The sequence below is a fragment of the Salvelinus sp. IW2-2015 genome, linkage group LG20 (assembly GCF_002910315.2).
Source record: "Salvelinus sp. IW2-2015 linkage group LG20, ASM291031v2, whole genome shotgun sequence".
Lineage (NCBI taxonomy): Eukaryota > Metazoa > Chordata > Actinopteri > Salmoniformes > Salmonidae > Salvelinus > Salvelinus sp. IW2-2015.
Window position 1 is genome coordinate 30,368,466 of NC_036860.1, and position 102,500 is coordinate 30,470,965.

The following is a 102,500-nucleotide window of genomic DNA, read 5'->3' on the forward strand; positions in this document are numbered from 1 at the left end:
CACACACACACACACACACACACACACACACACACACACACACACACACACACACACACACACACACCAGACCTGGGTTCAAATATTTTTTAGGGTAAGTACGTATTTAGACTTATTTTTTTTGACAAGTAGTATATATTTGGAAGTACACTTTGAAAGTATAATCAAATACACTGACTCAAATACAATCCTATAAATCGGTTTGGTATTCAAAATAATGTATTTGGAAATAAGTATTTGAAAATACTTTCAAATCCTTCTGATAGAAGTAGTTGATTCAGGCCACATTATTTGAAAATACTCAAATACACAGAAAATAAGTATTTAAATAACACACACACACACACATTTTGGCAGACACCCAAACTCTACACATTCAATGTAGCATGTCTGCTGGTGGTTTTTCCAGTAGGGCCTTGAGTGTGACATCCAGAGGACCTCTCACTGTCTGTCTTTTGGAACCTCCCATTGAAAGAAGATAGCATTCAACAGTGTATGAGTCTCACAGTTTTATTATTCATTCAGTCTGTGTGGGTATCTATTTTTCTTTCATGGCTACTTTTAAGTGTACTTTTCGTACCCTCCACCTTAAACTAACTGGACACGCGTACGTACACTACTTCTCATCTCTCATTGAATCCAAAGATGTATTTCTGTCTGTGTGTTTGTACCCTCATCCATTCCCCTCTCTCCGCTCCTCCTGTCCCCCCAAGAGGGCACATGTATTTTTGGCAGGGCAGGCCTGATTGATGGCCCTGGTCCTGGACGTTTGGATTGGGGCTGGTTTGGGTGTGTCTCTTTCAGTATATATTTTAGTAGCACCACAGATTCCCAGCTAACGTAACTTCCCATAACTTACGTCATGTTGCAACTCTGGATGTATAGAAACAGAGAGAGAGGGGGGGACCAGAGAGAAAGGCTGGAAGAAGAGACGGACATAGTAGCAACCCAACTCCACCTTTCCCAGCACCCTCATCGCTCTCCATATATTTCCCATAATGCCCGTATAGTGAGGTAGATGAGTGTTTACGTCAGCCTTGTTACGGGTTAACGAAGTTGTACACAGGTGACCTCACAACAGTCAACTGTGTAGTTTCTGTCATGGTTGGATGGAGGTGAAGGTCAATGCTAAGAATGTGAGAGGGGGATAGATAAATGGATGAGAAAATGAGGTCTGAGATTGCCACTACAAGGTTTGCTGAAATGTCAGCATGTACACAGTGGTGTAAAAAGTACTCAAATGTCATACTTGAGTAAAAGTAAAGATACCTTAATAGAAAATGACTCAAGTAAAGGTGAAAGTTACCCAGTAACTCTCCATCTACTTGAGTAAAAGTCTAAAAGTATTTGGTTTTAAATAAGTAATACTAAGTAAATGGAATTGCTAAAATTGACTTAAGTATCAAAAGTAAAAGTATAATCCATTTAAAATTCCTTATATTAAGCAAACCAGATGGCTCAATTTAATTTAATTTATTTGTTGGTGGTGGTGTTGGAGTCTGCCAGGGGCACACTGCAACACTCAGACATAATTTACAAATTAAGCATTTGTGTTTAGTGAGTCCGCCAGATCAGAGGCAGTAGGGATGACCAGGGATGTTATCTTGATAAGTGTGTGAAATTGAGATTTTCCTGTCAAAATGTAACAAGTACTTTTGGGTATCAGGAAAAATGTATGGAGTAAAAAGTACATTATTTTCTTTAGGAATGTAGTAATGTAAAAGTTGGCAAAAACATAAGGAGTAAAGTACAGATAACCCCAAAAACTACTTAAGTAGTACTTTAAAGTATTTTTACTTAAGTACTTTACGCCACTGCATGTACAGTGCATTCGGAAAGTATTATTTTTCCACATTTTGTTACGTTACAGCCATATTGTAAAATTGATGAAATACATTGTTTTCCTCATCAATCTACACACAATACCTCATAATGTCAAAGCAAAAACAGATTTTTAGAATTTTTTGCAAATGTATTAAAAATAAAAACAGATACCTTATGTTGTGTGGCATGGTAGCCTAGTGGTTAGAGCGGTGGACTAGTAACCGAAAGGTTACTAGTCCAAATCCCCAAGCAAATCCCAAATCCCCAAGCTGACAAGGTACAAATCTATCGTTCTGCCCCTGAACGACAGTCATTGAAAACAATAATTTGTTCTTAACTGACTTGCCTAGTTAAATAAAGGTAAAATATTTACATAACCCTTAGCTATGAGATTCGAAATTGAGCTCAGGTGCATCCTGTTGTCATTGATCATCCTTGAGATGTTTCTACAACTTGATTGGAGTCCACCTGTGGTAAATTCAATTGATTGGACATGATTTGGAAAGGCACACGCCTGTCTATATAAGGTCCTACAGTGCATGTCAGAGAAAAACCAAGCCATGAGGTCGAAGGAATTGTCCGTAGAGCTCTGAGACAGGATTATGTCGAGGCACAGATCTCGGGAAGGGTACCAAAGCATTTCTGCAAAATTGGAGGTCCCCAAGACCAGTGGCCTCCATCATACTTAAATGGCAGAAGTTTGGAACCACCAAGACAAAAAGGGGCCTTGGTTAGGTAGATGACCAAAAACCCAATGGTCAACGCTGGCAGAGCTCCAGAGTTCCTCTGTGGAGATGGGAGAACCTTCCAGAAGGACAACCATCTTTGCAATACTCCACCAATCAGGCCTTTATAGTAGAGTGGCCAGACGGAAGCAATTCCTCAGTAAAAGGCACATGACAGCCCGCTTGGAGTTTGCCAAAAGGTACCTAAAGGACTCTCAGACCATGAGAAACAAGATTCTCTGGTCTGATGAAACCAAGATTGAACTATTTTGCCTGAATGCTAAGCGTCACGTCTGGAGGAAACCTGGCACCATCCTTATGGTGAAACATGGTGGTGGCAGCATCATGTTGTGGAGATGTTTTTCAGCGGCAAGGACTGGGAGACTATACAGGATCGAGGGAAAGATGAATGGAGCAAAGTACAGAGAGATCCTTGATGAAAACTGATCCGGAGCGTTCAGGACCTCAGACTGGGGGTGAAGGTTCACCTTCCAACCGGACAACGACCCTAAGCACACAGCCAAGACAACGCATGAGTAACTTTGGGACAAGTCTCTGAATGAGTAGCCCAGCCAGAGCCCGGACTTGAACCCGATCGAACATCTCTGGAGAGACCTGAAAATAGCTGTGCAGCGACGCTCACCATCCACCCTGACAGCGCTTGAGAGGATCTGCAGAGAAGAATGGGAGAAACTCCCCAAATACAGGTGTGCCAAGCTTGTAGCATCATACCCAAGAAGACTTGCGGCTGTAATCGCTGCCAAAGGTGCTTCAACAAAGTACTGAGTAAAGGGTCTGAATAATTATGTAAATGTCATATTTCAGTTTGTATTTTTTGTTGTTCTAAAACCAGTTTTTGCTTTGTCATTATGGAGTATTCTGTGTAGATCAATGAAGAGAAAACCATTTTTTTATCAATTTAATTTTAGAATAAGGCTGTAATGTAACAAAATGTGGAAAATGTCAAGCGGTCTGAATTTTTTCCAAATGAACTGTATCTGGTAGTATGAAGATAAGATGTTCTTTTAGGTTGTGGCTGGTCAGGTCTGGATTGTTTGTATTTCATATCAACTGCTCTTGGGGTATGAGAAGGGTTGGTTATTAGAACGATTATAGGATTAATGGTTGGTAGGGTTATGATAGGAAAATGGTAGGTAATAATCTGACATGTATTGTTATATCTTATTTGACTCCCACCCCTATCGTTATCACTCACTGAGCAGACACACTTGAGTTTGTTATTTCGATCTACAATCAAATAAAGAGTTAGGCTTACAAGGGGTACACACACTAACACACAGCAAGTACCATGTGGAGGCCCTAAAGGAGCTATTTTGGGTCTCCATAACTCTTCACTTCAGCACGAGGGAGTGCTTCATCCAACCAATCCCAGTCCTGAATTGAGCGTCCTGACAAGACGGAAAGTAGAATTCCGACTCCCCGACAATATCCCCCTGAGCCAGATCGCCAGCTGTTCCCCACTGAAAACACACACCCTGCCAACATTCCACAGCACTGTTATCACCTGGCTGATCCCTCCTCATCCCCGACTACTCAATGAGCCAGTCTGATAGAAATGCGCTCCTACGTGTGTGTGTGCGCGCATCTTGAAACCCTAACCCTGAATTTCCTTGTGACTCTAAATAACATGTTAGAATGTGGGTGTATGACTGTGTTTGACTATGTTTGTGTGTTGCGTGTTTCTGAGAGAGGGAGAGAGAGAGAGACTATAAGTGAAAGAGGTTCGGAGAGAGGGTATGGGATAAAGAGGTTAAGAAGCAGACGTGGAGACAGATCGAGAGCGACAGTTATACAGTAGGTATGCGAGTTGCACACACAGATCATTGCTACTGCTAACCCCTAGCCTCTGCTGTCCCTCTGCTATGAGTTGATGACTTGACTGGGCTCTCATCGTGACTCTATCGCTGGCAGACGCAGCCAGTTAGGAAAGGCATGGGGTGGATAGCAGGAGAGACTGCTAGTCCAGCAGGCTCTGAAGTACGGAGTTCTGGCACTGAATGATAGCATTGGAACGGTTTGGCTTTCCCAATACTAACTCCTGATCTCAAAAGGCCCCGTCTGGGGCTATGCTAGGATCTGAGAGGAGTGAGGAACTGATTACAAATCCAAAATAGCTTCAGGACTTAAGACTGGTCTCTCCACACCTGTCAGTTAGACCCACGCTTTGAGCCCCAGTGCCACTAAAGACCAGAGTCACAATGGGGACTTATGGAGACCCAAAGACCAGTAAGAATAATACAATTTCCAGACCAAATGTCCAATTTTGTTATTGTCAAGGGGAGTCAAAATGGCTCTGTTTTTTGTCTTTGGGACACCTAAAAGACCTAAAGCTGCTCATTTGTTTGTTTCCACAAGTTGGACCCTGTTTTCAATTTGCTAATCTGGCCGTTTAAGGCTATGCTAGATTCTAAGGCTATGCTCCTGGTGACATTTTGAGCATGTAGCAGATTCCAGTTGGTTTGGCCTTTGATAAGTTGCTGGTTCCCTCTGGGATGGGGCGTTTGGGCTGGCTGCACTAAGCTCAGAGAGCGGCCAAAGGCCATCTGCCACGAGGGTAGTGCTGCACTTGAACACACACACACAGTCTTACTATGGTGGATCTATGGCTAACACCAATGGTCCCTGCATATGGGTTTGGTACTGCAGCCGTAATAATGGTCATGTCATAAAGACATTATGGTCGTTGTTGCTCTGCTGTTATTAAATTCAAACAAGTTTGAAAGAGAGCATTTTGTCACATATCCATCCAGTGGTTGTGATCGAGATCATCCACTTTCCTCACGGAGGAGGGTAGAGAGATAGAGGATGAGTAGAGTGCAGGAGATCTCAAACTTCAGATACAGCTAGACAGAGCGAGCCAGAGAGAACCAGAGTCACTAAGGCAAGCACAGACATGTACTTAGATACAGACACTGAGGCAGTCAGCTGAGCTGAGAACCTTTATCAGGATCTCTTCTAAGAGTGAACAAGTGATAAGACAGACGCCTGCACTGATCCTAAACACATATCAAGGAAAACTCCGATAAAGATTGGAATGGTTTTAGATGGAGGATTCCTGGGACCATCAGATTCTTCTTTCTGGATGGATGTAACTCAGGGGCGGACAGGGACCATAAACCGGCCCCGGCAATTCTGGCCCATTTTTTTGTGGCATGGCCCATTTTGGACAGCTCTCTGTCCTTGTACTTTTCGATTTAAGTGCTGGATTTGACACTATTGACCATGATGTCCTTCTGGACAGACTGGAGTGGTGGGTTGACCTCTCTGGTCCAGTTCTAAATTGGTTTAGGACCTATTTAACCTTTCAAGAGTTTGTCAACCTTGGTGAACATAACTCAAAGAAAATACATATCACATGTGGTGTTCCACAATGTTCGATTTTAATTCACTGGCAATTAAAAATAAAACACCAGGTAAAAAACGTAGGTGTTATTTTAGATTCTGAACTCAATTTCGAATCCCACATTACTAATGTTGCCAAAATAGCTTTTCACCACCTGAGGAACATTGCCAAGATGCGTCCGTTTCTCTCTCAGGCTGATTCAGAGAGACTCATCCATGCTTTTATTACAAGCTGTCTTGACTACGGTAATGCTCTCCTGTCTGGTCTACCCAAGAAATCCATTGGTCAAATGCAATACATACAGAATGCTGCAGCACGGGTACTGACCAAGATCAGACAGAGATTACACATTACACCAGTTTTAAGGTCTCTGCACTGGCTGCCTGTGAGTTTTATAATTCATTTTAAGATTCTTCTTTTGGTTTTTAAAATCAATCCACGATTGTGCACCCCAATGCATGTCACACATGCTTTTAAGTTATGTACCAAGTTAGTCCTTCAGGTCCTCTGGCACTGGCCTTTTAACTATCTCAAAGCCTAGGACCAAGAGGCATGGAGAGGCAGCCTTTAGTTACTATACCCCCAGCCTCTGGAATAGCCTGCCAGAGGACCTGAGGGGCCTAATCTGTGGACATTTAAAAAAGAAAATCTTAAAAAACACCTTTTTAGCTTAGCTTTTCGTTAGGGTGCTTTTTAGTCAATCAGTTTTTATTCTTTTTTTTTTTAATCCTCTTATGTTTGTTGTGTAATAAATATATATATATATATTTTCATTGTTTTTTCCCCTGTGAAGCCCATTGCGTTGCATACCATGTCTGAAATGTGCTGTATAAATAAAGCTTGATTTGATTATTGTTTCTGATTCGACTTACATTTATTGTAGAGGTTTGTTTTATGGTATGCTATTTTAGATTGCCTCTAGTGAAGTAATGGGCACCTTAATGTGTTCTGTTTCTCTTATAAAGGGACATAAGGTTGTTGACAAAATGGAAGAGGAAAATGTTACTGCTGTGTTGGAGAATGGACATGACAAAGAACTGAAGTCTGCTGGTCATTCATTAGCAGATGTCACCTCACCCAAAGCAAGATCGGATTATTTGTATAAATCTGGTGAGTAAAATACATGTAACATACTTGTTTCCTTACCTTGTAAGCAGGCTGTGGACTATTTTGTAAGTCATCTTTTTACACAATTTTCTTCCTTCTTTGACTCTCACCTTTCCTCTTACTGTATGTACACTCCTAACAAATCAGAGGGCTCGTCATTCGGCAATCCTCATCTTCCCTGCACTCCCATGACCAAAACGGACTCCCCCACTAGCCCCAAACCGCCAGCACAATCTCCTGCTTTGGCCCAAAAGTGTCCTGCTTCAACACCAAAGTCTCCTACCTATCCAATAGCAGACGTCACCACTCCCAAAACAGCACTTGATGTTCTGTTTAGTCCCGGTGAGTAGAACATGGACCGGACTCAGCTCTCTATTCTTTAAGGGATAGTTCACCCAAATTACATATTTGTTTCCTTAACTTGTATGCAGCTCTTCTGGGTAATTTTGTGTTCATTTATGAATGAACTATCTCTTTGAGATGTGCTCTGAAGAATCTAAAGTTAAGTTAAGGAACATATCCATGGCTGACTTAGTTGACTTGTCTTGGTTGTTTCAGCACCAGCATTAAAGAGAGAGACCCTGTGCAAATACATACATTTACCCCTCCAGGCCTATTACAAGGATCAGATACATAATCATTTTGCTTGCAGTAGGCCTAGATTGTGTAACATTTTATATATTGTATGTGTCTATCAGCCACACTCGTTGAATACCTGTCCGGTTTCAAATAGCACAGATAAAGCATTTGAAAGAAAATGAATACTGTTTGAACCCAGGTCTGGTTGACACTGTCCATCTGACCTGATGTCACCCTCTAGTTCAAACCAAATTTTGCATTCTAGCTAAACCCTACCAGCTAACCTTTTCTCCTCTTCTGTCTATTCTCACCAAAGCAGAGAGTTTGCCTGGACAACATCAGGAAGTGAGGTCACCAGTCAGCAGTCATGCAGCTCAGCAAGAGCACCCCACCCCTGTATCTCTGGCCCCGCCCTATGCCTCTGTCAGTGCCATGAGCAAAACTAGCCCCGAGGTACCAACTGCACCAGCCCAGTCCCCTGCCACCCCATCTTGGGCCCCTGACGCCCCAACTCAGTCTCCTGCAGCCCCAACCAGGTCTTCCGCAGCCCCAAGTCAGTCTTCTGCCGCCCAATCTCAGTCTCCTGCAGTCCCTCCATCTCCTGCCCCTGCACCCAAAACACCTAGACAATCAGTATTTGAGGAGACCAAACCCAAAGCATCAGGAGAATTTCCTTTCAAACGTAGTGAACGTGGTGAGTACCACAGGGACACAAGGACTCCTCTCTCACTGCTACAGTATCTTTCATCTTTCCCGTTTCTGACATTGTTCTTCCCCATTTCTTTGTCTGACCTCCAGTTCTATGTCAGTTTCTTTCCCTTCCTTCTTTTACAGTAGTACATGCAGTTAAGGCAGCGAGCCCGAGTCTTACCCGTAGCATGAGCTTCACAGCAACCACAGGTAAAAGTAGGAACTGGTCTGTAGGCATAGCATAGTAGTCTTCTGGTCTTCATTGTGTGTTGTGCCATCTGCCTTTGCCTCTCCTAGTCTTTTCTTTGTTGTCAGGTTAGCATTGTCCTCTCTCTCTCTCCCCCACCCCCCTCCGTCTGTCGGTTTCTCGCTCTCAGAAAAACTCCTACCACCCAGAAAAGTGCTTTCCCCTGGCACAGACAGGTCAGTCTTTAACATACTCGAAACATACTATTACATACTATAAAAGCGCAATTATGTCAATTGTTACACAATCTATAGGAGCCTGGACAAGTTTGGCGGTCTGGAAAGTTTTGGCGGTCCGAACAAGTTTGGCATTCTGGACAGGCTTGGTGGTCTGGACAAGTTTGGGGGTGGTGGGGAGCGGAAGCTGCAGAGGTCACAAACGCTGCCTCGCAACCTCGGGATGCAGGGCAAACGGTCTCTGTTTGAGAGTTTGGCCTACGAGTGTGACAGGTACGGTAGGCACAGTCAGTCACCCTGACTTCACTTGCACACCGTAGCTAACTATTACTTCCTATTGGATAATTGTTAAAGCAAAGTTATATGTTCCCCAACCCTTTACTATATGTATATTATCACTGTCATTAACCATGTTTGCATCCACAGTTTTTATGTGAGTCAAGTCATACCATATTAAAAAAAAAATCATGATGATGGAAACAGGAGGTTTCGGTACAATTTTATAAATGCCAACAGGTAATTTGTTTGTTCGACATGGTGGGATCATTTTGTGTCGGCAAAATTAATTATGTGAGAAATGGAGGTGGGAACTCCTTTATGCGCAAATATTGATACAATAACCATCATATCAAAGTAAACTTGTATCACGTGATGATATGGTGTGTGGTCCTCCCACTATGACTTGGGAAATGATGCAGTTTATTAGGCTACAGGTTAAATTTAGTTATGATGAACTTCACAGGGTGGTGAAAGTGCACGATGATGAGCTTGATGCTCCTTTCCAATAAATATCGAGGGTCTTATTCTGGTGACATGATGATCGATGCTTGACTGCCATTTGACAATGAAAAATATTCTTGCTCTTATCCATAATAATCTCTTCATGTAGACTAGCCTACCCGCACTGTATCTGCGAGCTGTTGGCTAGAGTGCACGCGCCAAGACTAGAGTGGGCACATTCGCTATTTAACGCAACCGCTTTTTTTACATAACTATTTGTAGAGTAAAAAAATGTGATGGAAACACATTGAAATTTAGATTTTATTTGGTAAATGAAAACTAAAGCGAAAAAGTACATTTTGTGTGCACTACAACATCCACAACAAATCTGTTTGGTGGAAACACACCACAGATGGGAAAATGTGCATATTTTCTTCATGCAGATTTTAGAATATTCGCAGGACAATTCTATATGCGGATTTTAGAATATTTGCATGAAAATCTGTCACTAGTTGGATGGAAACCTAGTTATTGTGTGATATGTCAGACTGTTGGGTCCTGTTAATATGCCCCTTAGCAAACAACGCAAACTAAGCGACTTACAGCACAATGAGTGCATACATGAACCCATGACCTTGATGTTGCTGGTACTATGTTCTCACCAACTGAGCTACACAGCCACAAACAACTGAACACCTCTATGTTCCACTCTGCAGGTCCAAGGCTACAGGCTCCAAGCACACACTGCAGCGCTCTCAGAGTTTCAACAGCGCTAGCAACATCAAGGCAATGCTCCTGGAGTGGTGCCACTCCAAAACCATTGGCTACCAGGTGAGTCCGGCCTTAGTCCCTCGTGACGGACTGTTCACAATGTGATATAAATGTTAGTTAGCAAACGTGAGATTTGGTTCTGGTTTCCAGCGATTAGTCCATCCCAGTCCTTGCCAGGACTTTAGACACCATAGGAGGCTCCATATTCTGAGACCATTCACTTTTGTTCGTAACTGGACCATGTGTTAATCATGCATTTATGTTAGTAGAGGATTTACCATCAAATTTGGCCCTTAGTTAGTCAATGTATAGGAATACGCAAGTTTTTAACTGTTTTTCCATGGAAGTAACACTGCATTTGGCTCCAACCATTCTCTCCTCCACCAGAACATAGACATCCACAACTTCTCGTCCAGCTGGTGTGATGGGATGGCATTCGCTGCCCTGGTCCACTCTTTTTTCCCCCTGGTGTTTGACTACAGCACACTGAACCCTGCCAATCGCAAACACAACTTTGAAGTGGCCTTCACCACAGCAGAGTAAGTTTGTGTGTGTGCGCGTGTGATCCTGGTACTACTCTGTGGATTACGGTATCATAATATAGATCTATTGGAAACCTTATTTTTAAATATTGGTCCATATTTTTTTTCTCTCCTTCTGTCTCTCTCAGGGAGCAAGCCGACTGTGTGCGTCTCATAGAGGTGGAGGATATGATGGTGATGGGTAGCAGACCAGACCCTATGTGTATTTTCACCTACGTCCAGTCCCTCTACAACCACCTCAAGAAGTTTGAATGACACTCCCATGCAGAGACGAGCACCCCTATCATCACCAGTTACATTGACTCATGTCGTCAGCAAACCAAAGCACTACTCACTACTTTGTTCAAATCTTGATAACTGTATATGACGATTGTGCCTGTAGAATTCTATTTGAATTCTTCTGGTCCTGTAATAATGTGCTGTGCATATGGTTTGGGGGATTTATTTTGCCTCATTTAGAAAATAGAGGTAGTGAATTGGAGAAAATATTGGTAGTTATTTTATATTGGTATAATACGGATGCATATCATAAACTAAACTAGTGTTTATTAAGCATGAAGCTAGCAAAACACCTGAAAGGCATACTTTAGTAGACAATGCAAATGAAAGGTGTAAATTTAAAGAAAGGTGGCAGGATCGGCGATGTAACATAGGTACCAGAGTGGCCAGATCTGAGTTGGTGACTACGACTATTGTGTTGTGTAGAAATGAATTACATTGATCTTTCCTATGTGCATATAAGAAGAGGTTCAAATATACACTCAACAAAAATATAAAAACGCATGCCTCCCGAGTGGCGCAGTGGTCTAAGGCACTGCATGGCAGTGCTAGCTGTGCCACTAGAGATTCTGGTTCGAGTCCAGGCTCTGTCGCAGCATTTCTGCAGTCAGCATGCCAATTGCACGCTCCCTCAACTTGAGACATCTGTGGCATTGAGTTGTCTGGCAAAACTGTACATTTTAGTGGCATTTTATTGTCCACAGCACAAGGTGCACCTGTGTAATGGGAGACCTATGGGGCGGTGCACAATTGGCCCAGCGTCGGCCGGCAGGGATGTTCTTGTCCCATCGCGCACTAGCGACTCCTGTGGCATGCCAGGCGCAACGCACGCTGACACGGTCACCAGGTGTATGGTGTTTCCTCCAACACATTGGTGCGGCTGGCTTCTGGGTTAAGCCAGCGTTGTGTCAAGAAGCAGTGCGGCTTGACTGGGTTGTGTTTCGGAGGACGCACGGCTCTCGACCTTCGCCTCTCCCGAGTCCGTACGGGAGTTGCAGCGATGGGACAAGATTAACTACCAATTGGATACCACGGAATTGGGGAGAAAAAGGGGTAAAAATAAATAATTATCATACAAAAAATATAAAACGCAACAATTTCAAAGATTTTATTGAAACTACATTTCATATAAATCAGACATTTGAAATAAATTCATTAGGCCCTAATCTATGGATTTCACATGACTGGAAATACAGATATGCATCGTTTGATACCTTAAAAAAAGGGAGGGTGTTCATCAGAAAACCAGTGCTGTGACCACCATTTGTCTCATGCAGCACAACATATCTCCTTCGCATAGAGTTGATCAGGCTGTTGATTGTGGCCTGTGCAATGTTGTCCCACTCTTCAATGGCTGTGCAAAGTTGCATGATATTGGCGGGAACTGGAACACGCTGTCATACACGTCGATCCAGAGCATCCCACACATGCTTAGTGGGTGACATGTCTGGTGAGTATGCAGGTCATGAAAGAACTGGGACATTTTCAGCTTCAAGGAATTGTGTACAGATCCTTGCGACATGGGGCCGTGCATTATCATGCTGAAACATGAGATGATGGCAGCGGGTGAATGGCACGACAATGGGCTTTAGGATCTTGTCATGTTATCTCTGTGCATTCAGATTGCCATTCATAAAATGCAATTGTGTTCGTTGTCCGTAGCTTATTCCTGCCCACATCATAACCCCTCCACCAAGGCACTCTTTTCACAACATTGATATCAGCAAACCGCTCGCCCACGCAACGCTTTACGCGCTGTCTGCCATCTTCCCCGTACAGTTGAAACTGCGATTCATCCGTGAAGAACACATCTCCCACGTGACAATGGCCATCGAAGGTGAGCATTTTCCCACTGAAGACTGTTACGATGTCGAACTGCAGTCAGGTCAAGACCCTGGTGAGGAAACGAGCACCGAGATAAGCTTCCCTGAGACGGTTTCGAAAAGTTTGTGCGGAAATTCTAAAGTTGTGCAAACCCACAGTTTCATCAGCTGTCCGGGTGGATGGTCAGAGACGATCTCACAGGTGAAGAAGCCGTAGGTGGAGGTCCTGAGCTGGCATGTTTACACATGGTCTGCGGTTGTGAGGCTGGTTGAATGTACTGACAAATTCTGTAAAATGGCGTTGGACGCGGCTTATGGTAGAAAAACAAACATTCAATTCTCTGACAACAGCTCTGGTGGACATTTCTGCAGTCAGCATGCCAATTGCACGCTCCCTCAACTTGAGACATCTGTGGCATTGAGTTGTCTGGCAAAACTGTACATTTTAGTGGCATTTTATTGTCCACAGCACAAGGTGCACATGTGTAATGATCGTGGTGGGAGGTTTTAGGGCGGCGCTAACATTAGATACACAAGTAAAGTGTGGCTGTCACGGCTTTTGAGAGTCATGATGGCTCACAGTGATGTTGCAAAAAATTTACTATTGATTGAATTAACTATTGATGAACTGACAAGTAATTAACTTTACACTCACCATTGATAATGTCTTTATAAATAAATATATACCGTTAAATATATGAGTTACACAAAGTAGGGAACTTTATTTTGAGAGGGGATGGGGTGATTCTGTTCAGAGTGAGGGATGAAGGAGCATAATGTTACTTGATATAATGTTAATGAACAAAGCATGAGAATGATTAGTGTTAATATTATAACTTCCAATAGCACAAGATAAATAATTGTATAAAACTACTTAACTTTACTGTATAAAGCAACAATATTATTATAAAAAATAAATTGAACAACTCACCTCTGTCCTCTCAGTCCATCATATACGCTGAGTGTACAAAAAGTTATGAACACTTGCTCTTTCCATGACATATACAATAACGTCATGTTGAATGACATGGAAATTATATCTACTTTTTAGGAATCCATTGCCTTGGAATTATCTTAATAAATGATGTTGCATGAACACAAAAAAAAAGTAATTTGATTAGATTTTCACAGGAAATGTCTGGAAAGGGAAAAGCCCAACAAGAGCCCAAGAAATGGCATCGCTACACCCCTGAACAGCTACAGGCTGCTAACGAGGAGGTGAAGGCTGGGAGGAGCCTGAGAGAGGTGGCTCATGCCTCCTGTCAGTACCTGTTTACAGGGAAGCCAATGGTCCAGAAACATTCCACATAGTTAATAACTATTGCAGTATGGTGACATGCTATAAAAGATCACCGAACTGGCTGTGCACTTTGGTCTTTAAGGGAGTCCCGATCATTTTCTTCACCTTTAAACAATCAAGAGTAGAAAGAGAAGCACGCAGGAATGTCACGTTTCAATTTGGGTTCGAGCATGTCGTTTGCAAACGAGTTTAATAGATAGCACACGTGAGAGTTTCAGAAATGTGTTATTGCACACATGATTTACCACTTCAATTATTGAACACAGCACTCAGTGAACAGATTGGCACAGCAAAGGTATTTCAAAACGTGAACACAGCAAACGTGAGAACAAAAAAACGAAAGCTCTTTATCAGAAGGTGAAGGGTTTGCTTGTATAAATGCAGATTAAAGGTTGGCTCAGTGGTATTATTTTTAATATTCTGCACATCAAAGTCTTATGCAATTCATTGTTGATTGATTCAGTGTTTGTGTTATTGATAACCACATTGCTATTAGCACCCTACTCATGGAAAATGTGTTTAATATTGGATATAATAGTATTAATACTAATACACATTTAAACAAATGTCTTACAAGTGTATATGATTAAGCATGTTTTTAATCTGGGCGAGAACCACTACATAATGCTAAATGAGTGCCGTACGTTGCGTCGTGACACCCCATGATGCAACGTATAGCATCAGAGGGGGCAGGTTTTTTATCTTTTCTTGAATAGTATTGGTCCATTACCATGTCAATCAACGCTTGAATAGAAGCGTAGCTAACACCCCGGATTTTGATGCTAACACAGTCGCTACAGTCCCATTAGTTTTCATTGCAGCCCCGTTTGAATGCGATGTTACGCAGAATGTGTACGTAATACCGTTAGATAGCAGTAGCTAGCTAGGTTGGCTAATTTTGTTACATTAACTGGTTAGCAAACGTAGGTTGTTTTCTGACTGCAGTTGAGTAATCTCCCTGCATGGCAAGGTCAAATTCCCAATTACTGTTATGTCACTGTAGCCATTGTATCATACCAACTTTATATTTAGTCAGCTAGCTAGTTAATTAATTACATAACAGCTAACTTAGCTATCTAACTGTTAGCCCAATAATGGACAAGGAGCCTAAGAGACAATTTATGCTTGATCTGAAAATGTGGTCGGAGGTACCGTATAGATAGTGTTACGCAATTGCGGAGGCACGCAGAGGCAAAAAAAATGATGCATTCTAATTTTATAAATTGTTTCAAATTGTTACAAACTCAGTGTTGCATGAACATTTAATAATTATTGGTCTTAAATTACTGTCATTATGCATTCAGTACTGCCGCAGTTGCATATTAAGTGCCTACATTTGCATAATATTGCAGTTTATTTTCATACATTTGACTTTTATTTGAATCAACTCTATATTACAACAGCCCTGAAAATAGCATGACCACCCTATCTTTGGACAAAACATGTTGAAATGAAGAATCCAGACAGTTGATTTCGAACCATTATTGACTAGGGATTAAGATTGACCAGTCCGCGACTTGATCACTTGAGAATAAGATCTCAGCAATGGTCAATCATATCCTCATGAACTAAAGTGTTCTGTGTTTCTGAGAATCTTCTCTATAACATGAAATACAAAGTATAACACCAGAACCACAGTTTAATTTTGACCCAGGCTCCAACATACTATTAATGTTTATGAAAAGCATACAGTTACTTGCCTATTTACTGTGTTCCATCTGACTGTGCAATCCACTGTCTTATCAGCCCAGCCAGGTAATGTATTCATTCTCCACCATAAAAAGCATCTAGACGTTATCTCACATTTCTTTTCGACTAACATTTAGTTTTCAACAGCGGAGATTTGTGTAAGCCTTGCTGTCTGTCTTTCTGACATTTGCAACATTGTTTCAATATTCAAATAGATCTCCAGCTGTTCCACAGTAATGAACGTGTCGGGAGTCGGGACGAGACAGACAGTCAGGCAGCGTTTCTCAGTCAGTCGAAATCATGGTATAATTTTTATGGATATATACAAAGAAATGTCAATTGAAAAAAGGTCAAACGAAACGACGTGCAGCTAGTTTGCAGTCTTTCCAGCTTCAGTTTGAAGTGATTGTGTTAGCTGTGTTGTTGGCCATCTCCTTTGAACAACAGTGTCCTGACAAGAGAGCACATTTTCTATGTCAGGCGAAATCGTGCCTCATTAGCTCATTGTTACGGATGTATCCAAATAAATGTCACTAGAAAACAGCTTAATGCCTGCCAGTATGGCAGCCAGTATGGCAATGGAACATTTAGAACGAATGACTGTCCATAGATACAGAACAAAAAGACTGGGTCGTGTCTCTAGCAACTGAACCGATAGAATGAATGACCAGCCGGCTTGGGTTGCAACTCTAGATTTGTGTCGGGACTATATCTTGTGGAAGGATGAAATAGTATAAATAAATTCATCAAAATAACGTTTTTTAATGAAAATATTTAAATCCTTATTTGAATGTTGGTAGTTCCGACTTTGTCTTGGACCTAACAACACCCATGCCAATATATCCTCCAAAATATTATTTTAATAAATATTTTCTTAACTCTATTTCTTGAACTGTATTGTTGGATAAGGGCTTGTAAGTAAGCATTTCAAGGTAAGGTCTAAACCTGTTATATTCAGCGCATGTGACAAATAAAATTATATTTGATAAGAGGCAATCCGTAATTTCGATTAAGATATTTACGAGCGAGCTAGGATGGACGTAGTCAATATAAATATTTGTTTAGCACTTTTGAAATGTACAGCGGCAGAATTCAGAACATGGGCCGTTCTTACAGTATTCTCCCTGTACACCAAGTCAGAACCGTTCGATAAGTAAAGGGGGCGTATAGGCAGACAATAAAAGCTCTTACAACATTCGATTATGACATTTCTATTGGCTAAATGTGCACCACTAAGTCAGAAGAGTAGGCTAAGTTATGAGGGGAAAAGGGACCAAATTATTAGGTTGAGGCACATGGGCTACTAACAGCTTACTACACAACATACACTTACTATTACTTTCTTAGCTACAGTATACATATCTCCCTGGCATATTACATAATTTATGCAGCTGCATACAAGACATTTTTGGACTCACCTTGTTGTGCTGTGCTCACTTTAACAGGAAGGTGCCGCGGCGGTCCTTCGTGTGCAAATTTTGTCATCAAACTTTGTCATTCTCTGGATTGATGGTGCTGTCAAGACAACTGGGAACTTGGAAAAAAACAATGTTGAATCATGACGTCAGTGATCTTCAGGTCAGAGCTCTAGAAAGAGGCCCGAGCTCCCTGCTTGGAGTTCCGAGTTGGATGACCGTACAAAACGTATTTTCCCAGTCGGAGCTCGTTTTTTTCAAAGTTCCCAATTGTCTTGAACTCATGTCTGAGATTTTCCAGTTCCGAGTTTCCAGTTGTTTTGAATGCAGCAGAAGTAATGCATTATTGAAAACATGGCCAATGTTGAATGTTTATCCTTTTAAGCTTGGAAAAGAAACCCTTAAACCCAGACTTGGACCACACACCCACTCTATTGAATAGCAGGCTAGTGATTGCTTTGCAATGCTTGCATTTAGCCACTGATTCCTTCCAAACCACTCATTGTTGAATTTGCGATTTTCCAAATTGTTGTGTAATGTTTATGTCCAAAGGCCGATGAGTACCGATACATTTTATCTATAATTTATATTCATAATTCCGCTGCCCCACCTGCCCTGAATGACGGGTCGCCACTGCTGTAGTGATTGGCTGTTTCCCATGTATGCTTTCCATGTTATTAATATGTGGTTCTCATTGGCCAGTTAAAGTTTGGGAAAGTTATAAAGTAGGCATAAGGCCAGTGTTCCGTGATAGTAGACTCATGACATTACATTTACATTTAAGTCATTTAGCAGACGCTCTTATCCAGAGCGACTTACAAATTGGTGCATTCACCTTATGATATCCAGTGGAACAACCACTTTACAAGAGCTCATCTAACTCTTTTAAGGGGGGGGGGGTTAGAAAGATTACTTTATCCTATCCTAGGTATTCCTTAAAGAGGTGGGGTTTCAGGTGTCTCCGGAAGGTGGTGATTGACTCCGCTGACCTGGCGTCGTGAGGGAGTTTGTTCCACCATTGGGGTGCCAGAGCAGCGAACAGTTTTGACTGGGCTGAGCGGGAACTGTACTTCCTCAGAGGTAGGGAGGCGAGCAGGCCAGAGGTGGATGAACGCAGTGCCCTTGTTTGGGTGTAGGGCCTGATCAGAGCCTGAAGGTACGGAGGTGCCGTTCCCCTCACAGCTCCGTAGGCAAGCACCATGGTCTTGTAACGGATGCGAGCTTCAACTGGAAGCCAGTGGAGAGAGCGGAGGAGCGGGGTGACGTGAGAGACTTGGAAAGTTGAAACACAGACGGGCTGCGGCGTTCTGGATGAGTTGTAGGGGTTTAATGGCACAGGCAGGGAGCCCAGCCAACAGCGAGTTGCAGTAATCCAGACGGGAGATGACAAGTGCCTGGATTAGGACCTGCGCCGCTTCCTGCGTGAGGCAGGGTCGTACTCTGCGAATGTTGTAGAGCATGAACCTACGGAACGGGTCACCGCCTTGATGTTAGTTGAGAACGACAGGGTGTTGTCCAGGATCACGCCAAGTTCTTAGCACTCTGGGAGGAGGACACAATGGAGTTGTCAACCGTGATGGCGAGATCATGGAACGGGCAGTCCTTCCCGGGAGGAAGAGCAGCTCCGTCTTGCCGAGGTTCAGCTTGAGGTGGTTGATCCGTCATCCACACTGATATGTCTGCCAGACATGCAGAGATGCGATTCACCACCTGGTTATCAGAGGGGGGAAAGGAGAAGATTAATTGTGTGTCGTCTGCATAGCAATGATAGGAGAGACCATGTGAGGATATGACAGAGCCAAGTGACTTGGTGTATAGCGAGAATAGGAGAGGCCTAGAACAGAGCCCTGGGGGACACCAGTGGTGAGAGCACGTGGTGCGGAGACAGATTCTCGCCACGCCACCTGGTAGGAGCGACCTGTCAGGTAGGACGCAATCCAAGCATGGGCCGCGCCGGAGATGCCCAGCTCGGAGAGGGTGGAGAGAGGATCTGATGGTTCACAGTATCAAAGGCAGCCGATAGGTCTAGAAGGATGAGAGCAGAGGAGAGAGAGGTAGCTTTAGCAGTGCGGAGCGCCTCCGTGACACAGAGAAGAGCAGTCTCAGTTGAATGACTAGTCTTGAAACCTGACTGATTTGGATCAAGAAGGTCATTCTGAGAGAGATAGCAGAGAGCTGGCCAAGGACGGCACGTTCAAGAGTTTTGGAGAGAAAAGAAAGAAGATACTGGTCTGTAGTTGTTGACATCGGAGGGATCGAGTGTAGGTTTTTTCAGAAGGGGTGCAACTCTCGCTCTCTTGAAGACGGAAGGGACGTAGCCAGCGGTCAAGGATGAGTTGATGAGCGAGGTGAGGTAAGGGAGAAGGTCTCCGGAAATGGTCTGGAGAGAGAGGAGGGGATAGGGTCAAGCGGGCAGGTTGTTGGGCGGCCGGCCGTCACAAGACGCGAGATTTCATCTGGAGAGAGAGGGGAGAAAGAGGTACAAAGAAGGCGAGGAGTGGCAGTGTGAGCAGAACCAGCGGTGTCGTTTGACTTAGCAAACGAGGATCGGATGTCGTCGACCTTCTTTTCAAAATGGTTGACGAAGTCATCAGCAGAGAGGGAGAGGGGAGAGGGGAGGAGGGAGGAGAGGAGGGAGGAGAATGTGGCAAAGAGCTTCCTGGGTTAGAGGCAGATGCTGGAATTTAGAGTGGTAGAAATTGGCTTTAGCAGCAGAGACAGAAGAGGAGAATGTAGAGAGGAGGGAGTGAAAGGATGCCAGGTCCGCAGGGAGGCGAGTTTTCCTCCATTTCCGCTCGGCTGCCCGGAGCCCTGTTCTGTGAGCTCGCAATGAGTCGTCGAGCCACGGAGCAGGAGGGGAGGACCGAGCCGGCCTGGAGGATAGGGGACATAGAGAGTCAAAGGATGCAGAAAGGGAGGAGAGGAGGGTTGAGGAGGCAGAATCAGGAGATAGGTGGAGAAGGTTTGAGCAGAGGGAAGAGATGATAGGATGGAAGAGAAGAGTAGCGGGGGAGAGAGAGCGAAGGTTGGGACGGCGCGATACCATCCGAGTAGGGGCAGTGTGGGAAGTGTTGGATGAGAGCGAGAGGGAAAAGGATACAAGGTAGTGGTCGGAGACTTGGAGGGGAGTGCAATGAGATTAGTGGAAGGACAGCATCTAGTAAAGATGAGGTCAAGCGTATTGCCTGCCTTGTGAGTAGGGGGGAAGGTGAGAGGGTGAGGTCAAAAGAGGAGAGGAGTGGAAAGAAGGAGGCAGAGAGGAATGAGTCAAAGGTAGACGTGGGGAGGTTAAAGTCACCCAGAACTGTGAGAGGTGAGCCATCCTCAGGAAAGGAACTTATCAGGGCGTCAAGCTCATTGATGAACTCTCCAAGGGAACCTGGAGGGCGATAAATGATAAGGATGTTAAGCTTGAAAGGGCTGGTAACTGTGACAGCATGGAATTCAAAGGAGGCGATAGACAGATGGGTCAGGGGAGAAAGAGAGAATGTCCACTTGGGAGAGATGAGGATCCCAGTGCCACCACCCCGCTGACCAGAAGCTCTCGGGGTGTGCGAGAACACGTGGGCAGACGAGGAGAGAGCAGTAGGAGTAGCAGTGTTATCAGTGGTAATCCATGTTTCCGTCAGTGCCAAGAAGTCGAGGGACTGAGGGAAGCATAGGCTGAGATGAACTCTGCCTTGTTGGCCGCAGATCGGCAGTTCCAGAGGCTGCCTGAGACCTGGAACTCCACGTGGTGCGTGCGCGCTGGGACCACCAGGTTAGAGTAGCAGCGGCCACGCGGTGTGAAGCGTTTGTATGGTCTGTGCAGAGAGGAGAGAACAGGGATAGACAGACACATAGTTGACAGGCTACAGAAGAGGCTACGCTAATGCAAAGGAGATTGGAATGACAAGTGGACTACACGTCTCGAATGTTCAGAAAGTTAAGCTTACGTTGCAAAAAATCTTATTGACTAAAATGATATAGTACTGCTGGCTGGTGAAATAGGCTAGCTAGCAGTGGCTGCGTTGTTGACTTTGTTTGAAAGTGTAGCTGGCTAGGTAACCTCTAACTGGCTAGGTAACCTCGACAATTACTCTAGACTACACAATTATCTTGGATACAAAGACGGTTATGTAGCCAGCTAAGATCAAACAAATCAAACTGTTGTACTGTAATGAAATGAAATGTATACTACCTGTAATACTACCTGTGGAGCAAAGCGGAATGCAACTACTCGCTCCCAACCAAACCGGGAGTGCGTATCATAGAGGGAGAGGCAATAGAAGTGTTGTTTCTTGTATTATTGTCTTTTGTGTCTTTAGAGGACTGCTTCACCTTAATGTCCCCTTTCCCCTTTTCTTCTGTCCTTATTTTGTCCCACTTTGTCCCTTCTTTGTCCCTTCTTCTCTTCTGCCCACTAGACACTCCTTGTTAGCTAGCTAGCTTCTTTCAGGAATGTCCCTAGCAACTGCCTAGCAACAGGTAAACAACTTAGCTAGCTAAGAAAACGGTATAATTTTATGAAAAATTGTTACTTTTTCAAAAGCCTTTCTTCTTTTGTTTGCTGCTTGTTTGGTCTCCTATTCAGTTTGCAGTTTTCTTTTGATTTTTTTCGATGTACTTTACTCTAAAAAAACATTTAAATTTCAATATTTGTAGGAGCTCATCTTTTCAGCTGCTGCTGCTTAATTTGGAACTCCGGAACTCCCTTGGACATGGACGACAAATATGCTGTTCCTGCCAGAGCGTCCTATTCACACAACTGCTAACTAATATTGAAAGTTACAGCATTGTACGAGTGTGGCCTATGTGTCAGCTGTCAGAGGGCATTAAAGTCCAATAGCACACGGTTGCTGTTCCTGATGACTTAACTACTTCCCTGTGTGTGTGTGAATGGATGGCGTGGTGTGTCCATGTGTGTGAATCGATTCATGTATTGTTTCTGCACTTCAATGTGTGATTATGCAGTTTTACATATTCAAAAGCTTAATCAAGTTGTCACAGGGTTACTTTTAATTGGTAATTTCATAATTCAAACCATTTTCTTGAACCATCATCATAACATGCCTGTGCATTGTTACAATTAAACCATCTTTCACGCTTGCTCTCCCTCCCTGGCGCTCGGAGGCGCTAGGCTCCCCAGCATTACGCACACCTGCCTTCCCCCTTCACACGCATCAGCAATTATTGGACTCACCTGGACTCAATCACCTGTGTAATTTCCTCCCCAGCTCTATTCTCCACTTCAGGAAAAAGTTCGTTTGTCATTTTGTTACCGGGTTCTGTTCATGGTCAATGTCTGTCCCCATAGGCGGAAATCCCAGGGGGGACAGGGGGGACACGAACCCCCCATCCTGGGAAAAATATGATTTGGCCCCCCCAATATATCACTGTAAACATAATTATGTAATTTCAATAATATTAATAATACGCAATGAAAGCACTTGTGCTGATTATAGACACTTAATAGCGCGTTTTTAAGTTTCACAAGATTGCGACCCCCCCGCCCTTTGCCTCACAATGGTTTGATCCACTGCCAGTTCTTTAGCTTGCAAGGTAATAGAGGGTTCGTATCTACTGTCCAAAGGCAGTCAATCGCGCCATAGCAATGTATATTTTTTTAATGTTGCAGGGTTCACACACTAGCTGAATTTGCAGAGCTAGCGCGCAAACTAAAGCAAACATTAACTATCAAGCTAGCTAGTACCTATTCCATTTATGTGGCGTCGTCAAAGATGGAATATTTGCTATCGTCAGTTTATTCCAAGATTAGCATGCAGCTGTAGTGCTTCAAAGTCCCTGTGATAAGGTTAGCGATAAACTGAAGTCCAAACTGAACAGAACTACACTCTCTTATACCATTGTCTTAAATATATTTAATGGTCTCGTTGCAAAAGCAAAATTGTTGCTATTTTTTTTTTTTTTCACCTTTAACCAGGTAGCAAAGATTATTAGCAAACACCACAGAAACGGAATTGGTGCTCGCTAGCTTTGCAAATTCAGCTATTGTTGGAAGCCTGCCAATATGAAACAAACTATGTTAAAATTTCAAAACGTTGCAGCATGTGTTGTGTAAATGTGTGTGTGCAGCTAGACCGGTCAGCCAGCCAGGTAGAAAAATGTCAGAAAAAAGTAAAAAGACGGACATCAGAGTATTTTTCAGTCACCAAAACGCAAAGTAAGAACTCTAGTAGCCTAATATCTCAAAGACGAGTTGATAAAATGTTAATAAGAAAGAAGTGAAATGCTAATGGAAATGTTTCACAATGATGTCATTAGGCAGAGCAGGCAACAGATGGCACACAGACAGCAGAGCTGGGGACAGATAGGCAGGGACAGACTGGCAGAGACAGGGAGTCTCAGGTAAGTTTGTTGAGTCTTTGTTTGGCAACATTATGAAAGGTTCTCAATTTTTTTGATTTGTAAAATAGGGACATAATTGGAAAATGCCATGGATACCCCCACTCTCAACTTAAACTGGTGACTGAACCAAGATTTGTTTAAGGCAATGGTATTGCTGTTGTGATTAATTGTGTAGTTTTGGGTACCGGTAGTTAGGAGTACAGCAAACACCTTATTTKTTTTCTAGGAGACAGACTGTGAGTCAGTGAGGGTGGTGAAAGGGAAAGAGCCAAGGAGAGAGACTTCAGAGGACAGTGTCACAGCCACGGCAGGACCAGGTGTCACCCTTGTTGCCAACAGCACCAGTATAGGGGACAGTGGCACAGCATCGTCCAGTTACCTCAGTGATGACACAGAACCATATCAGCCACACCCACAATTTATAGAACCGCAAACTCTTGCAAACAGAGTGTTGACGTTTCAAGAGAGAGGAACACTGCACTGATAAGGAACACTGCTATAACTATTATTATTAGTAGTATTATAATGATTTAAACAAGTTGGGACAACCCTTCAGTTAACTACTGTACCTAACAATTATCCAGTAGTAGTGATTATGGTCCCTCAATATACATTTAACATATTACAACATAGTCTATGTGTTACAGCACTACTTTTGGTGTCCCCCTCAGGAATTGCTTCTGAGAAAATTTCATGTAATTGTCCCCTCCAAGGTTGACATCAGATTTTCGCCCCTGTCTGTCCCACATTAAATGGTCAAAACGGGGAGTACCTGCTTCTTTTTTCCAGCGTCGGTCCGTACACCCTCACGTTATTTTTGGCAGGTTCATAATTTTTACTAATAAATGTCTTTGCTTGGTGGAGGTCAATGTCGCAGTCATATGTTATGCCTCCCGGCAGGAGTGCCTGTGGGACTGCTCCATTTCAGAATTCTCTTCTTTCTTTTTGCACCCAATGTGCCTACAGTCACATAGAAAGTTCTGGCTGATTCAAGCCTGAAAATGTCAACCCTGTTACTGTCCAACCTATTACTTTTATGATCCACCCTGTTACTCTCTTACTAATGGAGGACGGACTGAAAATAGTTACACTTTAAAATGGAAATGTTTGTAAACTGACCCACTTCTTCCTATACTCTACTTAACTCTGATATTTAGACACCTATATGTCCGTGCAGTAATTGGCCATTAGAATTAGAAGAAACCCATGCTGCCTGTAGCAATTCCCAAAACCTACAAGGGAGCAGTTATCCACATCAAATAAAATAGATAAACCACGGGTTGAACAATGTGAATGGGTAGGCCTACAGAGTACATGTAATTGTCAAGGCTTGAATGCTGCAGTTTCATCATCTTTAGATCACCACCTCCATCTCTCTATCTCTTTTCCCCCAACCTGTCTGAATGAGATTAATTCAGTTTCGCATATGCCCTTCAATTGCCATTTCGATTTACATCAGGTCTGGCTAGAATATTTTTCCACCAATTATCTGTTCTATGGATTATCTGCATGCGCTTGAATCTGAGACCGCTCGAGGAAATCAAGCGCATCCTTTATTTCTGCAGGTCAAGTGACTTGTAGCCTATATTTTATGCCTCACTGCGATGTGTGGAGCTACGTCTGCCTGGTTATTTGTATGCAGTAGGCTAACCTATGGACTGGATACTTGCATTAGGTATCTTTATTTTTTGCCATCTTGAGCAATAGGTCTATTGTATTTGCGCAGCGCGAACTTTGTTGTGCATGCATATTCACCAAATGTGATGTTTTTAGTTTTTCTAAGGATGCGTTGCTCGTTCGCTTTGTCGTCCCTCGTGCTACGCGAGGTTGAGTGAGTAGCAAGTTTTACAGATTAATAGACGTCATTCACGATTTAGGAACTCCGTTTACGACGCACGATGGGGACTAAACAGACGAAGGGAGCCGCGTCGGCATGCTCACTGCTTGGAGACGGACGCAGAGCGCATACAGGCGGCGGTGGTAGTCTGGGACGCACGGGGCTCCTCCACCCTACCATAGACGCGTCAGTATGATCCAGGGGGTGATGGCTAGGGACGGGAGTCAAGAGGACGCGACCGAGCTGCTGAAGACACTCCGACAGGTGAGGTGTGTGTGTGTGTGTGTGTGTGTGAGAGAGAGAGGGGGGGTGTATCAAAAAATAATGTGGGTATAGGGCCTATTCTCACACACAGGATGTTTGTGACACTCATAACCCATTGCTGTAGGTGCTTGATTTAGTGAAAATCTGTATGAGGTCCCATGCATGTGACTCAGCTGGGACCCCTGGGAGGTTGTTGTTACTTGGACTTTAAATTAGTGGAAGGTGCTTCACCCCCCCCTCCCCCATTCATTAGAAGCCAACCGGAAGTAAACAGATCAAACAGGCATTTTTGTTTTCCATTACAGAATGTTTTGCTGTGTTTTGCACTAATGAATATGACCCTGATCTCAAGCCCATTGATTTACCACGGATTCCCCTTTCCTCTTAATTAATATCTGCAGTTCAATAGGCCCCTAGAGTATTATGAATTATCAAACGTATTTCACGTGTCCTGTTTAGCTAATTTACAATGTTAACTCCCTATATGTGGGTCTCTCAAGTACGCCTACATATCCAGTGGCGTAATTATTGTTTCATACAATAATATGCAAAGAGTGTGTGTAGTTCTGTATGCCAATATTTATATAATATTCTCCTTGGTTGTTACAGAAATATACTACTCTATTTGTACACACCTGTACCGTTCCTGGGTCTTATTCTTTAGTGCACACTGTAGCAAAACATTTTTACAATGGAAAACAAGTGCTTCTTATGTTCAGGTACACCCTCCCCATTCCAGATCATTTGCTTCCATTTCGTTCCTAGTGAATATGACCCTGGTTTTAAAAGTAGGTCCATGTCTTACTCTGCCCAGTATCCACTGCATCATGTTTTCCTTTTGCTTTGTTGTCCCATGATGTCCGGTGTATTTTCATGCTAATGTTAGCAGGCTAGCGCGGGCCAGTTGTAGAGCAGAACAGAGGCGTCATTCTCTTTCAAATGGAGAGTCCGTTATGACGTGAATGCTATTTGTCCCCCCTGACATCCCTGTGCTAATCACTGTCTGTGTCCCAAATGGCACCTTATTCTCTATATATTGTACTACTTTTGACCTGGGCCCATAAGGTAGTGCTCTAAAGTAGTGTACTATATAGGGTACCATTTGGGACGGTACGTTTGTTGGAGCTGGACAGTCATTTTGCATTCAGATGTTCTCTCCCAGGGAAGGTAAATCAGTAGGCTACATCGAGGGACAGTTTCCCGGACACAGATTAAGCATAGTCGTGGAATAAGAAACACTTTTGATGGATAATCTGCATTTGGCACGTTTTGTAGTCCTTGACTAGCCTTCATTTGTGTCTGGGAAACCAGCCCATGAAGTTGTCTTTTGGGTATTGAACCTGCAACTTTACGTAGTGTAGTACAGAGTAGAAGCTTATGGAACAGAGTGAGTTGCGTCCCTGTCCTCTAGACATGGTAAGACGCAAACTTTGAACCCTGTCCAGTACGGCAGCAGGTAGCGTAGCGGTTGGTGTGTTGGGCCAGTAACCTAAAGGCCACTAGTTCGAATCCCCGAGCCGACAAGGTGAAAAATCTGTTGTGCCCTTGAGCGAGGCACTTAACTTGAATTGCTCCTGGGTTGCTGTTGATAATGGTTGTTTTAGTGAGAGTGGTATATGCAAAAAACTCATTTCCAATACGTGTGAAATAGGACAAATATAAGCATACACCAAATTACAGCATCACTAAAGTCAGAGTATACTGACAGAGAAAAAAGCTGGCTTGTCACTCCGTGAGCGACAGTTGATGTGTTTGTTGGTGACGTCACTGCACAATGTTGTGTGTGTGTGTGTGTGTGTGTCACCATATCACCATACCACACCATTGACATCAATGTATGACTAAGTGAAAGCTTAAGTGGAAGTTAGGATTCGCCCCCAAGTGAATTCAATGTAATCAGTCAATCCCTTTTCCCCTGGCTGTAGGATCTAGGCATGGAGTCCACATCTCTGGACGATGTTCTGTAACACTACGCCAGCTTCAGGAACCTGGCGGATCCTATCACCCACGACCTCATCATCAGCCTGGCCAGATGTGTGACCTGCCCCAAGATGGTGGGACCATCTCGCTCTCTCTCTCTCTCTCTCTCTCGTGGACACAATCTCTCTTTTTTTCTCTCTCGGTCTCTCCCACAGACACAATCTCTCTTTATCTCACTCACTCCCTCACACACTTTTCTCTTCAGCATTGGTGTGTAACTTACGTTTGCTAAATTCTGTCAGGGTAATTACATTTGGATGCGTGTTTGAATAGCATTAATTAAATAGTGTGTGTGACTGTGCATTCATGTGTTGCATGCGCGTGTGTGCTTGTGTGTTTGTGCGTGTGTGTTTGTGTCTGGATACAAGCATAGGGGAAGTTCCCATTTCCAATTTATTAATTTTGAAGTGGACATGGCTGGGGCAGAGATTGAAATGTGCTCACCGCGATGCTTGAGGGCTCAGTGTCTCACTCGCCCACCCACTCACTCACTGGCAGAAACGATACATGACGAAGGCGAGCCGATAGAAATTGACCACAGAGATGTTTGTCCTTTATTTGTTACTTCACAATAATTGCTGAGAATGTGTGTTCTAAGAGTGGTCACCAGGAGCTATTTAGAAAATGTCCTCCAGTTTCCAGTTGAATAGTCCAAGATGACAAGCCATAGAGGGTTGGGGTCAGACATACACACTCGCAGAGACTGAACTATATATAGAGACCGACTGCCTGAGGAACACTCTCGCTCACTCTCTTTCATATGCACTCACACAAACACATAGGAAGGGTATGAAATTGCTTTCTTATGCCAGAAATAACATTGTTTGACAACATTTATTTTGTTTATCAAAGTATTCATTGTTCGTTACCTTTTGTATATGTGTGTGGTACCTTCCATTGCAGTTGTTGCCAATGTAACTCGTGTCTTTGTGTTGATGTGTCGCTGTACTCATTCATTTTGCCACTGCTTTCATTGGTTTGTTTTGATAATCACCACTTGAATGGAGCAGGGAGAGAGGGGGTGGGTTTGATGATGCTACAGAGATGGGGCCTCGCAGCTAACCTCTGTCGCGCTGAGGTGCACACATACAGGCACGTGTGCACACCCAAACACATTCATAACCTCTGTCTTTGCACCTGCCCCCCCCCTTCTCTCGCACTCTTTCTCTGACACACATACATGCATATACACACACACAGACACAGCGATAGAGAGCGCTAACCCCCATTCGAGTGAGATGAGCCATTCACCCTAGCGCTTTAAGTGGAGTAGCAAGGCTGTTGTTGATGCTGGAGATAATGAACCACACACACACACAGACCTACTGTATAAATGACTGAATGTGTGTAGCTGTAGCCACTTGTCTTTAGGATGGCAGCTTAACAGAATCAAGATATTCATTCAGAAAACCTTCCATTAAAAACCACAAGAAAACATTAGTAACGTTCAAAGGACATCCTGAGAATGTTATTTAAAAGCATATACAGTGCCTTCAGGAAGTATTCATACCCCTTGACTTATTCCACATTTTGTGTTACAGCCAGAATTCAAAATTGATTAAATTTGAGTTTTTTTCTCACCCTTCTACACGCAATACCCTACAATGACAAATTGAAAACATGTTTTCACACACCTGAGTCAGTATTTTTCAAGCTCTGTCAAATTGGTTGTGATTATTGCTAGACAACCATTTTCAGGTCTTAATGTAGATTTAAGTCAAAACTGTAACTCGACCCCTCAGGAACATTCACTGTGTTCTTGGTAAGCAACTCCACTGTAGATCTGGCCTTGTGTTTTAGGTTATTATTCTGCTGAAAGGGGAATTCATCTCCCAGTGTCTGGTGGAAAGCAGAAACCAGGTTTTCCTCTAGGATTTTGCCTGTGCTTAGCTCCATTCTGTTTCTTTTTTTATCCTGAAAAACTCCCCAGTCCTTAACAATTACAAGCATACCCATAACATGATGCAGCTTCACTATGCTTGAAATATATGGAGAGTGGTACTCAGTAATGTCACGTGTGCTCCCTCTCCAGCCTCTAGGTCACCAGGCTGCTCGTTATGGTGCACACCTGTCGCCATCGTTACGCACATCATCAGACTCACCTGGACTCCATCACTTCCCTCAGGTTCCCGCGCTTCAGCAGGGGTGACCGGTCCGCTCCTGATCCCCGGGTTCGTCTCCTTTGTCGGCGTCCTGCGGCTGGAGCCGCGCGTCGGGGAGGGGGTATTGTCACGTATACTCCCTCTTCGGCCTCTAGGTCATCAGGCTGCTGATTATTCCGCACACCTGACACCATCGTCAAGCGCACCAGCGCCTCATGACACTCACCTGGACTCCATCTCCTTGATTATCTTCCCTATATCTGTCACTACCCTTGGTTCTTTCCTCAGGTGTTGACTCTGTTTCATGTCGGTGCGTTGTTTGTTTTGTTTATTATAACACTCACTCCCTGTACTTGCTTCCCGACTCTCAGCGCACTCATTACCAGTAATGTGTTTTATTGGATTTGCCCCGAACATAACACTTTATTCAGAACAAAATGTTAATTGCTTTGCCAGATTTTTTGCAGTATTACTTAAGTGCCTTTTTGCAAACAAGATGCATGTTTGGGAATATTTGTTTTTCTGCACAAGCTTCCTTATTTTCACTCTGTCAATTAGGTTAGTATTGTGGAGTAACTGCAATGTTGTTGATCCAGCCTCAGTTTTTTCCTATCACAGCCATTAAACTCTAACTATTTTAAAGTCACCATCGACCTCATGGTGAATTTGAACTTTGTAACTGTTTTAAAGACACCATTGGCCTCATGCTGAAATCCCTGAGCGGTTTCCTTCCTCTCTGGCAACTGAGTTAGGAAGGATACCTGTATCTTTGTACTGACTGGGTGTATAGATACACCATCCAAAGTGTAATTAATAACTTCATGCTGAAAGGGATATTTTTACCCATATACCAATAGGTGCCCTTCTTTGCGAGGCATTGGAAAACCTCCCTGGTCTTTGTAGTTGAATCTGTGTTAAAAATGCAATGCTTGACTTTGTAACCTTACAGATCATTGTAGATGTAGGGTACAGAGATGAGGTAGTCATTGTGACTTGTTAAGCATATGCTTACTCCTGAACTTATTTAGGCTTGCCATAACAAATGGGTTGATTATTCCACTTTCACATTAGGTGGTATTGTGTGTAGGCTGGTGACAAATCTAAATGTAATCAATTTTGAATTCAGGCTGTAACACAACAAAATGTGCAAAAAGTCAAGGGTTGTGAATACTTTCTGAAGGCACTGTACATTCTGTTCTCAGCGTCAACAAAACTCTCTATCCTCTATCTTGTTAGGTGTGTTGGCAGCGCCCACTAATCTTAACGAGTGATTTGTTTCCTTTGTAATGGGATCTGTTTGAATAGACTAAAATTAACAGCTTTGAGTTAAAAAACATGGCTGGTGGCACAGTGGACTAATTCCAGGGATAGAGAACAGAAGATCATACGTTCTAATATCACTGACACCATGCCACAAAAAATAAAATGTGTTTGCATGATTAATGCCTAAGCAAATTAATTTCCATGTCTTATCTGTGCCTGGATTTCAAAACAGTAAACCTAAGCTAGTACTGTTATTAAGTCTTATTGAAACGTTCAGTGAAAGTTAAGGAAGTTATTCAAAAACCTCAACTTATAATTTCTCTTCTCAGAATGTTAATTAAACCAGAGTAAAATGTTCACATAACTTCCCTGCAACCTAAAAATGTATGTTCCCAGAATAGGTGAAATTTTCACTTCTGTTCTCAGAATGTTTAAAAAAACATTGTTTTACCAGTCAGGAAACGTATGGCTTTGTTCTCCGAACCAATCGGAAACCAAAGAGTTACGTTCCCAGAACTTCCAAGGAACCAAATGTGCTAGCTGGGCTGTGTAAATCCTCTTCAGAACCAGTCAAGACAGAGGAGTGCCTCAGGGATCAATACAGGCCCAGTCAATATATGCTCTGGCAGCAGACATGGAAAGAAAACATGCTGGGCTACAAGTCAAGGCTGTTATGAAAAGGAAGGTCCAATAACATCACTCACTCTCATTCGCTGGTCGTGGAAATTACCTCCAGGGACACCTGAAGTCAATCTTAGATGGATCAATGTTTATTAACAGCAAGCTGGAGAGGTCAGTCAAACATGGATACATAAAGTACCAGTCTGAAGTGAGCTCTGTCGGGGAGTCCCGTTAGTTCTCTTATACAGTATACTTGCATGGTTCATAGGTTGGTTCCTGCATGTGTCTGGCACCATCATTTCAACATATAAAACATAATCTGGGCATTCTGCCAAATGGTCCTAAGGAGGGGGTCATGTCCCCCCCCCCCCCATATCTTTACCAAGCACAGACAGGAACCAAGTGTTATATATGACACAAAAGACAAAAGTCTCTTCACACAATAACATTTTCCATCACATGCTCTGACACACTTCTGAATGTTCTCTCTCTGCCTCTTTCTTTCTTTTCCTTCTCAGGAACAGGATTCCCTGGGTGCTATGGAGAAGGTGTGTCATCAGTTGATGTAACACCTGAGCCCTCACTCCAAGTGGCGAAGGCAGGGGCTCCTGAAGAGCAAGCCTCAGCCCAGGTGAGGCCACTGCCCCTACGACAGAACACCTGCACTCATCACACACATGCATGCACTCATTCACGAATCCACTTACTCGCGCAGGCACACACACACATACACACACGTTTGACTGACTGTGTCATTAGTCTGGTTATAGGCATGGCCTCAATTGATCCTTTCTACCAATGGGGAGCTCAGAAACAGATAAGACAATAGCTCTTCACAGGTTAATGGATCATCACTTTACCTCCGCCACACAGGTGGGGAACACACTCACTAATACTTCTTCCCACTCAAACACCTCTGTGCGTCTCAAATGTCACCCTATTCCCTACATATTGCACTACTTTTGACCAAGGCCCATGAGGTTCTGGTCAAAAGTAGTGTTGTCAAAGGTAGTGCACTATACTGTTTAGGGAATATTATGCTATTTGGGACGCACACCTAGTACAGTGTCAACTGCAAACACATGCATGCAAGAATGTTTATAAGTAATCTTGTACACATTAGCAGCTAAAAGCTGAATTGTGGTACACCAACTCAGTATCACAAATTATTGTGAAAAAAGAATAGTGACAGAGACAGACACGCATAAAAAAATAGCCGCCACACTATTCTTATACAGTGCATTTCAATCACAGATGAAAGCAGTAGGTTACTTAAGACAGAAACAATAGTAGGGAGGTTGGTCAGTCAGGGAGGATGGGTGGGCATTTAACAGGAAGGTCTAGCAACCCAAAAGTTTGAATCACATGATGCACAACTTTAGCATTTTAGCAATTTTGCAACTACTTACAACTTTTTAACTATTTTGCTAGCATGTTAGCTAACCCTAACCCAGAGCTTCCCAAACTTTTTTGTTCCATAACCCCATCTGAAAATGTTTGCGACCCCAACCATGTGAAAAAAAAATCTGTCATTATGTAATCTCCACATAGTTTTGCACAGTGGTTGGGGTTTAATGGAGATTACAATCGAAGTTACCTGCTGCAGTATATCTCAGAGTTCTGTGCTCAGCTCTTTTGCCGCCAATTGCTCTCAGTGTATAATACAATGCGTTCATATGGCAGAGGGAGACACATTCATAACTAGAGTGCACAGGCCTGCCTGCCATCCTGCCATAGATGGAGCCCCATCTGTGCAAAAGTCCACTTCAATTCCATGGAATCTGTTTTTCGTCATTATAGCCACGCAGCACATTGAACGTTTCATGCTCAGGAATTGTGAGACGGAACTATTTTGGGGGAGGAAAAAACGTATTCTGATTGTCTTATCTCTAACCCTAAACCCTAGCCCTGGAATTAGAATTCTTTATGAAGAATATTGCGTACTGGACAGATGCCTTATAAGGAAATTCAAATAAGTAATTTGTGTCTATTTCACAATAATTTGTGATAATGTGTTGGGTACACAGAAGAAAATAAGAAAAAATTAGACAAAGAAGAGCGATGAAATCTCTAGCCAGCTTTTAGAGGGTTCCTTCACAACAGAGAAAAGTGTGTGTGTGACTGTGTACTGCCATGCTGGGGGCAGAAGGAGGTCAGAGACCCACATGTTCTGGAACACTCTCTTCCTCTCTCTCAGTCTCCCTTGCCATCACCCCTAAAAAATCCTCTCATTCTCTGCTATTGTTACGGGGGAATAAGCTGGAAGGAATGCGAAAGGCTTGTACTACTGTACTAATGCGATTAGCTTCAATGCGACTCTCTCTCTCCTGGCTGCTTCTGTATGTTCGTGTTCGCGCCCGTCTCCCTCTTCCCCGGCACATGGCGCTAGCACTTAACCCCAGGCTTAGTGCAGCCACCGCATTGTTTGGATGCCTCTGCAACTGGGAGATACTCGTTTGTTGTGCTAATGGTAGGGCTTGATATACTCTAAGGGATTCCAGATGCTAGCAGCACCTTTTTACAGTAACTATTGTGCAGAAAGACGTGTGTGTGTTGCGCATGCTAGTGCATGATATCCTGAAAGCGATTCCGGCTGCCAGTTGTACCTATATGGTGCAGAAAATGTCTCCTTTCTAATCCAAGTACCCTCACAATACCTACTCACAGTCTCTATATCGGGGATGAATTCATGGGATGTTCCGCAGCTTGCGAAGTCAGTGATGGAATGAAAAGCAAATCAAGGGCTCTTATGGAGGGATTTGTACTGTTAGTGTACAAACCATTAGACTGACCAGGTGAGAGCTATGATCCCTTATTGATGTCACTTGTTAAATCCACTTCAATCAGTGTAGATGAAGGGGAGGAGACCGGTTAAAGAAGGATTTTTAAGTCTTGAGACAATTGAGACATGGATTGTGTATGTGTGCCATTCAGAGGGTGAAGGGGCAAGACAAAATATGTAAGTGCTTTTGAACAGGGTATGGTAGTAGGTGCATGGGCCCTCAGATCCTCAAAAAGTTATACAGCTGCACCATCGGGAGAATCTTGACTGGCTGCATCACGTCTTGCATGGCAACTGCTTGGCATCCAACCGCAAGGCTCTACAGAGGGTAGAGCGTACGGCCCAGTACATCACTGGCCAAGCTCTCTGTCATCCAGGACCTCTATACCAGGCAGTGTCAGAGGAAGGCCCTAAAAATTGTCAGACTCCAGCCACCCAAGTCACAGTCTGTTCTCTCTGCTACTGCGCGGTACCAGAGCACCAAGTCTGGGACCAAAAGGCTCCTGAACAGCTTCTACCACAAAGTCAGAATACTGCTGAACAGTTCATTAAATGGCTATGCAGACTTTCTGCTTTTCACCCCTACCTACATGTACATATTACCTCAATCAATCACCCCAACTACCTCATACACTAGTACACTGATTAGGTACCTGTACTCTTTGTATGTAGCCTGTATATAGCCTCGCCATTGTTCTTTTATTGTGTTACTATATTATTTGTATCTATTCATTGTCATACTTTTTAACTGCATTGTTGGTTAAGGGCTCGTAAGTAAGCATTTCACGGTAAAGTCGACACTTGTTGTATTCGGCGCATGTGACAAATACAATTTTATTTTATTTGCCAGGCGCACCGGTATGAGTGTGTCAAGAACTGCTACGCTGCTGGGTTTTTCACACTGAACAGTTTCCTGTGTGTATCAAGAATGGTCCACCACCCAAAGGACATCCAGCCAACTTGACACAACTGTGGAGAGTCCATGCCCCGATGAATTGAGGCTGTTCTGATGGCAAAAGGGGGTGCAACTCAATATTAGGAATGTGTTCCTAATGCTTTGTACACTCAGTGTATGCCCCAATTCTCTCATACACCTGTAGTCTTCTATGTTCCACAAAACTGTGTTATCCTGTTGAGCTAAAGCCTATGCATTCGCTTGGGAAGCCAACGCATGTTTTCAGGTCTCAGGCAAGGTTACTTACCACCGAGCATGGTTCAGAACCACCTCTGTTACACTTACAAACGCATACTACCGTATTAGGATGATACAAACATACTTTCTACTACAGTGGCAGGGGACCCAATGTAAATTCAGACCAATCACTACCTTTCTGCTTGTGATAATGTAAAGGTTGGCCCTAACCTCAGATATAGGATCAGATTATCCTACCACCAAACCTAGCCGTAACTATTAGGAGGATGAAATATATCTGATTCTGGATCAACAGTGAGAGGCAACTTCTATCATCTGGAATACAGGAACGGGAACCGATCTTCTGCCCACTATGTCTGTTGGAGATGATGAGGCATTAACTTCTTTGGGGTAGGGGGCAGTATTTTCAAGTCCGGATGAAAAGCATGACCAGAGTAAACTGCCTGCTACTCAGGCCCAGATCCTAGGATATTAGTATATTTGGATAGAAAACACTCTGAAGTTTCTAAAACTGTTTGAATGATGTCTGTGAGTATAACATAACTCATATGGCAGAAAAACCTAAGACAAAATCCAACCAGGAAGTGGGAAATCTGAGGTTTGTAGGTTTTCAACTCTTTGCTTATCCAAGATACAGTGGAAATGCAGTGGAAATGTGGTCATGTTGCACTTCCTAGGGCTTCCACTAGATGTCAACAGTCTATAGAACCTTGTTTGATGCTTCTACTGTGAAGTGGGGTCGAATGAGAGGGGAATGAGTCAGAGGTCTGGCAGAATGCTTTGAGCRKGTYACGCTCGTTCACGTGAGAGCGAGCTCTGTTCCATTTGCTTTTCTGAAGACAAAGGAATTCTCCGGTTGGAACATTATTGAAGATTTATGTTAAAAACATCCTAAAGATGTTTGGCGCGTTAGATTCACTTGTTCCAAAAACATCAAGTGATTTTGCATAGCCACATCATTCAACAGAAATACTCATCATAAATGTAGATGATAATACAAGTTATACACATGGAATTATAGATATACCTCTCCTTAATGCAACCGCTGTGTCAGATTTCAAAAAAACTTTATGGAAAAAGAAACGCATGCAATAATCTGAGACGGCGCTCAAAAGTAAAACACCACAGCCGCAAAGATGACTCACTCTGTTACACAGGCACTGCTACTGCTGCTGCTGGCCACGGTGCCCTGCCCCCAGATGCTGGCGCTCAACGGCAACCGGCTGACGCGTGCCGTCCTTCGCCAGCTCACCGACACCCACAAGGACCCGTGCTGTCGTTTTTTAAAAACGTTCTGAGAACAGAATTGAACATTTCGACTGTTCTGGGAATGTTTATTTTTAGGTTGCAGGGAGGTTCTAAGAACATTTTACTCTGGTTGCTTAAAAGTTTTCCATTAAGGTTTTATTAACGCTCTGAGAATGGAAATGATTGGTTATTTTGAGTTTTTTGAATAACTTCCTTAACTTTCACTGAATGTTAAGATTATTTTCTTTAGGAATGTAGTGAAGTAAAAGTTGGCAAAAATATAATTAGTAAAGTACAGATACCCCCAAAAACTACTTAAGTACTTTACACCACTGTGTATGTGTAACCTACATCGTATTCACTACAGTGTCATGACTTTCCTGTGAGGATCCAAATTGATCAGATCAGCTTTGCAATAAATAACTTCAACCAGACCCCCTCTCACCCGCAGAGGGGGGAGAAGGGAACTGGCGGGGGTTGACAGCTCACACCCTGTTGTAAATCAAGGACAGAACATTCAGCATCTATATCTCCAATGTTCACCACAGGAATGTGCCTTTGCTTCACAGACATTTTCCTGCCGAAACTCTAACACGTTCTAAAGCGAATACTGGAACAATATTTCTAATATAGAACGTGGGGAATGGTCAGATGTGACCTAAAAGAACACTGATGTCGGTTTGGTTGTTATTTTGTGACGTCATAAAAAAAATTGTACTGTAGAGGAAATACTGTAACTTAAAGTATACATACTACATGCACAAAGTTTGCATCCTCTGCATTGTGCATTAAATATGAAAAATTATTAGAGTTTTTGTTATGAGAGGGATATGATTTTAGGAGATTATACAAGCGTGACGCGAAAAGGTCCAACCAACCCCCTTTCCAAGAAGGCCAGGTTCCGAAAGAGATATATGGCGAACCAAGGCATTTCCATGTAAATACATTCACGATTTCTTTACTCCAAGCGGGCGGCGCTTCGTGTGCAAAGTATAAGTGAGAGTAGTTTCGAAATGTACCAGCGTTAAGTGTCTCTGTTTCTCTCTCTCTCCATGTCTTTTGTAACAAGCTGCCATATTGTTGTCAGTCCGCTAGGGACCTGTTTCTAATGTATTAAGTGTGTATGTTTATCCTGTGTTACCATTTAGTTAGCTAGTAAATAAATAATTAAACCATTTTGTGTAGTACTGAATCATAAGTAAGGCTCAGGTTCTTGCAGATGCAAGGAGGACACAACTGTTCAGAATGATGATATGATATGATGTTATGATTGATAAGTTGACTGTTTATGGATCTAATAGGTAAAGACCTTTAGAGTTTAATTCAGGACATGGTAACTCTTTAAAGAACCACTCTCGTGGTGTCCCAAATCCTAATGAGTTAATTATTACATGAAAGTAAAGTCACGACAACAGGCACAAACACATAGTCCTGAGCTGTGTTTGAATACTCATACAAACTGCACTAACCGTACTATTTGTGACGTGAATTGAATATATAGTAAGCTTATTGGTCATAGTATGGATATAGTTAGTATGCCAAAAGTTCCCGGATGTTGTACTAAATTCACCAAAATATGAAGTATACACACACAGGACACTATTTCCGTACTTTAGGGCCCATAATGCAATTCTTAAGGAAATGGGCGTGGCTTCACATCGTTTTCAGATTTGAAGGAAATGGCGGAAAATATGCAGCCGAAGTACAATGAGAGCGAATACAAATTCAGTGCTTTAACTAATTATGACAAATGTTAAGAAAACGTTGAGCAATGTAATGACTTTTCAAATAAGTTACCTTACACGTTATGTTGGCCGATAATTTGTTAGCTACGCTGTACTTACAAACCACATAGCATATCATTACAGCAGTATGTACCGGTATGTTGTTAGCTAGCTACCTAACTTATTTGGCTACTTATACATCAAACTTGCCAGTATATTAAGTATAGGCTATCTAACTAACTACCCGTCGTTTATTAACTTGATTATTCCGTCATTCTTAGCTTAGCTAAATGGTATAGTCATTGTGCGTTCTCAATCGACATTCGGGTGCTTTCGTTAATTCGCTCTGGCTATCTATTCCATTTTCAGAGCACTCAACACCAGTTGAATATAGGCGGTGTCAGTAAACGTCTGCAAAAAAGTGCAATTCAATTGATGCCAGCGTCACAGTTAGTCATCAACACTCTGGATAACATGACAACTGCCTAACCAGCTCTGCTAGGGCGAGTAAAATGGTCAGAGTGGTCTCATTTGTGTCTGGAAGAAGCTAGCAAGCTAGCCAACGTTAGCTTGACTGCCGTTGTAAGATCAGAACACTCAAATCAACCCTACTCCTTGGCTGGGGCGTCCAGTGTGCGCTCCGAGAGCGAAACACTCTGAATTTACAAACAGACAATCTGACAACGTTCCCCAGCTAGCAATGAGGAATCGGCCCAGAAGCGGCCCTCTTTCGGGTGGTCGGAACTGATTGAATCGGCCCCTAATCAAGTATCGGACTCGGCCCGGAATCAAAATGAATGACTGCCCAGAATCGACCCAAGTACATCAAGCCGTTTCCGTCTACCGGAATTCAGCTGACTTTGCTGGCCTCTTACCAAAATCCCCCCAGAAGCGGCCCGATGCAAATTTAAATAAATGTATACAAAATGACCCGATTTGAGTAATTTTAAATATGACTATTATACACATCCACAAAAAACATTTTGTGTCGGAGGAAACACCATACACCTGGTGACCATGTCAGCGTGCGTGTGGCCCGCCACAGGAGTCGCTACAGCACGATGGGACAAGCACATACCGGCCAAACCCTCCCCAAACTCGGACGACGCTAGGCCAATTGTACATTGCCTCATGGGTCTCCCGGGTGCGGCCGGCACGGGTCTTGAACCAGCATCTGTTGCAACACAGTTTGCACTGCATTGGAGTGTCTTAGATTGCTGCGCCACTCGGGAGGCTCCATCCACAAAGTTTTTGATGCTTATCAATTGGCTTGCATGTAGTATCAAAATACTACACAGGACTCTTAAAGAATTTCATTTAAATGTTAATTGTATTTTGTTGATCAAATTACATTGAAAAATAAATAATGGAATGTTAATTACAGTGGGGAGAACAAGTATTTGATACACTGCCGATTTTGCAAGTTTTCCTACTTACAAAGCATATAGAGGTCTGTAATTTTTATCATAGGTACACTTCAACTGTGAGAGACGGAATCTAAAACAAAAATCCAGAAAATCACATTGTATGATTTTTAAGTAAATAATTTGCATTTTATTGCATGACATAAGTATTTGATACATCAGAAAAGCAGAACTTAATATTTGGTACAGAAACCTTTGTGTGCAATTACAGAGATCATACGTTTCCTGTAGTTCTTGACCAGGTTTGCACACACTGCAGCAGGGATTTTGGCCCACTCCTCCATACAGACTTCTCCAGATCCTTCAGGTTTCGGGGCTGTCCCTGGGCAATACGGACTTTCAGCTCCCTCCAAAGATTTTCTATTGGGTTCAGGTCTGGAGACTGGCTAGGCCACTCCAGGACCTTGAGATGCTTCTTACGGAGCCACTCCTTAGTTGCCCTGGCTGTGTGTTTCGGGTCGTTGTCATGCTGGAAGAACCAGCACGACCCATCTTCAATGCTCTTACTGAGGGAAGGAGGTTGTTGGCCAAGATCTCGCGATACATGGCCCCATCCATCCTCCCCTCAATACGGTGCATTCGTCCGTCCCTCTTTGCAGAAAAGCATCCCCAAAGAATGATGTTTCCACCTCCATGCTTCACATTGGGATGGTGTTCTTGGGGTTGTACTCATCCTTCTTCTTCCTCCAAACACGGCGAGTGGAGTTTAGAACAAAAACTCTATTTTGTCTCATCAGACCACATGACCTTCTCCCATTCCTCCTCTGGATCATCCAGATGGTCATTGGCAAACTTCAGACGGGCCGGGGACCTTGCGTGCGCTGCAGGATTTTAATCCATGACGGCAGGTGTGTTACTAATGGTTTTCTTTGAGACTGTGGTCCCAGCTCTCTTCAGGTCATTGACCAGGTCCTGCCGTGTAGTTCTGGGCTGATCCCTCACCTTCCTCATGATCATTGATGCCCCACGAGGTGAGATCTTGCATGGAGCCCCAGACCGGGGGGTGATTGACCGTCATCTTGAACTTCTTCCATTTTCTAATAATTGCGCCAACAGTTGTTGCCTTCTCACCAAGCTGCTTGCCTATTGTCCTGTAGCCCATCCCAGCCTTGTGCAGGTCTACAATTGTATCCCTGATATCCTTCACAGCTCTCTGTCTTGGCCATTGTGGAGAGGTTGGAGTCTGTTTGATTGAGTGTGTGGACAGGTGTCTTTTATACAGGTAACGAGTTCAAACAGGTGCAGTTAATACAGGTAATGAGTGAAGAACAGGAGGGCTTCTTAAAGAAAAACTAACAGGTCTGTGAGAGCCGGAATTCTTACTGGTTGGTAGGTGATCAAATACTTATGTCATGCAATAAATGCAAATTAATTACTTAAAAATCATCCATGTGATTTTCTGGATTTTTGTTTTAGATTCGTCTCTCACAGTTGAAGTGTACCTATGATAAAAATTACAGACCTCTACATGCTTTGTAAGTAGGAAAACCTGCAAAATCGGCAGTGTATCAAATACTTGTTCTCCCCACTGTATATAAAGCAGCCCGTGTAATCATCTGCCAGAGAGTAGTCCCAATCGTCCCGAGCCTCAAGTAATACAGTTTGGGCAGATAACTCACACAGGAATCAGCCAGAGCCCAATCCCCGCATCCTAGCCATAAGTAATACTGTCGAAGGGCCACATGACTTCGGCCGAGTCTGACTCTCAGCCTAGTGCCCCAACTCTCAGCCGGAATCGGCCTAGATCCACTGTGCTAGCTGGGTCTGAAGTTCCGAGCGGAATTTGGCACTTCAGATTGAATTTAAGAACACCATTTTGTAATTTGTTATGCTAAGTAGCTAGCAAGAGGTTGCATAGCAACAGCATCGCAACAGCATCAAGTTCCGGTAGACTGGCAAAGAGCTAGTATGCTCAACTGAAAGGATACTGTTTGTTTACAGTATACTAAAATGAACTAATAGTACATACTTAATGAGTATATACTACATACTATGTAGTATACAGTATGTTAGTATGGGTATTCGAACACAGCTCTGGATTACAAAACTTTTAATGGAGAATCTCCATTGAGAAGGTTTTTTAATCCTGGTCTGTATCTACAAAGCATCTAAGAGTAGGAATGCTGATCTAAAATCAGTTTAACCTTTTAGATAATAATAACTGTTCTATAGTTTGCATGGCGCCATAGTATTAGCATAAGCAAAGAGCTCATGTTAATGTGTACACATTTAGTTATTTTGTAGGTGTTTTTAATTGCTGATTTTCAATCAGCTTTTTTGTTTTTGATAACATTCAAATCAATTTCAAATCAAATGTATTTATATAGCCCTTCTTAGATCAGCTGATATCTCAAAGTGCTGTACAGAAACCCAGCCTAAAACCCCAAACAGCAAGCAATGCAGGTGTATAAGCACGGTGGCAAGGAAAAACTCCTTAGAAAGGCAAAAACCTAGGAAGAAACCTAGAGAGGAACCAGGCTATGAGGGGTGGCCAGTCCTCATCTGGCTGTGCTGGGTGGAGATTATAACAGAACATGGCCAAGATGTTCAAATGTTCATAAATAACCAGCATGGTCAAATAATAATAATCACAGTAGTTGTCGAGGGTGCAACAGGTCAGCACCTCAGAAGTAAATGTCAGTTGGCTTTTCATAGCCGATCATTGAGAGTATCTCTACCGCTTCTGCTGTTAAACAGCAGGTCTGTTTAACTTTGAGTTTTTATAGCATATATCTGATGTTTTTGAGCCACAGATTTTCAGATTGACTAACAGGTTAACACTTTTGTCATGGCTAGCTAGCTGGCTAATGTTTTTGTTTGAAAAAATGCAACTGGACACAGTACAATCTTTTTTTGTTTCACCTGGCTGCCAATTCCTGATCTTCTGAGAACATCATTTGAGGAGTCGGCTGAAACATGAGAGGAATGGGAGAGAGAGGAATACAGCAGTGCTGAGGCCTCTGCGGCCTCTGCCTCACTACCGGCCTCTGGCTGGTAGTGAGGATGACTGCCTACGATTCTGAACTTGGTGTGGTGAGTTTTCTGGCGCCCAGAGCTGCTAAGGCATCACCCAAGTGGGTGCTACACAGAATGGAAGACGAGAAGTCCAGTGGCTCTAAGACTCACGTTGGTTCCTAGACTTGCCCTCTACAACATCATCAGCAGACTCCATCACCACCATTTACCATCCTCTGACCAGCTCTCTCTGCTCAAGCCATGACCTGACCCTCCCCATCTTCAGAGGATGCAGCTTTCAAAGACTCTGCCTCTATTGGTTGACCTGTCATGATATATTGCTTGTTTGTTTTTTGCTCTTGAAGCGCTTTGAGATCTTATGCAGAGCGCTATAGAAATGTTATTATTATTATTATTATGAATAAGGTTATATGGACAGACCCTTGATCAGCATTCCTACTCTGAGAGTTTCCACTCTTTGTGGATACGGGCCCTGGACAAAGCTTAATCTGTGTCTGTGAAACCAGCCTATAAAATCCAGCAAGTTTCAATAGCTTTTGTTCTACTTGGAAAATATACAAATAAATTAGCAAGATAGTTTATAGACGGGACAGATCATGATTTTCTACTTATGATATCGTTAAAAAATATATTAAAAACACAGGAAAGTTTGTGGAAGTTTAAATGTGCGCCAGAATGTTGTCATAAGTGTCACCATGTTACCTCAAAATAACTAGTTCATCTCTTTTCTAGGCATTGAGACATCACATTTTTTGTCCATTGAGATGGCAGTGGAGAGAGTCTGATGTCATAGACTCAGAGCAATGTGTAGAATATCATTAATTAATGCCCTTATGACATTACACAAGTAACATGACATAACTACCTAGTACATGACATAAGTAACCTAGTAGGTAACTTTAAAAAAAACTTTTCAGTATCTGGCTGCAAGATTTTGATTCCCCCTTACATCTTCCCTAGGCTTCAAGATAGGTCACTCAACTAAGACTGCTCTCCTCTGTCACGGAGGCTCTCCGCACTGCCAAAGCTGACTCGCTCTCCTCTATACGCTGCCTTCGACACCGTGAACAATCAGATCCTCCTATCAACCCTCTCAGGGCTGGGCGTCTCCGGCTCTGCACACTCTTTGATTGCATCCCACCTGGCAGGCCACTCCTACCAGGTGATGTGGAGAGGATCTGTGTGTGCACCACGTACTCTCGCTACTGGTGTCCCCCAGGGCTTGGTTCTAGGCCCTCTCCTCTTCGCTCTATAAACCAAGTCACTAGGCGCCATCATATCCTCACATGGTCTCTCCTATCATTGCTATGTGGATGACACTCAACTACTTTTCTCCTTTCCCCCTTCTGACACCCAGGTGGCGACGCATCTTTGCGTGCCTGGCAGATATCTCAGCTTGGTTGTCGGCCCACCACCTCAAGCTCAACCTCGACAAGACGGAGCTGCTCTAACTCCCGGGGAAGGCCTGCCCGCTCCAAGACCTCTACATCACGGTTGACAACTCCACGGTGTCACCCTCCCAGAGTATATAAACCTTGGCGTGACCCTAGACAACATCCTGTCATTCTCTGAAAACATCAAAGCAGTGACTTTATCCTGCAGGTTCATGCTTTACAACAAGGGTATTCAACTTTTACCATACGAGGTTTCGGTTCTGGTGGGAGGTGCTATAATGGCTTGGATGGAATAACTGGAAAGGTATCAAACACATCAAACATATGGAAACCACATGTTTGACTCTGTTCCATTTATTCCATTCCAAAAACACCGTACCTCTTCAAAGAATACCTTAAATAATCCCACAGCATGAACTAACACTCGCACTTGAGTCGTTTCCCCTCTAGCACTGACTTTGCTAAGTACTTTTTGAGGAAAAATGTACTTACTATGACTGAGATATGTGTTTGTCCCACCTAGCTAATTTAAGATGAATGACTTACTAAAAAATGTCAAATGAAAGTACAATTAAGTGGCATTTGAGTGACATCTAGTGTCAAATTGTTGAAGCTGCATACACTTTACTTATATTCATCAAGAACAAAATTCTGCGGTCCAGGCTACATAACCAGGTATTCTTATATTGAACAAGCAACCAGATGAGTTGAAGTCAGAGGTGAACTTTTGATAATTTATTAATCAACATTATTTCTCGACCTTCTCAAAATGGATGGATGTGATGCCCATCATGACATGCTCCATCATGACTAGCTACACCTCATTACATCCGGTGGATGAGGTCAATCTTTCCCCAAAGATCCGCCATTTCAGCCTCTGAGTTTTATATTGCAAATTACTTAAGAGATTTATTTTAAAACGCCTTGACAAATAAATTATAGATTTCTGGTTGCCACATTTAATTCTTAATTAAGGGGTTAACTGTATTGTTTCGTGGGAGTCGGTGAAATGTACATAGATGTAACGGTTTAAAGCGGTATCGATGCCATGTTTTTTTCCCGGAGCGTGTTCCTTAGTGAACCAAAGTTTTTGTATGAGTTGAATCCCGATTTCGAATAGGGAGAGGCAAGGGGAAGGCCTTGGATCCTCGGAGTGGATTTGGAGCCATGGCCGGGAATTTTGATGCCGAGGACCGTGCTAGCTGGTACTGGGGAAGGTTGAGCCGACAGGAGGCGGTTTCTCTCTTGCAGGGTCAGAGACATGGCGTGTTCCTAGTCAGGGACTCGATTACCAGTCCTGGGGACTACGTGCTATCCGTCTCAGAAAACTCAAAAGTCTCACATTATATAATTAACAGCATCAGCAACAACCGGCAATCTGGATCAGGTAAGATAGCGAGCTAGCCAGCTAACGAACGTTACACCAGACAGACATAGCTAGTTAGTTAAGCTAAACCAAAGACAGTAGCTATTTGTTTAGCTAAGGACTGAATATACTGTATTATTATGTTGCAACGGAACAACCCTAACGTTACGTCGTTAGCTGTGGCGGTCATGTAGTTAGCGTGTGCTTAGTGAACTACATACAGTATATATGACTGGTGGTGGCTGTTTAAAAAAAACTGTAATAGTGGGTTTTCAAAGGTCTGTTTAGTTTTGTCAGCTGGAGTTTTAGGTACTTTCTGTTTAGTAAGAACCTGGTAGACGGAGTGAAAGGGGTGGGTTGGGCTGGGCTGGGCTGATCCTGTGAATGAATGGACAGGCTGTCACAATTGGAGGATGACTATTCCGAATGGTGTGTGTGGAATGCCTGTGTTCCTGCCCTGTTTTTTTATGTATTTTTTACACAGGCTCAGTTCTTATTTGTTACTTCATTTTGATATCGTAACGACCATCTGCACTGATCTGTGTTTTTGACAGATGTGATGCTGCCAATATCAGAAGTGACTTTACGCAGCAGGTTAGAATAATTCATGTAGCATATAAGAATTATGTTTATGGTTAGGGTTAGCTGAATGCAAAAAGTCTCCCAGATGCGACTCGAATATGCAACTTTGAAATGAGCGCATCCCATCTCGACATGCGCCTGATATCTCTGATAACTTACAAACACTGATGTGATAAAGCTTTGGCGATATCCAGATTGTTATACCTTCATACCGAKCACAAGGGGCGCTATTTTCAAACCCCACTGAGCCTTTGTAATCCGAAGGTTAGCAATGCTAACAAGTACATGTACAATTCCATAGAGAATGCTAACTAAATGCTAACGAGGGCATTGAGAACATTTTATACAGTCTCTGACCTAAAGTATTTGCAGGACAGACATCCCAGCTCAAAGTTATACAAGTAACTAAAAAATGCTACATGCAGAAAACCAATATTAGACAGCAAGTCTCTTGATCCAAGAGGGAATTCTCTGCTGTTACCAAGCGAAGCTAACCACGTAGCTATACTAAACCAAAATATAAACGTAACATGCTACAATTTCAATGATTTTACTGAGGTACAGTTCATATAAGGAAATCAGTCAATTGAAATAAATTAATTAGGGCCTAATCTATGGAGTACACATGACTGGGCATGGGCGCAGCCATTAGGAAGCCAGGCCCAGCCAATCAGAATGAGTTTTTACCCACTAAAGGGCTATATTACAGACAGAAATACTCCTCAGTTTCATCAGCTGTGCAGGTGGCTGGTCTCAGACGATCCCGTAGGTGAAGAAGCTTGAAGTGGAGGTCCTGGGCTGGCATGGTTACATGTGTTTTGCGGTTGTGAGGCAGGTTGGACGTACTGCCAAATTCTCTAAAACGACGGAGGCGACTTATGGTAGATAAATGAACATAAAATTATCTGGCAACAGCTCTGGTGGACATTCCTGCAGTCAGCATGTCAATTGCATGTGCCCTCAACTTGAGACATCTGTGGCATTCTGTTGTGCTGCACATTTTAGTGGCCTTTTGTCCCCAGCACAAGGTGCACCTGTGTAATGTATAATGCTGTATAATCAGCTTCTTGATATGCCACACCTATCAGGTAGATTGATTATCTTGACAAAGGAGAAATGTTCACTAACAGGGAAGTAAATACATTTCTGCACAAAATAAGAAAAAAGCTTTTTGTGCGTTTTTGAGCATTTGTCTGAATTAATCCTACCAAAAACGATAAATCCATAGCTAATTTGACATTTTATTCCTGAGCAAGTCTTAACTACTTGATTTTACCTCTAAGGAGTTTAGTGGTTGTTGGACCAGTATTTGAGCATTTTGAAATGTGCACGAAAATTAGCTAGAAGCTATTGTGCTAGCTATCTGAATCAACCTCATCAATCCATATGAAACGAAAGGGATGCTAACGACGCCAGTTCACACACTCCATGCTGAATACTCCCTCTAGCCTACAGTGCCTTAAGAAAGTATTCATACCCTTTGCCTTATTACACATTTTGTTGTGCTACAGCCTGAATTCAAAATGGATTAAATATTATTTCTCGCCCATCACACATTACCCCATAAGGACAGTGAAAACATGTTTTTAGAAATTTTACCAAATGTATTGAAAATTAAATAAATAAAAAGCTAATTTACTCAAGTTTTCACCACCATTGGCAGCGATTACAGCTGTCAGGCTTTCTCGGTAAATCCCTAAGAGCTTTTCACACCTGGATTATACAATATTTGCCCATTATTATTTTCAAAATTCTTGAAGCTCAGTCAATTTGGTTGTTGATCAATGCTAGACAACCATTTTCAATTCTTGCCATAGATTTAACTCCCCAGTCCTTGATGATTACAAGCATATCCATAACATGATGCAGCCATCACCGTGCTTGAAAATATTTATTTAAAAAAAAAATATATATATTTCACCATTATTTAATCAGGTAAGCTAGTTGAGAACAAGTTCTCATTTACAACTGCGACCTGGCCAAGATAAAGCAAAGCAGTGCAACACAAACAACAACACAGAGTTACACATGGAATAAACAAGCGTACAGTCAATAACACAATAGAAAAAAAGAAAGTCTATATTCAGTGTGTGCAAATGGCGTGAGGAGGTAGGCGATAAATAGGCCATAGTAGCGAAGTAATTACAATTTAGCAGATTAACACTGGAGTGATAAATGAGCAGATGATGATGTGCAAGTAGAGATACTAGTGTGCAAAAGAGCAGAAAAGTAAATAAAAACAATATGGGGATGAGGTAGGTAGATTGGGTGGGCTATTTACAGATGGACTATGTACAGCTGCAGCGATCGGTTAGGTGCTCAGATAGCTGATGTTTAAAGTTAGTGAGGGAAATATAAGTCTCCAGCTTCAGCGATTGTTGCAATTCGTTCCAGTCACTGGCAGCAGAGAACTGTAAGGAAAGGCGGCCAAAGCAGGTGTTGGCTTTGGGGATGACCAGTGAGATATACCTGCTGGAGCGCGTGCTACGGGTGGGTGTTGTTATCGTGACCAGTGAGCTGAGATAAGGCGGAGCTTTACCTAGCATAGACTTATAGATGACCTGGAGCCATTGGGTCTGGCGACAAATATGTAGCGAGGGCCAGCCGACTAGAGCATACAGGTTGCAGTTGTGGGTGGTATAAGGGGCTTTGATAACAAAACGGATGGCACTGTGATAGACTGCATCCAATTTGCTGAGTAGAGTATTATAAGCTATTTTGTAGATGACATCGCCGAAGTTGAGGATCAGTAGGATAGTCAGTTTTACTAGGGTAAGTTTGGCGGCGTGAGTGATGGATGCTTTGTTGCGAAATAGAAAGCCGATTCTAGATTTGATTTTGGATTGGAGATGTTTAATATGAGTCTGGAAGGAGAGTTTACAATCTAGCCAGACACCTAGGTATTTGTAGTTGTCCACATATTCTAGGTCAGAACCGTCCAGGGTAGTGATGATAGTCGGGCGGGCGGGGGCGGGCAGCGAACGGTTGAAAAGCATGCATTTGGTTTTACTAGCGTTTAAGAGCAGTTGGAGGCCACGGAAGGAGTGTTGTATGGCATCGAAGCTCATTTGGAGGTTACTTAACACAGTGTCCACAGAAGGGCCAGATTTATACAGAGTGGTGTCATCTGCGTAGAGGTGGATCAGGGAATCACCCGCAGCAAGAGCAACATCACTGATATATACAGAGAAAAGAGTCGGCCCAAGAATTTAACCCTGTGGTACCCCAATAGAGACTGCCAGAGGTCCGGACAACAGGCCCTCCGATTTGACACACTGGACTCCGTCTGCGAAGTAGTTGGTGAACCAGGCGAGCCAGTCATTTGAGAATCCAAGGCTATTGAGTCTGCTGATAAGAATACAGTGAATGACAGAGTCGAAAGCCTTGGCTAGGTCAATGAAGACGGCTGCACAGTACTGTCTTTTATCGATGGCGGTTATGATATCGTTTAGTACCTTGAGCGTGGCTGAGGTGCACCTGTAACGAGCTCGGAAACCATAGAGAGTGGTACTCAGTAATGTGTTGTATTGGATTTGCCCTAAACATAACTCTGTATTCAGGACAAAAAGTATTTTGCTTTGCCACATTTATTGCAGTATTACTTTAGTGCCTTGTTGCAAACAGGATGCATGTTTTGGGATATTTTTGTTCTGTACAGTCTTCCTTTTCACTTTGTCAATTAGTTTAGTATTGTGGAGTAATTCCACTTTGACAGTGACAAAAGGCTGTAACACAACAACGTGGGAAAAAGTCAGAGTTGTGAATACTTTCTGAAGGCGCTGTAGCTATCCACTGTAGTGAAATTCCAGCTAATAGCACAGTTCATGTTTTCATGATAATGCAGTTTCTCTTCTGCCGTGACTAGTGCACTGCTCAAGCTGCGATGTTATGGCGCTGGCCAAATGTTAAAGTAGCGAGGCACAGTACCCGCTGTCAGATACATGTGATTTCTGAGAACCGTCCCATAACTTTAGTGCCATACAACTTAATCAGCAAGCTTGCAAATGAGCTACCACAATGGCCATTCAAACAAGCTAGAAGTAAGCTTCTAACTGGAGCAAGTTTGCACAGCTCGTCGAGCATGGTTTGCCGTAGTAGCTAGCCCAGTGTATCATAGTGGAGTGATTTAGGAACTAGTGTAAGCGGATGAGCAAAATCACGATTTTTAGAGATTAGTTCCACGATTTGTAATACAGATGGCAACTGCGTATCACGTTAAAATGACGGCACCTATCGGAAGACAATGGTGTGACGATTAGCTATGCTTTGAAATTGAATCAAACTATTGAATGAGTAGGCCTGTGTTGTCTTAGACCCAGATACTGTGGGTGGCATTGAAATTTATTATGACGACGACCAGATTTGTTTTTCTTAATAAGCTTGCAAAACAATTGTGACTGGGAGCGTATGCATGCTGTATGTGAAGCCGTGGAAGACTTAAATACTATTTCAGCTAACTCCTTGACTTGAGACACATTTTTTGTTAGGGCTCCATTGTCAGAATCTTTTTTTTTAGCTGTGAGGCTCTTTCAGTAATCTCCGAGTTCCAGGAGAGTGGTTTTCTCCAGAAAAGGCCAGGCAACAGCAGGAGCCTAGGTCACCTCAGCTTGGGATAACTCTATAAAAGCATGAGACCTAAGCCAACATCAGCTTTTACATAAACAATTTCAACAAAATTAATTGCTTCAGTGTCAGACCTTCATTTAGTACAACACTGCCATTGAGGCAGAAGGGAAAATCCACCCATTGGTCCACCATGCGTTGTTAGATCAGCCGTGGTAATGGTATGACATAATAAACTGCTCCATCCTCTCCCCCTGCCAACGCCCGCCAGGTCTGGCCCCCCCGCGGTTCCGCATCGGGGATCAGGAGTTTGACGCCCTACCCGCCCTGCTGGAGTTCTACAAGATCCACTACCTGGACACCACCACGCTGATCGAGCCCATCAGCAAGGCCAAGCATGCGGGCTTCGTGAGCTGTGCCGCCGCTGCATCGGGCGGCGCCCTGCAGGAGGCAGAGTTTGTTCGCGCCCTCTTCGACTTCCCTGGCAACGACGAGGAGGACCTGCCCTTCCGCAAGGGTGACGTGCTGCGCGTGCTGGAGAAGCCTGAGGAGCAGTGGTGGAACGCGGCCAACCAAGAGGGCCGTGTCGGCATGATTCCCGTGCCCTACGTGGAGAAGTACCGGCCTGCCTCGCCCAACTCCTTGGTGGCTCCGGCGGCAGGGAGGCCTGGCGGGGCAGGAGGAGTAGGCGGAGTACCGGCAGGTGTTGGAGGCAGCACTACCGACGGAGCAGCTCCCCAGCTGCCCCCGCCTCTGGGGGAGCCAGGCCAGTATGCCCAGCCCGTGGGTAATACACCCCTGCCCAACCTGCAGAATGGGCCTGTCTACGCCCGTGCCATTCAGAAGAGGGTGCCCAACGCCTATGACAAGACGGCCCTCGCCTTGGAGGTATTGGTTCGCCCCCTTTCTTCGCCTTCCTCTGTCCCCCTGTTCTCCACCCGTCTATGGCGCTCTCTCCCTCTTTTCTGTTTCATGTCATGTGCCTATATCTTTTCTCTGCTCCGAGAGTCAGGGTGCTGCTGCAATTGCTTACTCTTGCCTGTAAGCATAATAATGCAAACGCAGGCAGGCACACTCGAACATACGCACGTGCAAATACACACAATGACATATTTTTGTTTTTGTTGTTGCGTCGTACAGTACAAATGGCAATTCCTGAGCAAAGGTTGCCTCACAGTTCATGTCTTGCAGCTCATGTGTCCAATCTCACTGTTGGTAAAGAGCGTTCCTGTGAAGAAACACGCCCACTGGTATACTGTATGTCATGAGAGGAACATGGGCTAAATCCCAAATGGCACCCTAATCCCTATGTAGTGCACTGCTTTTGGTTAAAAGTTCCGCACTACGTAAGGAATAGGCCAGGGTGCCATTTGGGATGCACCCATGTATTTGCACTGCAGAAAGTGAAGCAACATGGAGATTATAGATGGGGCATGGGTGTAGTGTGTAACACAGGCTTAGTAGGACTGTGCTGCTTTGTAGCTTATTAATTCGTTTACAGGGTTTGGGTCAATCCCATCCCTGAGTGTATTTGAAGTGGAAACTGACCTGGGTTAGAGAAACGAAATAAAGAGTTTAGCTACTGTGCATGTCAGGCAAAGGCTGGGGTCGGGTTGACAGGAGGAGGCTTTGTTCCTACACATTTTGAAACGTTTCCCCCCACAAAAACCTTGGATGTTGGTGCACCTGGCCGCATTTCAAATGAAACAAAACAGAATTTTGTTGAATAGTACGGGGTGTAGCCAAATTATTAAATCATTTTCATGTGGTTGTTCAAGTGTGAGTAGAGCTGATTTGATGTGTTCATTCTTCTGCTATTATAGTTGATTGATTAGGCTGCTTTAAATGACTAATTATAGATCACCATTGAGCCCGATAGGGGCTTTATAAGAGCCACACGTTACAGACCCCTGAAGGTGTTGTTTATTTCCAATCTATCTCTATATTCTAACCTGTGTGTGTTTCTGCAGGTCGGAGACATGGTAAAAGTGACCAAGATCAACGTGAACGGCCAGTGGGAGGGCGAGTGCAAGGGCAAGCATGGCCACTTTCCCTTCACGCACGTCCGGCTTCTGGACCACCAACACCCTGAGGATGAGAGCTGAGAGACACACTTAGTCTCACTCCTCACTTCACAAAATCCCTCTGTGATCGTTTCTCACAAATGATAGAAAGAGCACACAGGCTATACGGACTACAGTGGTCAGGAGTTGCAACTCAGCAGCTGTTGTTGCCAATGGGGCTGGAGTACACTCCCCTCCCTTCACATACACACACAGAATAGAGTTTACACTTCCACCCCAGTATTGAAGTCCTGATACACGACACACAGCAGCGTTTATGACCCCTCTCCCATGTTATCCACGAAATCCTCCTCTACACGCATACATACACACTCACAATTCAGATACTTGTGTATATGTGGCGTCTCTCACAGACTCATTGATCACCCTTTTGTAGTAACGGACTGTGAACTTGGCAGTGAGAATAGTAGCCACCCTGACTCCTAATTTTGACTCCCTCTTGTGGAGACAGATGCTCACTGCGACTGAAACCGACCATTGCTGCACTTGACAGCACGAGTTACCACAGCACACTCCACTACTCACCACAGGGGCTCTAACCCAGCCCCTCTCTGCTACAAACCCCACACTACAAACCCCCAAGTCCTCTTTTTGTACTGAAATGAAAAATATTATGATAGAATTATGACAGGTACAGCAACTGCCAAAAGAAAGGAAACAATTGAGTAAATGATGGATACAAAGTATATTGAAAGCAGGTGCTTTCACACAGGTGCGGTTCCTAAGCAATTAACATCCCAACATGCTTAGGGTCATGTATAAAAATGCTGGGCAGGCCCAGTTGCCCATTATTTTGGCTAACATGGCTATGCCCCCATAGGATGACAATGCCTCCATCCACAGGGCATTAATGGTCACTTAATGGTTCGATGAGCATGAAAACGATGTAAACCATATGACGTGGCCATCTGTCACGAGATCTCAACCCTATTGTACACTTATGCAAGATTCTGGAGTGGCGCTTGAGACCACCAAAAAACACCAAATTATGGAATTTCTCATGGAATGGTGTCGCATCCCTCCAATAGAGTTCCATCCTGAAACTTGCATAATCTATAGCAAGGCACATTGAGGCTGTTCTGGCTCATGGTGGCACAACGCCCTATTAAGACACTATTGGCGTTTCCTTTTTTTGGGCAGTTATATATATATATATATATAATATATATATATATATATATATATATATATATATATATATATATATATATATATATATATAGTTACAAGTCAAAAGTTTGGACACACCTACTCATTCAAGAGTTTCTTTATTTTTTTACTATTTTCTACATTGTAGAATAATAGTGAAGACATCAAAAACTATGAAATAACACATAGAATCATGTAGTAACCAAAACGTGTTAAATAAAATATATTTGAGATTCTTCAAAGTAGCCACCCTTTGCCATGACAGCTTTGTACACTCTTGGCATTCTCTCAACCAGCTTCACCTGGAATGCTTTTCCAACAGTCTTGAAGGAGTTCCCACATATGCTGAGCACTTTTTGGCTGCTTTTCCTTCACTCTGCGGTTCAACTCATCCCAAACCATCTCAATTGGTTGAGGTTGGGTGATTGTGGAGGCTAGGTCATCTGATGCAGCACTCCATCACTCTCCTTATTGGTCAAATTGCCCTTACACAGCCTGGAGGTGTGTTGGGTCATTGTCCTGTTGATAAACAAACGATAGTCCCACAAAGCGTAAACCAGGTGGGATGGGTTTCGCTGTAGAATGCTGTGGTAGCCATGCTGGTTAAGTGTGCCTTGAATCCTAAATAAATCACAGACAGGTCCACCAGCAAAGCACCCCCACACCATCACAGCTCCTCCTCCATGCTTCACGGTGGAACCACACATGCAGACATCATCTGTTCACCTTCTCTGCGTCTCAACAAGACGACGTTTTTGCGACTGCATTTGAAACTTTCTAAGTTCTTGAAATTTTCCGGATTGACTGACCTTCATGTCTTAAATTAATGATGGACTGTAGTTTCTCTTTGCTTATTTGAGCTGTTCTTGCCATAATATGGACTTGGTCTTTTATGAAATAGGGCTATCTTCTGTATACCAACCCTACCTTGTTACAACACAACTGATTGGCTCAAACGCATTAAGAAGGAAAGAAATTCCACATATTAACTTTAAGAGGGCACACCTGTTAATTGAAATGCACCCAGTGACTGCCTCATGAAGCTGGTTGAGAGAATGCCAAGAGTGTGCAAAGCTGTCATCAAGGCAAAAGGTGGCTACTTTGAAGAATCTCGAATATAAAATATATTTTGATTTGTTAACGACTGTTTTGGTTACTACATGATTCCATATGTGTTATTTTATAGTTTTGATGTCTAGACTATTATTCTACAATGTAGAAAATAGTAAAATACTTTTGACTGGTACTGTATATATATCATTACATGCTAAATATTATGTTAAATGTTTTGTTTTTTCGTTGCCCTATGTGTGAACAGACCCTCACGCTTTGTGTGGTCACTGTTATGTGTCTATCTGAAACACTATGATGACTGTGTCTGGGGAGGAAGTGGAGACATTCCTTAGGACTGTCAGGTATCGGGCCTTCGTCCAGTCCACCTCATTGTTTTGAGAAATGGTCATATAAGGAGGGTATACAATGGCCAGACAATGACAGAAAAGTGTAAATATACCAACACTGCCCTCTCTCCTCTTACTTTGATTTGCACAGTCCCCTCCTCTCCCATCCTGTCAGTCTCCTCCACCTGTCTCATTCATTTGTTACATGGTGTGATCCATTTCCTCCCGGACCTCCCCTATGCTAAAGACACTAGAGGCACCTACAGAGTACAGTTATGTTTCAGTGTACATAAAGGACTTTTGGCAGATGGAACCTGTTAACGTCACATTTGAAATGATGCAGACTTAGTCCCCAGCACTGTGATGCAGAACTTCACATTGTCACACTCGACAGAAAGCCGCAGCCTTAATCCTTTGGTGTCTCCCCTAGTTTCCCTCCCACGTGGTCGTAGCAAACACACAGTAAATATACATACGCGTTTTTAAGTTGACTGAATTCATTGTTTCTGTCAGCTACGTTTCAACTTGGAGCTCTTAGTTCGGTCTGGGTTGTATTCAGTAGGGCACAATGTTGAAAGTGTTTTAAAAGGTTATGCAACAGAAAACAATATTGAATGTTTCTTATCGGACAGGTTTGGATAGTACCTCCCCGTTTCGAAACCTTTCCTCCCGACTGAACATGACCACGTTCATTTCCCTAGTGTCTCCCTTAGTGCCAATGTATCATCCTCTCATCCAGTACCTACCCTCTGGGCACAGTTATGACACATCCAGCCACTGACGTGCCAGATACACCGCAGTATGCTAAACGTCCTCATAGGATGACTACACTACATTGCTAAAGGACTGTGTGGGTGAAAGGCACATAGCCACTGATCGATCATAGTAACATGGGTGGGTGTATTGACCAATCGTAGGCACATGTGAGTGTTTTAGGCCAATCGTCGTCATTTGGGGAGGGTCTGTTTATTTTGTCCTTTCTACCTCATCTGAATTGTTTTAATTGATGTTAATTGTCTTTCCGAAATAGGAAAATAACATGACCTGAAGTGCCAGGCTCAGTTCATCTGTATTTTTGTGGAAATGTTGGTAGATTTTATTTCCTTATTTTTTGGGGTTGTTTTTTTGCCAACCGAACAATTATAGTCCAAACACTCCTTACTCCCTCAACTATACCCTGTGGTATTATTGTGTAAATGTGCATAGTTTCTTATCTTTCCCAACAGTGTAAGAACTTACGTTCCTTCCAAGTCAATGTCTATGAAGCTGCAAGGCTTTTTAATAATACTAAGAGTGAGAATATTAATTACAAGCCCTATGTAGATGTTTTCTATGTTAAAGTTTACAAAGACACTACCGTTGCTCTATTGAAGGCAGCACTGAGGGCAACCTGCATAACTTTGTGTTGACTGCAGCATCATTGTATTTATGAGACAATGAACCGTTAAAATGTGTCTGTAAAAGTTTGAATGGTTTATCTGTATGTGATATAAACATAGTTCAGTGATGGGAGGAGTAGTACGGCAAGAGGATGATTGAACTATGACACACTACAGAAAGCACCAGGGTTGTGTTCAGTAGGGTACAAAGTAGCAAAATGTTTTGCGAAGGGGGTAAAAAAAATTGTTCTTACTGGTCAAGTTCAGGTAGTAGGCTACCTCCCAGTTTCACTGTTTTGTTTTCTCCCTACTGAACCAGACCACAACCAGACTCGTGTTGCCCCTGTTAAATAATATTTCTATATGTTTTAATGAATTAGAAATTATGCAATCTGTATTTAGCAATGACAGAGAAAGATTTACACAAATAAATGAATGACAAACTCAAACTGAAAATAGGACATTAAACTGCCTGACAGAGTTCCCCTATTGCATAACTTTGAATTATTTGTTTAAGTCAATACTGCAGATTGGGAAGGGTATGTGGACATGCACCTGGCACCTCTCATTTTCCCTTTCTAGTTTTCTTGAACTCTGTTGTCAATACTGTTTGGATTTCTTGAAAGGAAACAAATAATTGATGTGCTTTCTGTTGGTCTTTGGCTCTTTAATGTTGTCCTCTGGTATGGCACTGATGGGTATGTATTTTACCATTATGTTCATAGTGTAAGAAGTTGTTGTACTTTGTTTGGTTAACATTGCTCAAATGTTCTTGAACATTTCCCACCAACACCATTCTGCAATGTGTTGCCAGTTGAGCCAGGTCCTGTTGTGTCTGTTGTACTTGCATGTTGCATCCAGTGACACCCATCTGTCATCCAACCATCTCAGGCTTGCCTTGAAGAGAAGAGACTGTCTCCATTTCATAGAGGGCCATGATCATATGATACCGTTTTGTCTAGTGGAGTATAGGCCAGTCAGGTGAAGCAACTTTCGCCCTTGGACCAACGAATACTTGGATTTTAATGAGTGATTTTAAAATGGTGTCCTTTCACAAACATTTTTCAACGTTGAATCCCTTTTCTGCACCTTATCTCTTATATTGCCTCTGTTACTGATGATAGTTTTTTTTATGCCTCATCATCATTCATGCCAAACTGTTTTCATTCTCCTGTATTTTTGTACCAGGTAATTCCACAGAAACTGAATTACGCTGAGACTCTGGTTTAAAAAAAATAAAAAAAATATGCCAAACAAAAAACATTTATTTAAAAGTTTAATAAAAAACCATACAACTATGCACAATGACTAATTTGAACAGTAAATTACAAACAAAAAAATAACATTTCCTGGAAAAACTATCTGCACAGTTCTTCCTGTAAATATTTTTTGTAAAAATGTATAAGTAGTCATTGTGCATAGAGGTTGTATGGTTAAACTTTGAAATTAATGTTTTTTTGTTTGGTATACATTTTTAAAGTGAAATCTCAGCGTAATTCCATTACATGAAATTGCCCGATCCCAATTACAATTTTCCTTTCGTGCCATCCCTTTTCTTTTGAAGAGGACAGGAGTGGGTGAAAATATAAATAATTGATTTTAAGATGTTCCATTGTGATATAACACTATTATTTGGAGTTCACATTTTACCTTTTATTTTCTGTAGCATGTAATGTGTTAATATCCTTAGTAAATAAAAACCTATTACAATTGTGTCAATTTGCTATGTCTTAATTTGTGTTTATCTCCATCCAACGCATGACAGGACTGTGAAGCAACACAAACATTGGCACAGACACATGCATACACACACGATAACATACACATGGATTTAGTCCTGTAGATATGTGGTAGTGGTGGAGTAGGGGCCTGAGGGAACACAGTGTGTTGTGAAATCTGTGAATGTATTGTAATGTTTTTAAAATTGTATAAACTGCCTTAATTTTGCTGGACCCTAGGAAGAGTGCAGCAGCTAATGGGGATCCATAATAAATACAAATACAGGCATTCTTACATTTTGGGCATTTTTTTTGTCACTTATAGCCTATGTCTCCGCTGACTGTCACAAATCGAAAGTGAAGTGATACAATACACACTGAAAGTTAGCTAGCCCTTGATCATGACTGTTCCATGGCATTACATTACACATAAGAGTCATTGGATGAAGGCGTCTTCTGTAAGGGGAGTTTTAATTAAGGATCGGCGTCCCATCAACGGGACAGTTGTAAATCATGCAGCGCCTTATGTCAAGATCGCAGATTTTAGAGAAACAACAATGGAGGTACGTATAAGTGTCTTATATCGACCGAAAGCTTAAATTCCCAGAGATAACATGAAGTGTCGTTTTGTTAGATAAAATAATTTTTCATATCCTAAAGTGGTCCATATAGCATGCACGATCGTTTTGTATTTCCACTCGTTCAATTTGCAAAGAAAGGAATCTGAAAATCTCACCCTAAACAGTCAAATCAAGTTCGTATCTATTCCTCAGAGATCCTAGAAGGTAACAAGACTTCACGATTTCAATAGGGGTGTAGTATATCCTATAGGACACCATATTTGGTCAGAGAGCGACACCTTCATGGCACGCCGATGACGCGGGCGGCCATCACTTGAACGACTGTATCTTTGTCAAATAAGCACCAATCGGGGTCAAACAAAGCTAGCTAGATAGCCAATGACCTGGGCTTTACGGGAGTATCCGAAAACCATGTACATGTCATAAAATGTAGCTACTAACCTTGTAGACAGCATGCCTTTTCATTTTGGACAAAAATTATAAGGATATTCAGAGTTATGAAGTTATGAAAACTGGTTGTTTTGCAACTGTTGAACTTATAATATGGCTACTAATACTTGGAAAGCTAAATCAAAGTCCAAGTATACAGATTTGACAATATTCTTGCAGAAAAAATGGAATATGAATGCGAATGTCTCCTTTACGATTTGCCCAAATGTAACTGGGGACTTCACACTAAAAGTCTTGTAGATCAGTCATACTTCAAGTTATCCATCTGAAACTTTGCACATACACTGCCGCCATCTTGTGGACACTATCGGAATTACAACCATAGTGATGGCTAGAACTATGAGCTTTCTTTTGCATTTCAGAGATGGTGGTAGAAAATGACTGGTTGGGTTTTTATTTTTTATTTTCTTCTACCAGATCTATTGTGTTATATTATCCTACATTAAATTCACATTTCCACAAACTTTAAAATGTACCAAGACAAATGGTACCAAGAATATCCATATCCTTGCTTCAGGGCCTGAGCTACAAGCAGTTAGATTTGGGTATGTCATTTAGGCGGAAAAAAAGAAAAGAAAAGGGGGCTATCCCTAAGAAGTTTTAAGATCCCAGACGCTCGGTCTGAACATTACCATGCATCGCTTGCTGTATGGTTTTGGAAGCATAAGGACCTTATCTTTCATATCAGTGAGATACAATTTTTTATACACACCTTGATAAGGTTAGTGTTCCCACACCACCATATCTACATGTTACAGCGCTTGTTTACGGAAAACAGACAAGACGAGGCGACCACCTGTGCTAATTAGTTATCTAGCAAGCTCCCCCGAACACCTTTGTGTAAGTGCAACTCGGGGAAGTGTATTTTTATCAGATGGAGGCACCCATAGTTGTATGGATCTGTGCAAAAGATAAGGGATGTATGTTGCGAAAGGTGTATCGCAAGCAATGATTATTAACTTTTCTAAACGTTAAATAAAGCGTCGGGATTGTAGTTCACATGAGGCAGTCGTGGAGAAGTCATGGCTGAGAACTGTAGGGGGAAAGCAGAATGCCACCTAGAGTTTGAAAGCTAACAATGCATACAGCCGACCTGCGATTATGACAGACCCATGGCTCACATGGCTGGTGAGAAGAGGTTATTAAAATCACTTATATTTTTGTACTTAACCTTTATTTAACTAGGCAAGTCAGTTAAGAACAAATTCTTAGTTACGGCCTACACCAGCCAAACCCGGACGACGCTGGACCAATTGTGCACTGCCCTATTGGACTTCCAATCACAGCCAGTTGTGATACAGCCTGCAATCGAATCAGGGTGTCTTTAGTGACGCTTCAAGCACTGAGATGCAGTGTCTTAGACCGCTGCGCCACTCCGGAGTCACAGGATTATAATAACGGTATTGACTCAGGTAATGATAAGGAGTTGTGAACCAGAGCCATATACTAAAATGTAAATATGTGGCCCTGATGTGTGAACCACCATTATTATATGCACACTACTTTATGGAGTCTGGTCATGCCGAGTGGATTATATTTAACTGAATCTTTTTAATACTGGCTTGTGTTTCACATTGTATTTCAATCGATTTTTGGTTGACATACACATTGTCTTTCAATAGATTTTTGGTTGACATATAATCACACCATAAATATATGAGATGAAATGGGTTGGTGGCCAATAGCTTGCACGGGAGTGTGTGAGAAAGAAAAGTGAAGAGCGGGGATGTGGTGTTGGCGTGGATTGCGTCAATTTCCCGGATTGAGTTTGGACGCCATCTTTAAACCAGTGCTACCGGTAGTTAGAGAGTGGGGACGCTGAGCTGCTGCTCCACCAGGAACCGCCGTCTGAGACAGACCCACGGTCGAGCCTCTCCTTCAGGCCGCACATCATCGACAGCCCGACCTCGAACACCATGGCAGATCGAGAACACTTAGTATACCAGGCCAAACTCGCCGAACAAGCCGAAAGATACGATGGTAAGGGCTAAAATTTACTGTCAATGCGGAGTATGCCCCTCATTCGCTTGTCTCCCTCTAACGGGGGGCTTCCAGGAGCGGGTGAGGTGGTTTGAAGATGGACTAGCTACTAAGAGATCGTAGTAGGGACAAAATGGCGGAGAAGATAGGGTTTCCTAATTAGTTACAGTCATTTTAACGTTAGTGGTTTGACTGAACAAAGGTATCAAGCGATACACGTGTATTACTGGGTTTTAGGCTATTCAGTGTTTGCATGGGCATGGGTGATATTCAGCCGATGTTATCTTGAAAGCCGTTGGTTGTTTCTGCTGGTGGTCCTGTTCCGACTTCGTTGTTAGTTCTCAATGGATATACTAACGTTAACGTTACTGTAACTAGCTAACGCTAGTTAATTAACAAGAGAGCATGACAACTAACGAACGTGAGTTAAAATCTGTGGTAAAATAGCGGTTAACAATGGTTTACAAATTGCAATAATAACTACCGTGTCATGGGGAATGGTTAAGGTTACCTAACCATTTGTTCACTAAAATAATTAGGTTATTTGATGAACTAACTAGCTATTTTGACAGTAATGCTGTTACACTAGAAATAGCGGCTTCGTAGCCTAGTTAGCTAACGTTAGTATACTTTGCTAGCGACTGCAGTTTTGCCAACTGTTTTTCAAGGAAAGTACAAGTTACTTAGATGAGGTTTAACGGCACCCAGAAATGTTGCATTATTGCCACCAATTAGACTGGAATAGAACCCTCTTATACTTTGCTTGGGAAAAGTACGGTATTTGTTTTCCCTATTATAACCCTACACGAATTAAAAACCCACCACCCTACTCCACTATTTAAATCGGTCTAGTCCTACCTCAGGCTTAAAGGACGGGACACCACCACTCAACATACCCGGTAACTCTTCTGACGTCAAATATCGTACACCCAAATACTTCTCTGCATCTGCCACCACAACCTCTATTTTCTGCGATTTGTGTTCCATCCCTGCAGTACTGTTGATAACCATTGCTATGAACAAAGCCAATCTTACTGAAGCATATATCCAGGGTTGCCAGGTCAAGTTAACATTTCTGGCACAATGGCCACTCAAAACCTGCACCAAAGGCTTGAAAACGAGCCCCATTTTTTTCCCACAGCAAGTGAGGAGTTGCCATATCTATACAATAAACCATTTTCCGTAAGTTATCCAGCAAATTAATAAGGAATATCATTGTAACATGTAACGACGTTAGAAGCAAAATGTAGGTTTCTTTAAAATAATTATTGCAAGCTATGACATGGAATTAAGGAATTTGAATGTGACATGAGAACTGATAAGTCGGCCTTATTTAACTTGCCAGATCATTTTCCATCAATGGATGTGGATTTAACTCGCTTGACCTCTATGATTAAGTAATACGGCACACGGGGGTATGGTATATGGCCAATATACCACAGTGGCCAATGGCCAATAACCACAATGCAATGCGGGGTGCCTGGATACAGCCGTTAGGTGTGGGTATATTAGCCATATACCACAAACCCCCGGGGTGCTTTATTGCTATTATAAACTGGTTACCAACGTAATTAGAACAGTAAAAAGTTGTTTTGTCATACCCGTGGTATATGGTCTGATATAGCACGGCTTTCAGCCAATCAGCATTCGGGGCCCGAACCAGGTTTATAATTGTAAGTAAATTGCTTGTGTGCATTTGCATAACAATAGATACATCTGACAGGAGAGTTTGAGTGATGAATGTTGGACAGAAGATCTCAATCTCTGAGCAAGAAACACTAGGATTTACATTAAAAAAAATCTAATGTTAGGCTACTTTCTGGCAGTTGTGCTGATGTTAAGACTACAAATGTTATAAATGGCCCATTTGGGAGATTGACTTGTCATTTCAATAGGCATAGGCTTCAGACTCAAATCTGGGTTTATGATTCAAATAAAATGTTGCTGTATTTTGCTTAGATAAAGGCAGGTAGCCTATAGACCCTGATATGTTCTCATTTCAGACAGTCTACAGTAGCCTAGACAAGATATAGGCAAGATGTAAACTGAACAATTCAGCCGCTTTCTTAGTTCAAATTAACAGACACATTTGTTCAACATGAATAGCGAGGCCATTTCGCAATAAGTGCTTGTTTCCCCAATAGCCTGCTGGAATAGGCTACTGAGGAAGGGGTCATAATTTCAATCACTGAATTAAATATTAATAATATCTTAATGAACTGAAAATGCTTGTCAACAATAGCCAGTGTTTATTTTTTACATTTGTTTTATCTGTAGCCTAATCTGACTACTTTTACTGTCAATCTAATGCGTTCATAATAACACAAGGCTACAGCAAACTGAAGTTATAGGCAAAATGATTTGCAATGACTCCAGTGATATCATAATTTCAACATATTTATTGTATCAAATGGTAGCCTACAATGGCATATACATTAATTGGCTGTTTGATGGCCAACAAAGGCAAAGGTATAATTCTCCACACACACACTGCCTGTCAGTTTTTAATTTAGGACTTTTCCCCCATAAAAAGAACCATGCGAGGGTGCTCCGTAACTTCCATTTAAAATTTCTACTCGGTCCTCCCCGAGACCCAAGAACTGAGCATGCAAAAAGCACTTTGTTTGATACCGTTTTCTTTAAGCAGTCAACATTAGAATGCAGTTTAAACCACCTCAGAGTAGATTTATATAATGCGCCCAAAGTCATTTTCCAGTGCTTTGTCGTCATTATTTCTTGATGTGCATCAGTTCTAGAGTATTAATGTTTTATGGAAAAAGGTTTGAAAATAGCTGTCTCCATAATGACAATCTAAATAGCCTACCTACAACTGGTAAGTTGTCAAAACGTGTGCACGTGCTAGCTGCTTTCTCGCTCACGTGCCTCAGCCAATAACTGTAGTGCTTTCTCAACACACACATCCCTCCGGCCCTCCCCACCACTCACTCAGCAACAGCCTTTCTCACTGCCTGACAGTCAGTCATTAAGTTGGAAAATTGCATACATGGCAACACTGCATATATCATTGGCCTTATCCCTCCATATTGGTACAGATCTACTACTCACAAATCCTCTCAGGATCCCTCCCCCTTGACCCATTACTTTCTTCACTGCCTCAGCATATGACACACTCTGCACTACTCTAACCCTTGGTTACCTCAACCTGCCTCTCTCGCACTGGACATTTCTGATCCGAAGCCCCATGGGCACCCCTACAATTAACACATACCGCTTCCTTTCCCAATGCTACTCATTCCTTTGTGTCATGTTTTTCTGCACACTTCTCACACATAGGAACCTCTTTCCTACACAGTGCTGCCACATGCCCATAAGCTTGAAACCTGTAACAACTAGGGATGCACAATATATTGGTGAACTTATCGGCATTGGCCCGATGTCTAGTTTAACCTGTCTAGGACTGGGGTTCCGCCAACAGCCAATGTAATTGCAGGGCACCAAATACAAAACAATAGAAATCTCATAAATCAAATTTCTCAAACATACAAGTATTAGGCACCATTTTAAAGATACTATTCTCGTTAATCCAGCCACAGTGTCTGATTTCAAAAATGCTTTACAGCGAAAGCTCCACAAACTATTATGTTAGGTCACCACCAAGTCACAGAAAAACCCAGCCATTTTTCCCGCCAAAGAGAGGAGTCACAGAAAGCACAAATAGAGATAAAATTAATCACTAACCTTTGATGATCTTCATCAGATGACACTCATAGGACTTCATGTTACACAATACATGTATGATTTGTTCGATAAAGTGCATATTTATATCCAAAAATCTCATTTTACATTGGTGTGTTATGTTCAGTAGTTCAAAAACATGCTATGATTTTGCAGAGAGCCACATGAATTCACAGAAATACTCATTATAAATGTTGATAAATTCAAGTGTTATGCATGGAACTTTAGATACACTTCTCCTTAATGCAACCGCTGTGTCAGATTTCAAAAAGCATAATCTGAGAACGGCGCTCAGAGCCCAAACCAGCTAAAATAAATATCTGCTATGTTGCACAGTCAACATTAGTCATAATAGCATTATAAATATTCACTTACCTTTGATGATCTTCATCAGAATGCACTCCCAGGAATCGCAGTTCCACAATAAATGTTTGTTTTGTTCGATAATGTCCATCATTTATGTCCATTTATGTCAAAATAGCTTCTTTTGTTAGGGCGTTTGGTAAACAAATCCAAAAGCGCATTCAGGTCCAGTCGGACGAAAAGTTCAAAAAGTTATATTACAGGTCTAAGAAACTTGTCAAACTAAGTATAGAATCAATCTTTAGGATGTTTTTATCTTAAATGTTCAATAATGTTCCAACTGGAGAATTCCATTGTCTGTAGAAAAGCAATGGAATGAGAGATACCTCTCATGTGAAATGCATGTGACTGAGAACGAGGCTGCTGGCAGACCCCTTAGTCAAACAGCTCCCATCCGGCCCCCCTTCACATGAGAAGCCGGAAACAACGTTCTAAAGACGGTTGACATCTAGTGGAAGCCTTAGGAAGTGCAACATAACCCATTTCCCACTGTGAATTCGATAGGGGCTTCCGTATTTAGCGGTTCACAGGTACTTCCTGCTTTACTTTCTGCTTGTAAGCAGGAATCAGGAGGATAAAATTGTTATTTGTATGCATCTCTGTGTGTGGAGTATATATAGGTGGTCTAGAGTGTTTATTTTTTAAATGTATACATTTTTTCCTCTGGTTGCACGTAACATGCTGGTAGAAATGAGGTACAGAGGATTTAAATTTGCCTGCATTAAAGTCCCCGGCCACTAGGAGCACCGCTTCGGGATGAGCATTTTCTTTTTTACATATGGCCTCATATAGCTTGTGCCAGCATCGGTTTGTGGTGGTAAATAGACAGCTACGAAAAATATGAAACTATCTTGGTAAATAGTGTGGTCTACAGCTTATCATGAGGTACTCTACCTCTGTCGAGCAAAACCTCAAGACTTCTTAAAATTAGACATTGCGCACCAGCTGTTATTGACAAATAGACACAACCCACACCCCCCGTCTTACCAGACGTAGCTGTTCTGTCCTGCCGATGCACGGAAAACCCAGCCAGCTGCATATTATCCGTGTCGTCGTTCAGCCACGACTCTGAAACATAAGATATTACCATTTTTAATGTCCTGTTGGTTAGGATAGTCTCAAACAGAGATCATCCAGTTTACTCTCCAGTGATTACGTGTTGGCCAATAGAACGGATGGTAGAGGCGGGTTACCCACTCACTGATGAATTCTCACAAGGCACCCCGATCTCCGCCCCCTGTATTTGGGCCTGTTCTTGGAGCAGCACTATATAATTTGCGTCAAACTCATTAAATATATGTTTTTGTCCAGTTCGAGGTGAGTAATCGCTGTTGTGATATCCAGAAGCTCTTTTCGGTCAACGAGACAGTATCAGCAACATTAAATAAGTTACAAACAATGCGAAATAGCACACAAAATAGCACAGTTGGTTAGGAGCCTGTAAAACGGCAGACATCCCCCTGGCGCCATTATAATTTCTATGATTGCAATGACTCTTTCCTCAGTGGATGTCGCTACACATTAGGGCTCCCTGTCATTGATGCCTGTTAGTGCCCAATTATGCTGAAGTGATCCTTCAAGCTTCTTTTTGAGTGGAGCCTTCTGAATTCCTTTTGGAAGCCTTCCCTGTAGCATACCACCATCTTTCTTTGATGAGTGTTTTGATGTGGATCTTGAATAGAGCTGAGAATTGCCAGGGACCATACGATATTATAGCTGTACTTAGGTGCTGATATGTATTGAGATTCTATATGTATCACAATTCGATACTGTGATTTTGAGATTCAATGTTCCAAACATATTGCTCACATATCTCTGTTGCAGAGTGACAAGAGCCATGATGATGAGTTTAGATTAGTCATGGAAATAAAAGTGCATAATACTAATTGCCGCCCTATTTAAAAAGATGGATAACAAGCTATGAAGGAAAAATGGGTAGGTACAGCCAGCTAATGGCAAAAATAATATTGCAATATTGTCAAAACGATATGATATAGCATCAATAATAATATCCCGACATGTAACTTAATTTTTTCCCTTCCTATCACTAGTCTTGAAGAGAATGCAAGGACTGTTAAAATATATATATGGGCTAAGACTTTCCCATGATGATGAATGCAGAGGAAGATGCATTAAATGCCTTAGTTTCATTTAACTTTTTATTTTCCCCATTTAACATGACAGCAGTATTGCTGAGAAGGCACACTGTTAAGTGCTGTAGTAGTACCTGAGAGTTTTCTAGATTTTGATATCAAAGATCAGCAGTGCTACACATGGGCCATGCAGTTTCTTCTCTGATCTCTTTTGCCCTGCTATGAAACAGGATACTGTCCCCTACCAGCTCTAGCCTACACCCCGCCCACCCCTCATGTCGTTACGCCTGTTGAAAGAGGTCAATCACCTGGAGGGGCCGGCCACTCCGAGCCAGGATGATTTCCCCCCCTGCAGGCCTGCTGTGGAACAGGCCACTCCTCCTGAGCCCCCTTTGGCACAGAGGAATGTGCAAGGCGGATAGTGCAGCTGGGCTTAAGCCAGACCAGAGACGGGAAGGTATGCGCCTATGCAGCCACCCTGACATGGGGACCAAGGGACAGGAGGAGACGGGAGCAGCAGTGTGCTACTCTCTTATGTAACCCCTCTCTCTCTCTCTCTCTCTCTCTCTCTCTCTCTCTCTCTCTCTCTCTCTCTCTCTCTCTCTCTCGCTCTCTCCAGCCCAGGCGAGTCATCCAGCCCCAGTGTGTGTGCAAATAGATCAGACATGAGCTGCCTGCTTAGTGAGGATCTTTGCAAAGACTGTGCTCTCTTACCTTTTCCTCGCTCCCCTCCTTGGTGCCTATTCTTTCAGGAAGTGCACTTATACACTGCCTCCAGCCACACCGGGCTCAGCAGTCCTGGCCTGTCACTCAACAGACCTGAACACGTTCCAATGTGGTGTCATAATGGTGGCGGTAACACCCCTCCCCCAACACACCTCAGTCACGTCTGTTCTCTTCTTTCTCCATACTGAGTAGTTTTCCTCTTTCTTTGCCTGATGGGTAAAGATAGAACCATTACCAGAAAGTATTTTTTTTAGACACCGATTGTTCTTGCAGTCATTTAAAATGTTAATTTGATTTTGTCGAGTCGTGCTAATCAGGGTGGCAGAGTAGCTGAGCACAATAGTAAGATGTGCTGCTTCCACACATGTATGAAAGCCAAGCTGATGCGAGTCCTGTTCATTCAAACTAGCTGAGATCTTCCTTTTCTTCATGTGTTCTCGATCACCCAGGTCCCCCACACAGACATGACATTTCTACATTAAGCGAGGCACCGCACCCTAATAGGGTGATCTCCCCCCCCACCAACCAATCATTTCACAATTAACTTTTACCAGTTGAATATGGACACCAATATAACACTGTCTTTGTATTACATCTTTTCTGAAATATTGTTGCCTCATTTGTATAATTTTATACATCTCAATTTTCTGCACACTAAATGAAGTCAGCATAAATATTTAGGTATAGTTAAAAAAAATAAAAAAAACAGGACCAGACATGTATAGAGCAGATTGTGGATATATACTTTTTTGTCTTTCTATCTGTAAATACTAAAGATGTACATAAACAGCATTTTTGGTGCATATTTCCAACAATTGTTATCAGAATCAAAAGTTTACAACATATCAACAATTCCCTCTATACAAGTCTGGAGAATATATCGAAGTATAACCGCAAATCCAGATGTTTCTGAAGCTGAGAAATTAGTTGGCTTGTGGGAAGAGTCTGACTTTCGTGAAATGGCAGTTAAAGAACAATGACTTAAGCTGACCAAATGCCTATTTAGACCCAATCACGATCTCTTCAAAGTAAGTTACTACATGTAGTTCAGTTCGTAACATTTTTTAAATGAAATGGGCTTTTAAATTATGTATGATTACATGTAGTGACCTTTGACATTATGGATTTATCAACTTTAATGTGATTTAAAATTCATAATTTATGACAATAGCATGATAAACAAATAAGTTAGATTTTTTGACGTTTTTGAAAGTACTAACAGTAAAGGTAGACTCAGCGATATGACGTAGATGCAGAAAGTAAACAGCATAGTGGGTAAATTTCCGCAACAACTAAGAGCGTTGAAACGTGTGGCTCAACTTCTCCGCTGTTTGTGTCCTGGCTATCACGCTGTGAAGCGAACCCATGCACATGCGCAAATACTGTGTGAGAGCGAAGTCTTGCATCTCGTTCGTCTGAATGTCTGCGGTGCTGCTCGTGGCAGTCATTTCGCTGAGTCTACCTTTTTTAAAGGTCCCAAACATTCATTCTGATTCCCATGAGTGGGTGATAGTACTAACATTTTTTGCATTTCTTTCTCTTATGGCTAACTACCAGGAAGTTTGAAAAGACAGGCTTATGGGCGGTAAGCTTATATTCATGAGCTCGCCTTGACTGACAGCTCTTGAAATGCCAATGTCAAGAAACTTGGATTCAGTGTTGCAGTAAAATCATCTCAAGCAAATTCTGGTGATATACAAAGCAACTCAAACAACATTGAAATTGCATGAATTATGTCTTTTATACATCTCCTGTATGGCATGTCTCTTGTGATGTGAATCACAGCAGCACTGACGGATGTGCTGACATGACAATTTTGTCAGTTTTGAATTACCCTTCCCCCTCTTCCATGCTGGCTGAAGACCTAGCTAGCCAATAACTAGCTAACACCAGACACAGATGAAAGGGGGAAACATATAAAGTGCCTTCGGAAAGTATTCAGACTCCTTGACTTGTTCCACATTTAGTTAGGTTAAAGCCGCATTCTAAAATGGATTTAAAAAAAAATAAAATAATAATCCTCTGCAATCTACACACAATACCCCATAATGACAAAGTGAAAATAGGTTTGTAGAAATGTATGCAAATGTATTAAAAAATAAAAAAACATACCTTATTTACATAAGTATTCAGACCATTTGAATTTGACCAAATTCAGTTGATTGGACATGATTTGGAAATGCACACACCTGTCTATATAAGATCCCACAGTTGATAGTGCATATCAGAGCAAAAAAACAAGCCATGATGTCGAAGGAATTGTCTGTAGAGCTCCGAGACAGGATTGTGTCGAGGCACAGATTTGAGGAAGGGTACCAAAACATTTCTGCAGCATTGAAGGTCCCCAAGAACACAGTGGCCTCCATTCTTAAATAGAAGTTTGCAACCACCAAGACTCTTCCTAGAGCTGTCCGTCCCGGCTAAACTGAGCAATCGGGGGAGAAGGTTTTTGGTCAGGGAGGTGACCAAGAACCCGATGGTCACTCTGACAGAGTTTCTCTGTGAAAATGGGAGAGAGAACCTTCCAGAAGGACAACCATCTCTACAGCACTCCACCAATCAGGCCTTTATGGTAGCGTGACCAGACAGAAGCCGCTCCTCAGCAAAGGCACACGACAGCCTGCTTAGAGTTTGCCAAAAGGCACCTAAAGGACTCTCAGACCATGAGAAACAGAATTCTCTGGTCTGATGAAACCAAGATTGAACTCTTTGGCCTGAATGCTAAGCGTCACGTTTGGCGGAAACCTGGCACCATCCCTATGGTGAAGCGTAGTGGTAGCATCATGCTGTTGAGATGTTTTTCAGCGGCAGGGACTGGGATACTAGTCAGAATCGAGGCAAAGATGAACGGCACGAAGTACAGGGAGATCTTTGATGAAAACCTGCTCCAAAGCACTCAGGACCTCAGACTGGGGCAAAGGTTCACCTTCCAACAGGACAACGACCCTAAGCACACAGCCAAGACAATGCAGGAGTAGCTTTGGGACAATTCTTTGAATGAGTAGCCCAGCCATAGCTGAGACTTGAACCTGATCAAACATCTCTGGAGAGATGTGAAAATAGCTGAGCAGCAACGCTCCCCATCCAACCTGACGAAGCTTGAGAGGATCTGCAGAGAAGAATGGGAGAAACTCCCAAAATACAGGTGTGCCAAGCTTGTAGCGTCATACGCAAGAAGACTTGAGGCTATAATCGATGCCAAAGGTGCTTCAACAAAGTACTGATTTAAAGGGACTGAATTCTTATGGAAATGTGTTAACTTAGCTAACAAAAAGAAAAGTTGTTGCTTTGTCATTATGTGGTATTGTGTGTAGATTAAGTGGGGGAAAAAACAATTTAATACACTGCTCAAAAAAATAAAGGGAACACTTAAACAACACAATGTAACTCCAAGTCAATCACACTTCTGTGAAATCAAACTGTCCACTTAGGAAGCAACACTGATTGACAATAAATTTCACATACTGTTGTGCAAATGGAATAGACAAAAGGTGGAAATTATAGGCAATTAGCAAGACACCCCCAATAAAGGAGTGGTTCTGCAGGTGGTGACCACAGACCACTTCTCAGTTCCTATGTCCCTGGCTGATGTTTTGGTCACTTTTGAATGCTGGCGGTGCTTTCACTCTAGTGGTAGCATGAGACGGATCTACAACCCACACAAGTGGCTCAGGTAGTGCAGCTCATCCAGGATGGCACATCAATGCGAGCTGTGGCAAGAAGGTTTGCTGTGTCTGTCAGCGTAGTGTCCAGAGCATGGAGGCGCTACCAGGAGACAGGCCAGTACATCAGGAGACGTGGGGGAGGCCGTAGGAGGGCAACAACCCAGCAGCAGGACCGCTACCTCCGCCTTTGTGCAAGGAGGAGCAGGTGGAGCACTGCCAGAGCCCTGCAAAATGATCTCCAGCAGGCCACAAATGTGCATGTGTCTGCTCAAACGGTCAGAAACAGACTCCATGAGGGTGGTATGAGGGCCCGACGTCCACAGGTGGGGGTTGTGCTTACAGCCAACACCGTGCAGGACGTTTGGCATTTGCCAGAGAACACCAAGAGTGGCAAATTCGCCACTGGCGCCCTGTGCTCTTCACAGATGAAAGCAGGTTCACACTGAGCACATGTGACAGTCTGGAGACGCCGTGAGAACGTTCTGCTGCCTGCAACATCCTCCAGCATGACCGGTTGTGCGGTGGGTCAGTCATGGTGTGGGGTGGCATTTCTTTGGGGGGCCGCACAGCCCTCCATGTGCTCGCCAGAGGTAGCCTGACTGCCATTAGGTACCGAGATAGATCCTCAGACCCCTTTGTGAGACCATATGCTGGTGCGGTTGGCCCTGGGTTCCTCTTAATGCAAGACAATGCTAGACCTCATGTGGCTGGAGTGTGTCAGCAGTTCCTGCAAGAGGAAGGCATTTGATGCTATGGACTGGCCCGCCGTTCCCCAGACCTGAATCCAATTGAGCACATCTGGGACATCATGTCTCGCTCCATCCACCAACGCCACGTTGCACCACAGACTGTCCAGGAGCATGCCCAGGCGTTGTAGGGAGGTCATACAGGCACGTGGAGGCCACACACACTCTGAAGCCTTTCATTTTGACTTGTTTTAAGGACATTACATCAAAGTTGGATCAGCCTGTAGTGTGGTTTTCCACTTTAATTTTGAGTGTGACTCCAAATCCAGACCTCCATGGGTTGATAAATTTGATTTCCATTGATAATTTGTGATTTTGTTGTCAGCACATTCAACTATGTAAAGAAAAAAGTATTTAATAAGAATATTTCATTCATTCAGATCTAGGATGTGTTATTTTAGTGTTCCCTTAATTTTTTTGAGCAGTGTACATTTTTATAATAAGACTGTAACCTAACAGTGGAAAAAGTCAATTGGTCTGACTACTTTCTGAAGGCACCATGTCTTTGCCATACATGAATAGTGTAAACTTGTAATTATATTTGCAGACACCCTACAGTCAAATTTTGGCACCAATAGAGTAGTTATCCCAGCGACGTTGGTTACAAGGCAGTACATTTTTAAATTAGGTCAAAAATACCATGTTACCATTGGTGTTTTAAAATGAGTTCGGTTGACGTCACCCTATGCCCTTAATAATCCCGCCTCCCTGAATCCAAGTGTTTGACATGGGGGAGGGGACAAGTAACTTGATTGATCTAACTTTATCAATCTAGAAGCAACAGTAATGTTTCATACTTTGGTCATCATTCTTTTGATCTGGTTTCATCCAATTTCATGAAATTTTATTTCAGCTTGTGGTACCTCTCCTTTAAATCCTATTCAAATAAATATTGTTTCCTTTCCCCTACCTTCCTTTTACATTTTGTGTCAATCTGTAGAGGGGTCACTGAGTGTGTTTGAGCACGGCCCTAGTCCGCTGATCAAAGCTGATCTTCTGCTGCAGAGATACTGTAGTGCTGCTGCTCTTCCTGGGCTCTGACTGTCGAGCATTGAGTTTCTGCAGCATGCTTTGTGGAGGTCTGCCATTGGCTGCTGTAGGTACACTGTCTCTAGAAGTCATATGCTCTATGTATATGGCACACTCTGTGCTGCCTGCCTGTGCACTGCATGGCGGTGCTCTGATTTGTATGCACCTGCAGGGTCACACAGTGCAAGACCCCACGCTTTCTGGGGGTTCCCTCTCAGTCCCATAAGGATTGGTATAAAGCAATAGTAGGGTATTGTGTAACTGTAAACATATAGGCCTAACGTGGGCTATAGGCCTAGTACGGCAATATGTTATGCCGTAATTATTACGAGCATTATTTCTGCTCCAGCTTAGAACTTCTGTTGTAACCACTTACTGTATTATAACACTCATATTGGACAGCTGCACAGCTCCTGTCATTTTCCTTGATCTGATTTACTGGTGTATCATTAAATGTGAAAGGCCCCCACCTGCAAGTTGCCTCACTTTGATTACACCAGCCCTGTAATGGTGTCTCTTGATTACTGTGTTTAACAGACAAAAACCCAAAGTTATTTTACAAAAAAATCTCCCAGACTTGGACACTGACGCAGTACTGAATTCGACGACGTTCTACTAGGGAAGATTCTAGAATTCCGAGACACTCCTCTGGTCTTTGGCTCAGCAGCCAGCTGGGCTCTACTCCCACGGCTACGCCCATCTAGCGTTAATGTAGGTTTGCATGAAGTGCCCCCCCCCCCCCCTGTCTACGCTGGCAACTCCCCAGACACTCCATTAAGAGAGCTGGTGATGACAGGAACCTTTCAAAGTGTGCATCTAATCTCTTTATACATCTAAATATGGAAGAGAAATGTGCCAGGAGACCCTGTTCTATACAGTGAGTGTAGTTGGCCTATGTGATCCGTCCTGATAGTCATTGTGTATGAAAACCCAGTGAACCGCTTTGGATTGAGGATAAATCCATTTGAATTCAATCTCTTTTTGACAATCACCTCTTTTTGATTGAACGAATCCTTCAATACATATTTGCCCATTGTAGAAGTGCTCAGAAAGGGAATTTTTTGAACTGAATGCCAAAACATTCAAGAGATGGTGCTCAAAGTTTACATACTGTATTTTGCGTACCCCACCCTACCTTGAGACCTCAATGTTTTCAATACTCGAAACTAGAAACTTTTGATATAATTTTACAAACAGGGTTGTCAAACAATTAGATAATTTCTTAATGGTTTTTAATAAAAATGGAAATTTACCTTGACAATTTGATTTATTACACAACAAAAAAGAAAAAAATTTATTACGTCTGTCAGGACCAATCCAGTTAACAACCCAAATAAAACTATCAGTAATCAAAGTGCAATCTGTGTACATACACCAACAGATATACTAAGAATATGTACAGCAGTAAATATTAGTGAGCTATGTCAAGAATCCAGTATATAACTACAGGCTGTGTTTTTATATAAACAGTATTTAAAAATTGCAATGTACAGCAGTAGATAGTGTTTCCTCTGCGTTTATTTAAGCGTGGTGCTGCGCCACGACAGAATCATTGCCAACACACCTATTTCTACCAAACATAGTTTCAATAAGATTCTGTGATGCACATCGGCTTTTCTTGGTAAATAGATAATCTGGCTTCAACACAGTTCTGAAGGTTACTTAGCTGTTTGAGCTGTGGCAGGCAGCCTGCAACTCAAGAGACACAGCGCGCCAGGGACCAGTGCGCAATACAAAAGCTCTGTGGCGCGAAACACAATTCACTTGAATCACCTCATTGTACCCGTGTGAGAAACTGCAAGAAAGGTATGTTAGCCTGTTTGTTTGACTATCGTTAGCCAGCCAACTAGTGAAGTACATAAACTATAACCTAAAAACTCTACTAACATCATTTAGATCTACAGTTGAAGTCAGAAGTTTACATACACTTAAATTGGAGTCATTAAAACTCGTTTTTCAACCACCACAAATTTCTTGTTAACAAACTATAGTTTTGGCAAGTCGGTTAGGACATCTACTTTGTGCATGACACAAGTCCTTTTTCAAACAATTGTTTACAGACAGATTATTTCACTTATTTCACTGTATCACAATTCCAGTGGGTCAGAATTTTACATACACTAAGTTGACTGTGCCTTTAAATGGCTTTGAAAATTCCATAAAATGATGTCATGGCTTTAGAAGCTTCTGATAGGCTAATTGACATAATTTGAGTCAATTGGAGGTGTACCTGTGGATGTATTTCAAGGCCTACCTTCAAACTCACTGCCTTTTTGCTTGACATGGGAAAATCAAAAGAAATCAGCCAAGACTTCAGAAAAAAATTGTAGACCTCCTTGGGAGCAATTTCCAAATGCCTGAAGGTACCACATTCATCTGTACAAACAATAGTACGCAAATATAAACACCATGGGACCACGCAGCCGTCATACCGCTCAGGAAGGAGATGCGTTCTGTCTCCTAGAGATGAACGTACATTGGTGCAAAAAGTGCAAATCAATCCCAGAACAACAGCAAAGGACCTTGTGAAGATGCTGGAGGAAACAAAATATACTTTTGTATCTATATCCACAGTAAAACGAGTCCTATATCGACAACCTGAAAGGCCACTAAGCAAGGAAGAAGCCACTGCTCCAAAACCGCCATAAAGAAGCCAGACTACGTTTTGCAGCTGCACATGGGGACAAAGATCGTACTTTTTGTAGAAATGTCCTCTGGTCTGATGAAACAAAAATAGAACTGTTTGGCCATAATGACCATCATTATGTTTGGAGGATAAAGGGGGAGGCTTGCAAGCTGAACACCATCCCAACCGTGAAGCACGGGGGTTGCAGCATCATGTTGTGAAGGGGTGCTTTGCTGCAGGAGGGACTGGTGCACTTCAAAATAGATGGCAACATGAGGAAGGAAAATTATGTGGATATATTGAAGCAACATCTCAAGACATCAGTCAGGAAGTTAAAGCTTGGTCACAAATGGGTCTTCCAAATGGACAATGACCCCAAGCATACTTCCAAAGTTGTGGCAAAATGGCTTAAGGACAACAAWGTCAAGGTATTGGAGTGGCCATCACAAAGCCCCGACCTCAATCCTATAGAAAATGTGTGGGCAGAACTGACAAAGCGTGTGCGACAAGGGGGCCTACAAACCTGACTCAGTTACACCAGCTCTGTCATGAGGAATGGGCCAAAATTCACCCAACTTATTGTGGGAAGCGTGTGGAAGGCTACCCAAAACGTTTGACCCAAGTTAAACAATTTAATGGCAATGCTACCAAAGACTAATTGAGTGTATGTAAACTTCTGACCCCCTGCGAATGTGATGAAAGAAATAAAAGCTGAAACCAAATCATTCTCCCCACTATTATTCTGACATTTCACATTCTTAAAATAAAGTGGTGATCCTAACTGACCTAAGACAGGGAATTTGAGTTTAAATGTATTTGGCTAAGGTGTATGTGAACTTCCGACTTCAACTGTATAATATTGCTGCCACAATTGAAAACTGCAAGGCCAGCTATTGAATATCCACAAGTAACGTTATGTTGATGATAGAAACATGGTTCTAACGTTTCTATTCTAGCAAGTTAGCTAGGTAGTTGTTTGGAACTGTATCATGCGCAAGATAGCTACATTTATCTGTCTTCAATTAGATATTTTTTTCTCCGAGTTAATTGAAATGTTTCCAGCCACAGCAGCAAAATAGAAAGGGGGAGCAGGGACAAGTGTCGGGTAACGTTAACTTAGCTAGCTAACGTCAAATCAGCCTGATTTTATGAAACTTTCTTTAGTTAGCTTAAGCTATTAAAAAGATAGCTATCCTTTTTATAATAAGTGTGTTACTTTACTAGACCGAGACGAGGCAGAATCCTGGGAGTGAGCTAGGGATGCATGAGGGACAAAATTTAACAGAGGAAAGGAAAGCCAGGAGAGTAGATGGAAGGAGTAGAGGAGAGCTGAGTAAGGCCAAGTGCGCGCCACCGGCAATCCAGATGTGACCCAAAGTGACAGACTGAGGCCGTGGCTATATAATACGCCACATGGTTAGTCAAATGTCCTTTAATTAGGCTAAGGGCTAAAAATGTTTGTGCATATTTAGTCTGTACTAGTCTGCAGCATTATGTATTTATTTCTGAGCCAACTCCACCAGGACCTCGATGGCCCAATGGGTTTCTGGGTGCATTCAACATCGAGGAGGAGAGGGAGAGGCCAGGTGGACAAGACCAGGGTGCAGTTCTGGGTTCGGGTTCAGAAAGGAGGTAAAAACATTTGTTTTCAAATGCTGTGATTAAACCAATTTTACATCCTGTGTGTTGGATAAACTAAAATGGCTGTTAATCACTTATCTTCTGTTTTGTGCTGTAATTAGGTAATGGATCCATATCTTGTTGGCCTTCAGGACAGCCTAGACCGGAGGTTCCAACACCGGTAGATTCTGGGGTCCTTCAGTCTGTTGGGACCTCAGCCTGCTTTCTCTAGTGAGAGGATAAACATCTTTACCCTGACCCTCTTCTCCAGGCAGTTCTTGCAACCGCCAGAGGCTGCTATGCTGCAAGAGTGGTTCTCTTACAAGCAACATGTGTTTGTTGGAGCATTCAAGGTATGGCATTGAGTGTGAGTCTTTTGAAGAGAACATTTTAGGCCAGTGTTGCCCAACCCTTTTTCCTGTTGAACTACCACTTTGTTGGCTCTTCTTTTAATATTGAATATCTTTTTGTTTTTAATGTATTTCAGGGCTTGGACCAGATGATGGCAATGACAAAGCTGGCCTCTCAGTTTGATGAGTGGAGGCCATCTACACTTGCCTTATCCAGCTGGCAGCAATCGCACTGACTATATCAGTGTATTCCGTTAATTGTGAGAGGGACTTCTCTGCAATGAAACGAGTAAGAACATTTAAATGTGGAAGTAGATCCTCTTTGTCCCACTCCCTTCTCTTATTATTCTTTGTTATTGCAGGTCAAAACAGACTTGAGGAACAGACTGCAGGGAGAGCATCTAGCCGCCTGCATGCGGCTCTGCATCAACACCCCCCCCCAATCAAGGAGCTCAATTACAGGAGGGTGTTGGAAAGCCCAGAAGAATAAAGTGCTCTGACAAAGGCTGTTACCTAAGTCAGAACTAGGTTTTTGTCAGAACCTGGAAAGAGATTTCCAATGCCCTCCTTTTGTGATGAACATGAATCAGGGGGCTCTAATTCATGTTCCTCTGTTAATTTAGTCAATATAAACTTTTTTAGTTCAGAAAGGTCTCTGTTGTGTTTCTTTAGATGGCTGAAGCACTCAACCTTAAATTGCATCCTGTATACTATAATCATTTTACCAATACGTTATTGAGCTAATTTCTAGCGGTGGAAATATATTTAAGATGGGTAGAGTTTTTTTCCTTTTTAAATTCCACCAGAATCAAGCTTTTCAGTACTTGTTTTGGGAGAGAGCTCATTCTCATGTGTTCCGGGGTCCTATGTGAAGAGTTGAGTATATGAATAAGAATACTGTATTTAATCCAGTATATAAATACTGTGTATAAATAGTGTAACAAAAATGCAATAGTAGTAGATGTATTAGAATGAGCAATAAGAAAGGGAAAGGAAGAATACAGTGTTAATGACAGTATAAATGAAACGGTCCAGTGTTTAATGTCTCTATATACAGTGCTTTCGGAAAGTATTCAGACCCCTTGACTTTTTCCACATTTTGTTACGATGCAGCCTTATTCTACAATTGAGGAAACAAAAAATGTAATCCATCTACACACTGCCCCATAATGACAAAGTGAAAACTGTTTTTTTGAAATGTTTGCAAATTTATTAAAGAAAAAAATGAAACCTTATTTACATAAGTATTCAGACCCTTTGCTTTGAGACCCTAAATTGAGCTCAGGTGCATCCTGTTTACATTGATCATCCTTGAGCTGTTTTTACAGTTTGATTGGAGTCCATCTGTGGTCAATTCTATTGATTGGGCATGATTTAGAAAGGACACACCGGTCTATATAAGGTTCACAGTTGACAGTGCATGTCAGAGGAAAAACCAAGCCATGAGGTCAAAGGAATTGTCTGTAGAGATCCAAGACAGGATCGTGTCAAGGCACAGATCTGGGGAAGGGTACCAACGGGACCTTCAATGCTGAAGAAATTTGAAGAACACAGTGGCCTCCATTATTCATTCTTAAATAGAAGAAGTTTGGAACCACCAAGACTTAATAGAGCTGGCCTCCCTGCCAAACTGAGCAATCGAGGGAGAAGGGCCTTGGTCAGGGAGGTAACCAAGAACCCGATGGTCACTGACAGCTCCAGAGTTCCTCTGTGGAGATGGGAGAACCTTCCAGAAGGACAACCATCTCTGCAGCACTCCACCAATTAGGCCTTTATGCTAGAGTGGCCAGACGGAAGCCGCTCCTCAGTAAAATGCACATGACAGCCCACCTGGAGTTTGCCAAAAGGCACCTAAAGGACTCTGACCATGAGAAAGATTCTCTGGTCTGATGATAGCAAGATTGAACTCTTTGACCTGAATGCCAAGCGTCACGTTTGGAGGAAACTTTGCACCGTCCCCACGGTGGAGCATGGTGGTGGCAGTATCATGCTGTGGTGATGTTTTTCACGGGCAGGGACTGGGAGACTAGTCAGGATCGAGGGGAAGGTGAACGGAACAAAGTACAGGGAGATCCTTGATGAAAACCCACTCCAGTGTGCTCAGGACCTCAGACTGGGTCTAAAGTTTACCGACCCTAAGCACACAGCCAAGACAATGCAAGAGTGGCTTCAGGACAAGTCTCTGAATGACCTTGAGTGGCCTAGTCAGAGCCTGGACTTGAACCCGATCAAATATCTCAGGAGAGACCTGAAAATAGCTTGTGTGCCTAAGATCACCATGGAAACCCATTTCATGAAGCTCCCGACGAACAGTTGTTGTGCTGACGTTGCTTCCAGAGGCAGTTTGAAACTCGGTAGTGAGTGTTGCAACCGAAGCCAGACGATTTTTACGTGTTCCAGCACTCGGCGGTCCCGTTCTGTGAGCTTGTGTGGCCTACCATTTCGCGGCTGAGCCGTTGTTGCTCCTAGACGTATCCACTTCACAATAACATCTTAAATGCAAGTAAAACTAAATGCATGCTCTTCAACTGATCGCTGCCCGCTCGCCCGTCTAGAATCACTACTCTGGATGGTTCTGACTTAGAATATGTGGACAACTACAAATACCTAGTTGTCTGGTTAGACTGTGAACTCTCATTCCAGACTCACATTAAGCATCTCCAATCCAAAATTAAATCTAGAATCGGCTTCCTATTTCGCAACAAAGCATTTTTCACTCATGCTGCCAAACATACCCTTGTAACACTGTCTATCCTACCGATCCTTGACTTCGGCGATGTCATTTACAAAATAGCCTCCAACACTCTACTCAGCAAATTGGATGTAGTCTATCACAGTGCCATCTGTTTTGTCACCAAAGCCCCATATACTACCCACCACTGCGATCTGTATGCTCTCGTTGGCTGGCCCTCGCTTCATATTCGTTGCCAAACCTACTGGCTCCAGGTCATCTGTAAGTCCTTGCTAGGTAAAGCTCTGCCTTATCTCAGCTCACTGGTCACCACTGCAGCACCCACCCGTAGCTCGCGCTCCAGCAGGTATATTTCACTGGTCACCCCCAAAGCCAACTCCTCATTTGGCCGCTTTTCCTTCCAGTTCTCTGCTACCAATGACTGGAACGAATTGCAAAAATCACTGAAGCTGGAGACTCATATCTCCCTCACTAACTTTAGCATCAGCTGTCAGAGCAGCTTACCGATCATTGCACCTGTACATAGCCATCTGTAAATAGCCCACCCAACTACCTCATCCCGATATTGTTATTTATTTTTTGTTCCTTTTCACCCCAGTATCTCTACTTGCACATTCATCTTCTGCACATCTATCACTCGTGTTAAATTGTAATTATTTTGCCACTATGGCCTATTTATTGCCTTACCTCCCTAATCTTATTACATTTGCACACACTGTATATATACTTTTCTATTGTGTTATTGACTGTACGTTTGTTTATCCCATGTGTAACTCTGTGTCGCTTTGCTCAATCTTGGCCAGGTCGCATTTGTAAATGAGAACTTATTCTCAACTGGTCTACCTGATTAAATAAAGGTGAAATAAAAAAAAAACATCACTTATATTTGACCGTGGCAGCTCTAGCAGGGCAGAAATTTGACAAACTGAAGGTGGCATTCCATGAAGGTGCCACGTTGAAAGTCCCTGAGCTCTTCAGTAAGGCCATTCTATTGCCAATGTTTGTATATTGAGATTGAGATTGCTGTGTACTCGATTTTATACACCTGTCAGCAACGGGTGTGGCTGAAATAGCCGAATCCACTAATTTGAAGGGGTGTCCACATAATGTTGTCTATATATATTGTGTACTTGAATGGGAATATTGGTTTGAAATTCTGTCAATCACCCATAACAAACCTATTCATAGAAATATAGTTAATAGAATAGATGTTACCATTTAAATTGACCTTTGAAGGTGGGTGACTGGTGGCCATCTTTGTTGTAGTAATGAAAAGTTGAAATAAATTAAATTATAAAGGTGTATGAATGGACAAAGCCATCGATCACTTGACACCATCCATTCCTATGTTTAGACTCAATAGCGCATTGAAGCCAACTGAAGTCGGTTAAGATAGCGTCTCATGGAGACATTAGATGCACAGTTTGTGCTACTCCATGAAGTAACGTTTCAGGCTAGCTCAGTGCTGCCCCATCTCATTGAGTAACTCAAGTTGAATCCCTGACCGTGGTACTGCAGGCTGCCATTGGCAACTAAATTATCCGTAACTTCTGTGTGCGATTAAATTTTTTACATTTTTGTTTGTTTTGAATAATCTGCTCTAGGACATTACTTCTGGTGTATTAGAAGCAATTATTGGCACCATGATTCTCTTCTAAAATGTTTTTATTTATAAGATTGACCACGTCATTTTTCCATTCTATAATGGGGATCTTGTTTTCTGCTAACAATGCCCGCAGTACCACTGTCGGCCTTGAACTTCTGTGGCTTCATTGAGAAGGGGCAGTCGTTCTCCCCTGGTCTCAACTGATAGAGGGCACAACACAGCCTCAGCGTATATAAAGTAGGGTCTAAGCTATGCGAGTATGCAAAAAAAATATTGACTTTATGCGTTTTTAGGCTATAGGTATGGCGTTTGGTAATGGCTTTGTAACCTCTTGTGATGAGCTTTCGTATAGGCTAGTACTGAAGTGGGCGTGGCTATTTGCGTATTTGTAGACTGATTCATAAATGCAGCAAGTGTCCTCGTTAACACCGGTTACCCCATCAAATGACCCACTTGCGTTCAGTTCATTCCTCAGTTTGTCTCATTCACTCACATGACTTATGAGACAGTTAGTGGCCCAGTTCAAATGCTCCGTTCTACGTTGACCCATTTCAGCCCCGGTTTCAGGGGGTCGATCTTTACTTACACTGACAACTTTTGGTTTCTTGCAGCCCAAAAGACTTGCTAATTAAACTCACAACCACCAACAAACCCTTGACCCCTATAATTTCCCTCACAGTGGCTGTAAATGTGGTTAAATAAATACTGCTGTGCTGTGTGCTTCTTGATATGTTAGTCTCAGTCAGGGATGTAATTCGTCAGGAATTCCTGCTTTCTTGACATTATCCTCAATTCCTGCATAATAGAAACTGACCTATCCCCTAGCGAAAATCTTGATTTTCCTATGTTGACTGTCGTGTCAATGACTTTGTCAACCACTTTGAAAATAACCAATTTAAAAAGGTTGACGACATCCGCTCCTCATTCACTCTGCCTATTCAGTCCACAGGTCCCACTCACACGCTTTGACGTCTTTCTCCCCTTTCTCTCCAGATGAAATCCTGCGACTAGTGAGGTCAGACCGCCCGACAACCTACCCGCTCGACCCCAACCCCTCCTCCCTTCTCCAGAACATCTCTGGAGATCTTCTCCCATTCCTCACTTCCCTCATCAACTCATCCCTGACCACTGGCTGCATCCCCTCTGACTTAAAAAAAGCCAGAGTTGCTTCCCTCCTCAAGAAACTAACACTCTGATGTCAAACTACAGACCGGTATTCAGTATTTTCTTTCCAAAACACTTGAGCCTGCTGTCTTTCTCTGAACGATATTGACCCTTACCAGTCAGGCTTCAAGACAGGTCTCTCAACTGAGACTGCTCTGCTCTCTGTCTCACGAATGCTCTCCGCACTGCCAAAGCTGACGCTCTTGCCTCTGTTCTCATCCTCCTAGATCTATCCGCTGCCTTCGACACATGAACCATCAGATCTTCCTCTCCACCCTCTCAGGGCTGGGCGTTTCAGGCTCTGCGCTCTCTTGGGTTGCATCCTACCTGGCAGGCCGCTCCTATCAGCTGACGTGGAGAGGATCTGTGTGTGCACCACATGCTCACACTATTGGTGTCCCCCAGGGCTCGGTTCTAGGCCCTCTCCTCTTCTCTATACACCAAGTTACTCAGCTCCGTCATATCATAACATGTTCTCTCCTAACATTGCTATGCGGATGACACTCAACTATTTTTCTCCTTCCCCTCCCCTTCTGACACCCAGGTGGCGCACCCAGGTGCCTGGCAGATATCACTGCTTGGATGTCGGCCCACCAACTCAAGCTCAACCTCGACATGATTGAGCTGCTCTTCCTCCCGGAAGGCCTGCCCGCTTCAAGACCTCTCAATCACAGTTGACAACTCCACAATGTCCCCCTCCTAGAGAGCAAAGAACTTGGCATGACCCTTGACACATTCTTTTGTTCTCTGAAAACACCAAAGCGGTGACTCGCTCATGCAAGTTACTTGTTCCACAACATCCGTAGTGTTCGACCCCACCTCACACAGGAGGCAGCGCAGGTCCTAATCCAGGCACTTGTCACCACCTGTCTGGACTACTGCAACTCGCTGTTAGCTGGGCTCCCCGCTTGTGCCATCAAACCCCTGCAACTTATACAGAACGCCGCATGCCGTTCAACCTTCCCAAGTTCTACCATGTCACCCTGCTCCTCTGCACACTCCACTGGCTTCCAGTCGAGGCTTGCATCCACTACAAGACCATGGTACTTGCCTTTCGTGAACGAACCGTCACACTTGACTTTTCCCCCCCTACTAGCACTAACTTTGATAACTACGTTATTGAAGAAAAATGTACTTACTATCAGTGAGATACTTTTGTGTACATGTGGACACCCATTCAAATATGCGAATTTGTTTATTTCAGCCACACCCGTTGCTGGCAGCTGTATACAATCGAGCACACAGCCATGCAATCTCCATAGACAAACATTGGCAGTAGAATGGCCTTACTGAAGAGCTCAGTGACTTTCAACGTGACACCGTCATAGGATGCCACCTTTCCAACATGTCAGTTCGTCAAATTTCTGCCCTGCTAGAGATGCCCTGGTCAACTGTAACTACTGTTATTGTGAAGTGGAACTGTCTAGGAGCAACAACGGCTCAGCTGCGAAGTTGTAGCCGAGTGCTGAAGAACGTAGGGCGTCAAATTGGTCTGTCCTCAGTTGCAACACTCACTACCGAGTTCCAAACGGCCTCTGAAAGCAACGTCAGCATAAGAACTGTTCGTCGGGGGCTTCATGAAATGGGTTTCCATGGCCGAGCAGCCGCACACAAGCCTAAGATCGCCATGTGAAATGCCAAGTGTCGGCTGGAGTGGTGTAAAGCTCGCCGCCATTGGACTCTGGAGCAGTGGAAACGCGTTCTTTGGACTGATGAATCACGCTTCACCATCTGGCAGTCAACGGACGAATCCTGTTTCAGCATGACAATGCCCCCGGGCACAAAGTGAGGTCCATACAGAATTGGTTTGTTGATCGGTGTGGAAGAAATTGACCGGCCTCCACAGAGCTCTGACCTCAACTCCATCGCACACCTTTGGGATGAATTGGAACACCGACTGCGAGCCAGGCCTAATCGCCCAACATCAATTCCCGACCTCAGCTGCTCTTGTTGCTGAATGAAGCAGGTCCCCACAGCAATGTTCCAACATCTCATGGAAAGCTGTCCCAGAAGAGTGGAGGCTGTTATAGCAGCAAAAACTAACTCCATACTAATGCCCATGATTTTGGAAGTTATGTTGAACGAGCAGGTGTCCACATACTTTTGGTCATGTGTATGTGGTTGTTCAACCTAGCTATCTTAAAATGAATGCACTAACTAAGTTGCTCTGGATAAGAGCTTCTGCTAAATTATTAAAATGTTTAATTATTGCAGCCAGCAAGCAACTGACGATCCCCAGAACAGACTGTTCCTACCTTATTGAAAATGAGGTGTGTGTGATGGTTGAGGTTCATTCTTTTCTCTCTCTTCTCTCTGTCAGAAATGGTGGAGTCCATGAAGAACGTGGCCGGCATGGACGTGGAGCTGACGGTGGAAGAGCGGAACCTGCTGTCGGTGGCGTACAAAAACGTGATCGGAGCCAGAAGAGCATCCTGGAGGATAATCAGCAGCCTCGAACAGAAAGAAGAGAACAAAGGAGGCGAAGACAAGCTAAAGATGATCAGGGAATACAGGCAAACGGTGAGCCACCGGGACGGCGGTAGTAGGAGAATAGAATCCCTGATGAAGGCAGCTTGCTGTCAATGTTAGCTACATAATAAATGTAGACCTATTGCATCGGAGGGATGGTCTGTGGCTCCTTTCAAAGTAGAGGTTAAGACTCGGGTCCTCTTTTAATCTTTTGAAGAGGTCATTCAATGGTCATGTTATGTAAAAATGAGACTTCAAAGTTGAGTGTGATGTTTTTTCCCCATTCTCGAGTTTGTTGACAACTGGTGTTGTGTGTGTTGTCTGCTCTGCAGGTGGAGACTGAGCTAAAATCAATCTGTAACGACATTCTGGATGTACTGGATAAGCACCTCATTCCAGCTGCAAACACGGGAGAATCAAAGGTTTTCTACTACAAAATGTACGTCTGTGGATGGGAGATATCTTCAAAAACTATTTTGCACACACCAGCGAATATGTACGCCCTGACTGCGCTAGTAATATGAGAAAAGGCTGCCATGTCTTCTCAGTGCAGCATTGTGGCCGTCGCTCACACAACACGCTCTCTCGCTCTCTCTGGCAAGCAGAGCGTAAAACCTCTGATCTGAGCTGTGAAAAAACAGCTACTCTGCATCTGTTTTCCACACTTTTCTGTGAAGTGTGTACTTGTGCGCAACCTAGAGCTTGGCCAATAAACCAAAAATGATCAACACCGACCATACCAATCACTTATCGCAGACATTTTGCTGATATCATTCATTACAATAAGCAGACTATACTAGAAAAATGTGACATTTGCTAATATGGGTGATTGTTAATGGGACAATTGATGGCTACAACCATCAAACTAGTAGTAATGTGTTATGCGCTGAAAATGTGTTATTTCCTCTGTTAAAATTAGCAAAAAGTAGTCTTCTATCCAAAGTGTTTAAAATGTTCTGTGCTCCTTGACTGTCTTACTTTCATTTCGGTGTTTATTAGCGAGCTGGACACAGTCAAGAAACGGTATGAATGTAGGTCCATTATAATTTCTGCACATTTTCCATTTGTTTTTTGTAATTTTAAAGTATATGTGACCGACCGCCTCGATTTGGTCTTATGTATCAAAATTTGAAATTGTGTTTTTTACGTTGGATAAAAGTGGAGACGCAGAGCTACAAAATGTTATATTATACACTGCAGGTGAGCAACAATGGGAAAGTAACTTTGCTTTGAAAGTTGATAAACTTGTAACCCCACTTTTGAGAAAATGGCCCTTTTGGTACACGTACTGGAGAGCTCTTCTTTTTTCTTATACCCATTCAGCATCGTTCACACCTACTGAAGCCTTAGTCCCAGCCATCTCTTTAAGGATTCACATGTGAGGTCATGTGGTAAACACACGTTATATCACATCAAATCTAAGTTTATTTGTCACATGCACAGGATGCAGAAGGTGTAAACGGTACAATGATAGTACTTGCAATATCAAAAACAAAGTGTCCAGATAAAAATATTTTATGAATATTTTCTCGTTATTAGATGACGCTTACCCGACACACTTGTCTAAATTGATGGGATATGTGAAGGAAATGCTATAACCACCCCTCACCCAGATCTAGCTAAGTGAATGGGTCACTATTGTCTAGACATGTACACATGAAATGCCATCGATGGTTGTAATCACCCACAGACACACCTGCTAACTTGATGGGTCATGTAATAATCCGGACGAAGTGGAGTCTTTTGTTAGACATGTAGCTAGCTAGCTAAACAATGAACCGGCATAACCCCAATTACTACCAATACAAACATTGTCATAGCTGTAGTATGAATCTGCAGTTAGCTAAAGCTAACAAACTAGGTTAAATGTTAACTAGCTAACATTAGGCTATAACTAGCAATGCAAATGGTTTTCTGATTCAAATAATATTACTACACAGATCATACACGTAACGTTAGCTAGTGAGCCAGCAAGCTAACATTTGCTAGCTAACGGTCTGCTTTAACTTGCAATAAAAATGACTTTCTGACAAAATTTGAATCTTATATCTGAGCTAGGCTCTTACCCGTCCGAATACATGGATGAACGCTTCACAGCAGACTGGAACCATTTTAACTCCATTTTCTTTGTAGCTAAGTCTTGTTTGGCCAGCTTTGTGTCAAGTCACTCCAGTTCACACTAACCGTGGCGTGTGCAGAATGTAGCCCATCACTTTTGTAGTTCTCGATGGCTAACGTTATATCTTTAATAAATGGCGCGGTAGAAAGGACTGTCAACACATACTAAACAGCTCACGTTATAGACAGAAGCAAGCTACATGGCAGACCAATCCAAACCCATCTCCTGGCATGTCCAGCCCATACATTATCTCAGCCAATCATGGCTAGTGGGAAGGTTCCTGTCATCCCCCCGCCCCCAAATAAAATCAATAAATCATTCTAATACTGTATATATTTATTTTACCCCCTCACGAGCTGGATTTGGCCCACGGGCTGTATATTTGACATCCCTGGTTTAAAGAATCATAACAAATACTCTGGTGTACATGGTTATAGACTTAATGTTCTATTTACCATTATAGCATCAATTCAGGACATTTTATCGCGATATAGATTTTTGTCCATATCGCCCAGCTCTAGCACTACCCCACAAGGATTTATAAGCACACGCTTGGTGTAAGCAAGGGCTCTTAACACCAATCCTTTTCCAATTCCAAATAGGGGAGTTCAGTGTAGAAGTGCGTACCTCAGGAAAATAGTCCTATGTTAACATAAGGAGACTGTTAACATAAGGGTTGAAATAACCATGGTCTCGTTCTCCCCTCTGTCCTCAGGAAGGGAGACTACCACAGGTACCTGGCAGAGTTCGCCACGGGCAACGACAGGAAGGAGGCGGCGGAGAACAGTTTGGTAGCCTACAAAGCCGCGAGCGACATCGCCATGATCGAGCTCCCCCCGACTCACCCCATCCGCCTGGGACTGGCACTCAACTTCTCCGTATTTTATTATGAAATTCTCAATTCCCCTGACCGCGCATGCAGGTGGGCCCCTTCTCTCCTGTCTCATCTTCTCTTCTCATCTTCTCTCTTTTCCCCACTCACTCCACATATCTGTCTCGCCCATCTCCCTCTACACTCAATTGCCAGATGTGTTAAGTAGAAAGGGTTGTGAGGGAGTAATAATACATTTGATTTATATGCATTGCCTTACTCATTGTTTTCCTGCAGTACCAGGCGTTAAACCGTCTTTCAGTAATATCTTCAAAGAAACAGAACAAGTTCTGATTTGATTATTATTTGGGGCTCATATCTGGTGCTGCATCATGCCATGGTGAAATTTTCAGACTGGGTGTGCAGTACAGTCTCACTAATACAGTACATTGAGATAGTCACCTCATGCCCTGGCTAGTAATACAATATATATATTTTTTACAAATACATTTTATTGTATATTCCATACCAGTACATGTTACTAGATGTTCAGCCCATTGTTGATGTGTGACTTGGACGCTGTGTGAAATCCAACCTTTGACCCCTCTGCTCTGCCCACGCTGCTGCCCTCAGGTTGGCGAAGGCGGCATTTGACGATGCCATTGCAGAACTGGACACGCTGAGCGAGGAGAGCTACAAGGACTCCACGCTCATCATGCAGTTGCTACGCGACAACCTTACATTATGGACTTCAGACATGCAGGGAGACGGTGAGCGTTCCATGCGTCTTCATCTGTTATATATGTAGCACAATAGTTGGACTAAACACACACCAGCGTTTCTTTTCCGTGTTGTTCAAAAGTATGCTGCTACATCAGCTTGACAGCAAACAAGGTCACATAGAGGATGGGTGTTTTCCAGCTATTGACTTTACAGACTGCTGGACTGGTGCGGTGTACACTTGACCTCACCCACCCTTTCTCTAACTTCCCTCCTCCCCTCAGTACAGTGGTCCTTCTCTAACCGAAGCACCTCTCCATCTCTAGCACTCTCTTTCTCCCTCTCGTTCTCTTTATCTTTCACCTTTCTCTTTGTTTCTCTCCCTTTTACTTTTTTTGTTCTGGTCCGTCTGTTGAGCTGTACTCCCTTTCACTGCTCTAATATCTCTCCCCCATCTCTCTCGTGTCTCCGTTTTCCTCTGTGTAGATTCTTAAGGACAACCCCTCTTCATTCCCTCTATAGAACTGTATTTTGTAAGTCATCTCTTTCACCTTTCTTGGGCATACCTCTTGCTCCCTCACTCAGACTTGCTACCCCTCACTAACCCTTTGTCACTGCATCGTCCAGCGCCAGGTTGGGTTCATTAGGGCACACCGTAGCAAAATGTTGTGCAATGGAAAACAAGTGTTTCTTATTAAATAGTGCTGAACATTGAGTGCATTTTTAGGTCTATTCAGCTTCGGTTCGATAATGAAAAAATAATCAAGTTTTAGTTTTTTAAATAAAATGTTTTATTACTTGCACTATGCATTATGTGCATTAAATGCTGTAAAAACACAGAATAAAACTATTAATAAACGTCCCATGATGGTAGGGACTTCCCATTACTGCTTATCACTTATTAACCCCGTAAAACAATACACATCAATATCTGTCTTTTTTTTTGCATGGCCTGCGTCTACATCTTACGATGTTGGCCCTCAGCATCTGCGGTGTAAGTTGGCAGCGTTACAGTGGTGTTTGTCAGTCCAGGAGACATCCCGAAAATCTGTCTTCTCATGAAAATGCCTGTCGCGTCCAAACGGTTATAGCCTAATGTTAGCTAGTTAACATTGAACCTAGTTTGTTAGCTTTAACTACTTGCAGATTCATACTATAGAAAAACTATTTCCCCTCTATGGAAAGATGACTCTTACGAACACAATGTTCTCTGTTCGACCCCAACAAGCGTCACAGGACTCGTGTGAAGTCGATACCGACACCGATTATTGGAGGACCAAAAAAAGCCAATACCGATTAATCGGCCGATTTTTATATATAAATTTGTAATAATGACAATTACAACAATACTGAATGAACACTTTTATTTTAACTTAATACATCAATCAAATCTATTTAGTCTCAAATAAATAATGAAACATGTTCAATTTGGTTTAAATAATGCAAAAACACAGTGTTGGAGAAGAAAGTAAAAGTGCAATATTTGCTATGTAAAAAAGCTAACGTTTAAGTTCCTTGCTCAGAACATGAGAATATATGAAAGCTGGTTGTTTCTTTTAACATGAGTCTTCATTATTCCCAGGTAAGAAGTTTTAGGTTGTAGTTATTATAGGACTATTTCTCTCTATACCATTTGTATTTCATATACCTTTGACTATTGGATGTTCTTATAGGCACTATAGTATTGCCAGCCTAATCTCGGGAGTTGATAGGCTTGAAGTCATAAACAGCGCAATGCTTGAAGCACAGCGAAGAGCTGCTGGCAAATGCAGGAAAGTGCTGTTTGAATGAATGCTTACGAGCCTGCTGCTGCCTACCACCGCTCAGTCAGACTGCGCTATCAAATATAAAATCATAGACTTAATTATATATAAAACACAGAAATACGAGCCTTAGGTCATTAATATGGTAAAATCCGGAAGCTATCATTTCGAAAACAAAACGTTTATTCTTTCAGTGAAATACGGAACTTTTCCGTATTTTATCTGACGGGTGGCATCCCTAAGTCTAAATATTGCTGTTACATTGCACAACCTTAAACGTTATGTCATAATAATGTACAATTACGGCAAATTAATTACGTTCTGGGTTAGGAAGAAATGGTCTTCACACAGTTCGCTACGAGCCAGGCAGCCCAAACTGCTGCATATACCCTGACTCTGCTTGCACAAAACGCAAGTTAAAATAAATTCATGTTAGCAGGCAATTTAAACTAAATATGCAGGTTTAAAAATATATACATGTGTATTGATTTTAAAGACCTTGATGTTTATGGTTAGGTACACATTGGTGCAACGACAGTGCTTTTTTCGCGAATGCGCTTGTTAAATCATCACCCGTTTGGCGAAGTAGGCTGTGATTTGATGATAAATCAACAGGTACTGCATCGATTATATGCAACGCAGGACAAGCTAGATAAACTAGTAATATCATCAACCATGTGTAGTTAACTAGTGATTGTTAAGATTGATTGTTTTTGATAAAATAAGCTTAATGCTAGCTAGTAACTTATCTTGGCTTTTGCTGCGCTCGCATCTCCTCGTGGAGTGCAATGTAATCGACCATAATCGGTGTCCAAAAATGCAGATTACCGATTGTTATGAAAACTTGAAATCGGCCCTAATTAATCTGCCATTCCGATTAATCGGTTGACCTCTAGTTTGGGCTACACACTAATATGACCCCTCTATGGAAAGGTGAGACTCACGAACACGTACAGTGCCTTCAGAAAGTATTCACACCTCTTTCGTGTTTCCATATTTTGTTGTTACCGCCAGGATTTGAAATGTGTTACATTGAAATTGTGTCACAGATCTACACACAACACCCCATAATGTCAAGGTGGAATTTTGTTTTGTATAATTTTTTTAAATGAAAATGAAAAGCTGAAATGTCTTGAGTCAATAAGTATTCAACCTTTTGTAATGGCAAGCCTAAATAAGTGCAGGAGTAAAAAATGTGCTTAACAAATCGCATAATAAGTTACATGGACTCATTCCATGTTCAGTAATAGTTAACTTGATTTTTGAACAACTACCCCATCTCTGTACCCCACACATACAATTGTCTGTAAGGTCTCTCAATCGAGTTGTGAATTTCAAGCACAGATTCAACCACAAAGACCAAGGAAGTTTTTCAATGCCACTCAAAGAAGGGCACCGGTCAATGGCTAAAAGTAGCTGAATGTCCCTTTGAACATGAGGAAGTTATTAATTAAGCTTTTCATGATGTTTCAATATACCCAGTCACTACAAAGATAGAGGCGTCCTTCCTAACTCATTTGCCAGAGAGGAAGGAAACTGCTCAGGGATTTCACCATGAGGCCAATGGTGATTTTAAAATGGTTATAGTTTAATGGTTGTAATATGAGAACTGATGGAGCAACAACATTGTAGTTACTAACCTAAATGACAGAGTGAAAAGATTGAAGCCTGTACAGAATACAAATATTCCAAAACATGCACCCTGTTTGCAACAAGGCACTTAACTAATACTGCAAAAAACGTGGCAAAGAAATGTACTTTTTGTCCAGAATACAAAGTGTTCACTGAGTACACATTACTGAGTACCACTCTTCATATTTTCAAGCATGGTGGTGGCTGCATCATGTTATGGGTACGCTTGTCATTGGGAAGGACTAAGACGTTTTTTTAAGATAAGAAACCGAATACAGCTATGCACAGGCAAAATCCTAGAGGGAGAAACTGGTTGTCTGCTTTCCAACAGACACTGGGAGACAAATTCACATTTCAGCGGGACAATAACCTAAAACACAAGGCCAAATCTACACTGGATTTTCTTACCAAAATGACATTCAATGTTCCTGAGTAGCTTAGTTACAGCTTTACTTAAATTGGCTTGAAAATCTATGACAAGACTTGAAAATAGTTGTCTGGCAACGATCAACTTGACAGACCTTGAAGAATTTAAAAAAGAATAATGGGCAAATATTGTACAATCCAGGTGTGCAAAACTGTAATCTCCACCAACGGTGAGCCAACAAACTTCTACAAAGTTTTACTCGGATAGGAACACTTATGTAAATGAGATGTATTTTTGTATTTAAAATGTACACATTTATAGAAACTTGTTTTCACTTTGTCATTAGGGGGTATTGTGTGTAGATGGGTGAGAATCTATTTAATAATGTTTTTATTCAGGCTGTAACACAACAAAATGTGGAATAAGTCAACGGGTATGAATACTTTTTGAAGGCACTGTACGTCGCTTGTTTTGTTCTAGGACGCCCACAAGCCTCACAAGACTTGTCTGAAGGTAGCCTGATACCAGTTTTTAAAAATGAATGGAAGTATATATGGAAGTAGTTTACTGCCTAAAAAATGTGTTAAAAGGATACTTCGGGATTTTGGCAATGAGGCCCTTTATATACTTCCCCAGAGTCGGATGAAGTCGTGGATACCATTTTATGACGAACTATCCCTTTAAATATGGGTAAAACAAATAAATAATAGTGATTTTTCTTACATCTCTCAGATATAGGACAGACCCTTCAAAACAATCTTCATTTTAATTAATTTTTTGACTATCTGTTTTTCCTTCTACGAATCTGTTATTCAATGTGTTTCTATGGGCTAATGGCATTAAGGCCAAATTCAATGTTTAATCAAATATTTTTTATTTTATACCTAAAGGGGTCCCTCAAGCGTAGACTCTCAGGCAGGGGTCTCCAACCTTTTCTAACTTGACAACTACTCAAATAAGCCTGTTCTTCTGTTCTCCCCTGCAATGCTTCCCCAGGTTCTTAGTGCAGTACTTTCTCTTGTCCACTATGCTTTCTTTTAGAGGGGGCACTATAAAATGAGTCCTTGCGCTAACTGAGGAAATATTGACTTAACACAAGTGGTCATATTTAGCTAACTCTCGGCTGACAGAAACCACAATAGGAATTAGCTAATAGAAATTACTATTTACAATTCATCAAATCACGGGTGAGCTCACCATTGATCGAAATGATTTAGTAAAACACTTTTAAAAAATCGAATGTAATCCGACGATGGGTAGTTCGTGTGCGCCACAATGTTTGTTTTTCCGCATCAGCCGAAGAGGAGATCAGATTAGTTTGTTCTGTTTGCAGTATGCATGTTGAGAAGGGGGTGTGTCTTCTATGATCATTCGCTTCCGGAAGTTTACTCGAAAGATGAGTGAACCATTCCTTCACCTCATTATAACATCTTTGGTCTGACAGATGTTTATCTGACACCCAGAATGCATTGTATAATGTCAACAAACATGGTGCCACACATAGCTGGCAAATGGCTTAACATTCGCTCATCATAATCAGTACAACCTTCAAAAAGTATTTGACACACATCATGGGTGTCCATTACAATCTATACAATAATCAGAATGCATTATTTGCCACCAGTACTTGAAAACGTGAATAAAACTGTAAATACATTATGCTCCATACGTAAACGACAACACGATATACAGAAAATAAGGCACTTATTTTGATAGGAATGCGCACATGTTTCATTTAATTAACCTTTATTTAACTAGGCAAGTCAGTTAAGAACAAATTCTTATTTACAATGACGGCCTAGGAACAGTTGTTGAGGGGCAGAACGACCTTGTCAGCTTGGGGATTCGTTCTAGCAACCTTTCGGTTACTGGCTCAACGCTTTAACCACTAGGCTACCTGCCGCCCCAACGTGTCCAAAGTTATTATTTGTAAGGAAAACAACAATGAAGGCAATGCGAGCGCTAGCCAGAAAATGTGTCAGTCAATTCGTAAAAAAACAACAACCTGAAAAAAAACAATTTCAGTTAATTAATGGGCAAGTTCATATGTTTCCCGTTTCATTACCATTTTCTTCAGTTTCATGCCTAGTGAACACGACCCTGTTCTAATCTTAGTCTAGGCCAGATGAGACTGTCTCTGGCCTAAAGTGCTCTGTGATGTCCACATGGCCCAACTCAACCATCAAGTATCTGGGTAGCATTTAGAACAGTTTTTTCGGGTGTGTGTCTGTGTGTCCATTAAGTAGAAGCTAGAGATGTTCCTCTCTCATTCGGCATGAGTTGAATGGGGTGTGGTTAGTGACACTGTCTGACTCACTGAAACGCAAGTTCTACCAACACTGTCTGTCTGGTTTTGAGCTAAAGTTAAGGGACTCCACTTATTAATATGGCTGAACACAGTACACTCAATCTTCACACTGAAACGCAAACGTGCGGTTGATGTGCACCAGCACACTAACTACATGTAGCTGAGATGTTTAGTTTTTCTCCCCTCACCATCTCACATGTATGGCACTAGTCTGGGTGATGGCAGAGGACATGGGGCAGTCCAACCAAGCAGCCTGTTGTTGTGTATGTAATGGTTATAGCAGGTCTTGATAAATTATATATATTTGTCATTTGATTTTGAGGCGGGGGAACAAACTCGGTATACTTTAAAATGACTAAAACCTGTAGAAATGATCATGGATCTACATAAAGTCCTTATCACTGGAAGCCTCACTGCCCTGTTGTCATGGTAACATTGGGTGGGCTCTGGATTCTTGTCCATTTTTTTCAAATGTTTTTTGCATTTGTGGTGAAATTGACAAACTGGCTTTTTAATTATGAAAATGTAATCCATTTTCCTCTCTCTTCAGGTGAAGAACAGAGTAAAGAAGCACTGCAAGATGTGGAGGATGAGACCCAGCAGTGAGACTTTATGGCCAATACCCGAAACCTCCCTCTCTCTCTCTCCCTCCTATTACCTCCCCTGTCTGTCCTACTACGTGTCACAGTGAGAGCTCCCAAACTTGGCTTTTACTCCGCCGTCCACTCGCTCTATTTCTCCCCACCTCTTCTTTCTTTAATTCTTTCTTTATGTTCTATCACTGTATCTGTCTGTCAGCTCATAGCCCCTCTGGGCTTCCTAGGGTTATCTCTTCTGGTTTTTATTTTCTTATAAAAAAAAGTCCTATAAAATTCACCTATTTCAGTGGGAATAATATACTTCCACGTTAAAACACAAGAGAAAATGTAAAAGCTAAAGCTTCGAGCTGTTCCTGGTTGTTACCTTTTATTGATTTTTATAACTCCGTTGCAAGCCTGTAAGGTTCACGTCGTTCCCTTTCCTTCCTTTTTTTGTTGCTTTTTTTGTTTACATTTTTGCCATGTCATCAGTTGCCAAGTGTGTTGCTTGGGGTCGTCAACGTTCACACAATTTAACGAGTTGATTTTTAAAACGCAAACGTTTGCTGTAACTCTTTTTCCATAACTGTGATGTCTTTGTGCTACTTTACGCTAATCGTCTAAGCTTTTGGTCGCAAATTAGGGATGGTCGTGAATTTTGACGGTTTTTAAAAGGGACATTTTAATGCCCTCTTTATTTGTGATTCTCTCTCGTTCGTTCGTTCGTTGCAAGACTCTGTTTTATCAATGGTGATAGCTGAACTTCCCATGAGTGTCTCTTTCTTTGCGATCACCCCTCAAGTCCAGGGCATGGACCACGCATTTTTGTGCTCAAGAGGCTGTAGCGCTGCTTTTTTACTCATTGCTGACGTAAGGACACGATGGCTTGTAGCAGTTGGAGGGGGGGAAAAACAAGAATCTCCCTCTCTCTGATGTTAGGTAAAGCAGGTTTGCATTGGCACTGTCAAAAGAAAAACAACCTTTGTTTAAAAAAAGAAAAACCTGCTTATGTCATCTTGTATCCCCATTCTGTTCCAGAATGTTCCCTTTCTCTCTTTCTTTCTCTGTCTCTGTCCTGCCCCCATATTTTCTCTCTTGTTCAGTATGTGTAACTTGAATCTGATTTGTACTACTGGATATTCTGACTGGAGCCACAAGCACTGTCTGTATTCTTACTGAAACACAGCATGGAAATTAACATTAAACTTCAAATTTAAAAAAGGAACTTAAATTAAAATGCACCTGTCATGTCATTTTTTGCCCTCAAATGCCAGAGACCGACAACAGTTTACCTTCTGTTACTGTCATTGAAGGGTAAGGTGCTCATTCAGTGAGCTGATCAGGAAATTAGTCTTACCCTCCAACAGTAGCAACAGAATGTAAACTGTCGTCAGTTTCTGGCTAGACTACCTATTGATTCTGTAGATCTTTTTCTTTTGGAGTACCTAGGTTGAAGAGGGAAAGGCATAAGAACAACACACATTTTTGGAAAGATGTCTACTAATTAATACAGTATCTTGTTTTTGTCCCCACAGATTACTTGTACTTATAGTCAATGGGCCAGAGAGCCAAATTTCACATATTACGGTCCATGTATGCGGGTTATATTTTGGTATAATACCCACATTTAGCTACCTCCGATACATGGGTATCACTGCATTATGACCCCTATGCTGTTATTTGGGCCAACAGGATTGAAGATATGAAATGTAATTTTGTATTATCAGTGAAAAATCGTCTGTAAGGCAATTTGATAAGTTCACTTCATAATACAACACATTAAGGTGTGAAACAATTGGAATGGTGATGTCATCTCTATATCCAGCTAGAATGGACAGTATTGGGATGTGCTCTATTATGACATGGTATCCTCATAACTATACCAAATTTCACACATAACAAGGAGACACATTGGGTCTTATTTTGGGAAATTGATCCTACCAAAGGGGCTGCCATTTGCCCATCCCTGCAACAGACTATTACAGGTGGCAACTAGAAAACCAATATGCTACCAGATTTTGATCTTTTGGACTTGAATTACTTCCATGTATGACCAATTTCCCGGTAAACGAATACAGTGCATTTGGAAAGAATACAGACACTGACTTTTTCCACGTTTTGTTACGTTACAGCCTTGTTAAAAAAAAATATTAAATTTTAGAACATCTATTTCAATCTACACAATACCCCATAATGACAAAATATCACATTTACATAAGTATTCAAACCCTTTAAGTACTTCGTTGAAGCTCCTTTTGCTGCGATTACAGTCTTGAGTCTAATTGGGAATGACGCTACAAGCTTGGCACACCTGTATTTGGGGAGTTTCTCCCATTCTTCTCTGCAGATTCTCTCAAGCTCTGTCAGGTTGGATGGGGAGCATCGCTGCACAGCTATTTTCTGGTCTCTCCAGAGATGTTCGATCGGGTTCAAATCCGGGCTCTGGCTGGGCCACTCCAGGACATTGAGGCTTGTCCCGAAGCCACTCCTGCATTGTCTTGGCTGTGTGCTTAGGGTCATTGTCCTGTTGGAAGGTGAACCTTCGTCCCGGTCTGAGGTCCTGAGTGCTCTGGAGCAGGTTTTCATCAAGGATCTCTCTCTACTTTGCTTCGTTCATCTTTCCCTCGATCCTGACTAATCTCCCAGTCCCTGCCGCTGACAAACATCCCCACAGCATGATGCTGCCACCACCATGCTTCACCGTAGGGATGGTGCCAGGTTTCCTCCAGACGTGACGGTTGGCATTCAGGCCAAAGAGTTAAATCTTGGTTTCATCAGACCGGTGAATTGTGTTTCTCATGGTCAGAGTTCTTTAGGTGCCTTTTGGCAAACTCCAGTCAGACTGTCATGTGCCTTTTACTTAGGAGTGGCTTCATTCTGGCCACTCTAGCATAAAGGCCTGATTGGTGGAGTGCTGCAGAGATGGTTGTCCTTCTGGAAGGTTCTCCCATCTCCACAGAGGAGCTCTGTCAGAATAACCATCAGGTTTTTGGTCACCTCCCTGACCAAGGCCCTTCTCCCCCGATTGCTCCGTTTGGCCGGGCGGCCAGCTCTAGGAAGAGTCTCGGTGGTTCCAAACTTCTTCCATTTAAGAATGATTAGAGGCCACTGTGTTCTTAGGGACCTTCAATGCATTTTTTGGTACCCTTCCTCAGATCTGTGCCTCGACACAATACTGTCTCGGAGCTCTACGGACAATTCCTTCGACCTCATGGCTTGGATTTTACTCTGACATGCACTGTCAACTGTGGGAACTTATATAGACAGGTGTGTGCCTTTCCAAATCATGTCCAATTAATTTTATTTACCACAGGTGGACTCCAATCAAGTTGTAGAACATCTCAAGGATGATCAATGGAAACAGGATGCACCTGAGCTCAATTTCGAGTCTCACAACAAAGGGTCTGAATACTTATGTAAATATTTTTCCGTTTTTATTTTTGAATACATTTGCAAAAATGTCAAACTGTTCGATTTCTCATTATGGGGTATTGTGTGTAGATTGAGGGAAAACATTTAATCAATTTTAGAAGGTTGTAACGTAACTAAATGTGGAAAAAGGGAAGGGGTCTGAATACTTTACGAATGCACTGTAGTTCTGCTATTTGTAACATTGTTTCAATGATGAGTCAGTCTAGGTAAATTATCATAGGTAAACCAAATGCTATGTTTTTTAAGATGAAATTCATTCCAACTTGTCTCCACATGATAGGTTTTCGTAAGGAGGTTCCTTTTCTAAAATCGGTCCAGTTCTTGTAACACCTGGTAAGCCTTCATCATTGGGCTTGTTAATGCACGTCATTGTTGGAGCCAACTGCAAAATACACTTCATTTGGATGCTCTGATGCCACTTAAAATATTGATTGGGTAACAATCAATTTCTTGATTATTTGATTTGTATGTGCAGTGTTCCCTTGCGAAATAGACACTGGTCTCAACGGTGCCCCCTATTTAAATAAAGGATCAATCAAAATACTACACATTCTTCTTTGTAGATCAGTCTATCAATCACAATTTACAAAAAAAATCACGTCTGCTGCAATTTATGGACGAGCCCCTTTCTGTTGTGTGGGAGCTCTGCGGCCTGAAGTGTTTCCCTCTCCTGTGTGATTTCTGGTTTTCTCATGACCTCTGGTGGTCAGTCAATTGCAATCGCATATCAAATGTTGTTCAAATTGAGCTAGGGCCCAGCCGATATATTCTAATCCAGCGATTCTCAACTGGTAGGTTGCCACCCACATTTTGGAGTGTCTGAGTAAAAAATATATACACTGCTCAAAAAAATAAAGGGAACACTAAAATAACACATCCTAGATCTGAATGAATGAAATATTCTTATTAAATACTTTTTTCTTTACATAGTTGAATGTGCTGACAACAAAATCACACAAATGATCAATGGAAATCAAATTTATCAACCCATGGAGGTCTGGATTTGGAGTCACACTCAAAATTAAAGTGGAAAACCACACTACAGGCTGACTCCACACTTTGATGTAATGTCCTTAAAACAAGTCCAAATGAGGCTCAGTAGTGTGTGTGGCCTCCACGTGCCTGTATGACCTCCCTACAACGCCTGGGCATGCTCCTGATGAGGTGGCGGATGGTCTCCTGAGGGATCTCCTCCCAGACCTGGACTAAAGCATCCGCCAACTCCTGGACAGTCTGTGGTGCAACGTGGCGTTGGTGGATGGAGCGAGACATGATGTCCCAGATGTGCTCAATTGGATTCAGGTCTGGGGAACGGGCGGGCTAGTCCATAGCATCAATGCCTTCCTCTTGCAGGAACTGCTGACACACTCCAGCCCATGAGGTCTAGCATTGTCTTGCATTAGGAGGAACCCAGGGCCAACCGCACCAGCATATGGTCTCACAAGGGGTCTGAGGATCTCATCTCGGTACCTAATGGCAGTCAGGCTACCTCTGGCGAGCACCATGGAGGGCTGTGCGGCCCCCCAAAGAAATGCCACCCCACACCATGACTGACCCACCGCCAAACCGGTCATGCTGGAGGATGTTGCAGGCAGCAGAACGTTCTCCACGGCGTCTCCAGACTCTGTTCACGTCTTGTCACATGTGCTCATGTGCTCAGTGTGAACCTGCTTTCATCTGTGAAGAGCACAGGGCGCTCAGTGGCGAATTTGCCAATCTTGGTTGTTCTCTGGCAAATGCCAAACGTCCTGCACGGTGTTGGGCTGTAAGCACAACCCCCACCTGTGGATGTCGGGCCCTCATCCCCCTCATGGAGTCTGTTTCTGACCGTTTGAGCAGACACATGCACATTGTGGCCGCTGTGAGGTCATTTTGCCAGGGCTCTGGCAGTGCCTCTCCTTGCCACAATAAGGCGGACGTTAGCGGTCCTAGCTGCTGGGTTGTTCCTCCACGGCCTCCTCCACGTCTCCTGATGTACTGCCTGTCTCCTGTAGCGGCCTCCATGCTCTGGACACTACGGCTGACAGACACAGCAAACCTCTCTTGCCTACAGCTCGCATTGAGGTCCCTTCTGGATGAGCGCACTACCTGAGCCACTTGTGTGGTTGTAACCCGTCTCATGCTACCACTAGCAGTGAAAGCACCGCCAGCATTCAAAAGGTGACCAAAACATCAGCCAGGAAGCATAGGAACTGAAAGTGTCTATGGTCACCACCTGCAGAACCACTCCTTTATTGGGGTGTCTTGCTAATTGGCTCCATAATTTCCACCTTTGTCTATTCCATTTGCACAACAGCATGTGAAAA

The 102,500-nt window shown here is 42.6% G+C and overlaps 3 protein-coding genes and 2 long non-coding RNA genes across 10 annotated transcripts in view; all 5 read left to right on the plus strand.

Moving 5' to 3' along the window:
• LOC111980198 (smoothelin-like protein 2) overlaps positions 1-14,638 on the plus strand; it is a 17,183-nt gene extending 2,545 nt beyond the window's left edge. For 2 of the 4 annotated variants that reach the window (XM_070449332.1, XM_024010878.2), the window contains 9 exons: positions 6,879-7,023; positions 7,168-7,362; positions 7,916-8,293; positions 8,434-8,499; positions 8,667-8,712; positions 8,791-8,985; positions 10,149-10,263; positions 10,591-10,742; positions 10,874-14,638. In XM_070449332.1, coding sequence (XP_070305433.1) covers positions 6,879-7,023; positions 7,168-7,362; positions 7,916-8,293; positions 8,434-8,499; positions 8,667-8,712; positions 8,791-8,985; positions 10,149-10,263; positions 10,591-10,742; positions 10,874-11,000 — 1,419 coding nt within the window. In that variant the 3' untranslated portion in view covers positions 11,001-14,638. The remainder of the gene's footprint in view (positions 1-6,878; positions 7,024-7,167; positions 7,363-7,915; positions 8,294-8,433; positions 8,500-8,666; positions 8,713-8,790; positions 8,986-10,148; positions 10,264-10,590; positions 10,743-10,873) is intronic. The other 2 variants (XM_024010880.2, XM_024010879.2) reach the window with 2 other exon arrangements.
• Positions 14,639-23,197: 8,559 nt separating this feature from the next.
• LOC139029424 (uncharacterized) lies at positions 23,198-24,271 on the plus strand. Its single transcript, XR_011481724.1, has 3 exons — positions 23,198-23,414; positions 23,516-23,599; positions 23,826-24,271. It is a non-coding gene; the product is annotated as an uncharacterized lncRNA (long non-coding RNA).
• Positions 24,272-25,563: 1,292 nt separating this feature from the next.
• LOC111980462 (uncharacterized) lies at positions 25,564-31,238 on the plus strand. Its single transcript, XR_002879470.2, has 3 exons — positions 25,564-25,700; positions 27,626-27,754; positions 29,713-31,238. It is a non-coding gene; the product is annotated as an uncharacterized lncRNA (long non-coding RNA).
• Positions 31,239-45,211: 13,973 nt separating this feature from the next.
• On the plus strand, positions 45,212-54,065 carry LOC111981973 (adapter molecule crk). Its single transcript, XM_024013480.2, has 3 exons — positions 45,212-45,754; positions 51,150-51,766; positions 52,849-54,065. The coding sequence occupies exons 1-3, from the start codon at positions 45,535-45,537 to the stop codon at positions 52,981-52,983; spliced, it is 972 nt and encodes a 323-aa protein (XP_023869248.1). The 5' UTR covers positions 45,212-45,534; the 3' UTR covers positions 52,984-54,065.
• A 7,328-nt stretch (positions 54,066-61,393) lies between these two features.
• On the plus strand, positions 61,394-97,999 carry LOC111980334 (14-3-3 protein epsilon). Of its 3 annotated transcripts, XM_024011059.2 has the most exons (9): positions 61,394-61,619; positions 78,087-78,195; positions 78,306-78,536; positions 78,671-78,822; positions 86,316-86,515; positions 86,797-86,903; positions 89,299-89,505; positions 90,028-90,164; positions 96,735-97,999. In XM_024011059.2, the coding sequence occupies exons 5-9, from the start codon at positions 86,318-86,320 to the stop codon at positions 96,788-96,790; spliced, it is 705 nt and encodes a 234-aa protein (XP_023866827.1). In that variant the 5' UTR covers positions 61,394-61,619; positions 78,087-78,195; positions 78,306-78,536; positions 78,671-78,822; positions 86,316-86,317; the 3' UTR covers positions 96,791-97,999. The 3 variants fall into 3 exon arrangements, with proteins under 3 accessions (XP_023866827.1, XP_023866826.1, XP_023866825.1); XM_024011058.2 differs by lacking the exons at positions 78,087-78,195; positions 78,306-78,536; positions 78,671-78,822 and adding an exon at positions 90,601-90,647 and having other exon boundaries at positions 96,735-96,758; XM_024011057.2 differs by lacking the exons at positions 78,087-78,195; positions 78,306-78,536; positions 78,671-78,822 and having other exon boundaries at positions 61,395-61,619.
• The last annotated feature ends 4,501 nt before the right edge of the window (positions 98,000-102,500 follow it).

Coding starts and splice junctions, on each gene's coding strand:
- LOC111981973 (XM_024013480.2), top strand. CDS start 45,535: ATGGCCGGGAATTTTGATGCCGAGGACCGTGCTAGCTGGTACTGGGGA. Junction 45,755..51,149: donor CAACCGGCAATCTGGATCAG/GTAAGATAGCGA, acceptor AACGCCCGCCAG/GTCTGGCCCCCCCGCGGTTC. Junction 51,767..52,848: donor AGACGGCCCTCGCCTTGGAG/GTATTGGTTCGC, acceptor GTGTTTCTGCAG/GTCGGAGACATGGTAAAAGT.
- LOC111980334 (XM_024011057.2), top strand. CDS start 61,556: ATGGCAGATCGAGAACACTTAGTATACCAGGCCAAACTCGCCGAACAA. Junction 61,620..86,315: donor ACAAGCCGAAAGATACGATG/GTAAGGGCTAAA, acceptor TCTCTCTGTCAG/AAATGGTGGAGTCCATGAAG. Junction 90,165..96,734: donor TTCAGACATGCAGGGAGACG/GTGAGCGTTCCA, acceptor CTCTCTCTTCAG/GTGAAGAACAGAGTAAAGAA.